The 125,000-nt window shown below is 39.4% G+C and overlaps 6 protein-coding genes, 1 long non-coding RNA gene, 4 other non-coding genes and 3 pseudogenes across 17 annotated transcripts; 8 read left to right on the top strand and 6 right to left on the bottom strand.

Moving 5' to 3' along the window:
- Positions 1-894: 894 nt before the first annotated feature.
- LOC110066402 (uncharacterized) lies at positions 895-6,323 on the bottom strand. 3 transcript variants are annotated; one of them, XM_089296838.1, is made up of 4 exons: positions 6,147-6,323; positions 4,833-4,951; positions 2,854-2,912; positions 895-1,413 (listed from the first exon to the last, which is right to left on the bottom strand). In XM_089296838.1, the coding sequence occupies exons 1-4, from the start codon at positions 6,321-6,323 to the stop codon at positions 1,322-1,324; spliced, it is 447 nt and encodes a 148-aa protein (XP_089152964.1). In that variant the 3' UTR covers positions 895-1,321. The 3 variants fall into 3 exon arrangements, with proteins under 3 accessions (XP_089152964.1, XP_089152969.1, XP_089152973.1); XM_089296843.1 differs by having other exon boundaries at positions 895-2,174; XM_089296847.1 differs by lacking the exon at positions 2,854-2,912 and having other exon boundaries at positions 1,341-1,413.
- Positions 2,908-6,828, top strand: LOC149118489 (uncharacterized). Its single transcript, XR_016209433.1, has 3 exons — positions 2,908-3,372; positions 5,376-5,483; positions 5,915-6,828. It is a non-coding gene; the product is annotated as an uncharacterized LOC149118489 (long non-coding RNA).
- A 1,051-nt stretch (positions 6,829-7,879) lies between these two features.
- Positions 7,880-18,941, top strand: LOC110066399 (uncharacterized; annotated as a pseudogene). The gene is made up of 7 exons (XR_016209419.1): positions 7,880-8,248; positions 10,182-10,315; positions 11,162-11,231; positions 13,808-13,921; positions 15,626-15,814; positions 16,502-16,612; positions 17,002-18,941. The product of XR_016209419.1 is annotated as an uncharacterized LOC110066399 (transcript).
- Positions 18,942-21,452: 2,511 nt separating this feature from the next.
- On the bottom strand, positions 21,453-24,882 carry LOC149118490 (uncharacterized). The gene is made up of 4 exons (XM_089296858.1): positions 23,188-24,882; positions 22,938-23,012; positions 22,161-22,346; positions 21,453-21,795 (listed from the first exon to the last, which is right to left on the bottom strand). Exons 1-4 carry the CDS (start codon positions 23,244-23,246, stop codon positions 21,621-21,623), a joined length of 495 nt encoding a protein of 164 aa, XP_089152984.1. The 5' UTR covers positions 23,247-24,882; the 3' UTR covers positions 21,453-21,620.
- A 2,317-nt stretch (positions 24,883-27,199) lies between these two features.
- Positions 27,200-36,246, top strand: LOC149118491 (uncharacterized; annotated as a pseudogene). Its single transcript, XR_016209460.1, has 4 exons — positions 27,200-27,447; positions 28,223-28,904; positions 32,572-32,722; positions 34,386-36,246. The product of XR_016209460.1 is annotated as an uncharacterized LOC149118491 (transcript).
- A 2,343-nt stretch (positions 36,247-38,589) lies between these two features.
- On the bottom strand, positions 38,590-50,404 carry LOC110066401 (uncharacterized). Of its 2 annotated transcripts, none has more exons than XM_020773627.2 (8): positions 50,317-50,404; positions 49,783-49,982; positions 46,960-47,078; positions 42,538-42,607; positions 41,777-41,890; positions 40,811-40,999; positions 39,902-40,012; positions 38,590-39,273 (listed from the first exon to the last, which is right to left on the bottom strand). In XM_020773627.2, the coding sequence occupies exons 2-8, from the start codon at positions 49,957-49,959 to the stop codon at positions 39,091-39,093; spliced, it is 963 nt and encodes a 320-aa protein (XP_020629286.1). In that variant the 5' UTR covers positions 49,960-49,982; positions 50,317-50,404; the 3' UTR covers positions 38,590-39,090. The 2 variants fall into 2 exon arrangements, with proteins under 2 accessions (XP_020629286.1, XP_089152994.1); XM_089296868.1 differs by having other exon boundaries at positions 49,783-49,979; positions 50,316-50,386.
- Positions 50,405-73,691: 23,287 nt separating this feature from the next.
- LOC149118492 (uncharacterized) lies at positions 73,692-83,502 on the top strand. The gene is made up of 7 exons (XM_089296874.1): positions 73,692-73,907; positions 75,247-75,380; positions 76,225-76,294; positions 78,899-79,012; positions 80,717-80,905; positions 81,594-81,704; positions 82,094-83,502. Exons 1-7 carry the CDS (start codon positions 73,728-73,730, stop codon positions 82,274-82,276), a joined length of 981 nt encoding a protein of 326 aa, XP_089153000.1. The 5' UTR covers positions 73,692-73,727; the 3' UTR covers positions 82,277-83,502.
- A 2,369-nt stretch (positions 83,503-85,871) lies between these two features.
- LOC149118493 (uncharacterized) lies at positions 85,872-87,916 on the bottom strand (annotated as a pseudogene). The gene is made up of 4 exons (XR_016205511.1): positions 87,611-87,916; positions 87,360-87,435; positions 86,582-86,767; positions 85,872-86,214 (listed from the first exon to the last, which is right to left on the bottom strand). The product of XR_016205511.1 is annotated as an uncharacterized LOC149118493 (transcript).
- A 2,261-nt stretch (positions 87,917-90,177) lies between these two features.
- LOC110066464 (uncharacterized) lies at positions 90,178-102,411 on the top strand. Its single transcript, XM_020773692.2, has 7 exons — positions 90,178-90,469; positions 93,618-93,736; positions 96,086-96,155; positions 98,998-99,111; positions 100,135-100,323; positions 100,687-100,797; positions 101,306-102,411. The coding sequence occupies exons 1-7, from the start codon at positions 90,293-90,295 to the stop codon at positions 101,486-101,488; spliced, it is 963 nt and encodes a 320-aa protein (XP_020629351.2). The 5' UTR covers positions 90,178-90,292; the 3' UTR covers positions 101,489-102,411.
- A 120-nt stretch (positions 102,412-102,531) lies between these two features.
- Positions 102,532-105,752, top strand: LOC110066465 (alpha-1B adrenergic receptor-like). Its single transcript, XM_020773693.2, has one exon. The coding sequence runs from the start codon at positions 104,121-104,123 to the stop codon at positions 105,030-105,032; it is 912 nt and encodes a 303-aa protein (XP_020629352.1). The 5' UTR covers positions 102,532-104,120; the 3' UTR covers positions 105,033-105,752.
- A 10,615-nt stretch (positions 105,753-116,367) lies between these two features.
- Positions 116,368-116,449, bottom strand: Trnas-uga (transfer RNA serine (anticodon UGA)). The gene has a single exon. It is a non-coding gene; the product is annotated as a tRNA-Ser (tRNA).
- Positions 116,450-119,803: 3,354 nt separating this feature from the next.
- On the bottom strand, positions 119,804-119,885 carry Trnas-cga (transfer RNA serine (anticodon CGA)). Its single transcript has one exon. It is a non-coding gene; the product is annotated as a tRNA-Ser (tRNA).
- Positions 119,886-121,595: 1,710 nt separating this feature from the next.
- On the top strand, positions 121,596-121,677 carry Trnas-uga (transfer RNA serine (anticodon UGA)). The gene has a single exon. It is a non-coding gene; the product is annotated as a tRNA-Ser (tRNA).
- A 3,005-nt stretch (positions 121,678-124,682) lies between these two features.
- Positions 124,683-124,764, top strand: Trnas-uga (transfer RNA serine (anticodon UGA)). The gene has a single exon. It is a non-coding gene; the product is annotated as a tRNA-Ser (tRNA).
- The last annotated feature ends 236 nt before the right edge of the window (positions 124,765-125,000 follow it).

Consider the following 125,000-nt stretch of genomic DNA (forward strand, 5'->3'; position numbering starts at 1 on the left):
GTGTGGATATTTTAGATGGTAAAATGATATAAAATCACTCTACAGGAGACCTAGATGAAACGGATGATATTTAGAATAACACGGACCAGACCTCTAGCCAGAAAGGTGCTTCATTTCATGTCAAAATATTCGTGAAATATGAGATCGGAGCATGATCTGTTTCCTCGTCCGCATGCAGTGCAAAGCTGTTTCTTCTTCTGAACTTCTGACAAGAGAGGTATCCTTAACTGGTGCTTTGGGTTCTATTTATTTTTCATTTCTCAGTATAGACTGTATAGACTGTAAAAGACAACTGCGTAGGATGTCATATAGAAAAACCTAAAAAATACAGAATCTGGTTCCAAGCAGCAAGTGAATTAAAGAGGAAAGGATATATGAACAGGGATACTTCCTATGCTAAGTCATTAGCAATAAGAGTTAACTTAACAAGGAGCAACTTGTTAAGCCAAAATGACTTTTTGCCAAAACAAAGAGTTCAGTAGAAGGTTATGACAAAGCTACAAAGATCAATATCAGGTGATCTCTTATTATAACCAAACCCCTTGTTTTCTAATAGTATCCGTCTTGACAAACTGTAATAGCTTTACTACTTCTAAGTTTGAAATGATAATCAATTCTTTTCTTTATACTTTATGCTTTTAATTTTCGTCATAAATCTTATGTGAACAAAGACAGCTCCAACAATTATTTTACACTAAGCTTAAACTGAACTACAAAGAAATATTTTCGAGAAGAGTGTCACAGAGAGGTTGCACTTGTAAACATGGACGTCAAGCCTGATTTCTCCCCAGCTCCTTCCATCCCAGGTTCCCCCTGTTGCTTTTTGCATTAATGAGTTTATTTTTGGCTTCAAGAAAATGATAAGTGTACATTTCCAGCAAATAACACACAGGATTGGGTTTTAAATGTTTAATTGACAGTACATTGGCAATAAATAGATAGCTTTCCATGGTGGTTGCATGTACTGCCAGAAATAGGACCTGCTTGAATAGTCTTGCAAAGGTAGTGGAGGATGGTAACTTAAAGTTTAAAAAGATCAAACTAATAAGACTCCTCATAATATTCACCAGTCAAAAATTACAGTAAATGTTTATATGACCTCCCTTCCCTCTTTGGTGTTCATATCGCCCCTAACTCTTTTCAACAGAAAATGTAAACTAAAAGACAAATTTCCTAATGAGATCCAGCACCACGAATTCAAGTATGTATTTACCATTAAAAAATGCAATTCTCACAATTAAATGATCCAACCCCCATCCACCTTTTAAGTCCCGTCCAAGCAGATACAATGCGGTCATGTACATGGAGCTAATATCATAATTTATAAAACATTAAATAGCTCATTTCCAGTATCAATGTATTGAACTGAGGTCTTCAGATTTTCACATAAAGAATTTTTTTCAGCACCCTCACCTGCACAAAAAAGAAAAATAAAATTTTCTGAAACATGTCAAACAAACTACAACAATCACTCTGCATAAAGCATTTTTGGATCCTTACTTAAAGAAAATTTACAATATTGTTTAGGAATTAAAATAAATCACACTTCAAATACCTAAATTGTTGATCAACAGTGCCAATTTTGAAAACATAATAAGATTCAGCAACAGGAACTCAAGGTGACCGAGTTTGGTACTCAAGTTTTGCGAAATAAGAATACTTAATTGCAGCTGACAGTGAGACCCCTTATTTGATCTTAGGTAATCAAGAAAGCCCTCGTCCCAGTGACCCTAAACAAGCTAACTTTCACTGTTTTGTTGAGAAAGTGAAACACAAGCCACCTTTAGCAACATAACCAAGGTAATCCTGGTAGGCATGATAACCTTTTTTTGTCAAAATACTATGACTGGCCTACCTGGGGCAACTCATGGTATGAGGATATAAAAATTAACTCACAAAACCCCACAGTGATCAAATGACTGGAAGGAAGCGAAAGGAAGAAGGATAACTGAGCACTGGAGTATAAAAAAAGGCTTAAGTAATCCTGGAAGGACCACTTCATGTCATATATTAAACACTTGATAAAGTTGCCTCAGAAGGGTCTGATAGGGTTGCCTTCAGTACCCGAGACCATATAAATGGGGCCTTGTACTCTCTCCTCTGCAGACACTCCCTATGGGAAATTGAATATACTCCGAACTACCAGCCTGTGGTCAAAGCAGCACGAAAGTGGCCTATGAAGAAGAGAAAAGTCTTACAACACTAGACTGCAAACCATGGGTAAAATGTAGACTGCAGGCTTTTTAGGAATATGATATTCCCATTTTCATTTATAAAGAGATCGAGCTAACCATACACCGGCTAACCTGTGCCGTATATTTCAGGGTAAACAGAGCACAAGCTCTATATAAAGGAAATGGGAATACAATATTCTTAAAAAGTCTGCAGTCTGCATGTTATCCTCTGTCTGCATTTTAACCCCTGTTGTGCAGTAGGCAGGCTTTGTCTTATTTAAATAATTAAGCTTAAGTTCTTGTTTGTGAAAGTTCTCATTTCCTTCATTGTGGATAATATTTCTGTTCGCTAGGCCCATTGCAGAATATGTGAAAAGGTTTCAGTTTTGTGAGAGAACACTCCGAGCACGAGATCGCAGATATTTCATACTCAAATGGACTGATCATTTTTACTGCTAATTCTTCAAAATCATCTTCAGACACAATGTTTTCCTATACATATAAGCTATTCTGTGACCAAGTTACACGTTTCTTTACGTTACCGATCACGTAAAAAGGGCAATTTTACAGGGCGAATAGTCAAAATTTTGCCCCACATATTTCCAACGGAGAGCGATGACCGTAACACTTTAAATACACTTTCTGCAAGATTTTTCGGTTATAATTAAAATCTACTTACCTCTAAAGAAAGAAAAATGATAATCACTCCTTGAGATCCAAATACAATACCATTTGAAACTGGAATGATAGGAGAAATCTGCCTCAAAAAGTTGTATCAGCGAGAGGCGACGACGCCATTTTCGAAAATTTTGTGCATTTGCGCGCTTCTTTCGCCGTGACGTCATAATGGCCATGATCATAGGGTCAGCCAAATCTGACGTGTTCACCTCTCCCTCCTGCTCCAGTTCAAACAGTTCACAGACAGTTTGGAATATCAGGAATAATGAAAAGGACAGAAAATTATCTGAGATTACTTTGGTGGACGTTTTGTAGCGATTTGTCTAGTTTTATAGGATTCATCGGTTTTCGAGCAAAAGAGAGACTGCTCGCAGTCTAAATCTTTTTGTGAGGATCAGCCAAAATTTGTTATCGTACTCTCGGCCTGCCTTGAACTGGGCAAAGCAATGCAACACACCGAAATCAATTCTTACCTACCCGGGGAGCTCGCAAACAACGAAGAATGCAACAAAACAACACTGTAAGTCAAATTTAATTACTGATATAAGCGTTGGAATTTATACTTATACTAATTTGCTTCGTTTCCAGACATATATAAATTTAGTCTGCACAGTCCTGGGGCTCTAATCGTTTAATAGCTTGCATTGGAAAACCTGTGTGACGAGGGCAAACTTAATTTGATGAAAACCAAACTAACTTTCCTATATTACGTCAGTTGACAATTTTCTAATGTCACATGCAAGAATAATAATGGATACTTAGTTATGGAACTTTTTCGTAATGATATTCACAAGATGAATAGCATTTACTTTAATCTTTGAGTGGGAGCTATTCAACTTCAGGACATTGGGGGCTTATTGGCTAGGGGCTATTCTTCTCAAGGGCTTAACAACTTGCAGTCTGAAATTTTGGTTGTTCACAGCCATGTCCCCTGGGGGAAGTGAAAATGGTGATCAGATGCCCTACGTCAGATCACACTAGGTGACCAAAATCCTTAACAGAGAGACATTCATGGCAAAAATGACTGAAAAAATTCACCCTGGTGCAGCGGCATTGAGCTTTCACCACCTCCCAAGTATGTTAGCAAGCAACAAAAAACTTTGGAGGTCAATCCTTATGAGCGGCATTGTTGTGGAAGAATAGGAAGATTTTGAGACACCTGATTCAAATTTGCCACCTCCTCTCCCAGATGGTGTTAAATTCCCACCACAGTATGTAATAACCATTGTTCTCAAATTTTTGCCCTCCTGAGAACATCTATGATCGAGTCAAACGCCCAGGGGTGCTGATATCTATACAGACCCTGGACTTTGTAAATTATAGGAAAGATGCTTTCTGCTTCTGCACCAGACTCAATGCAACAGAACCTGCAGAAATTATTGCAATCGTATTCCTTCCTGTTACTCCCTATTTTCAAACTTTTGTGGGAGTAGAGGGCATTTCCATGCTAAAATAACCTCATGGTTGTTATGTTGTTATGTTGAGATTTTTCCAGTGGGAAATAATTTCAATTGACTAAATCCCACAGGAAATCAGCCATACCAAGAAGCATGCACTAGTTTCTGATTGCTAAACCTGTTGACAGTAATTGACAGTTGATGAAATTGGATTACAACGAAATTGGTGGGCATGATGCCGAAAGCCTGGTTCTTATTGCCTCCCTAGACGTTCCTCATTTATGCCAGTAACAGTCAGGTTACCACTTATGGGAAGTTTGACTCGATATGCTGTGCTCTAAATTTGATTTGTTAATTTAATGGGTTTGAAATTGCAGTTTGATTTCTATTTTGAATTGCTTTAATCTTAATACAAAGAAAAATAAAATCAACTGATTCAAACAATTTGAAACCCATATTATTAAGCTTTGAAATAAAATCAGTTCTTGCTGATTAAATATTCTTGGGGCAATAACACTACTGGCTATATAATTATGGTAACCGTTATTGAATGGCAGATGCAACACACAAAACATAAACGCACCTTTCTCTTTCAAGTTCATCCCAGCCATTTTTAGTTGTGCCAGTTTTCTTGGTGTACTTCTGCTTCACATCAAGACTTAGATTGAAAAATTTGTCGTATGTCTCAAAAGTGAAATCAATCTGCAAGGTATTGAAAATAATTGTTATTTACAGATGGTATATTCATCTATAGACGCATTATTCATGAGTTATTAATGTAAATAATTACATCAAATGAATATGCCAGTGCCTCTTTTTTATTGAGCACATGTTCTGTGCATCACATAATGCATCAATCATGCCACATTAACTTTTAAGGGTTGTAAGGAGCTAATCACTTGGGGTGGCCCCACTCCCATGCACTAACATTTTCACAGCTTTTTTACCAACTATTTTATTTTTAGACTATCTTTTCCCACAAAAAGGGCAATTCTGGCCCACATGAGCCCACATCAGTGACTTTGGCCAAATAACATGCACTAATCCCATCTCAAAAATGTCTGATGAGTGTCATGATGACATCATCTGAAACATTAAGTACTTGTCTTGTGATTTAAATCTTCAGGACTCTTGCAGGAGCCTGATTTGAATGCTCCCAGTGATGGGCTCCTGGGCTTTTGCACTAGGGTTAAAACGACATACCACTAATGGCTAATGGCTTCAAGCTAAAAAGGTAATCACTACTCTTGAATAATTGCACAGAAATTTAACCATTACATGTAACTGTTAACTACAGATGGCAATTAGTACAAGAGTGAAAAATTGTGAGGGACCTAAGTGTTTACTTTACTAGGAAAGGGATAGCAAAAATGTTATGGACCCCGAAATTAATTCCATAGAACTTAAAAAAAAAAAACCCACCTAACATATTATTTGTATTTTCACATTTACAAACAAGTAAACATTATGTAGTTGTTATGTTAACTACCATTAATTTTTCATTGGTATTTAGAATTGTTACAAATTGTGTTGCTCTTATGTTCTTAAAGATGAATTATAATGAAATTTGGGAAGAAATATCTACTTTTCTGTATTTTAAAAACAATGCCAAGTGAGAAATTTCATCCCAGATTAAAGATTGATATCCTCTCCTTCCCTCCTCAGGTTGGGTGTTCAGGCTAAACTTCAACCATCTGGTTCTAACCATCTTGGGAATATCTCTCCCACCACAGATTTCCAGTCCCTTCCACTACCAGCTTTCCACTCACAGTTCTCTGCCCTTAAACCTCTACCTCCACAACTGTTTATTTCAGTCAGATTCCCTCAGCTGGGACAGTGTGATAAGCTTTAAAATAATCTGAATAATAACTAATATAGCTTATTACATAACACTTACCACTTCTTGTGGAATTCCATGGTTCTTGAGATACACGAATCCAATTGTACTAAAAGCCTGATAAACTTGATCAGCGAGTTGTTTAACAGCTTCAGCATTTTCCTTCAAGGGATCCTTGTGTGTCAGGCTCATTGCACTGAAGTCCACTACAGGAATACCTGATATGTTCTCCGTCATCTTGGAGGAAACGTATGATGGTCTAAAACCAAGCAGAAATCCAGCATTACATTTAAATCAGTCGACAGTAAGGCAGGGATGTTCTTCTTTATAAGTTGTTTAAATGAAAAGAAAACGTGCACCCAAACAGACTGTAATAATGAACAATTCTTTTTTTCAAGTGTTCTAACGTGCATGACGAACTGCGTATGATGTGCAACCTAAAAGAATTCCAATAACTTATTTTAAAATAACCTTCCAAAAGAGTGTGGAGAGTCATGCTACTCACTGACAAGGAAAAATCAAATAATATTGTTACCTTCGACGTGAACTTAACCTTCGATTTACTCGATCGAAAAAAAAAAAAACACTCCAGTTGACTCTGGTTGCGAGAGGTAGGTCGAGAGTCTAGGAAAGATCAGAGCCCGCAGACTCGTGATCAGAGGTTTGAACCATCAGTCACGAATCTGCAAAACACGAAAGCTGCCGCACAGCGATAATCCACGATTAAATACACTCTCGTTTATATTAGTGTTATTTTGTTTGCTATTTTGTTTTAGTAGTAGATGGAGGGTCTGACAAATACCGGCAAAATTTTTGCCAGTATTTGTCAGACCCTCCATGTACTACTAAGGGCGCGCGCCGCAGTCTGTTGTCGCATTCTCCCATTTGAACACTTGCCTACCCTTGGATATCAAAGATGCCTCCTATTATCAACGCCGACAGACCTACGACAGCTGATCTTGAAGCCCTTGAAGAAACGTACACCCGCTTATAAGAGCTCGAAGATTCTAACAAAATTTTAAGAAGTTTTGCTGTTTTTAGGACGGGGTTTTTGGCTTCGAGGATAGCGATTAGTATAAGGAGGCTGCTTTTTGGCCTGGACAAAGAAGAAAGCAATTAAAGCGTGGTGAGTCTTAGCCATAACAGAATGGGCCGCGGAAGAAGAGAGCCAGTTGATCAAAGCCAAAAGAAGCCAAAATTTTCAAATACCCAAAATAAGTGGTGACGCTTTGGAATGTCGAATGACGGTAAAATTTTATTATTTTTACCCGCTGATGTTGTTGATGAGATGAAACGGGTGAACCCACAAAAGGTCGCCAATATTCTCTTTGTCAAAAGAAATGTAAACAGAGACATGCGTGTCTGAGCGTGTAATATTTCGCCCTGGGGAAATCGTAATCAGCTGGTTATTTTTTTCACCCTAGTGAAAGCTCTTTGTTTTACCGCGTTTCGTGCCCGATTTTTCCTAGAAAAAAAAATGAAAAGTATCATTTTCACTGACCAGGCCGAGAAGAAATGCCGTATTCTAACAAACTGTGGGCGAAAAAGAGAAATCTTCCTGTAAAATTCCTCTTGGCTACAACATTCCTGATGGCTTCAACTGAACCCAAAAGGAATGCAAGCGGCGTTTTTTTTTTGATCTTTATGCGAACGTCCAGCGCGCGAAACGTGACACGTTTACCGCCGACATCTACTATTACATAACGACCGAGTTTGGTTACGCGAAACGTGACCTTCGTCTTGAAAAGGGTTTTCTCTGACAGTTATTAAAGTATCTCACATTTGTAAACACGTCTAGTCGTTGCTTTGATTAGCTTGTCACAACAATGCTCCGTTGGCGTAACCAAACACGGTCGTTATGTAATAGTAGATGTCGGCTGTATCCGTGTCACGTTTCGCGCGCTGGATGTTGGCATAAAGATAAAAGAAAAATAATTGTATTGTGAGCTTGGGCGGCCTGTGGCCGTCCAAGTAAACTTAAAATGGCGGCTTCTGCAGGATCGCAAATTCCGGTGGTTGACTTCAGCGTCATGAGCCTGGAAAACGCAGCTCCTTTGACCGAAAACAACCAAGCTGTCAAGATTGTTGCTAAACAGCTTTACAGGGCTTTTAGTACTATTGGATTTGTCTATTTACAGAACCATGGAATTCCACAAGAAATGGTACGGTACTATTCCTTTGCAGCGATTTGGATCTGGATCTACAATCGTGGACAAAAGTCCTTGGGACACTTACGTAATTTAACGAATTGTATGTGTTTTACTACTGAAGTTTGAAAAAAGCGCTGCTTTCCTTTTGAAAACGCGTTACTGTTCCCCGTCCCCACCCGGTACAATGTTGAAAATCAGAACAAATTGCAGGTAGTAGTTCTCAACATTGTATGGGGGTGAGGTTAGGCAGGTGAAGTTGTATTCGCGTCTGGCCTGTGCTCAAAAGCGCCAAAAGTGCAAATTTGTCCCAAGACTTTTGTTCATGATTGTAGATCTCTCAGATCAAGATCCATCAAAGGAACCAATGAATCCAGTCTGGTCACAGATTCATCGGTCCAAGTGATCCCTGAACGAGATCATTCCAAATGGGTGGCTTGAAAACACAGACCTCTAAAATGCAAACCCCTCGAAAACACAGACCTTTAAAACACAGACCTCGAAAACGCGGACCTTGAAATCACAGACCTTGAAACACAGACTTCAAAAACACAGACCTTGAAAACCTTGAAATGCAGATCTCGAAAACACAGACCTTGAAAAGGTTGTCTGTATACTCATGAGAAGCTTTGTTCCTTTACAAAATCGACGGGAAAAAGAAGATTTAAAAAAGCCCAAAACTATCATCGGGACCGGTTCAAGTTTATTAATTTTATAAAGTAGTGAAGCTTCCCAATGAGTACTCAGACAACCTTTTCAAGGTCTGTGTTTCTGAGGTCTGCATTTTCGAGGTCTGCATTTTCGAGGTCTGACCGTTTTCGAGGTCTGCGGTCTGTGGTCTGTGTTTTCGAGATCTGTGTTTTCAAGACACCACATTCTGAATAATAGTATTAATAATAGCTCAATTATTAACGTGTCTTTATTAACCTGTCTATACAAAGATATTAGTAAATACAAAATCTAAAATAAATAAAAGTCCCTCCCATCCTTTTCTGCAGGATCTAACACGTATCTATGTATAACAAGTAAGATAACAACTAATTATTATTACATAAATGACAATCATTGCAATTATTACTTAAAATATCTGAAACTAAGGTCTAACTTTTTCATGTTACTTTTAAAAACATACAAGGTTTCAATCATTTAAACAATAAATTTTGGGAGCTTAGACCAAATAAAAGGACCTGTGTATCTTAAATTGTGTCTCCTGTAGGTAATGGTATTTGAGCTAGGCAAGGAAAAATTGTCTTTATTCATAAGGCTATAATTACTCATTACAACTCAATAGTTCTGAAATAGACATTACATTGGAACAAAATTGTTCTTAATTAATCACACTATTCATAGCATATCGTTTAATTTATATTACTCATATGGTTTGTTAGGCACATTTGATCATATTCACATGTTAATTTGCACCTTAGAAATATTAAATATTATTATTATTATTATTATTATTATTAAGTCTTTGAAACAATAAGATAGCAATATCTTGGAGTCTGCGGTTACGTAAAGATGTAAGATTAGCTTGAAATCTTTAAGAGTTCTTTATACGAGCTACTAGAATCACAGTAAATAGCATGCAATGCCCATTGTAGCAGCAGCTCAACTTTCCTGTCATCAGAAGAACAACAGTGGTGCCCTACTATATGGCAATACAGTATGTGATCTGGGGTAAAATAAATGCTTTATAAATTATATTGTCAATTTGCCAAGAGTTGGTATTAAATTCCTCAACTCCATAAGTACTCCTACTAACACACTGCACCCTAACAGTTACAAGAAAGAACATAACACGTTCAGAAGCCAAAATTAGGTAATTTCACTGCATTTTTGCTGAAAAAAGTGCTAAAGATGGAAAGCATTGACTGTACTGGCTACTTCTATCTCCAAACTCCTGCACACTGGTCTTTTCCCTTACTTTTCCTGATTTAATATTTTGCAGGTGGACTCTATGTTTGAAACATTTGATCAGTTCTTTAACTTAAGTCCTGAAGTGAAAGCCAAGTATGCCAAGAAAAAAATGACAGTTCAAAACGTAAACCCTCAAAATGGTTGGGATGCAGTAGAAGTAGAAAGGTCTGTCGTATTGGACGATCCCATGTAATATCTGCACCCCTCTATTGAGGAGCTTTAAAATTTACCCCCTCAGAAAAGTAAACTTTTTACAGCCCTTCAAGAAAAAAAGATCAAAGTGCTGACACACTCCCCCCTTCAGAATTTATAAATTAAGATCAAAGGCACCACCACAGTTGCCACCTCAGAAACAGCCTTTAAAGACCCCATTCAGATTTCCTAGATCCTCACTAGGTGGGGTGGCAGGGAAGGGGGGGGGGGGGTGCAGATAAAAAATGGAATAGCCCATTGATTACACTGTTTTATTAAGAACTTTGTATGTATCTTTGACAATGTATCTGAAGATTATAAAGAAGTGGCTTTGTCATCTGTACAAGCCCACTAATGATCCTGCCACACAAATGATCCCAGGACTGCAAATGATCCCCAAATTGGACCAGAACTGATCCTAGAATGGGCAAATGATTCCTACAGATGATGCCACAAAAAATTAGGAATGGTGTGGACTCCATGAAAGTTCTATGCAGATTATATATTTCTAATTACTCTAAGTGAAGAAAAGTCAAGCAACTGAAGGCATAAAAGCAACAGTAAATAATGGTAAACATACTGCACACTTTTTCAATGAAACGAGCAGAAAAATGATTTTTTCTCCATCATAATCACAGATCCTAGAAAGACAATAATCCATGCTAGCCCACAAAGAAGATGGTGGACATTACTTACTACCACCACTCCCCTTTTTCCACTTGCCTTTATTATCTAATGATAGTTACTTGATAGAAACTGTAAATAATAAATAATAAAAGTAGAGTGAATCTGAATTTTTGTTGCATTTTTTTGTTGCAGGACAAACCCAAACAGACCTGGAGACTTGAAGGAATCTTTTGATCTGGAGTGTTTTGATGATGAAACTTTTGTGAGTTAACATTGTCTTGCTATTTTATAATTCAAATCTTGAGATTATAATTTGAGGTTGTTTGAGCACTGAATTTGAACATTGAATTTTTCCAAACCTAATCATCAAGAAAGTAGATCAGCTATGGGATACTCATATATGTGCTAGGAGTGCTGCCACTTCTCCTAAGCATGCTGCTAGTCCATAGCAGATTACCCAGTGTTTGCAGGTTTCCCTAGCAGTACTCTGGTACCCACTATAAATATATACACCTTGCCAGAGAGGCTAACACCTTGAGGAAAACAAAAATGAACAATAATTATTGTAATATACAATGTTGAGACACAGCACTATTGCTAATTGACAAGGTATGGAAATGAGGGAATTAACTCCAGTTAAAGAGACATTTTTAAAGCTGCTTAGAATTGCCATTGAATATATCCCTTCAGGTTTCCCCTGCCAGCTACCATAAATTAATAATTTGCCTATACATGTAGTATCTTCTTTGGCAGTAATTACTGGACCCAAATTACCCAAAACCCCATCCTCCCATCTGGCTTAGTTGGTAGAGCAATGGTGATCTTATCCTTATGTTGTGGGTATGAATTCCTCTTGAGTTCAAAATAATTTTTTTTTACTTTGTGTGCCTGTCCCAATTTCCTTTTTAGGGTTAATGCTTGGAATAAGGTTATTTCCAGCACAGGTAGGGGTGTGCAGCTCACCTCCCAAAACCCTTAGCCTGACCCTATTTCAGACCTGCCTTATAATTAGTCTTGTAGCTCAGAACGATGTTAAGGGCTTTGTGATGATGTTATCAATGATGATGAAAAAGTAGCTCTTCTAAAAAACATACCAAATTCAAGAAGAGTGCAGAAACCTTCCTTTATTTGAGACTGAAATGGCTAAAATTGATACCTTATTTCTGTCTAAAATGGCTACAAAACCATACACTTTGGGAGTGCACATACCTATATAGTCCATATAAGGGAGTACCCCCCAGATAAAATTACTTTCAATGGAATTAATTTTCTACCAGCTTCCGTCTACAAGAAAAAGGTGTCTCTTCAACAAACACAACATAAATACTTGATCGAGTCAGGATTGAACTGGGTTGTGTTAAACTCAGGACAAGTGAACCACTAGGCTGTGTAGCTTATAGCTGTCAATGTCACTCACACAACTCACAAGAATATAGACTAAGCAAAATCAATGTGTATGGGGTATGTTCTTCGCTCATTAGTCATAGGGGGAGGGGGGAGGAAATGCCAAAATTTACTATTAATACCTTACCTGAAATTTTAGATCTAAATAATCTCTACAAGATGAAGATTGCACTCTTTGCTCATAAAATTCAAAATGATAAAAAGAGTATTCTAGCTGTTTTCTCTAGTGTTCTTCCACCGGTGTTAGAAATCCATCAACACAACACCAGGTATGCATAAAATCAAAACTTCTATAGGCCAGAAACACGCACTAGATGTGGACAATCGGCATTCTAATTAGTGTATCAAAAATAAATATTTGGGAATCAGTTCCTCTTAGCCAAAAACACTTGTGATATAATTCCTTTAAGAAGCAGTATATGCAGCACCTCCTAAAATACTAATATAGTTAATAATAGTAGTCACTTGTATTTCTGTAATTTATTTATTTTCATTAATGTATTTTTGTTTGACGCATTTACCTTAAAGGGGCTCAGTCACAGTATTATGAGTTGTTTTGGCCACATACAAAATTACATGTACCTTCAAATGGTAGGAAACCTGAAAATAACAGTTTAATAAGATAGAAAAACACTGAAGAGATAATGATAAACCATAAAGGAACAAGGATGGCTAAGGATGGAAAAGATTAACCTGGATTACAAATGACAAATTTGAAAAATTGAGGCTAAACTTTTCAATATGCACAAACTGTGACTGAGCACCTTTAACATCGTGGTAACCAGCTCAAAAGCTAATGGCTACTCTGATTATTATTATTATTATTATTATTATTATTATTATTATTTGCCACACAATAATAGAAATTACAAATAATATAGGAAAAGTAGAAAGAAGTGGCGAGGAGACCTAACAGAAACTATAGGGCTAGAACTGTTTAACATCAGTTGAAGAAAAGATGGCGAAAGTCAAAAATTGAAAGATTTATAATAAACTGTTATTCATGTTTTCTTAATAATTTAATCTTCAGTATTTTCTTAAAAGAGGAAAGGGATTGAGAGTTGGTGACCTCGTTGTCAAGTGAATTAATAAACTTAGGTCCTTCAAAATAGGGCGAAAACTTCTTAATGTTTGTTCGACAATACGGAAGACGGTAGTTCTGAGAATTTCTAGTATTGTAGGAATGGAATTGATTGCTTTAGGTGAAATTGTTATGAAACCTTGCACATATTTTTTATTCTTTCCATAGCCATATACAACATATTTTTCTCTTCTCATATTTGTTTTATACTAATGTAAATTAATTCTGTAAGTAGTGTGCAACAAAAGTTGATTGATTGATTGCTTGATTGATTGATTCATTGATTGATGCAAAAAAAGCTGCCATTATGAATTTTACTCTAAATTAAAACCTGATAATTTATTCTCTTATAGGCCTGGCCCAATACAGAAGTACCAAATTTTAAGAGCACTGTGAGCTCTTTTTACCAGTCAATGAAGGATCTCGCATTAAGAGTGCTCACTGTGATGGCAATTGGTCTTCAAATTGTGAGTTGTGTCTAAAATCTTACCTTAAAGTTCAAATTATTCATAAACATGCACTTAAATGCCAATTATATTTTGGCTAATTTGTGAGCAGCTCCCTTTACTGATTATACTCTCTATTACCAAGGAACAACATTATCATATCACAGCAGTTGGTTTGAGTTAATTTTGGGCTGGCCTGCATTGTTACAAGGTTCGCTCTAATTGACCAAACAAAATAATAGGTAAACAACACAAACAGTGCGCTAAGAACAAAAGAGGTGCAGATAAGCAAGGACAAATCAAAATCTAGTTTTCTTTAAGAGGTGCAGGTCAACTGCTAATTTTGAATTAATTTTATCTAACCTTTGGATGTACAAGTGGTGGGGGGGGGGGGTGGGAGGTTGGGGGTGGATGCCATAAGGTTCTTTCTGAGTTTTGAAAACATGATTTAGTCTTAGGAGCTGAAACTGTCCTCCATTCTCTGCTGAATTTTGATATGTCAATTGCCTGTCCATCATTTTTGATGTTGCCATGGCAACCATCAAATTTCATGTACGTCTGGCAAAAAATCAACTTTTGTGAGATAATTCTTTCTTTTCTCCAGTTTTCTTCATCAAATTGCAGAAATTCATGAATTTGTACATTTCATAAGGATGCTGGCTTGATTTTGTGTTAATTTCCGTTACTTCTTGACTTTTGAAGAAAATACTGAAATCCAAGATGGCTGGTCAAATGACGTCATAACCAACAAAAATGGTATCATTTAGTAGAAGACGCTCAGGGCTATCTAATCAATGTAAATTTATTTCGCTCTGCCTGAAGGGTCCATTCACCGATTCATGCGCGCGCTCGCGCGCGTTGCTAAGGAGGTGAAATTTCACTTCCGGTTACTTACGTCAGCCTGAGCGCGGAAAATAATAACAACTCAAAAACTTGCAAATTCGCTTACATTTTAGAAGTTTTTCTTTGTGTTTCACAAAATACAAAGCAAAAAAAATACAAGCAAAGACATAATAAGAGAAAGAGAGATAAACAAGAACAACAGAAAGAGAAAAACTAACTCCGTGTGGCTTTGTTTGATCTTACCGAAATGCGCTGGTAGTGTAAATTGCGCGCGCGCTGATAGGGTAACTTCCAATATCTATCGGGCGCACTTCCGGTTTCTTTAAATGCTAAAGGAAACGCGGTTTTTCATTAAATCCAGCCTTTTTCGACGAATTTCGATTAAAGCCAATGTTGGAAACATAGCTATGCATTCGTTTTTCGAAATCATGCTTTTTTCAGAGAATTACGAATTTTTCAATATTTTGAAATGCTTTCAAAATCTGACCTTTTAGAAATGAAACAAAATCGATGCATAGCGTAATGAGGATTTAAATTAAAATATCAATGAAAAAAATCCCGATAAAGTAATTTGCCTGGGAGCCTTTGCATTTTTTCTGTATTAGTCACATGACCATGGGCGTGGCCTGATGACGTCATCACTAGTGTTACTGATCATGAAAAAGTTAAAACACATGAAATAACTCTGAACTGACTAAAAATGAGGTTAGATGAGACTAAATTTTCCTTAGCAACGGCTCGAAAAGATCGGTTAATGGGCCCTTAACGGAAGGAAAATCCGAGGGGAGGGCGTTTCCATCCTGCCCCCCACGCACCACAGTGGGGATGTGAGTTAGCTTGTGCTTCAGAAGGTTACTAGAGTTTTTCTTTCCCCCTTTTCAGGAGCACGACACATTCACTCGTTTCTTCAGCAAGGCGGGTACATTCAAGGGTGGAGTCCAAATGAGATACAACTTTTATCCTAAGATACCAGACATGAGTAGAGTGAAGCCTGGGCAGATCAGATGTGGGGAACATACAGACTATGGCGCTATTACAGTGTTGTTTCAAGACGAGATAGGTGGCCTAGAGGTATATGTACAATGTAGTCAAGAACGCAAAAAAATCGCTTGTTTTACGTTTTTTCGACTTTGTCCGAGTTTTTCAAAAGCACGCTGAAATAGAATTATACAAGCGAATGTATGAAAGATCATACATTTGAACTGCGGAGAAAGACCTGAAGACATGAAATTTAAGCCTGAAGAAAATTCAGGCCTGAACGAGATTCGAACCTTTCACCTCTGCGGTACCGGTGTAGTGTTCTACCACTTGTTGTGCTCTTTCACACAACAGGATGTGATTCTTTTACAGTGGGCAGTCTTCCATGTTTTAAGTAAACAAATTCCACTGCATCTAATCATTACTTTTTTGGTATGTTTAGGCTTAATATCAGGCCCGTTTGGTCTTAGTCATGCCAAAATACAAAACAAGGCTCGACCAAACTCATCTGAAATGCCGCCGAAACGTTCAAAAGATACGGCGGCTAGGTATAAATGGTGTCGGACGAATCTTGGAAAAGTACGTATACTGCACACAGGATATCGGTAATGTACGGGCACCAGAACGAGGGCAACATGGGCATTCTGACCCTGAATGGCGTCCATGAAATTTTGTTGAATACACGTAATACATATAATATTCAGTAGTACACCTGCTGCAGTTTTATTCTAATTCTTATCAGAATGCCAAAATTCCTTCTCAACCATTTTCCGATGGCAGGTAAGGAACGTGGATGGGAACTTTGTAGCAGCAAAACCAATGAAAGGAACAGTACTGGTAAATATTGCTGACATGATGTAGAGATGGACAGCTGATAGATTCAAGTCCACGGTATTTGATTTAGACTGTTTTGGCCAATTATCAACTTGAACTTCACAATGGTTATTTATTTAACCGCCCAAGCGAATTTTGCAAAGATGACATTTTGAGCGTGAGCCTGACTTCGTAGCGAATTAGCCCCCTTTTATGTCACTTTTGCTTTGGAAGTGGGCTCAGGAGAATGCTCCAAACATAGGCTTAAAAAAATAATAATTAATCTCTATATATAGCTAGGAGCCTGACAGGTTCAATGTGATTGAAAGTTTATCTTTCACTTATTTCCTCAAAATGTAAAACTCTTTCTCGACGTTTCTTTTCTTGAGCAAATTTTATAAAGGATATTGGGCCAGTAAAGTTCCTCCCATTTCCTTGTTACTGATCTACTAACCTATCTATTGCAGGTCCACCGTGTGTTGATTCCAGAGACTGAACTCAAGCACACTCTTCCTCGCCGCTCGTTAGTATTATTTGTTGATCCAGACCATGAGACGCTTATTGAATGCATAGATGGCTCAAACAAATATCCGCCAATCACATCAGGAGAGTGGAAGAAGCGGAGACTTTTGGAAACTTACAACTATTAGAGTGAGCCTGGAGAGAGCCGCACCTAGGAATGCTTGCCGAAGCTTCAGTCAGTTTGGGATTGAGAATTCTTAGGAGTTTACCACATAGCATTTCTTATTTACCTTTTACGGTGTATCGATAAAGCGGAAAATACCCGCTTTAAACGTCTAATCGTTTTCCAGGACCTCAACCGGCCTGTCCCAACCGCTATGCTTGGGTCGGAGAACAAAGAAACTACAGTCAAGCCTCCCGTAAGCCACCACCCAAAATGTCAAGTCGAGGTGGTAACTTAGGCCTAGTTCATACGTCGCATTTCTGCCGTGTCGAATTCAATTCAACGAATTAAATTCGACAGAAATTCGACGTCTGAATCGGCTGCCGCATTTCTGCCGCACGTTCGACTGGGCTTGTCGCATTATCCGACAGAAATGCGACACCGATTCAGACGTCGAATTTCTGCCGTGTCGAATCTAATGAATACATTACGTTAATTTATTGAGCATGCGTAAAATGTTTACCCGCCAAAGAAAAAGGAGAAACTTGGCCATTCTCGACCCAATGCAACCTGAACATATTGCAACGCATACTGCTCCATTGTCAGCCTCCTCCTTCTCGTTCCATTGGCGGACAATTTTTCGCAAAATTAAAGTCCTTCGTCGCTCAGTATTTTCGTCCGCCATATTGAATACTCTACGTTTAAAACATTTTCCGCTGACCGACATACCCGACAGTATTAATTCTGAATTAAACTCGACACAAGTGCGACGTATGAACCGACAGTCGCATTTCTGCCGCACTTAATTGAATTGAATTCGACACGGCAGAAATGCGACGTATGAACCGGGCCTTACGGGAGGTGGTCGCCTACGGGAGCTTGGACCATAGTGGATCAAAATTTTGCCACATTAGCATATTGTAACTTCAGAGACTTACCCAATGTTTTAAACAATTTATTCATGTAAAAAGTCAATTTCGAGACCAAATCCGGTTTCCCACTGAAATATTTCCGTCTTTTTTGTACTACCCAGGAATACGGATAATGTTATAACACCTTATTATCCAATTTCCTCTCTATTATCAGTCAAGTGGTCGCTTATGGGAGGTTGAAAACAAAAGAAAATTTTAAACTTATAGCTCTAAAAGTGGTCGTGGTCGCTAACGAGAGGTGGTCGCTTACAAGAGGTTCCAAATATAGCGATTTGATTTGGAAACTTCACTATTTTGGAGAAATGGTCGCTGAGGAGAGGTGGTCGAAACCGGAGGTTCGACTGTACTACCATTTTGAGGATAGAGAAAACAGGCGCCAAGCTGCAGAGAATCTTACTTTTAAGAACACAGTACTTTATAAAATGCTCACCCTTATGCGTTTCACAGTACTTTTTTGAAGTTGTCTAAATCTCTCAGGATTTGTAAACTCAAGATGGTCAATACTTTTTTTGTGAATGAATGAACGAACGAACGCACGCATGTACGCACGCACGAACGAACGAACAAACGAACGAAAAACTTTATTTAAGTGTCAATGATATTTAGGTTAAAAAACCTTACTAGGGACACTATTAACATATTAAAATATGCCTTTATAGCTACATAAAGTTAAAATTAGTTGTCTCTATTTATGTGATGAATATAATTTTAGAAAGCTTATGTGCCCAAATAGCTAACGAACAACGTAGGGATATAATATTGTCAGGTTATAAATTTAACGTAAAGAAGCTACGTCGTCAATTTTAATGTATGACTCATTTGATAAGGAATAAAGCTACATTTCGAACAACCAGTGTCCACAATTAACTGCTGGTTTTATTGACTTGCCCGTCATACATAGTGTTAGAGAGTAAAGAGAGTAAAGGTGTATATTGCAGTGCAGACATATTTTTAGTGAGTGAGAGCGTTTTGGTCTCGGAAACCAGGGAAGCTTGGGTGAGAGAAAGAAATTGACCTGGCCCGGCGGGGAGTGCGCAAAGAAAATGAGACACGTCCTTCTACTTAGATCGTCCTTAGTCTTTAGTTCGCCCGAAAATAGCGGAGGATAATAATTAGACGTTTAGAACACTTCGGAAGATCATCCGATTCATTCAGTTTGTCTATCACTGTCAGAGCTATCCCAAACTGAATATGTAAGATAGCGCCAAAATTCGTCGTAGTTGACCTTCTCTAGAATATGCAAAATGTAATCATAATCTGTCCACGCATCGCGCGGGGAACATCCGCGCAAGTACCGGCTTAGGTATAAAGCCCATATTGGGATTAACCCTCTCACCTTGGTCTTCTCTTGGCGTGAATTAAGAGTGACTGCTTTTCCGTCTCACCTACGAAACAGAGAGAACTTGCCCTATAGCAACAATACTCGCAGGCGGAACGACCGAAATGCTCTGAAAAAAGCTATAGTGACTGTTAAAATCCGATCGCGACACTCGCTGAAGCGGTCGGAAAGCTTAAAATGCGTTATCAGAGATCGAAAATTGTTAAACTCATTTTATCGTCCCAGTTTACTTTATTAATAATAGCAGAAAGCTAAAATGTTGTAGTGTAGTCCTCCCTCGGGAGAATCGAAAGAGCTACAGGTAAACTGCGAGAAAACCTGAATTTTTTTTGGTCAAAAAGTTGCGAAACCCGAGACGTCATAAAAACGCGCAAATCATTAATATAAAGTGACAGTTTTTCTTACCTCGTTTCTATAATCAACTCGTGAAAACCTTATTCTTTTATATACCTCCAGCCTGAGAAAGAACCGCTTTCGGGTAGATTCTTTTCGTTTAGTCCTTTTACCGTGAGTTCCAGGCTACTGGACTGGTACTCAGGCTACTCGGCTGTTACTCAGTCCACTCCAGGGCTGTCACGCTCGTTATTTAATATTGGATGCGCATTGGTTAGAATTCAGTTGGATTACCGGTGACTGATAATCATTTATCACTGAAGCTTCCTGTCCAAAATATGGACATTTCTTTAATATTCCTTTGTCTGGTAATTCCGAAAAGAGACTTGATGCAAAGAAAAACAAGACCAAGCACAGAGCGTGCTCAAGCATGGACGTTTGGCAGACAGCGGTGCCAATTGGTGCTTTTGGCTTAGCAGGTGAATAACCTTCTAGTAATGGAGGGGACACCCATGCATGTTCTGTCCTAATTTCTGTTAGGTTCTATCCATGAAACAACTCGGCAAAATAGATAGTTAAATATCCTTCGTAGAAAGGAGAACTGGAAAAAGGTCTGGAAACATGAAAACTGACTTGTTCTCTAAGTTGCAACGTGCGACAAGAAGAAACTAGGGTTCTAGGGACGGGAATGTTGTCGGATAAAAGTCGGACAGGAGCTTATAACTTATGGGCGGCCCCCTGCTGCTGAAGACCTACATTGACATTAACAAAATAAATGACCTGCGATCAGGCGTTTTTTTTTTTTCGCTCAAGTGGACTCTTGCGCCCGGGGGTGTGGGGGGGGGGGGGGGAACTCCCATATAAAAAGGATGGGGCGCTCGTCGGAAATGTCGAAAAGAACCCCTAGGAATAATGTTTTGTGGGCGTGGCTTGAAATTTCTTTCATCCCAAAAATTAAAAGGTACTAATTCTAAAGCTGCGCATTATCTGACACTGACAATGCCCTAAAGGTAACGCAAAAGCTCTCGGTGTGGACCTTTTAAGGCTGAGCACCCTAAGTGGTACGAAACCGCTTTTTTAACCCCTTAAAGGTACGAAGAGCATCCCTGTCTTTCTTATATAGGAGTTCCCCCTCCGGGCCCTTGAGTCACTTCGAACAAATAACGACACGTTATCGCAGGTCTCAAAATTGACAAAGTTGTTAGCGCGCACGGGACCTTAAGCTATCACAAATGACCAAACATATTTTTGATTTATCGCGTCAGAATACGGCATCAGGAAATACTCTTGGTTAATCTGGCTGCAAATTCACGACCTCACTGACATATAATCTTTGAGTTATGTAGTATTTCCGTCACTAGACTTGCGCCAATTTGATCGTTACGAGTTTTATGACAAAGTTCTTTTGCTTCTTTTTGAAATAGATTACCTTGATCCATCATTGAGCAAGCGCTAGTTTACGCGTGTACAAAGTGCAAAGTTTTTCACTTCGTGTGTGCCGAGCGCAAGTCAAAAAGGTCCCGTCTTCATGAAATACTCGAGCAAACGATCATCTTGGAGCAAGTCTCGTCCATCTCTTGTTTTCCGATATTCTCAGTGTAATTAAGCCTCTTCATTAAAAGGTTCATCTGTACAGGTTTAACTGCATGTACTTAGTAACACACAAGAAACATGCAGTTTCATAATTCGTCGTATTGAACATATTAATTATTTTAATGACATACTATTTACACAGGCATTTACATCAAATTTGTCTTCATAAAAATAAAACAAACTGATCTTCTCCCTAAAACTTTCTTAAACTGTACAGACAATTCACTTCTTTTGGTTTTACTAGCAAGTTCACAAGACTTCTGTTTACAAGTCTCTGAAGTAAAGATTAGGAAGAGAGCAGACAGTCCATTCTTCCACTGGATTTGCGTGTAGAAAATGACCAAATTGACAAGCTTCCTGTTTTAGTTTTAACGCTGCCAGGTCTGTTTCACAGACTGAACTCTGCCTTTGAAGGCTAATTTCATTGTCCTGGAGAAGTCTGTATAGAAATAGAAACAAAACGGTTAAGCAATTTAACTTAGATAACTTTACAGCTCGGCGAAGTTGAAGGAAGTGGTCGGTGTGTAACTCTGACAACTGGAAATATTGCGTTACGAATCTTACGAGAGACTACTAAATGTAGCTAATTTCAAGTGGGTTTTAATTGTGTTTATACTTTTTATTACAAAAAGTAGCATCAAGCCTAATAGCGCTTGGATAAGACTGGAAAGCGCATTCATTGCACCCAAATTTGCGTGCCCGCCATTTTCCTATCACATTTTTTGTTCCTCCGTTGGTTGCCATAAGCCAACGTATGTCGTTTGAAATAAAAGTTCAAATGATTTAGTAGAAACATACACTTACCTGAAGTTCCTGTCTAGAAAATTACATCGCTCGTCTGTAATATTAACTGCAAGTTCCTCAAGGAAAAGCTTTCGCTCTAAAGCTTGAACCTCTTCCTCCATTTCAGCCACCATGCAGTCTGCTTTGGCAGTCTCAGTGTTAGGAACTGAGTCAGTATGGAGGCAACTTTGATATTGATCGAGTAATCTATAGAAACATGAAAAGAAAAAGAACCGCTTTTTACTACACTGGACATTTACACCTTAGTTTATGAGAGAGGACAAATAATCTCTTTTTTTGTTTTAAGAGTGTCTCACTTTCCTACAAATGATAAGACGGAAGCGAGGAGATTATTATCTGAGTAAACCATATATAAGCTAGTGTTCAGACGTGTTCCCGCACTTCTTATCATTATCGTTCCCAGCGTCCAACGATTTCCTTAACCGACGCGGGGGCCTTGGAATAGAAAAATCGAACAGCTCTACCAACAATAGTGACTTCAGGCTAACTGCAATTGATCTTTTTTATCAGGCTCCGGCGAACGTTTAACAAACTCGAAAGGGCCGGCTAGAAGCGATTGGAGCGATGGTTTATCCTCTCGTGTGCGCCGCGCCCTTTCTCTTCCCGGTCCCTTCTCGTCTTAAACTCGCTTCTTGTCTTTGGGGTTTGCAGTCTAGAATGACTTTTTCACGAGGAACAAAAAGAGAAAGAAAAAGATAAACACAGAAATGCTCTTCGTGTAATTAAAATTACCGCAGTAGGCCTCAAGCCGAACACCCTACAAAATAACAACCTTACTCATTTTCAAGCTGCAGTTGTTCCTGGAGACGAGCAATGCACTCCTCTGCTTCTTTTAACTGCTTTCTCAGCTTTCTGTTTGACACAAAGAGTTGATTATTGACTTGGTAACATAATTTTCACGTCGACTAGGCACTCTGTTTTTACAAAAGTCAAATGCGCTGCCAGGGAATACTAGTGAAACATTTTGAATTGTGGCCTTTTTTTCAAATCGCGAAAACTCGTTTGGGCAGCATAAAAATTAACTTACCTTTTGTGGTCCTTTTTCTCTTTTCTCTTCGACTTATAAGAACTCCAAGCCAGTCCCATTTTAACTGTTCACGCTGAACTTTTCAAACAAAATTACAGAGCTTTAAAAGAGACGGCTAACAAGACGCTTCTCTGTTTGCGAATGAAGTGTTTTACATTGTGACGTAACAAAGGAGAGGAAAATGCGCGCGCTGCAATAAGCCAATCAGATTTAGCTTCAACAGCCGTCACTCAAGCGCGAGCAACGACACGTAAGTAATGGATAACATGGAAAAAGAAAGGTAGACGGTTCCTCAGCAATTGACACAAATGCGCAAAAAAAAAAAAAAAAAAGAGATCGCTGGATTGCTAAGATTTTAAAGATGTCGTTATCGTTTTAGCGCGCGCAATACTTGACGGTTCTTCGCGGATATGGCGCATCTTCAAAGAAGTTGTCACGTTTTACATTCGTATTTCACTTTGATCTTTCCCTTATCATCCTGAATTTCTTTTTGCTTAATGTTTATAACCATAAAAGGTTCTAGATTCTACCTCTCAATTCTATTATTTTCCTCTTATTATATGGCTTTGGCTTGTGGCCGATATAACGCGCGCTCTGATTGGCTAAGAGCGAGATCTGAGCGGTCATCATGTAGCCGTAATGCCCACGGGCCGATTACGGATTATGCAAATTAGGAAGAGCCCGGCTCGGAAAATTCAAGCGCAGTGAAACGATGAAAGCCGATTAAAAACAGTAAGAAGAGTAAATTTAATTCCGAGTAGCTAAAAGTTTAGGGATTTTTCCTTAATAAAATTTGTATAGAAGTAGCTTTTGACTTACCGGTAACCTTGGCGGGCACTAGTGAAAAACAATCAAAGTTTGCCGAGTGTTGAGTAAAGCAAAAATCGCTAAGTGAAAAACACCATCGGCAGATGTGTCGCGTATCCTGAGCAGAACACCACGAAGAAACTTATAAGTTATCATCGTAGTCACAACAATTACCGAAATATTGAACTCCGTTTCAGTTCTCATCAAATAGATTCCCTCGCTTTAACACAAGCAAGTGTAAATCAGCTTCCAGGATCATCAGATGCTGAAACAATCGGGCGGTTTCTGTCGGTAGCAGTGTTTCTGATACCTGCAGGAAGTTTTAGACGCTCACAAGGCTTGAAAAGTTCATTCATAAGTCCCAGAATGAAGAAGGCCAAGATATGTTGTCAAAAGCGAATGGGAAGATCGAGTTATTCTGAGCAGTGCATTCTGAAGCGTTCGTATTTTCTTTCACCGAAAGACCGTTGATTTGGACTATTTTGAAGCACTTTCCTATATGCGTTGACGTTTCGCCACAAAAGTTGGAAAAACTCCCTCATCAAGTTATGGCACCACGATACTAAAATATCTTTTTGAGGGCTGTGACAATCATTTTTCCCGTAAAGAAATACAGTGGTAAAGTTCATTGACTGTGTAGTTTTGCCCTGGGTTTGAGACGATGAATGAATCGGTAAACGCGCGCATCGCCGGATGTAAATTGACGACTTCCGCTCGAATAATTTTTTTTCTTTAATTCGTGAGCCATATAATAAACAACTTAATAACCTCGACCGCTCGGTCGTTACGGAAAAATCTCAAACCTCGGCTTACCGTATTGACCTCGCTATCGCTCGGTCAATACGGCAAGACCTCTGTTTGAGATTTTCCCGTAACGACCTCACTCTCGGTTATTAAGTAGTTATTATTATATTGTGATTGTGTCATTATCTCAGTAGCAAATTTAAATAAATGATCCTAATATATTGTAAGTAGCCCCTTCATTTTTCTCTGAGGCAGCGTCAAGCCGGGTTTGAATAAAACCGGAGAGTAACTGTGCATCGATAGTTTAAATTCGATAATTCTTTCAGTCTTTCATTCTTTCTTATTATAATAATAACAAAAGGTGCTACTCAATTAACAGCACCTTACTGCGGAGCATAGATAACATGAACAGCAGAAGCAGACATTGAAGGCAGAAGTTCAACCAGAAGCAAACTTAATTACTAAACTTGTTCTGAACCCCCCGGGGGGACTTCCATACAAAAAGGATGGGTCCGGTTGGTCGTATCTTTAGGGGTTAAAGACGCGGTCTCAGTAACATTTAGGGTGTTCAGCCTCAAGAGGTCCACAGCAGGAGCCTTTGCGGTACCTTTAGGGTATTGAGTGGAAAAAGAATATGGTAGGGAATGTGTTGCGTTGGAATTGTTGCCTCTTAGGGGTGAAAAAAATTCCAAGTCACGCCCACAAAACAGGATCTTAGGGGTTCTTTTAAAAATTTCCGACGAGCACCGCCGTCCGTTTTAGATGAGAGTCCCCCGGGGCTCTGAGCACGGTTGTTTTCTCCTTACAGCTGAAGGGCAACCCTAAAAGAATTCCTGAATCCGGAATCCGGAAGGCCAATGAAAAAAGGACCTCAAACTTCACCTCTAAGTGAGAATCTAAACGACATGTGCGTCAAAATTTGATATTAAGCAGACTGGCAGTAAGCATGCGGGTATGTCTAGTAGACACTGTACAACTAAGCAACGTCATAGAGAGCAGGGTTTCCGTCGGCGAGTGGCGCGCAGCAAGCTGTACCTCGACGGTCGCGCCTCTCACTTTCTATATGCCGCAAAGGTTAACTTGGCTCGTCTAAATAAGTTGGTTTTTCCCAACCTTCAAGATTAATTCCAGAACAACACTATTTTCACACTGATCAGTGTTGCAAATCACCACCCGATAGTTTTATCCCCCATCGTATTAAACTGATTTCTAGAAACGGTTGAACAGTTACATTCGTCTTCTCGTTTGCGAACAGATCGGACCACATGATGCTAAAGATGCTTAAAGATTGCCAGGAACTCATTGCACGCAAACATCGCTTTGATGTCAATGCTTTGAGAATAGGCTTTTTGCTATAATGCTACTCGCCAGTCTTCTCAAAGCAGTGCAATCTAGACAAGAACCGTGCTCCTTCCGAGGCCAGGTTCAACAAAGGATGGGTAACTCTATCCACCCGAAAAATTACTAACCCTGATTGAATAGTGATTTACCCTATGACAGCGGATCCACCTCTTGAACAACTGGGCCAACTCCTTGTGTCTTTTGCACAATTACCGCGTACAGTTTGTGATTGAAGCTGAAAGCAAAAAGCAAAAGGCAAAAAAAAAAAAAAACCATCATTTTTCCCCCCAATTATTTGTTGAACATTGCTGAAGTGACTTATTTCTGTCGTCATTCTTAAAGGAGCTCAGTCACGGTTTGCGCATATTGAAAAGTTTAGCCTCAATTTTTCAAATTCGTCGTTTGTAATCCGTTTTAATCTTCTCCATCCTTAGCCATCCTTGTTCCTTTATGGTTTATCATTATGTCTTTGGTGTTTTTCTATCTTATTAAACTGTTATTTTCAGATTTCCTACCATTTAAAGGTAATTTTGTATGTTGCCAAATTAAAATAACTCAAAATACCGTGACTGAGTTCCTTTAATATCAATAATCCGGACTTCGGATTTCGTATTCCGGATTCGATTCTTCGTGTTAGGGTTGCCCCAGCTGAAATCTTTCTGAGTTAAGCTGGGGAATCAATAAGTCATCCTAAAAAAAAATATCCCGAAAACATAGGCGATTTTCTCTGCAAAGGACTTTTTAGATACGAGCTGTCACGCTTACGAGATCCGCGCGTACTGGCGTCACATCGACGATAGGAATTAGCCAATGAGCGTGCGAGAAATTTGACAGTGAAAAGAGAATGAAGCGCTTCCGTGCTTCCGTGCACAACGAAGGCTCAGAAGGTTTATCGAGGTTCTTCTCGCTTTCATGTTCAGTCTTACTTCGAGATGAGTTCCACGTTAAACAGAATACCGATCGTGGATTTCGGTGCGTTAAGCCTCGACCACGACCAAACACCAGGGGAAAATGAACCAAACGTGAAAGAGCTTGCGAAGCAGATGTTTGATGCTTTTAGTACTGTTGGTTTTGTCATGGATAGTAGAAGACTGGATTGGAAACGTACATTACGTGGGTAGGTTTCTCATCGCCGATTGGTTGTTTCGTGCTTCAAGATGGCGTCTGATGTTCCCATCATAGTGGAAATTTGTGACGAAATGATGGCGAATATGTGGCGCAAGCCAGCCAAAATACAGGGCTTGTTGTCCTTTATTTTATTTTTTTCCTTCGGTGTTAGTGGTAGTTAAGTTTTGACGTATATTTTTTCTCTTTGTTTGCTGTTTCACGGCGATGACGACCCTGCAAAGCCACAGTTCAACTTTCAAGGTAAGCATTTGTTACTGCTCATTGGTGTTATTTTTAGTTGTTTCTGAGAAAATCTACTCCCAAAAAATGAGCTCACCAGATCCATACTCCCTATGTTAGACGACTGTTTTGAGACTCGTATACTGAAAAGGTCCTTGGTTATTTCTGTACAAATCTACGATAGAATGATTGTATGAAGATGAAATTGTGGCTTAGGCATAGTTACAATAGTGTAAGAAGATAATTTACAACCGTAAATTTCGATTGAAAATGGCGAGGTTAAGAGTGTCAAGCAAGTCACTTGCGTGCATGGTGCGTGTAACATTACGTTGGAGAAGGTTGCACTCGATAAGGGTTTACTTCTAAAGAACCTGTGAAACTTTTCTTTAGCATAATTATAGTAGTGATCAGAAAAAATAGTTGTCCTTAACAGTAATAAAAACTAGTTAATCAAGTATCGTTTGACTTAAATCTAATACAGAGTAGTAAATTAGGGAGACTATAATTAAAAAGTTATTAAAAACGAGCTTTAGAAAATAATTGAAGAATACAACAAGAAAACAATGCAAACAGTAGCATTTGCAGTAAAATACATGTTCAAAAATAAATGTCCAAAATCTTAGTGCAATTTTTTTGCTTTGCTGCTGTTATTTTCCTTGGCTCCAATGTATGCATTCCTTTGTTTTCTTTTTATTTTATGTCACTCTTGTTACAGATCCTTAAGTCTAGGATTAGCTTGATAGTCTTGTCTGTGTTTATAAAGGTTTATAAAATTGTACACTATTTACATTTTTAGCTGAAATGGGGAGAATTGGAAGAAGAAGAAAGTACACTCATTGGAAGTACATTAACACTCAACCCACTGCCAACAGTTGAACCCAAAGCTCACCAGTTGTACCTTCATGCCTACCCTTTGAATACCAGTTTCCACTTCGTAACCTTCCCCCTGCTGTTTTACACCAGTCTTCCCTTTACCACTACACTCAATTGTTCTCCATTTTGTCGGAAAATAATGTCCTGAAAAACAGCTGGAATTTAATCAAGCACTCAGAACTTTTCCTAATGTTGTGCACCTTTAACAGAGTCAACAATGTTCCAGAAAAGACCATCATAGTTAACATTGATTTCACTTGGAAGATCTTAACATCAAACAGGAATGTCACAGAGTTTGTGGAAAACGTACCAGAGGAGTTGACTGATATGGAAAGTTTCCTTCATCTACTTGATTTTGTTGATAGGAGTTCTATTTGTCCAGGAATCGACGATCAAAAATTCAAAGAGCTTGCACATTCTGGTGGGAGAAATGGTGTATTCAAAGACCGTCATGGCAAGACAAAGGCAAACCTCTCCAACGACACAATCAGACCAGTTGACTGCAGAGGTTTGTGGCATTCTGGCATTGCGTGTGAGCCCAGTAAAGTTTATAGAAAAACTTTGTTAACAATGCTCTCCAACCAGAAATCTAGAGAGGCCTTGCCAGAAAATTTAGATTCAGAAGAAAATATTGTGATTGGAGGTGATTTCAATTGTCCTCTGAATCCTACACTGGACAAAAAAGGTGGCATAATGACGCCTAGGAAATCTGTGATAAATTGCATCAACGATGTCCAAAGTCAACTAGATCTTGTAGATATATGGAGAGTTAAAAACCCGCAAACTAAAAGTTTTACCTGGAGTCAACGATCTCCGCCGATATTCTGTCGCCTTGATTATTGGCTGATTTCTAACAATTTACATGACTGGGTCAAAGCCACAAATATAATCCCCGCCATCAGAACTGACCATTCTGCTATCTATTTAGAATTTGGGAACGTGGACAAAGAGGCTAGAGGTCCTGGGTTCTGGAAGATGAACACCTCCATATTGGAGGATGATGAGTACATTGATGACCTTACAAAAATGGTACCAATTTGGATCGCGAAAGGCCGAAAAGAACTTTCCGACCACCGTAATATTTGGGACTGGATAAAATATAACATAAGAGCTCATGCTATAACATACTCCAAAAAGAAGGCAAAGGAGAGAAACGAAAGAGGATCAAAACTTGAAAAAGAATATACTGAAGCGAAACAGGTTTTCGAAACGGACCCCAATGATTCGAATGGTAACAATTTAAATGCAGCTAAGGATAAGCTCGAATCATTTTATGATGAAAAAGTCAACGGAATAATAATCCGTGCCCGAGCACGTTGGCATGAACACGGCGAGAAAAGTACCAAATATTTCCTAAACTTAGAAAAAAGAAATCATGTAAAAAAGCATATAAGGAAACTAGTCATCAGCGGCGTCGTAAAGACAGATCCTTTTGGCATTATTCAAGAACAAAAACGATTTTATCGAGAGCTATACAAAAGTTCAAATAGTGATGCGGAAAACCGTCAGAACATTGTAAAGTTTCTAGAGAATTTGAATATACCTCAATTAACCGAAGAACAAATGTTAACCTGCGAAGGCAAAATTTCAGCTGAGGAATGTTACAATATCCTCGAAAGTTTTCAAACCAACAAAACCTCCGGGAATGACGGAATTCCTATAGAATTCTACAAATTGTTCTGGCCTTTAATAAGCGATCCTTTTCTTAAATGCGTGAACGAAAGCTTTGAAAAAGGTGAAATGTCTTGTTCTCAAAATAAGCGGTAATTACTCTAATAGAAAAAAAAGGAAAAGATCGTTCTTATATTGAGAACTGGCGTCCAATCTCTCTCGTAAACGTTGACACAAAAGTTATGTCTAAGGTGATCGCCACAAGAATTAAAAATGTTCTTCCAAACATTATACACCATAACCAAACTGGATACGTGAAAGACCGATATATCGGTGAAACAATTAGATCAGTTTTTGATAATATGGATTTCACTGCAAAAGAAAGTATTCCGGGACTAATGATATTTATTGATTTTGAAAAGGCATTTGATAGCGTAGAATGGGATTTTCTTCCCTATGGTTTGAAATCCTTCAATTTTGGCCCTAATTTCATCCATTGGGTTAGAACGTTCTACAGAAACATACAAAGCTGTGTGGTAAACAACGGACTTTCATCTGAATACTTTAAGCTTGAACGTGGGGTACGACAGGGGGATCCGCTCTCTCCTTACCTCTTTGTAGTTACTATAGCAACATTAGCAATTGCGATTCGACAAAATAAAGATATAAAAGGTATCTCTATTGGGAGTGAGGGGACGAAAATTCTTCAATACGCAGATGATACGACAGCAATACTTGCCGACACAAGCTCTGCTACTGCTCTTTTTAGGCTATTAGATGATTTCAAGATTGTCTCTGACTTACAGATTAATTGTTTCAAAACGGAAGCTATGTGGATAGGTTCTTCAAGGAACTGCAAAGCACAGCCTTTTGGGATTAAATGGCCTAACGAACCGATAAAGGCTCTAGGAATTTATTACACGTATGATCAAAAATTGCTTATTGAAAAGAATTTCATAGAAAGATCAGACAGTATTAAAAACCTGACTAGAATTTGGTCCTCAAGAGGTCTTTCTATTTATGGCAAAATTACACTTATCAAATCTTTATTAATCCCGAAATTTGTTTATGTGTCATCTTTAATACCTACCCCACAAGAATTTGTAAGTCAGTTAAACCAGTTATTATTTCAATTCTTATGGAATGGTCCTGATAAAGTCACACGTAGATCGGCGATAAATGAACACTCCAACGGAGGATTAAAGATGATTGATTTTGATAGCATGATAATATCGCTTCGATTGGCATGGCTAAAACGAATAGTTAGCTCAAATGATGGCACCTGGAAAAGGTATCTGACATATCACCTAGAACGCTTTGGCGGCCTTTTCTTGTTTCATTGCAACTATGATGTTAGCATCCTTCCACTGAATATTTCTCTATTCTATCTAGAACTACTGCAGTGGTGGTCAGAATTTAGAGATATGTTCTGTGCAGAAAAAAACTGGCGTTATATTCTTTGGAATAACAAACAAATACTCATTAATAATAAAACAGTTTATTATAAAAGCTATTTCGAAGCTGGTGTAGTTCATATCAGCGATCTATCCTTTGATTTAAATAACAAAGATTCCTTTTCCCTAGTTTCTAACAGGATTTCGAAAACTAATTTTTTAGTTTGGGCTGGTCTTCGACACTCCATTCCTTCCATTTTGAAAAATAGTACTCATAAATCAACAACAGGTGAACTTTCTCTAAAAATTGACAAAAATATATTTGATGTGACAAAGAAGAAATCTAAAGACTATTATACTTTACTTGTAAGCAGAAAGGCTCTTTTTCCAACTATTGTAAACAAGCTGCAAAATGAATTTCATTTTACACTCGAGGAAGTTAAACAAATTTTTACGATCCCGCATAGTGTTGCCCTTGAAGCATATGTTAAGGCATTTCAATACAAAATTCTTAACTCCATTCTTTACACTAATGCTAAACTTTACAAAATTGGCTTTAAAATGAACGACTCGTGCTCATTTTGTTCATCTGAACCAGAAACGCTATATCACTTCCTGTATCTCTGTCCTTACTCGATAAATTTCTGGCGTGACTTCGAAGTATTCTGGCACCAACTTTTAAAGGAAAACATTCGACTTTCGTTGCAAGATGTTTTAGTTGGAATGATACCACAAAACTCCCCTTCTGCTAAGCTGCTAAACTATCTAATTATAATTGGGAAATTGTACTTATGGGATTGTAGAAGAAGTCAAATTCTTCCAAATATATATGGATTTAAAAAGAAAATTGCTGTAAAATATGAAACGGAAAAATATATAAGTCTGCATAGTAAAAAAACAAAGGATTTCTTTGAAGCTAAATGGATAGTGTCGCCTCTTGTAAAAGCTTAATTATTTAAAGGTGTTAATATGCATTCACTTTCTGTATGTTGACCTATGTAACACTAATTAATATGTTATTTACATTATATTTTGTAAATATTTAGTTATAGTTTGTTGGAATTTTTTTTTGGTTACCGTCTATTGTTAGTGATATTGGTGTTTTTAGTGTTGTAATAACATTAGTTGTAGTAGTATTATTAGTACTAATTAGTTGTATTATATTATTAGTATTAGTAATATTAGTTGTTATTATAATTATGTATGTAAGTAACTAATTTGCTGTATTAATATCAATTTGTTTCAATAAAGATTTAAAAAAAAACAAAGAAATTGCGACTGAAAAAACAAGTAGTAACAGTCATTGTGCTTGGAGTAGGTTAAATGAAAAGGAAAAGGAAAAGAGAATTAAGAATTGCTCACTTGGAAGGAAGATTTCAGCGAGAAAAATCCATTTATTAGAAGAAAAATTTAACAATGTACGTAACTAAAGCTTAGAATGATGCATATTTAGTTGTTGTCTGTGTCCATTCGTCAGGATTGCCAAAGCACTGTGATTAATTCTGATGCATAAAATGATAAAATAGAGTGTGTACAAACTTCAACAATAATTATAAATTAGAAATAAGTTACAGGGGTGAACAAAATCGTGAGTAGCAAATATTAGTTAAATGTCAAAATGTATTTTTAAGCACAATTGCTACTAATCTCGCAATCTGATTGGCCAATTTGCCATTGTCGATAACAGTCAAGACAATGCTGCTTGCCTCAATGTGTCACGCAATGCCTTGCCCTGTTTGTGCTCTGAAAAGAACATTTTCTTTGGTGTTGATATTGTGTTGAAAGTAAATTAAAATGTGGTTTAGCGTGGTCTGTACTCTATTGACAACGATTCACGTCATCACAGTGGTCAAAATTTGTTGTTCACTCACTCAGCTGTGCCTCATGCGTCCACAACAGTTTGACCACTGTGATGATGAGTGTCGTTATCAATAAGAGTACAGACCATGCTGAACCACATTCGATTGTTAAATCTATTCATTATTGAAAAAGGAAATTGTTATAGCGGAGCTCCGGCGGCCCGAAGGGCCGCCAAGCGGAGCCCCATACTCATATAGGAAAGAAAAGGAAACCCATGAGTTGATTTTCTCATGGTTATCACGGCTAGCGGTATTGCTCGTGGGCGCGTACGCACGACGACGACGACGACGACGGCGACGGCGACGGCGACGGCGGAGTTGCCCAACATGGCGGCCATACTCCAAATAATAGGTTGACAGAGACATGCAGCCTTGGTTTACCGTGTACATCCTTGATATTGAACATCCATGTTATGATCAATTGACACCTGTCAACACAAGGTATCCGCTGACCAGTATCACATGACCATATCGCGGGCTCAAGTTTACAGCTCCTCGAGGTCACGTGTTTTTTGAAGTTGACCGCTGACCAATTGCTGGTCATCGATTGGATCGCGAGCTCATATTGGGTTAGCTTGTTGGAAACAGGGCAGGATTGTTCGGAAGCCGGTTTACGCTAACCCAGGATTAAAAGTTAATCGAATTATAACTTTTCTTCCATTCAAATGCTTTTTGCTGTTTTGTTTTTTGCATATGGTGATTATTAAAACTTAAAACAGAAGGCCAAACAATATACAGAAACCTCACCACAAAGTTAGAAAACTCCAATCAAAATTCTATCTTTTTCTGGGTTAGCTTAATCGGGCTTTGAACAACCCGGCCCAGGAGCTACGCTTTTAGGCTGGCCTAAATCTATATATTATGTTTTAGCTGCATAGCAGATGTACAAAGTCAAGTGTCATGGCAGCCTACCATTTACTTCACTCTCCAACCTATAGATATTTTGCGTGTTTTTATATCCCCAAATTTAAAAGCATAGTCGAGTACAAATCTATGTGGAAATCTAAATTAATGTAAATTCAAAATTGTTAAGTTGAACTAGATATCTAAGGGATTTGTGGGAGGTGTGTGTAAGCTTTGCTGAATATGATAATGTACTGGGGGTGGGCTAGTAACCCATACAGGTTGCATGGATGTTCTGTAACTTTTGTACCTTAACCGTGAACAAACCTGGCAAAATTATATTGTTTCAAAGAGTGATATTGTTTTTGACACTTTGTAGGATTTGATCGTGTTGTGCAAAGAAGACAATGAAGTTGCGGAAGAACTCTTCAAGGAGGTGGAAAAGTGTCATCATGAGGAACCAGAGAACTTCAAGTCTCTCTTTATTCAACAACAGCAGAAAGCTTTGTCATGCACAGATAACAGATCCAGAAGATGGCACCCACTCATAATCAGATGGTGCTTTCAGCTTTATTCGTCATCTCCAAAAGCTTATCAGTTCCTTAAGGACAGTGGGGTTTTACTTCTCCCTGACAAAAAAAATCTAAGGGACTATAGTAATTGATTCAGGGTTTGATTCAGGGTTTTTAGATTTGGTGAAGAAAGATTTTTTCAATAGGTCTAACCCTAAAGATTGTGATGTATGGGTGGGGATCGTTCATGATGAGGTTTCTCTGAGAAAAGACCTTGTGTTTGATGATTTTGGAAAATTTATTGGTTTTGTTGATCTAGGGTCTGTCCGGAATAGGATGGATGATTTGGAGCAATGCTTGTCTGCAAAACAACATTCCCCTACTACTCCAGATGAAGCCACGCACATGTTTGTTTTTATGGCTGTAAGTCTATTTTCAGACTGGAAAATGCCAGTAGCTTTTTTCCCTAGTACAACAATTAAAGCATATGCTCTGTTCAGTTTGTTTTGGAAATGCGTTGAGGAATTGGAGCAACGAGACTTCAAAGTACTGACCAGTACATGTGATGGTGCCTCACCCCATCGACGTTTCTACAAGTACCATTGTCCACCTGGTGCACCAAAAGGTACAATAGCTTACAAAACAAACAATCATTATGCATTTGAAAAGCGACCTTTATATTTTATTTGTGATCCAGTTCATCTTTTAAAAACAACTAGAAATAACTGGGAAAATAGCTTTTGGAGAAACAAGACCAAAAAACTGAGAAACAACGGCATGTGGGTTACATGGCTGCAGCTGATTGATGCATTTGAAAATGACGTCAATTCATCCAATGCGTCCGGTTTGAGGTTACTGCACAAACTGACTGCTGACCACATTTTCCTTAATCCCTACTTAAGGATGAAAGTATACTTAGCTGCACAAGTGTTCAGTAATAGAGTTGCACATGCCATCACAGAACAAGGTAAACCAGGTACAGAGGAGACAGTTAAATTTGTGAAGCATATGAATGACTTTTTCGATTGCTTGAATGCTAACAGAATCAACACACGGTTTGAATTTAAAAGTGTGTACCGCAGCCAATTAGATGGGAGGCTGCATTGGTTGGAAAATGATTTTTTGAAGTATTTTCAGGACTGGAAAGACTGGGCCATGGGACCGGAAGATGTCCCATTAGCAGAACGTAAGCAGTATTTTATTAGTGATCAAACCTGGGAGGGCTTGCAAATTTGTGTCAAATCTTTTGTGGAAGTTGTCAAGTTTTCTCTTGATATTCCAGGGGTCAACTTTGTTGTGGCCACAAAGTTCAATCAAGACGTACTAGAAAATTTTTTGGTAAACTTAGAGAAAAGAGAGGAGCTTATGGAGCATTCACCTGCAAAGAATTTATTCACAGCTATTGTAGTTCTGTTTTCAGTCAGTCACATGCAGTTAAGACTGTACGGCGCATTAAGCGTAGTGGAGGTGCCTTGGAAGATCTTGATGTAGATTTGCCATTGCCAAAACGAAGAAAATAGTGGTGAGTCTTATAGGTATAATAATGTATGCATCGTGGCTCTGCAAGAATCCCTCCAAACGTGACCTGCAGGGTTGTGCCTTTCTCTGAGTTTGTCCTGTGATGCTACTTTTGATTTTGTGGCACACTTGTTTGGAATAGGTTTCAGTAAGTAGGCAACATATTTCAGGGCCTTCATATTATTTGTGCTGATGACCAGTATGAAACAATTTGAATGATCATAATCATTAACTGATATCTATTGATCACTTAGGCATTGTCACTCTTTCATTGCTGTATACCATAGGTACAATAGTGGTGATATATTTTATTGATAACTACATGTAACTGCTGGTATCTAGTGTAACTTGAGCCATGGGTATTCAATAAAATGTGTCTTGATGGAAACCTTGTTTTCTCTACTTGTTTGGGTGTTTGGTCAGTACATTTAAAACTATTTTATGGGATGAGTTTTTTCTTAAGTTAATGCATATGTCTTTGTATCTAAAAATCAGCTGTCCCTGTGTGTTTTCTAAGAGCTTTCTTAAAACAGACACCCCAGCAGATAAGCTGGACACTCTGGTATCTTCCTTTTTATGAAATTTTGAAAACATTCAAAGAAACCAACATATGATGTTTGATAATTATACAAATGTGTCCCTGTGTGTTTTCTAAGAGCTTGCTTAAAACAGACACCAGGATAAACTGGACACTCTGGTATCTTCCTTTTTATGAATTTTTAAAACATTCAAAGAAAGCAACATATGGTGTTTGATAATTATAAAAATGTATCAATGGAGAATTAGACAATAAAAAACTCGAATCAAATCTTAAATTTTTTTGCCTCAAGTACATGGGATGTAAGTATTTCTTCAGGAAATATAAGAAGCAACAGTTGTGCTGGTATTATTGTTTTTTGCATTCCCAAGTGCATTCTAACTGTAAAATGCAACACCACAAATAACAACTTTATATAAAATTGCACGTTGCCTTCGACAAACGAGGAAGTGATAGAAACTGTCTTTGTATTGATTAAATCCATAGGAAAAATGTAAATTTGTACCAAAAAATGACAACCGGCTGGCTTATAGCTCTGTGATGTTGTTTCCTCGGGGGTCGGCATACTTTTCGTTCCCTATGGTCTCTGTTTATTAGATTGAAGTTGATTTTCAGGTGTGACAGATTTCTTTCTAGTTAAACATCAAATTAAAAACTGGTACCTTGTAGCTGAATTTTTTGCGTGAGAGAACTATCGATTATTTATCGTTAATGGCGCTGGAGGACATCAGAGCTTTTCTGATACTGTCCTTTCCATGTAATTCAGCAGAACTTTGCGCCGAACTGCATTTTCTTACCTTCAATTTTCTATCCTTCCATAGATTAGTGTTCTGCGTCCTTTCTTAAAATAAATTCCTTCTTATTGAAATTAGAGCCTAACTACAATTTGCTCTTTCTTCAACCTTTCACTGACTAGTATCCTCATCTTGGCTTTACAGGAACATTTTGAACACGGTCAACGTAAGTACCCACTCACAATTTTAGCGCTGTTTTGACCAAAAATGCTGGCTAATATTCGTGTTGGTGTCCCTTTCAAGTTCACTCTTAAGTTAGCGTCAGGGTAACAACATTACGTAGTGGCTTGATTCGCTTTTTCACTTAGAAGCAATTAACCACAGTCACTAACTACTGTGTGACTGCATTTCACCCGTACACAGTATCGTCCTAATGTTTTCAAAGTCTTCTCTTTCAGCTTTCACCACACTGTACATGTACCTTTTATCTGTTTGCAAACTATATGAACTTTAACTCTATCGAGCCTCGGCACGCTCTGTCATGATCATGGGATAGTTACCAGCGCCGAACCCGTGTATCAGACTACCAATCACCACTGAGCAGTATACTATGTGGGTTATTGACCAAGCGTATGGTCAAGATACCTGGATAGTAGCCAAGGTGGTATCTTTTGCGTTGTAATTGACCGAGACGGAATCGAGGTCCATGAACTCGCAAAAAAAAAAAAAAAAAAGGACGAGATCAATATCCACCCATCTTGACCGAACAAGCTTGGTCAATAAGGGATTTATGTATGACATGACCTTCGGGAAAATTTTCTTGCGGGACACCGCGAGTAGTTCCGAGCGTGCAAGAGAGCCCCATCTTGCCAGCTCGGGTAGCCAATCACAGCGCAGGATTTGGTTCATCTTGCCCGCTCGTGGAGCTAGCCACATAATAAAAGAGCATGCATCATTTTTCCTTTTACAGTGCCTACGTAACACTATAAACACTATAAGAAAGTAATAGCCCTGTTACAAGCGCACTCCAATGCTGTGTCGAGACACACTTCTCAGTCTGTTACTCGTGCGATGAGTAGGTAGCCGTTGAACATGCTATGAAACCGGCCCGTTCTTAGGACTGAGGAGGAACCCAGCGAAAACGTCTCATCAACTTGATCGTGCTACAATGCAATTTTTGGAGACACATACCAATTCTAAACATTAGTTTCTTTACTGAAAACTCGGCGTGAGGGATAAAATCGCTTTCTTTCTCCAAATACACAGACCACGCATCAAAAAGGTAATTAACAGTTGCCTTTATTTGTTGTATTCAAGTTCTACATTTGCAGCGTTGATCTCCTCCCCCTTGGGGGCTGGGAGCTTTTCAAGTGAGTAAAACACACAATAGACCTTTCCTGAATTCCAACAAACAATGGCGCCGAGTCGAGGTCAGGGTGGACAAAAAAACAGCAAATGTATGAAAATGTCCACCCCAACCTCACTCTGGTGCTATTGCTCGAACGCACTGAAGTGGAATGCGAGAAAGGTCTATTTACAGTTTCCCGTAGCCCTCTGTGCGTTCTAAATGCCTTTGTTATTATATGATCTATACAATCAAGGAATGCGTTGTTATAACTATATGACCAGGCAAAATTTTTGCCCTAAAAATCTTTGAGCCATTTTTAGAACGATAAAATAGATCAAAAGACAAGATCTAAACAAAATCTATATTACTTGCTACCATAGGGCCGGCATAGCCAGAAATTCGCGCCATGTTAATTCTTTCTTGACACTTATGATTCAAAACTTGTAAGTGGACTGGATTTTGTGATAAATCCAATCCCTTGCTCTGATTGGTGGATATTTGTTAGAGCCGTCCAGACATGTGATCATTGTGTCGTCATCCGGGTGATAAAATAACACCAGAGAGCGGCGAGGTACGCGGCGTTTGAGTTGTTCTTCGGGAATAAGCACACGGTGAACCTGACGAGACAAAAGAAGATTCTTAACACCGCCAGAGCTTTTCCTTATGATTCTAAGTATATCTGCGTTCATAAATCATGGAGATGGAAGATAAAGAACAATATCTGCACCACCAGACTAATTAAAACTCCAAGTACAAAGATACAAGAGGTAGCATGCACTTTTTTCAACCAATAGTGACTCACTGGCACTCGCTTTCCCGCGCTTTGTGTCAGCCACATGTAATTACTTCGAGTTTTGATTGGCTCACTGGATTGTCTGTGTCCTTTGTGATCGGCTGGAGTGAATACTTTGGTTTTGGTTTTACGACATTCTTGAAAATTTCTCTAGGCGTTGGTACTTATTACTTAAACTGGTTTTCTATTGTTACTTCTGATTGATTAAAGAGCGTTGCGTAAGTTTTTTGAACGAATTAGAACAACTTTTTCTTGGACCCGTGGGTTCTCTTTGTAAAGTAGGGGATCAAATATTGTCTTTATCAGGTCTTATAACACGTTAATACGTTTTTGATTAACTCTTTAATTTTATTTTTTTTCTGTATGCGGACCATTTACACTGTCCCTGAGCTTTCCGTAGCCGCATATCCTCGCATGCGCAGTATTTACTTTAGGCTTTATTTGCAACATACCACAGATTTGTATGTATCAGCGGTCCATCGCTGCATCAAGTCATCAATGTTCACCAATACTGTTCCTTTCATGGGTAGTGCAGGTACAAATTGTCCATTTACGTTAGTAACCTGAATCAGATAAAAATGTTATACTAATTATCGCAGCGCAAGCGGAAGTAAAGTAAATGGCATCGGGCGCAAAAGAAATGGTCTTTTTAGCGGCCTGATGGCACTGAAAATATCTAATGAAATGACAAGTTGTGTAAGAACCTGTGGTGCTCACATACTTGCCTCGAAATTTTAAGCAAAATGTATATAGGGCGATCATTGCTGATGTCATTGTTTACATTTTGCCTAATTAGCATACGACTTAATGTGGAGAAGGCATCCTGGTAAAGTGTGCATCGAGCCAAGTTGCCCATCAGGCCCGAGTTCTGTAGCATGAAGCGACTAGGAGTATTTCTACTCCCCCCTGGATGACATGCTAGTCCATCGCAGGGTTACCCACCAGCATTATGTTCGCCGGTACCCATTTATACACCTGGGTGGAGAGATCTTGCCCAAGAACACAAGACAACGGTCCCCACCCCCAGCGTTTTTGACATGTTGCCCTAATAACGCCCGGTAGCTACAAGTAGTTACGTTCCTGGGTGAAGGGTAAAGTCATTGTGAGAGTCTTATGGCTTAAGTAACACGACCCATCACTGATGCAGACCATCCTAAGACATGTACATTAAAGGTTGTGCTCCTAGAATATAGAGAAATCCATTTTAGACACTTCTGACGTATTTGGAAAGATTCGGTCGTTGGGTGCCCCTGCTCTACCATATAAAGACTTTTTCTCAACCCTAATGGAAAACCAAGAAGTGAAAACTGGTGCACGACAAAATCACAGTAAGTGTATTCCTTTACATGAATATCCCTAACCTCAAGTCCACCAACATCATCTTGAATCAGCAGTGTAATTCCTCCATAATCTGTATGTTCCCCACAGCGTATCTGGCCTGGCTTGATTTGACTGGGATCTGTTATCATTGGGTAGTAAGTATACCTTAACTGAGCACCACCTTCTGACGTACCTCTCTTTTCAAAGGCACGTTCAAATGTGTCGGGATCCTGTTTGAAAAGACAAGTCTTAAATGGATGATGCTACAGATACTTGCACACGTCTCAGTTATGAAGGAAACAGTTACTATGATTCTTGCTTACTACCGCACTACATGTACAAGAAAGCAACTCAACTAGGAGCGGAGAGTTTAAGCCAATCATTTTCACCGTTTGGTAACTTTCTTTATTCCTATTAAACTGACATATTTCGACAACACGTACAACTGAAAGCAAAAGAAAATCCCCATCTACGTACAGTTGAACTCCGCTATTTCGAACTCTCAGGGGAAACGAAAAATAGTTGGAAATAGCGGAAGTTCGAAATAGCCAATGGTAAATGACTGAAGGTTAAATCCAAGGAAAATGGTTTTGAGTTCGACATAACGGGGAATTCGAAATAACCGAAATCGAATTAGCTGGGTCCACGTGTATATGCAGTAGGAAAATGTTCTCCTTCAGCGAGTCAATTGACCATAACATTCAGTCATACACAGAATGTGACGGTTGAGTTTTCCACTTGCTGGCAGACTCTTAGAGCTCTTTTTTTTCCCTTAAAAAATTCCGAATAAAAGAGCTCCCCAGCTGCATGGTAGTCTTTCATATCCAAGTAAGAAAAGAGAGATTCTGAGAACCGTGGCCAGCCAGTGCGTCACTTGGTGATGCAGTAGACAGGATAAGTGTGATAATGATATTCACTTCGTCTAGGGTTGTGGATTGTATATATCATTACTAGGTATCCGCCCCACAGCTTCAAAACTTATGTGGTAATAATTAGCATGGACAAACCATTTGCAGACCAATAGCCATGACAGAGAGCATCCTTGAACCAAGGTCAGTGACGTACTTAAAAATAGTTTTCACTGTGTTCTGGAAGTCTGGTACTTCTGCATTAGGCCATTCCTATAATGGAAGAATAATTCAATGCTTGGGTTTTAGTATTACTTGTAGGGTAGATTAATTCTTGGTACTTCCAATTGAAGTAAAAAGTAAAACTCCATACAGCTTCTGACGCTTCTGTGTGAGGTAACCCTCTCAGAAAGAGAAATTTGCCATTATTAGGTAAAAAATCATAGAGAGCGACTCACAACAATGCGGTACTGTTTTACGACAGGAATGAATTGTAAAGTTCTGGAGAGGTGGTGACCCGTTACTGTCTTATGTTAAGGGCTCTACTCTCACTTGGCTAAACGATAGTAGCAAATTCAAAACCGTATTAAAAAAGACTCTAAGAAGAATAAGGGTTGACTTGTCGAGAAAAGAGAACAGAAGGAAAGCCTCCTTTGCAATTGCGAGTTAAGATCGTTCAAGGACACATTCTAGAAACATTTTGAAACTTCCCCCCACCTCCTAACTTTGTTGAGGAAGACGAAAGTCTTTCTCCCAGTTTCCCTTGCGGGGAAGAGTGATCCTCACAGCTCAGGTTTGTGAAACGTTCCTTTCAAAATGAATCATTGAACATTTGAAATTCACTCTAGTTACTCTGCAGGCAGTCAAGCTGTCAATCTCGATCTTATTTAATGAACAAAGGAAAGGACAATTATACTTACAAAATCGTCATCATCGAGTATGGACACGTCAAATGACTCCTTCAGATCTCCCGGTCTCTGTATATTAGTGCTGTATCGTGTATTGACAGAAACGTTTTGTTAATTATTGTTCAGGATAGAACACTAGCTAAGGCATGGAAAGCTGAGAAGGGCGAAGAATTTAGTCCTGGCAAGAGATTATCAAGGTACCTTGACAATCTCTGGGTACTGGCTATGTCACAAAGGATGTTTTTAGAGCGACCTATTTACGACCAAAACGGCTGAAAAACTCTACCCTTTGGGGGCGCACATACCTATACAGTCCATATAAGGGAGTACCTAGCCCGCCGGGTCTTTTTCACGAATCTTAAATGTGAGTTGTATGTATCCCTTTGCCGAGTGTCACAAGGTTATTTTAGATCTTTTAGTAGCTGTTACATTGATTCATTTCAGTTCATTTCATTTTTCACAAGCAAGAGTTGTCGTGGCTGTCAATAAAACCAGGAACATGGAACATTCCGGATCATTCCGGAACATCCCGGAACATTCCGGAATACCCCGGGACATCGAATAATTATCATAATTGTGCGAAAAATATGTAGAATGAAATTTTAAATAATTAAATCAAACAAAAATAAACTGGTATCAGCTCGGAAAATAGAAACAAAACAAAAACATAAAAAAAGGAAAAAAGAAAGAAAAATGAAAGTCACTGCAATAAGTGAAGACTAGCAACTAAGAAGAGTAATCCATTACATCTAGTCGTTCGCCGTCAGTTTAATCACGTGACTGTCCTTTATTCCCAGATTTCGTTCTTCACAGAAAACTAAGGTGGTGGCGTTCGAACTCCTTAATCAGACCTAAAAGTATGGGTACACGAGTGTGATTTCTTTATTCAATTCATTACGTCAATACAAAGATATGCGTATACACGATTTCTCATGAAGAAATAGTTTCTCCATGAGATAGAAATAGAAACTCTTCGGCATCGAGTTTCTTGTCTAAACTAGTTCGGACTGTTCAACCTCTGATGACAGTGTAAACAAATACAAACACAAAATTTAAGGTCATTCCTCACATTTGCATTGCGCATCCTTACTGCGCATAATTTATGGCGTCATTAGCGCGCGCTCGTGCACGCGCATATTGAAAACATGACGGATTTGCCTTGATATTGAGCTCTGTCAGTTGAAAAATGGCTCTAGCTCACCAACGAGCAAGGGCACCCCAATTTTTTTTTCCAGTCATTGTAATCAACTAATCATAAGCTTTGCGTGAGAAAAGACTGACCTAATTTCTATTGCTGAAAATTGAATAAAGAAGAAAAATAGGAGATACACTGTGGTCTTTTCTATTTTGCAGTCGGTAACCACGTCAAGAAATTTGGTTCAAATTTTTAATCAAGGATTTACCTTTCTGCCTGAATCAAACTTAAAATGTTTATTTGTGTCCGACACAATGTATTGACTGTAGGTTAACGCGTGTCCTTATGAGTCTGGGTTCACAAAGATTTTACAATTACTGGGAATGCGTTCTTATAATAAGCATAAAATAATGCCAAAATGGGGCATTTTCAATGCCTCACTGCTCCTTAATGAGCATGGGCAACCCCCTTTTTTATTTCAAAATTGAAGTTATCATATGACAAATATTCAGTGGATAAAGTTTGAACAAAAATCTCGTCACTTTTATTTCAGAGGAATTACCTTAAAAACATTCGGCGACGCGCGCGCTGTCTTGCGGGGTCGCTGGTCAAAACTTTATTGTCCCTAGAAATATTTGTTACAAGTGTTGGCGATCTGAAAGTGTCTAAGTGTCGCCAACAGTTCAAATGCATCTCCTAGAAAATGTTTGTCCAGTACAAGTTAATACTTAATTAATTAAGAATAGTTTTACCGCAGGCTATAATCTATTCATCGCTAGTTCAACTTCACGTGCAGATCGTTATCTGACATTCGATCAAACTTAGTTTTCTATCGAACCATTCGAACACCACCAAAGGAAACCAGACATGCGAAAACCGCGCGTGAACGCATTGCTCTATAAATCTTTGATTACTACTAACTTATTAATAATAACTTGCTTGTTACTCGGGCTTCCGGAAAGGCCGAGTCTGCACTTAGTGGGTCATAGTGCCAGGCGTTCCTAGCGGAGCGGCGCGAAAACTGGGGATGATAAATAGCAACATGAAGATGGAATACGGACAAGACTATGAATACTGGCTTAACAAGCAACTGTATGATGCTCAGACAAACACCTCAGATGTTGGAGAAATCAGGGATCAAAAAAGGAGACGCAATGAATTACCTGGCATTCATCGTCAGAATCGTTGAATCGTCCATGTTTGTGTTGAAAAACAGAGTGCTGAAAAGCGACGTGACGCAATTGGCGGGAAAGAGGAGGAGCCTGCGCTCATTGTGGTCAGTTGAATGAATACCCAACGCTCTCTACCCCTCTGCTACCGACTCCCCTATCCCCAATAATATCTTTTCATATTTCAAGCTGATACCAGTTTATTTTTGTTTGATTTAATTTTTTCAAATTTCATTTTACATATTTTTCGCATAATTATGGTAATTATTCGATGTTCCGGGATGTTCCGGAATGTTCCATGTTTCTGTTGTTGAACATGGGACGACAGACAGTCAACAAAACGCGTAGGCCAAGTTGTCTATCAAACAATGTGTATCCAACAAGTGACACAAGTGTCAGTGTAATAGTCATTTTATTACTGTCAATTTTAATTTCGACTTTTCGTGTGAAAACCAACTTCACCAGGCCCCACAGTGTAATTTTGCATGGATCAAAATACTGTCATGCCCTCCCTGAGAGTGAGACGCTAATTATCAAATGCTGCACAGTCCTGGGGCTGTAATCGTTTAATAGCTTGGGGAACCTGTGTGACGAGGGAAAACTTAATTTGATGAAAACCAAACTATTTTTCCCTATATTACGTCAGTTGACAATTTTCTTATGTCACATACAAGAATAATAATGGTACTTGGTTATGGAACTTTTTCGTAATGAGTGGGAGCTGGGAGCTAATCAACTTCAGGACACCGGGGGCTTATTGGCTAGGGGCTATTCTTCTCAATTGTTTAACAACTTGCAGTCTGAAATTTTGGTTGTTCACATCCATGTTCCCTGGGGGGAGTGAAAATGGTGATCAAATGCCCACACTAGGTGACCAAAATCCTCACCATAGAGACATTCATGGCAAAAATGACTGAAAAAATTCACCCTGGTGCAGCGGCATTGAGCTTTCACTACATCCCAAGTATGTTAACAAGCAACAAAAAACTTTGGAGGTCAATCTTTATGAGCAGCTTTGTTGCAGAAGAATAGGAAGATTTTGAGACACCTGGTTCAAATTTGCCACCTCCTCTCCCAGATGGTGTTAAATTCCCACAACAGTATGTAACAACCATTGTTCTCAAATTCTTGCCCCCTGAGAACATCTATGATCGAGTCAAATGCCCAGGGGTGCTGATATCTATACAGACCCTGGACTTTGTAAATTATAGGAAAGACGCTCTCTGCTTTTGCACCAGACTCAATGCCACGGAACCTGCAGAAATTATTGCAATTGTATTCCTTCCTTTTACTCCCTATTTTCAAACTTTTGTGGAAGTAGAGGGCATTTCCATGCTAAAATAACCTCATGGTTGTTATGTTGTTATGTTGTTATGTTGAAATTTTTCCAGTGGGAAATAATTTCAATTGACTAAATCCCACAGGAAATCAGCGACACCAATTAGAAGCATGCACTAGTTTCTGATTGGTAAACCTGTTGACGATAATTGACAGTTGATGAAATTGGATTACATCAAAATTGGTCGGCATGATGCCGAAAGCCCGGTTCTTATAGCAGCCGTTCCTTCCCCTTCTTCCTAATATTTTTTGCCTCCCTAGCCCTTCCTCATTTTTGCCAGTAACAGTCAGGTTATCACTTATGGGAGGTTTGACTAGATATGCTGTGCTTTAAATTTGATTTGTTAATTTAATGGGTTTGAAATTGCAGTTTGATTTCTATTTTGAATTGCTTTAATCTTAATATGTTTAAACAAAGAAAAATAAAATCAACTGATTCAAACAATTTGAAACCCATATTATTAAGAATGAGATTAAATTTCGATAAACATTTCAAAATAAAAATGAGCGATAGAAATTTTACACAACATTTCGATGTCGTCATGACATCATTATCAAGTGACAAGAAAATAACGGTTCAACAGTGTTATATATGTTGTGAGAGGTGTGATTGTTTATTAACATATTTGTTTGAACAAATAGTTGCGCGCGGATGGAATTCCGATTGCGTGAAACCTTGAAATAAAATCAGTTCTTGCTGATTAAATATTCTTGGGGCAATGAGACTACTGGCTATATAATTATGGTAACCGTTATTGAGTGGTAGATGCAACACACAAAACACAAACACACCTTTCTCTTTCAAGTTCATCCCAGCCATTTTTAGTTGTGCCAGTTTTCTTGGTGTACTTCTGCTTCACGTCAAGACTTAGGTTGAAAAATTTGTCGTATGTCTCAAAAGTAAAATCAATCTGCAAGGTATTGAAAATAATTGTTGAGTTATTTTTTTGTAAAAAAAATACCTCTTAGTCGGCGTGTCGGCTATGTTATGGACGGGTCAATGGGTGGGTGAGTGAGTGAGTGAGTGAGTGAGTGAGTGAGTGAGTGAGTGAGAGATGTATGTATGTCACACCAATCAGATTGGATCTACTATAAACAGCCAATCAAATTTCTTGTTGTAAAGGTAAATGGTATGTGACAAGATTTGATCCCGATAGAGTTCAGAACGGCCATATTTATTCTTCTATAAAAGAGGAGGAAGTATTCATATATTGGGTTTACTTCGACATTTTCTGTGGTTTAGGCTGAGGATTTTAGTTAAATGAATGAGATGAGCCTTGAGGTTTGAAACAGTTCATGAGTTAGTAGTATGCAAATGCAACGATATATTTTTATTTTTAGTTACAAAGGTAACTTGATACTTTTGTTTTTCACAAGGAGTAAATTCAATTAGAGGTCACGAATCGTCGCGTCTAGTTCTTAGGACATGTTTTAGAGGGGATGAGACTTTGGATTTGAAACAGTTCTAATGTTTACAATAGTAAGTGTTTGTAACAATTGTTTTGTTCTTGTTGCATGCAAATATAACGAGACATTTTTGTTTTTTAGTTACAAAGTGTAATTTGACACTCTTGTTTTTCACAAGGGAGTAAATTCAATTAGAGCAGACGAATCATCACCATTCTTTCCCATGAGATGTTTGCTATCTTTAGTAACGAATGGTAACTTAACACTTTTGTTTTTTATATGGGAGTAAATTTAAGTAGAGCTGACAAGTTATCAGCTATTGTTTCCAGGATATTAAACAAAAAAGGTTTCGTTTCTGGACGGTTTTTACGTCTCTGCAGTAGCAGTTTAATAGTTTTATTTGATGACATTCACTTCAGTCTGATATTTTTAAAGGTAAAAAGTATGAAAACTGTTCAAATGTTCTTTGAAGACTGTGTGGCACCAAGTTAAAGTGCATTTAATTAAATCAGACTTTCAATGTGTCAGAGGTTTTTTTCACTTTCTTTCTATTTTCGGTGAGGTTGTGTTGTGTTGTGTTGTGTAAAAAGGTAAACTTACGACTTGTATAAAAGGCGAAAAAGTCTCTAAATTAACTTGACTATTTTTGAGCAAAAATTTCTATTGGGGGTTGGAAGGGTTATGTGATCGGTGAGCGAGGGAGTTATGCATGTGCGCGTGTCACACCAATCACAGTGCGGGTTGTATCAAAGAGCGAATCAAATTACCTGTTAGAAAATAAGATGGTATCTAAATTAATCTGGAGATGTGTCAGATTACTGTAGTTTGTTCAGTCAAACATTTTATGGCTTACTATTTAGCTATCTTACCATGACCGATGTAACATCGCAACCAAAAAAACTTGTCAAATTAACCAAATCATTACTGTACCATGATTGCTTCTATCTCCAAAACTTCACAGAAAAAAATGACTCTTGCACGCCTTGCGTGCTTATGTTTATTTACAGATGGTATATTCATCTATAGACGCATTATTCATGAGTTTTTAATGTAAGTAATTACATCAAATGAATATGCCAGTGCCTCTTTTTTTATTGAGCACATGTTCTGTGCATCGCATAATGCATCAATCATGCCACATTAATTTTTAAGGGTTGTAAGGAGCTAATCACTTGAGGTGGTCCCACTCCCATGCACTAACATTTTCACTGCTTTTTTACCAGCCATTTTATATTTAGAGTATCTTTTCCCACAAAAAGGGCAATTCTGGCCTACATGAGCCCACATCAGTGATTTTGACCAAATAACATGCACTAATCCCATCTCAAAAATGTCTGATGAATGTCATGATGACATCAGCTGAAAAATTAAGTATTTGTGATTTAAATCTTCAGGACTCTTGCAGGAGCCTGATTTGAATGCTCCCAGTGATGGGCTCCTTGGGGCTTTTGCACTAGGGATAAAATGACATATCACTAATGGCTAATGGCTTCAAGCTAAAAAGCTAATCACTACTCTTGAATAATTACAAAGAAATTTAACCATTACATGTAACTGTTAACTATGGATGGCAATTTGTAAATGAGTGAAAAATTGTGAGGGACCTTAATGTTTACTTTACTAGGAAAGGGATAGCAAAAATGTTATGGACCCCGAAATTGATTCCATAGAACTTAAAAAAAACCCCACTTAACATATAATTTGTATTTTCACATTTACAAACAAGTAAACATTATGTAGTTGTTATGTTAACTACCATTAATTTTTGATCGTTATTTAAAAGAATTGTTACAAATTGTGTTGCTCTTATGTTCTTAAAGATGAATTATAATGAAATTTGGGAAGAAATATATACTTTTCTGTATTTCAGAAACAATGCCAAGGGAGAAATTTCGTCCCAGATTAAAGATTGATATCCTTTCCTTCCCTCCTCACGGTGGATGTTCAGGTTAAACTAATTATTTCACTTCAACCATCTGGTTCTAACCATCTTGGGAACATCTCTCCCACCACAGATTTCCAGTCCCTTCCACTACCAGCTTTCCACCCACAGTTCTCTGCCCTTAACCCTGCACCTCCACAACTGTTTATCTCAGTCAGATTCCCTCCACAACTGTTTATCTCAGTCAGATTCCCTCAGCTGGTAGAGTCTGATAAGCTTTAAAATAATCTGAATAATAACTACATAGCTTATTACATAACACTTACCACTTCTTGTGGAATTCCATGGTTCTTGAGATACACGAATCCAATTGTACTAAAAGCCTGATAAACTTGATCAGCGAGTTGTTTAACAGCTTCAGCATTTTCCTTCAAGGGATCCTTGTGCGTCAGACTCATTGCACTGAAGTCCACTACAGGAATACCTGATATGTTCTCCGTCATCTTGGAGGAAACGTATGAGGCCGCTAAAACCAAGCAGAAATCCAGCATTACATTTAAATCAGTCGACAGTAAGGCAGGGATGTTCTTCTTTATAATCAACTAATGTTCAAATGAAAAGAAAACGTGAACTCAAAGAGAATGTAATACATGTAATGTATAATTCTATTTGTCAAGTGTTCTATCGTGCATGACGAACTGCGTATGATGTGCAACGTAAAAGAATTCCAATAACTTATTTTAAAATAACCTTCCAAAAGAGTGTAGAGGGTCATCTTACTCGTTGACAAGGAAAAATCATAAATGATATTGTTATTATGTTAAGCCTAGTTACGACACAAACCGATGTTTGCAACCTACCTTCGACGTGAACTTAACCTTCGATTTACTCGATCGAAAAAAAAACACTGTAGTTGACTCAGGTTATAATTAGGATGGCGAGAGGTCTGTCGGGAGTCGAAGAATACTAAAAAACATCTGGTGAGGGTCGAGGGGAAAATACGTGTAACAGCATACAGTGTAAATCCCTATACACTCCTATACTGCATTGTAGAGGACTATACAGTACGATACATCCTTATACAGCACTATACATCCTTCCACTGCACTACACAAAACTATACAGGACTATACACCCCTAAACAGTACTATGCAGCGCTATACACTCCTATACAGTGCTATACACCCCTATACAACACTACACACCCCTAAACAGCACTTTACAGCCCTATACAGCACTATACATCCCTATACAGCACTATACACCCCCATACAGGACTATACACCCCTCTACAGCACTATACACCGCTATACAACACTATACACCCCTATACAGCACTATATACCACTATACAGTACTATACACCCCCATACAGCACTATACACCACTTAACAGCACTATCCACCGCTATACAACACTATACACCCCTATACAGCACTATACACCCCTATAAAGCGCTATACACCCCTATACATCACTATACACCCCTATACAGCAGTATACACCGCCCTAAAGCACTATACACTCCTATACAGCACTATACACCGCTATACAACACTATACACCCCTATACAGCACTATACATCCTTATACAGCGCTATACACTCCTATACAGCACTAAAAACCCCTAAACACCACTATACACCCCTATAAAGCACTATACAATCCTACACAGCACTATACAACCCATACAGCACTATACACCCCTATACAGCACTATACACCGCTATACAACACTATACACCCCTATACACCACTATACATCCCTATACAGAACTATCCACCGCTATACAACACTATCCACCCCTATACAGCACTATACACCCTTATACAGCACTATACAATCCCATACAGCACTATACACCCCTATACAGCACAATAAACCGCTATACAACACTATACACCGCTATACAGCACTAGACAGCCTTATACAGCACTATACACCCCCATAGAGCACTATACATCCCTATGCAGCACTATACACCCCCATACAGCACTATACACCCCCATACAGCACTATACACCCCTATAAAGCACTATACACCCCTATACAACACTATACACCCCTATGCAGCACTATACATCCCTATACAGTGCTATACACCCATACACAGCATTATACACCCCTAAACAGCACTATACACCCCTATACACCACTATACACCACTATACAGCACTATACATCCCCATACAGCACTCTACACCCCTCTACAGCACTATGCACCGCTATACAACACTATACACCCCTATACAGCACTATACATCCCTATACAGCACTACCCACCGGTATACAACACTATACACCCCTATGCAGCACTATACACCCCTATACAGAACCATACGCCTCCATAAAGCACTATACACTCCTATACAGCACTATACACCGCTATACAACACTATACACCCCTATACAGCACTATACATCCCTATACAGCGCTATACACTCCTATACAGCACTAAAAACCCCTAAACAGAACTATACACCCCTATAAAGCACTATACACCCCTACACAGCACTATACAACCCATACAGTACTATACACCCCTATACAGCACTATACACCGCTATACAACACTATACACCCCTATACACCACTATACATCCCTATACAGAACTATCCACCGCTATACAACACTATACACCCCTATACAGCACTATACACCCTTATACAGCACTATACAATCCCATACAGCACTATACACCCCTATGCAGCACTATACATCCCTATACAGTGCTATACACCCATACACAGCATTATACACCCCTAAACAGCACTATACACCCCTATACACCACTATACACCACTATACAGCACTATACATCCCCATACAGCACTCTACACCCCTCTACAGCACTATGCACCGCTATACAACACTATACACCCCTATACAGCACTATACATCCCTATACAGCACTACCCACCGGTATACAACACTATACACCCCTATGCAGCACTATACACCCCTATACAGAACCATACGCCCCCATAAAGCACTATACACTCCTATACAGCGCTATACACCGCTATACAACACTATACACCCCTATACAGCACTATACATCCCTATACAGCGCTATACACTCCTATACAGCACTAAAAACCCCTAAACAGAACTATACACCCCTATAAAGCACTATACACCCCTACACAGCACTATACAACCCATACAGTACTATACACCCCTATACAGCACTATACACCGCTATACAACACTATACACCCCTATACACCACTATACATCCCTATACAGAACTATCCACCGCTATACAACACTATACACCCCTATACAGCACTATACACCCTTATACAGCACTAAACAATCCCATACAGCACTATACACCCCTATACAGCACAATAAACCGCTATACAAAACTATACACCGCTATACAGCACTAGACAGCCTTACACAGCACTATACACCCCCATAGAGCACTATACATCCCTATAGAGCACTATACACCCCCATACAGCACTATACACCCCCATACAGCACTATACACCCCTATACACCACTATACATCCCTATACAGCACTACTCACCGGTATACAACACTATACACCCCTATGCAGCACTATACACCCCTATACAGCACCATACACCCCCATAAAGCACTATACACTCCTAAACAGCACTATACACCGCTATACAACACTATACACCCCTATAAAGCACTATACATCACTATACAGCGCTATACACTCCTATACAGCACTAAAAACCCCTAACAGCACTATACACCCCTATAAAGCACTATACAACCCATACAGCACTATACACCCCTCTACAGCACTATACACCCCTATAAAGCACTATACAACCCATACAGCACTATACACCCCTATACAGCACTATACACCGCTATACAACACTATACACCCCTATACACCACTATACATCCCTATACAGAACTATCCACCGCTATACAACACTATACACCCCTATACAGCACTATACACTCTTATACAGCACTATACAATCCCATACAGCACTATACACCCCCTATACAGCACAATAAACCGCTATACAACACTATACACCGCTATAAGGCACTAGACAGCCTTATACAGCACTATACACCCCCATAGAGCACTATACATCCCTATACAGCACTATACACCCCCATACAGCACTATACACCCCCATACAGCACTATACACCCCCATACAGCACTATACACCCCTATACAACACTATATGCCCCTATGCAGCACTATACATCCCTATACAGTGCTATACACCCATACACAGCATTATACACCCCTAAACAGCACTATACACCCCTATACAGCACTATACCCCACTATACAGCACTATACATCCCCATACAGCACTCTACACCCCTCTACAGCACTATGCACCGCTATACAACACTATACACCCCTATACAGCACTATACACCCCTATACAGCACTACCCACCGGTATACAACACTATACACCCCTATGCAGCACTATACACCCCTATACTGCACCATACACCCCATACAGCACTATACAACCCTATACAGCACTATACATCGCTATACAGCACTATACACCCCCATACAGCACTATACACCCCCCATACAGCACTATACACCCCTATACAGCACTATACACCCCTATACAACACTATACACCCCTATACAGCACTATACATCCCTATACAGCATTATACACCCCTATGCAGTACTAAACACCCCTGTACAGCACTATACATCCCTATACGGCACTATACACCCCTATACAGCACTATACATCCCTATACAGCATTATACACCCCTATGCAGTACTAAACACCCCTGTACAGCACTATACATCCCTATACGGCACTATACACCACTAAACAGCACTATACACCCCTATACAGCATTATACACCCCTATGCAGTACTAAACACCCCTGTACAGAACTATACATCCCTATACGGCAATATACACCCCTACATAGCATTCTTCATTCCTTTACCGCACTATACACCCCTATACAGTACTATACATCCTTATACAACACTATACACCCTTATACAGCACTATACACCTCTATACAGCACTATACACCCCTATATAGCACTACACATCCCTATACAGCACTATACACCCTTCTACAGCACTATACACCCCTATACAGCATTATACACCCCTATGCAGTACTAAACACCCCTGTACAGCACTATACATCCCTATACGGCACTATACACCACTAAACAGCACTATACACCCCTATACAGCATTATACACCCCTATGCAGTACTAAACACCCCTGTACAGCACTATACATCCCTATACGGCAATATACACCCCTACATAGCATTCTTCATTCCTTTACCGCACTATACACCCCTATACAGTACTATACATCCTTATACAACACTATACACCCTTATACAGCACTATACACCTCTATACAGCACTATACACCCCTATATAGCACTATACATCCCTATACAGCACTATACACCCCTGTAGAACACTCTACAGCCCTAAACAGCACTATACACCCCTATACAGCACTGTACACCCCTAAACAGCACTATACACCCCTGTACAGTACTATACATCCCTATACAGCACTATACATCCCTATACAATACTATACACCTCTATACAGCACTTTACATCCCTATACAGCTTAAAATACCCCTATACAACCTGATACAGACACTGTACAACACGATACATCTCTAAAACACGTATACAGCCCTATACATTCCCAAACACCTGTATACAACCCTATTTAGTACTATAGATTACTATACATCCTTATGCAGGACCTCTCGTGCAAACAAAAAAACCCTCTTTAACGCGAACGACTGCTAAGCAGGCTGAATAAAGTGGCTTTAGGTTTACAGGACTTTTAAATATTCATTGTTTGGGTTTTCCAATTATTAATTAACAACTTCTGTATTGTCCTTACCACGACCAGTACTTATGAATAGAATACACCTGGGCCGTAGCTGAGGTTAAGGGATGGGGTTATTCGAATAGGACTAATGATGGCTAATATATTAGGCTTCAATCCCCATTTCAATCTATTTTTAAATAATAAACTATAATTGTGAAGGTAAAATTTGTTTTCTAGATGCAATCACCTTGTTCAACCTTCTGAGCTAATACTTTTCTTAACCTTTCACAGATATCAAGTGAAATATCCTCCGTTTGTTGAGTTGACAGTCGATAGTTGATTTTTATTTAAGAAAAATTACATCCATCTGACAGTATGGCCAATCGTTTCGCCATTTTTCAAATGCAAATAAATAGTAGACCGTGTATATATAATTAAATTCCATATTGCCGTGCATCTGTTCAGTATTAGTATAAATCTGCCAGCGTTCTATTACGAATGCCGTGAGCTTATTGGTTACGCTACTCACTATCTATTCTGTGGTAGATATTGAGTAGAGTAGCAGTATTCGCTTGTTAACAAAATGACAGCCGCTTCAATGAAAAACAGTTTCTAGATGTATCCATGTATAGTGTTATGGGTGTTATGTTATGTATAGTGTTATGTATAGTTTTGTGGGTGTCTAGTGCTATATAGGGGCGTCTACTGCTGTATACGGGTGCATAGTGCTATATCAGGGTGTATAGTGTTGTATAGGGGTGTATACTGCTGTATAGAGGTGTATAGTGCTGTATACTGCTGTATACGAGTGTATAGTGGTGTATACGGGTGTATAGTGCACTATAGGGGTGTATAGTGCTGTATAGGGTTGTATAGTGCTATATAGGGATGTATAGTGCTGTATAGGAATGTATAGTGCTGTATAAGGGTGTATAGCACTGTATAGGGATGTGTAGTGCTGTGTAGGGGTGTATAGTGCTGTATAGGGATGTATAGTGCTGTAAAATGCTGTATAGTGCTGTATAGTGGCGTATAGTGTTGTGTAGGGATGTATAATGCAGTACAGGAGAGTAGAGTGCTGTATAGCGGTGTATAGTGCTGTATTTCGGTGTATAGTGCTGTCTAGGGGTATATAGTGCTGTATAGGCGTGTATAGTGCTGTCTTTCGGTGTATAGTGCTGTATAGTGCTGTATAGGGGTGTATAGTGCTGTATAGGGGTGTATAGTCCTGTGTAGGACCGTATAATGCTATATAGGGGTGTGTAGTGCTGTATGGGGGTGTAGAGTGCTTTATAGGGGTGTATAGTAATGTGTTTCGGTGTATAATGCTGTATAGTGCTATATAGGGGTGTATAGCGCCTTATAGGGAGGTATGGAGTTTTATGGGGATGTATGGTGCTGTATAGGGATGTATAGCACTGGACAGGGGTATCTAGTGCTGTATAGGGGTGTCTAGTGCTGTATAGGGGTGTCTAGTGCTGTATAGGGGTGTCTAGTGCTGTATAGGGGTGTCTAGTGCTGTATAGGGGTGTATAGTGCTGTATAGTGCTGTATAGTGCTGTATAGTGCTGTATAGGGGTGTATAGTGCAGTATTTGGGTGTATAGTGCTGTATTTGGGTGTATAGTGCTGTATAGGGTGTATAGTGCTCTATAGTGGGGTATAGTGTTGTATAGGGGTGTATAGTTCTGTATAGCGGTTTATAGTGCTGTATAGGGGTGTATACTGCTGTATAGGGATGTATAGTGCTGTATATGGGTGTATAGTGGTGCGTAGGGGTGTATAGTGCTGTATAGTGTTGTTTAAGGGTGTATAGTGCTGTATAGGGGTGTATAGTGCTGTATTTCGGTGTATAGTGCTGTATAGTGCTGTGTTTGGGTGTATAGTGCTGTATAGGGGTTTATAGTGCTGTATAGTGGGGTATAGTGTTGTATAGGGGTTTATAGTGCTGTATAGGGGTGTATACTGCTGTATAGGGATGTATAGTGCTGTATATGGGTGTATAGTGCTGTGTAGGGATGCGTAGTGCTGTATAGTACTCTATAGGCCGGGTGTATAGTGCTGTATAGGGGTGTATGGTGCTGTATAGTGGGGTATAGTGTTGTATAGGTTTGTATAGTGCTGTATAGGGGTGTATGGTGCTGTATAGTGGGGTATAGTGTTGTATAGTGCTGTATAGTGCTGTATAGTGCTGTATAGGGGTGTATAGTGCAGTATTTGGGTGTATAGTGCTGTACTTGGGTGTATAGTGCTGTATAGGGTGTATAGTGCTCTATAGTGGGGTATAGTGTTGTATAGGGGTGTGTAGTTCTGTATAGCGGTTTATAGTGCTGTATAGGGGTGTATACTGCTGTATAGGGATGTATAGTGCTGTATATGGGTGTATAGTGGTGCGTAGGGGTGTATAGTGCTGTATAGTGTTGTTTAAGGGTGTATAGTGCTGTATTTCGGTGTATAGTGCTGTGTAGTGCTGTGTTTGGGTGTATAGTGCTGTATAGGGGTGTATAGTGCTGTATAGTGGGGTATAGTGTTGTATAGGGGTTTATAGTGCTGTATAGGGGTGTATACTGCTGTATAGGGATGTATAGTGCTGTATATGGGTGTATAGTGCTGTGTAGGGATGCGTAGTGCTGTATAGTACTCTATAGGCCGGGTGTATAGTGCTGTATAGGGGTGTATGGTGCTGTATAGTGGGGTATAGTGTTTTATAGGGTTGTATAGTGCTGTATAGGGGTTTATAGTGCTGTATAGGGGTGTATACTGCTGTACAGGGATGTATAGGGTTGTATATGGGTGTATAGTGCTGTATAGGGGTTTATAGTGCTGCATAGTGCTGTTTAGGGGTGTATAGTGCTGTAAAGGGGTGTATAGTGCTGTATAGGGATGTATAGTGCTGTATAGAGGTGTCTAGTGCTGTATAGGGGTGTATGGTGGTGTGTAGGGGGTATGGTGTTTTATTAGGGTCTATAGTGCTGTATGGTGGTGTATAATACTGTATAGGGGTGTATAGTGTTGTATAGGGTTGTATGGTGCTGTATAGTGGTGAATAGTGCTGTATTTCGGTTTATAGTGCTTTATACTGCTTTATGGGGGTGTATAGTGCTGTATAGGGTTGTATAGTGCTGTATAGTGGTGTACAGTGCTGTAAAGGGGTGTATAGTGCTGTATAGGGGTTTATAGTGCTATGTAGGGTTGTATACTGCTGTATAGGGATGTATAGTTTTTGATAGGGGTGTATGGTGCTGTATAGGGTGTATAGTGTTGTATAGTGCTGTATAGGGGTATATAGTGCTGTATAGTGCTGTATAAGGGGGTATATTGTTTTATAGGGGTGTATAGCGCTGTATAGGGTTGTATAGTGCTGTATAGGGGTGCATAGTGCTGTATAGGGGTGTATAGCGCTGTATAGGGTTGTATCGTGCTGTATAGGGGTGTATAGTGCTGTATGGGGGTGTATAGTGTTTTATAGGGGTGTATAGGGCTGTGTTTCGGTGTATAGTGCTGTATAGTGCTGTATAGGGGTGTATAGTGCCTTATAGGGAGGTGTAGAGCTTTATTGGGGTGTATGGTGCTGTACAGGGGTGTATAATACTGCATAGGGGTGTCTAGTGCTTTACAGGGGTGTATAGTGCTGTGTAGGGGTGTGTAGTGCTGTATAGTGCTGTATAGGGGTGTATAGTACTGTATAGTGGGGTATAGTGTTGTATAGGGGTGTATAGCGCTCTATATGGGTTTATAGTGGTGTATAGGGGTGTAAAGTGCTGTATAGGGATGTATAGTGCTGTATATGGGTGTATAGTGCTGTATAGGGGTGTAAGTGCTGTATAGTGCTGTGTAGGGGTGTTTAGTGCTGTATAGGGGTGTATAGTGCTGTATAGTGGTGTGTAGTGCTTAATAGGGGTGTATAGTGCTATATAGGGGTGTATAATACTTTATAGCGGTGTATAGTACTCTATGAGGACGTATAGTGCTGTTTAGGGGTGTATTTTTCGGATAATATACTTTGTGCTGATACATGAATTTGACCTTCACTAGATGTTATTTAGATTTCTCCGTCGGGAGTCACGGAAAGATCTGAGCCCACAAACACGTGATCAGAGGGTTGAACCATTAATCACGAATCTGCAAAACACGAAAACTGCCGCGCAGCGATAATCCACGATTAAATGCACTCTCGATTATATTAGTGTCATTTTGTTTGCTATTTTGTTTTAGTAGTTTTGTTTTAAAATACACTAATAGTCTACTAGTCTTGAATTAGCTCTTATTAACCGAGCAGGAGCTCTGAATGAGAGAATCTTGACCGAGGTCGTGAGTACAGACCGAACGCAGTGCGGTCTGTACTCACGACCTAGGTCACGATTCTCCCATACAGAACGACTAAGCTCGGTTAATAAGATGTTTATTATTTGGCAAACGAGAAAAAATAGTTCGTTCAATGTAACTGGTTTGTACTAGCTGACAGTTTGCTTGCGAACGGCGATGAGCTGAGCGTAAGGTGGCTTACCGTACAGGTTGATGGATTATAACAGCCCAACTTCTAACTCTTTTCAAAAATGTTCCAAGATGTTTTCCTTTCTCTATTTACTGTTTGCTTAAGTCTTTTACCATTCTATATGAAACTTGAACAATTAAACGTCAACGAATCTCCAAAATGAACGACCGAATAACTAAGAAGAGACTGGGCACTAGTAGGTTAAATTACGTTTTTCTCAACATCTACCCGTATGACCCCACCTCAAAATTTCAGGAATAAGAAATTGGCTCTGATTTAACATTCATGCAAAGTAAAAAAAAAATTCTGTGAAACATTTTTCGCAAACTACGAAAATGTGAAATCAAAAATAGCTCAAAACCTGTCTTACAAAATACAGATTTTTAAAAAAAGTTTGGCTCTAAACGTGATTCACCCCAACAAATCAACTGTAAAAATTTCATCATGGGTTGTACGGTAGGTTTTCGAGTAATTCTCGATCAAAGACTAGCTTTTACAACCTTGGAGGAGAATTGAATTGCGCATGTCCTTTATTTAAGCGCGCGCTCATGTGACGCCATGTATCTCGTGCGACAAAGCAAGAGTAAACTAGAGCTCTTTAACCGGCTATTTATAGAGCTTTTTTGTCATATTTTATTGGCCCTAGGCTTAAACACATGTTTGAACGGAGTTTGAAACTATTGCTACGCACAGCGAAGTGATTTAACGCCTTTCAAGTGTTCAAGTGGTTTTCGTTTCTTCTTAGGGTTACGTCATTTTTGCACGCGCGATTAATACTGACGTCTGGCAGGCAATCATAGCGCGCGCTAGTGAGTCTCAGAAAAACTGTAGTAAGCCACCTTAAATCTGCCAAGGTTTGCTCGTCCTCTGTACCTTTTTATCTCATCAGGCTCTTTGGTACTTCCACTAATGATTTTAGGAGAAAATAGTGAATATCTTTGTATTAATTAGCTTGCAACTTTTTCACCGCAAAATGTAACCGTTCGAGATGGGAAAATCTAGACTGCGGTCAAAATTTCGATTTCAGCCAATCAAATTCGTGAATTCGGTAGTTCCCAGTCCTTGTGAGACACAGCCATATAATAATACAAAATACAGACCACTATACAATAAACAGTGTAATGAGACAAGCTCATTGTTTATTTTCAAATATGTCCCAAAAGCGTTTGATTATTAAACTGCATAGACGCAAGTTTTTCATTTTTTCAGATTTAAAAAAGTTGCCAACTGATATAAACTTTCCTCTAGTGACGTACAGCATGAGTTGTGTTCTTGTATGTTCTTTAGATTTGGGTATATCTCGGCCTCGATGTTCTTGTGAAAAAGGTCTGGCCCAGTTGTTCAAAAAGTTGATCCTCTATCATAGGGTAAATCATTACTCAATCAGGGTTAGTATATAATAATATAAATCCGAAAAATCACTAACCCTGACTGGATAGTGATTTATCCAGTGGATTATCCAGTGGATTATCCACCGTTTGCACAGAAGGGCCGCATGTATTAGCTAGAGGGTTGTTCAAAACTAGTATGTTGAGCTGAAAGCAAAGAGAATTTACAACAACGATATCATTTCTTTTTTTTCCTATACTTTATATTTATTGGACGTTGCTGAAGTAAATTTTTTCCTAATAGCTTTTGTGAAACTTTCAGAACCTCTCATGTTCACATATAAATTTTGAACAGCTCAAGTATTGGAAACCCCTCCTAAATCGCGCCTTTTTGATTCAGAAAAAAGTCGGAATATTACAAGAACCTAGTTGATCCATAACACCAAAAAACCCTCATACAACAGAAACGAACTGTATAATCTCGAACCCAGATCTCACTCCGTTTGACGCTGAAAAGTGGGAGACCTGGGTTCTAGATTACGAACTGTACTGAGAAAATCTATTGACTGCGGGCGCACAGCGGCCAACCAAAAAACTGTGACCGCAGGCGCAAAAAGACAAGAAAGTCCGCCATATTGAGCTGGAACTATGGTGCCTGTAAAAGAGCAGTAAAACTCCCCGAAACATCGCATTTTTAAAACCATTTTATCCTCACTAAAGTCCCGTTTAGAACAAGATTTACTTTATCTATTTTATATGAATTTTTTTTTTCTGTCATCATTCTCAATTTCAATAATTTCGGTTTCCGGATATTCCATGTTTTAGGGTTTCTCAGTTGTTGATTCTTTGGCCCCTTCCCTGGGGTAGCTCGTTTGTTCCAGCTCCTGTAGTATATACTGCTTCTAATTGTTCCTAGGCCGTCCTCCTTTCCTCTCTTCTTGTCGGTCGTAGTCCAAGGCTTGTCTTGTCACGTTACTGCTTTCTCTTCTGTGAGTAAAGCCTGTCCAGCGCCATCTTTTACGTCTTATTGATGTTACTACACGTTCAACCTGTTCAACCCCTATTAAACGGCCATCCACGGGGAGATGGATGGTGGCCGCTTAAAGGGGGCTGGTCGTTTAATAGAGGTAAAAACAAAAGAAAAAACCTCATCGGTACTTTGATTACTGGTTAGGCGTGGCCGTTTCAATTAATAGGTCAGTTACCGACCTAAACCATGCCTGATCACAAGGTAGATCGATCTTTTACCTTGGTTGACTTTCTTTTGTCTTGGGCGGCGTTTACCGTAGTATCAGCTAGTTGGCGCTTAGACTCGCAAAGTATTTACCTAGGTAAGTATAAAACTCCATTACCTCGGTAAAACGCTCAAGGTTAAACACGGCATCAGTAAGAAAGGTGGTTCACAGGTCGACCGTAATTACAAAGGGAAAACGAGGGACAACCTGCTAACACTCTAGTCTAAACCAGCATCACTCCTTTCACCCAATGTTTACCCTCCACACTTTCCCCGCAAGCGGAAACGAATGAGTCGAATGACTCCCAATTGTTTCGTAATGGAGGACATCGAGGGCGTCGGTGAACATAGTGCCCGTCCGAGGAAAATACCCGGATGGATAGTACTCCTCCGTGAAAATGTTTCTGTAAACATGCGGGCTTCTAGAAAATAAACAACTGAAATTGTATTAAGTGGGTTTTGTTCTGTTTTCTTTTTCAAATTTTACATTTGGCTTTCACGGCTTTCATCCAAAAAATTTGAAAATAATTCAATATGAGTTTTGAAGTGGCGCGCGGAAGAAAATTTAGTGTTGAGCAATAAAGACAATAGTGTGTTTATGTCTCGGAACTATCGGCCTGATAGTTTCCCCTTGGAAATTTGATGTTCTTAAAACTGGCATATTTGCCCTCGAAGCTTTGCTTCTCGTGCAAATATTTGTTTTAAGGACTTCAAATTTCCGCGGGGCAACTATCAGCCGATAGTTCCTTGACAGAAACACTCTATTGTTTAATTAGTAGAATTCTACTGGTATACTAATGCAAATGCTGTAATCTGATTGGCTGAGCCATTGAACACTATCAGCTATTAGTCTGCAGTGCCTGGAGGTCGTCTATGAAATGGCGACATTTTTTTCGTTTTTCCAAAATTTTGGAGGAAAGTTTTGATGCAAATGGATAATTAAATTCCTGAGAAATCAAAAGGAAAGACATTTTTGGTTTCTTGACATGCATTTAAAAAAGTTGAAATTATTGAAAAACTGATGCGCGCGCACACAACTTCAATTTTAAATGACAATTTAATTCGAGCGACCTTTTTCAGGCGCAAAGTTTAAAAATACGTGGAGGAATAATTGGAAACCGTTATTTGAAGTAAATTTTAGTGAGAATTCTACTAAAACAATTAGATTAATCGCTCTCGATTTCTATGAGTTGACAGTTGATTCGGCCTTCGGCCTCATCAACAATTACGTCATAGAAATCTCGAGTTCATAATCTAATTGTTAATTAATGTGCAGTGGATGAAGGTCGTCTAGGCAATGGCGAAGTGTTTTTCGTTTTTCCAAAGTTTTGGAGGAAATTTTTGATGCAAATGGATAATTAAATTCGTGAGAAGTCTAAACGAAGGACATTTACGGTTTCTCTTGACTTCTAAAAAAGTTGAAATTATTGAGAAAACTGATGCGGGCGCGCACACAACATCAATGTTAATGACAATTTATTCCGAGCGATCATTTTCAGGCGCAAAGTTTAATGATACGTCAAGAAATAATGAAAAAGCAAAAAACACATTTGTTTGGGCATTTATAATTCAAGACTAAAACCCATAATTTTACCAGAGATGATAGTAAAATACTATTTAATCATTGCTTATTACATGTACTAAGTTTGAAAGGACTGGGTGTAAAAACGAATGGGAAAACGGCATTCAAAACATAACACGTGCGCGCGCAATGCCATAAATTATTACCCTATGGAGCCACCTTAAGGGCCCATTAAGGTCATTCCACTGAAATAGAACGTGCACTGAGATTTTTGTCAAACTTTGCCTATTGATTGTTTATATTATAGGAACTTAAATTTTGAACTAAAAACGAGGGGTCCCTATGTTCGTTTAGGAGCAACAGCACCTTGTTTATACCCATATAAATCCTTATAATAGCACCATGATTGTAATCACGATTGCTTGCTAAATTCACGTTTCCGAGGATTGTTTTTTTGTTAAACACTGAGAATTGGCCCATATTTATTTTGCACAGAGAAATTTATTACTCAATTCAACACAACAGAAAAAAAACATAGGCACGCAAGGCGTGCAAGAGTTATTTTTTTGTGAACTAGAAGTCTCGGAGATAGGAGCATTCATGGAACTGTTTACAGTAATGATTTGGTTGATTTGACAAGTTTTTTTGGTTGCGATGTACAGCAAGAAAGAAACTGGGAGTTTATGATGTACATACGATGTTACATCGGTAATGGTAAGATAGCTAAATAGTAAGCCATAAAATGTTTGACTGAACAAACTACAGTAATCTGACACGTCTCCAGATTAATGTAGATACCATCTTATTTTCTAACAGGCAATTTTATTCGTTCTTTGATACAACCCACACTGTGATTGGTCTGACACGCGCACATGCATAACTCCCTAACTCACCGATCACGTAGCCCTTCCCCCCGGGGGGGGGGGGGACTCCCTTATATGGGCTATATAGGTCTGTGCGGCCCCGAAGGGTATGGTTTTTCAGCCGTTTTGGTCATAAATAGGGTATCGATTTTAGCTGATTTTGGCCATTTTGGTCATAAATAGGGTACGGTTTTTGCACTCTAGCCTTGATATGGGTATGCTTTAAGAAGAAGCCACTTTTTCATCATTATCGAAAAGAAAATCAACAAAAGCCCTTCACAAATTTATATGTTTACGGTAATTTAAGATTGGTTTGAACTAGGGAGCTAATTATAACGCAGGTCTGAAACAGGGTTTTGATTTGAGGGTCAGGTCGTAAATAGGGTTTCGAGTTTTTGGTCAGGTCATAAATAGGGTAAGGAATATCGCAGATTTTGGTCATAAACAGGGTAAGGGTTTTGGGAAGCGGGCCGCACACCCCCAACCAATTTTTCTGGGAATACCCCCTCGGGAACCCTTCCAGCCCCCAAGAGGAATTTTTGCTCAAAAATACTCAAGTTAAGAGAACTTTTCGCATTTCATACGAGTAGTAAGTTCACCCTTGTTACACAACACAACGTAACAACACTACTTCACCGAAAATTTAAAGAAAGACACGTTGAAAGTCTGATTTAATTAAATTGCACTTTAACTTGGTGCCACACAGTCTTCAAAGAACATTTGAACAGTTTTCATACTTTTTACCTTTAAAAATATCGGACTGAAAAGAATGTCATAAAATGCCCATCAAATAAAAATATTAAACTGCTGCTGCAGAGACGTAAAAACACTCTAGAAAGGAAAGCTTCTTTTTTGTTTAATATCCTGGGAACAATAGCCGATAACTTGTAAGCTCTAATTAACCGCGCGGCCATGGGCCGAGCGCGGTTCTAGGTTTACCCGTGGTTTATTATTTTTTAACCGCGCGGCCATGGGCCGAGCGCGGTTCTAGGTTTACCGGTGGTTTATTTTTTTTTTTTTGTCGGTGACCAGACGCAGACCTCCGCCCGGCCAAATTCCGAGTCACGCAACGTGTGATGTTTTTTCCGCCAGAAGCTGTTAAAACATTAATACACGGATAATTTTACGGATATTGTTTCCTTTGTTCTGGGTAAAATATATTTTCTTTTGGTTTTATCGAAGCGTTGGATTCAAAGAGAATAATAAATACGCTAAAAAAAGGTATTACGTCAGCCATGGAATGCGTTGACGTTGCAGCTTTCACTTTCGCTACGTGACTAATAAGATCGTGTTTACTTTGGAAGTTTATTTCGCCAGAAGCGACGGTCATCAATTTATTTGCAAGTTTGCGAGTATTTCTTGTGGTTTTAGGCAAATGAAGTAAATTCTTTGGCTGTTTCACCGCAGCGAGTTCATAGATCGGAAGGAAAATGAAATATTTGCAAGCCAAGCAAAGAACATGTCAGGACATGCAATGATTACGTCATTGGTAGGGAAATAACCGCCGTACTAAAGATAGCCGTCGATAACGCAATTCTTGAATTATGTGACTCGTGTGACTTCTTTGCTAGCCCTTTACTCAAGGAAAAAATTAAATTTAAACTTGACTTTTAAGAAAGAAAGCTGTTGTTAATAGTGTTCGTATCTTCATGCCCATACATATCCCAAAGAAAGTTCCAGATTAACACTATTACGTCATCAGAGATTTCACAACGGCTACGACTGATGGTGCAATAGTACAGTCTGTGTTGATCAAGTGATGTGATGTCTACAGTAATCAATGAATCATCAAGGATTACTTTCGAATGTGCACTGCGTTGCGACTGTAGTGCTAAGAAAACAGTTAAATTTTAAAAGCGCGGTTTTAAGATCTAACAGATCTTCTTGTTTTTTTTTTTTTTGTCGGTGACCAGACGCAGACCTCCGCTCGGCCAAACTTTGAGTCACGCAACGTGTGATGTTTTTCCGCTGAAGCTGTTAAAACATAAATACACGGACAATTTTACGGATATTGTTTTCTTTTTTTGTGGGTAAAATATATTTTCTTTTCGCTTTATCAAAGCGTTGGATTTAAAGGGAATAATAAATATGCTGAAAAAAGGTATACGTCAGCCATGGAATGCGCTGACGTTGCAGCTTTCACTTTCACTACGTGACAAATAAGATCGTGTTTACTTTGCAAGTTTATTTCGGCAGAAGCGACGGTCATTAATTTATTTGTAATTTTACGAGTATTTCTTGCGGTTTTAGGCAAATGAAGTAAATCCTTTGACTGTTACATCGCAGCGAGTTCATAGATCGGAAAGAAAATTAAGTATTTGCAAGCCAAGCAAAGAACGTGTCAGAACGTGCAAAGATTACGTCATTGATAGGGAAATAACCACCGTACTAAAGATAGCCGTAGATAACGCAATTCTTGAATTATGTGACTCGTGTGACTTCTTTGCTAACCCTTAACTCAAGGGAAAAAAACAATTAAATTTAATCGTGACTTTAAAGAAAGAAAGCGGTTTGTAATAGTGTTCGTATCTTCATGCCCATACATATCCCGAAGAAAGTTCCAGATTAAGACTATTACGTCATCGGAGATGTCACAACGGCTACGACTGACGGTGCGATAATAGAGTTTGTGTTGATCAAGTGCTGTGATGTCTACAGTAATCAATGAATCATCAAAGATTGCTTTGGAATATGCACTGCGTTGCGACTGTAGTACTAAGAAAACAGTTAAATTTTAAAAGCGCGGTTATAAGATCTAACAGATCTTCTTGTTTTTTTTTGTCGGTGACCAGACGCAGACCTCCGCTCGGCCAAACTTTGAGTCACGCAACGTGTGATGTTTTTCCGCCAGAAGCTGTTAAAACATAAATACACGGACAATTTTACGGATATTGTTTTCTTTTTTGTGGGTAAAATATATTTTCTTTTCGTTTTATCAAAGCGTTCGATTCCAGGGGAATAATAAATACGCTGAAAAAAGGTATTATGTCAGCCATGGAATACGCTGACGTTGCAGCTTTCACTTTCGCTACGTGACAAATACGATCGTGTTTACTCTGCAAGTTTATTTCGGCAGAAGCGACGGTCATTAATTTATTTGTAATTTTGTGAGTATTTCTTGTGGTTTTACGCAAATGAAGTAAATCCTTTGACTGTTTCATCGCAGCCAGTTCATAGATCGGAAGGAAAATTAAATATTTGCAAGCCAAGCAAAGAACGTGTCAGAACATGCAAAGATTACGTCATTGGTAGGGAAATAACCACCGTACTAAAGATAGCCGTAGATAACGCAATTCTTGAATTATGTGACTCGTGTGACTTCTTTGCTAACCCTTAACTCAAGGGAAAAAAACAATTAAATTTAATCGTGACTTTAAAGAAAGAAAGCGGTTTGTAATAGGGTTCGTATCGTTCCAGATTAAGATCATTACTTCATCGGAGATTTGTCAACGGCTACCACTGATGGTGCAATAATACAGTTTGTGTTGAGCAAGTAATGTGATGTCTACAGTAACAAAAGAATCATAAAGGACTGCTTTGGAATGTGCACTGTGTTGCGACGGTAGTGCTAAGCAAACAGTTAAATTTTAAAAGCGCGGTTACAAGATCTAACAGATCTTCTTGTTGAATTTACTCCCATATGAAAAGCAAAAGTGTCGAGTTACCATTTGTAACTAAAAATAGCAAACATCTGTTGGGAACAAGTCGCGACGATTCGTCAGCTCTAATTGAATTTACTACCTTGTGAAAAACAACAGTGTCAAATTACCCATTGTAACTAAAAAATAAAAATATCTCGTTATATTTGCATGCAATAAGAACAAAACAATCGTTACCTGCACTTACTATTGTAAACGTTAGAACTGTTTCAAATCTAAATAGTCTCGTCTCCTCTAAAACATGTCCTAAGAACTAGAACCGACGATTCGTGACCTCTAATTGAATTAACTCCTTGTGAAAAACAAAAGTATCAAGTTACCCTTTGTAATTAAAAATAAAAATAACTCGTGCCATTTGCCTACTACTCATGAATTGCTTCAAAACTCAAGACTCATCTCGTTCATAACTAGCCACCATTACACTGAAAATTATGCACTCTAAAACAACCCAATGTACGTATGTAACTGTCACACTCCCCTCCAAACCGGACTAAAAATCACAAACCGGCAACATACACGTCACTCTTTATTTTTCAATTACCAAAGTCCTTGTGTTTATACATACCTTGTGTTTCTCACGTACCATTTACCTTTACAACAAGAAATTTGATTGGCTGTTCATAGTAGATCCAATCTGATTGGTGTGACATACATACATCTCTCTCACTCACTCACTCACCCACCCACCCACCCACCCACCCACCCACCCACCCACCCACCCACCCACCCACCCACTCACTCACTCACTCACTCACTCACTCACTCACTCACTCACTCACTCACTCACTCACTCACTCACTCACTCACTCACTCACTCACTCACTCACTCACTCACTCACTCACTCACTCACTCACTCACTCACTCACTCACTCACTCACTCACTCACTCACTCACTCACTCACTCACTCACTCACTCACTCACTCACTCACTCACTCACTCACTCACTCACTCACTCACTCACTCACTCACTCACTCACTCACTCACTCACTCACTCACTCACTCACTCACTCACTCACTCACTCACTCACTCACTCACTCACTCACTCACTCACTCACTCACTCACTCACTCACTCACTCACTCACTCACTCACTCACTCACTCACTCACTCACTCACTCACTCACTCACTCACTCACTCACTCACTCACTCACTCACTCACTCACTCACTCACTCACTCACTCACTCACTCACTCACTCACTCACTCACTCACTCACTCACTCACTCACTCACTCACTCACTCACTCACTCACTCACTCACTCACTCACTCACTCACTCACTCACTCACTCACTCACTCACTCACTCACTCACTCACTCACTCACTCACTCACTCACTCACTCACTCACTCACTCACTCACTCACTCACTCACTCACTCACTCACTCACTCACTCACTCACTCACTCACTCACTCACTCACTCACTCACTCACTCACTCACTCACTCACTCACTCACTCACTCACTCACTCACTCACTCACTCACTCACTCACTCACTCACTCACTCACTCACTCACTCACTCACTCACTCACTCACTCACTCACTCACTCACTCACTCACTCACTCACTCACTCACTCACTCACTCACTCACTCACTCACTCACTCACTCACTCACTCACTCACTCACTCACTCACTCACTCACTCACTCACTCACTCACTCACTCACTCACTCACTCACTCACTCACTCACTCACTCACTCACTCACTCACTCACTCACACTCACTCACTCACTCACTCACTCACTCACTCACTCACTCACTCACTCACTCACTCACTCACTCACTCACTCACTCACTCACTCACTCACTCACTCACTCACTCACTCACTCACTCACTCACTCACTCACTCACTCACTCACTCACTCACTCACTCACTCACTCACTCACTCACTCACTCACTCACTCACTCACTCACTCACTCACTCACTCACTCACTCACTCACTCACTCACTCACTCACTCACTCACTCACTCACTCACTCACTCACTCACTCACTCACTCACTCACTCACTCACTCACTCACTCACTCACTCACTCACTCACTCACTCACTCACTCACTCACTCACTCACTCACTCACTCACTCACTCACTCACTCACTCACTCACTCACTCACTCACTCACTCACTCACTCACTCACTCACATCACTCACTCACTCACTCACTCACTCACTCACTCACTCACTCACTCACTCACTCACTCACTCACTCACTCACTCACTCACTCACTCACTCACTCACTCACTCACTCACTCACTCACTCACTCACTCACTCACTCACTCACTCACTCACTCACTCACTCACTCACTCACTCACTCACTCACTCACTCACTCACTCACTCACTCACTCACTCACTCACTCACTCACTCACTCACTCACTCACTCACTCACTCACTCACTCACTCACTCACTCACTCACTCACTCACTCACTCACTCACTCACTCACTCACTCACTCACTCACTCACTCACTCACTCACTCACTCACTCACTCACTCACTCACTCACTCACTCACTCACTCACTCACTCACTCACTCACTCACTCACTCACTCACTCACTCACTCACTCACTCACTCACTCACTCACTCACTCACTCACTCACTCACTCACTCACTCACTCACTCACTCACTCACTCACTCACTCACTCACTCACTCACTCACTCACTCACTCACTCACTCACTCACTCACTCACTCACTCACTCACTCACTCACTCACTCACTCACTCACTCACTCACTCACTCACTCACTCACTCACTCACTCACTCACTCACTCACTCACTCACTCACTCACTCACTCACTCACTCACTCACTCACTCACTCACTCACTCACTCACTCACTCACTCACTCACTCACTCACTCACTCACTCACTCACTCACTCACTCACTCACTCACTCACTCACTCACTCACTCACTCACTCACTCACTCACTCACTCACTCACTCACTCACTCACTCACTCACTCACTCACTCACTCACTCACTCACTCACTCACTCACTCACTCACTCACTCACTCACTCACTCACTCACTCACTCACTCACTCACTCACTCACTCACTCACTCACTCACTCACTCACTCACTCACTCACTCACTCACTCACTCACTCACTCACTCACTCACTCACTCACTCACTCACTCACTCACTCACTCACTCACTCACTCACTCACTCACTCACTCACTCACTCACTCACTCACTCACTCACTCACTCACTCACTCACTCACTCACTCACTCACTCACTCACTCACTCACTCACTCACTCACTCACTCACTCACTCACTCACTCACTCACTCACTCACTCACTCACTCACTCACTCACTCACTCACTCACTCACTCACTCACTCACTCACTCACTCACTCACTCACTCACTCACTCACTCACTCACTCACTCACTCACTCACTCACTCACTCACTCACTCACTCACTCACTCACTCACTCACTCACTCACTCACTCACTCACTCACTCACTCACTCACTCACTCACTCACTCACTCACTCACTCACTCACTCACTCACTCACTCACTCACTCACTCACTCACTCACTCACTCACTCACTCACTCACTCACTCACTCACTCACTCACTCACTCACTCACTCACTCACTCACTCACTCACTCACTCACTCACTCACTCACTCACTCACTCACTCACTCACTCACTCACTCACTCACTCACTCACTCACTCACTCACTCACTCACTCACTCACTCACTCACTCACTCACTCACTCACTCACTCACTCACTCACTCACTCACTCACTCACTCACTCACTCACTCACTCACTCACTCACTCACTCACTCACTCACTCACTCACTCACTCACTCACTCACTCACTCACTCACTCACTCACTCACTCACTCACTCACTCACTCACTCACTCACTCACTCACTCACTCACTCACTCACTCACTCACTCACTCACTCACTCACTCACTCACTCACTCACTCACTCACTCACTCACTCACTCACTCACTCACTCACTCACTCACTCACTCACTCACTCACTCACTCACTCACTCACTCACTCACTCACTCACTCACTCACTCACTCACTCACTCACTCACTCACTCACTCACTCACTCACTCACTCACTCACTCACTCACTCACTCACTCACTCACTCACTCACTCACTCACTCACTCACTCACTCACTCACTCACTCACTCACTCACTCACTCACTCACTCACTCACTCACTCACTCACTCACTCACTCACTCACTCACTCACTCACTCACTCACTCACTCACTCACTCACTCACTCACTCACCCATTGACCCGTCCATAACATACCCGACGCGCCGACTAAGAGGTATTTTTTTTACAAAAAAATAACTCAATGATAGATCACCGTACTCGTTTTCGAGAAAATGACGATTTACCTCTATGGCGAGGTCCAGCCGCAAAGAAAACGCCGCCATTTTTTAATGCACGCGCGCTAATCACGCGTGAAATTATGCGCAGCAGGGATGCGCAATGCAATACTGGGGAATGATCTTAACCGATTTATGCGCGTTGCTAAGGAGGTGAAATTTCACTTCCGGTTACTTACGTCAGACTGAGCGCGGAAAATAAAGGCAACTCAATAACTTCCAAATTCGCCTACATTTTATATGTTTTTCTTTGTGTTTCACAAAATGCAAAGTAAAAAAAGTACAAGCAAAGACAAAATAAGGGAAAGACAGAAAAACAAGAGCAATAGAAAAAGAAAAACTAACTCCGTGTGGCTTTGTCTGATCTTACCGAAGAGCGCTAGTAGTGTAAATTGCGCACGCGCTGATAGGGTAACTTCCAATATATATCGAGCGCACTTCCGGTTTCTTTAAATGCTAAAGGCTACGCGGTTTTACATTAAATCCAGCCTTTTTCGACGAATTTCGATTAAAGCCAACGTTGGAAAGATAGCTATGCATTCCTTATTCAAAATCATGCTTTTTTCAGAAAATTACGATATTAATATTTTGAAATTCTCTTAAAATCTGACCTTTTAAAAATGAAACAAAATCTATGCGTAGCGTAATGAGGATTTAAATTAAAATATTAAATCAATGAAAAAAATCCCGATAAAGTAATTCGCCTGAGAGCCTTTGCGTTTTTTCAGTATTAGTCGCATGACCATGGGCGTGGCCTGATGACGTCATCGCTAGTGTTGCTGATCATGAAAAAGCTAAAACACATGAAATAACTCTGAACTAACTAAAAATGATGAGGTTATATGAGAATAAATTTTCCTTAGCAACGGCTCGAAAAGTAAGGTTAATGGGCCACGAATCCAGTCATCCGCATCCGTAATTGTGCCTAGGCCCCGCCGTCCAAGTATACTTAAAATGGCGGCTTCTGCAGGATCGCAAATTCCGGTGGTCGACTTCAGCGTCATGAGCCTGGAAAACGCAGCTCCTTTGACTGAAAACAACCAAGCTGTCAAGATAGTTGCTGAACAGCTATACAGGGCTTTTAGTACTATTGGATTTGTCTATTTACAGAACCATGGAATTCCACAAGAAATGGTACGGTACTATCCCTTTGGAGTGATTTGGATCTGGATCTACAATCGTGGACAAAAGTCCTTGGGACACTTACGTAATTTAACGAATTGTATGTGTTTTACTACTGAAGTTTGAAAAAAGCACTGCTTTCCTTTTGAAAACGCGTTACTGTTCCCCCTCCCCACCCAGTACAATGTTGAAAATCAGAAGAAATTGCAGGTAGTAGTTCTCAACATTGTATTGGGGGCGAGGTTAGGCAGGTGAAGTTGTATTCGCGTCTGGCCTGTGCTCAAAAGCGCCAAAAGTGCAAATTTGTCTTAAGACTTTTGTCCATGATTGTAGATCACTCAGATCAAGATCCCTCAAAGGAACCGATGAATCCACTCTGGTCACAGATTCATGGGTCCCTTTGATGCTTCATGATCCAAGTGACCCCTGAACCAGATCATTCCAAATAGGTGGCTTGAAAACACAGACCTCTAAAATGCAAACCCCTCGGAAACACAGACCTTGAAAACACAGACCTCGAAAACGCAGACCTTGAAATCACAGACCTTGAAAACACAGACTTCGAAAATGCAGACCTCGAAAACCTCGAAATGCAGACCTCGAAAACACAGACCTTGAAAAGATTGTCTGTGTACTCATTGAGAAGCTTTGTTCCTTTACAAACTCAATGGGAAAAAGAAGATTTAAAAAAGCCCAAAACTGTCATCGGGACTGGTTCAAGTTTATTAATTTTATAAAGTAACGAAGCTTCCCAATGAGTACACAGACAACCTTTTCAAGGTCTGTGTTTTCAAGCTCTGCATTTTTGAGGTCTGCATTTTCAAGTTCTGACTGTTTTCGAGGTCTGTGGTCTGTGGTCTGCGTTTTTGAGGTCTGTGTTTTCGAGACACCCCATTCTGAATAATAGTATTAATAATAACTTAATTATTAACGTGTCTTTATTAACCTGTCTATTTATATGAGCTACTAGAATCACAGTAAATAGCATGTAATGCCCACTGTAGCAGCAGCTTGACTTTCCTGTCATCAGAAGAATGACAGTGGTGCCCTACTATATGGTAATACAGTATGTGATCTGGGGTAAAATAAATGCTTTATAAATTATATTGTCAATTTGCCAAGAGCTGGTATTAAATTCCTCAACTCCATAAGTACTCCTACTAACACACTGCACTCTAAGAGTTACAAGAAAGAACATAACACGCTCAGAAGCCGAAATTAGGTAATTTTGCTGCATTTTTGCTGAAAAACGTGCTAAAGATGGAAAGCATTGACTGTACTGGCTACTTCTATCTCCAAACACCTGCACACTGGTCTTTTCCCTTACTTTTCCTGATTTAATATTTTGCAGGTGGACTCTATGTTTGAAACATTTGATCAGTTCTTTAACTTAAGTCCTGAAGTGAAAGCCAAGTATACCAAGAAAAAAATGACAGTTCAAAACGTAAACCCTCAAAATGGTTGGGATGCAGTAGAAGTAGAAAGGTCTGTCGTATTGGACGATCCCATGTAATATCTGCACCCCTCTATTGAGGAGCTTTAAATTTTACCCCCTCAGAAAAGTAAACTTTTTACATCCCTTCAAGAAAAAAAGATCAAAGTGCTGACACACTCTCCCCTTCAGAATTTATAAATTAAGATCAAAGGCACCACCACAGTTGCCACCTCAGAAACAGCCTTTAAAGACCCCATTCAGATTTCCTAGATCCTCACTAGGTGGGGTGGTAGGGGAGGGGGGGGGGGGTGCAGATAAAAAAATGGAATAGCCCATTGATTACACTGTTTTATTAAGAATTTTGTGTGTATCTTTGACAATGTATCTGAAGATTATAAAGAAGTGGCTTTGTCATCTGTACAAGCCCACTATTGATCCCGCCACACAAATGATCCCAGGACTGCAAATGATCCCCAAATTGGACCAGAACTGATCCTAGAATGGGCAAATGATTCCTACAGATGATGCCACAAAAAATTAGGAATGGTGTGGACTCCATGAAAGTTCTATGCAGATTATATATTTCTAATTACTCTAAGTGAAGAAAAGTCAAGCAACTGAAGGCATAAAAGCAACAGTAAATAATGGTAAACATACTGCACACTTTTTCAATGAAACGAGCAGAAAAATGATTTTTTCTCCATCATAATCACAGATCCTAGAAAGACAATAATCCATGCTAGCCCACAAAGAAGATGGTGGACATTACTTACTACCACCACTCCCCTTTTTCCACTTGCCTTTATTATCTAATGATAGTTACTTGATAGAAACTGTAAATAATAAATAATAAAAGTAGAGTGAATCTGAATTTTGTTGCATTTTTTTTTGCAGAACAAACCCAAACAGACCTGGAGACTTGAAGGAATCTTTTGATCTGGAGTGTTTTGATGATGAAACTTTTGTGAGTTAACATTGTCTTGCTATTTTATAATTCAAATCTTGAGATTATAGTTTGAGGTTGTTTGAGCACTGAATTTGAACATTGAATTTTTCCAAACCTAATCATCAAGAAAGTAGATCATCTATGGGATACTCATATATGTGCTAGGAGTGCTGCCACTTCTCCTAAGCATGCTGCTAGTCCATAGCAGATTACCCAGTGTTTGCAGGTTTCCCTAGCAGTACTCTGGTACCCACTATAAATATATACACCTTGCCAGAGAGATTAACACCTTGAGGAAAACAAAAATGAACAATAATTATTGTAATATACAATGTTGAGACACAGCACTATTGCTAATTGACAAGGTATGGAAATGAGGGAATTAACTCCAGTTAAAGACACATGTTTAAAGCTGCTTAGAATTGCCATTGAATATATCCCTTCAGGTTTTCCCTGCAAGCTACCATAAATTAATAATTTGCCTATACATGTAGTATCTTCTTTGGCAGTAATTACTGGACCCAAATTACTCAAGACCCCATCCTCCCATCTGGCTCAGTTGGTGGAGCAATGGTGATCTTATCCTTATGTTGTGGGTATGAATTCCTCTGAGTTCAAAATAATTTTTTTTTACTTTGTGTGCCTGTCCCAATTTCCTTTTTAGGGTTAATGCTTGGAATAAGGTTATTTCCAGCACATAAAATTTCAAGGGGGCAGGGAGGGTAGTCCCAGAAAAATTGTAGGTAGGGGTATGCAGCTCACCTCCCAAAACCCTTAGCCTGACCCTATGTCAGGCCTGTCTTATAATTAGTCTTGTAGCTCAGAACGATGTTAAGGGCTTTGTGATGATGTTATCAATGATGATGAAAAAGTAGCTTCTTCTAAAAAACATACCAAATTCAAGAAGAGTGCAAAAACCTTACTTTATTTGAGACTGAAATGGCTAAAATTGATACCTTATTTCTGTCTAAAATGGCTACAAAACCATACACTTTGGGAGTGCACATACCTATATAGTCCATATAAGGGAGTACCCCCCCCCCCCCCCGGATAAAATTACTTTCAATGGAATTAATTTTCTACCAGCTTCCATCTACAAGAAAAAGGTGTCTCTTCAACAAACACAACATAAATGCTTGATCGAGTCAGGATTGAACTGGGTTGTGTTAAACTCAGGACAAGTGAACCACTAGGCTATGTAGCTTATAGCTGTCAATGTCACTCACACAACTCACAAGAATACAGACAGCAAAATCAATGTGTATGGGGTATGTTCTTCGCTCATTAGTCATAGGGGGAGGGGGGAGGAAATGCCAAAATTTACTATTAATACCTTACTTGAAATTTTAGATCTAAATAATATCTACAAGATGAAGATTGCACTCTTTGCTCATAAAATTCAAAATGATAAAAAGAGTATTCTAGCTGTTTTCTCTAGTGTTCTTCCACCGGTGTTAGAAATCCATCAACACAACACCAGGTATGCATAAAATCAAAACTTCTATAGGCCAAAAACATGCACTAGATGTGGACAATCGGCATTCCAATTAGTGTATCAAAAATAAACATTTGGGAATCAGTTCCTCTTAGCCAAAAACACTTGTGATATAATTCCTTCAAGAAGCAGTATATGCAGCACCTCCTAAAATACTAATATAGTTAATAATAGTAGTCACTTGTATTTCTGTAATTTATTTATTTTCATTAATGTATTTTTGTTCGACACATTTACCTTAAAGGGGCTCAGTCACAGTATTATGAGTTGTTTTGGCCACATACAAAATTACATGTACCTTCAAATGGTAGGAAACCTGAAAATAACAGTTTAATAAGATAGAAAAACACTGAAGAGATAATGATAAACCATAAAGGAACAAGGATGGTTAAGGATAGAAAAGATTAACCTGGATTACAAATGACAAATTTGAAAAATTGAGACTAAACTTTTCAATATGCACAAACTGTGACTTTAACATCGTGGTAACCAGCTCAAAAGCTAATGGCTACTCTGATGATGATGATGATGATTATTATTGTTATTATTATTATTTGCCACACAATAATAGAAATTACAAATAATATAGGAAAAGTAGAAACGAAGTGGCGAGGAGACCTAACAGAAACTATAGGGCTAGAACTGTTTAACATCAGTTGAAGAAAAGATGGTGAAAGTCAAAAATTGAAAGACTTATAATAAACTGTTATTCATGTTTTCTTAATGATTTAATCTTCAGTATTTTCTTAAAAGAGGAAAGGGATTGAGAGTTGGTGACCTCGTTGTCAAGTGAATTAATAAACTTAGGTCCTTCAAAATAGGGCAAAAACTTCTTAATGTTTGTTCGACAATACGGTAGATGGTAGTTCTGAGAATTTCTAGTATTGTAGGAATGGAATTGATTGCTTTGGGTGAAATTGTTATGAAACCTTGCACATATTTTTTATTCTTTCCCTAGCCATATACAACGTATTTTTCTCTTCTCATATTTGTTTTATGCTAATGTAAATTAACTCTGTAAGTAGTGTGCAATAAAAGTTGATTGATTGATTCATTGATTGATGCAAAAAAAAATGCCATTATGAATTTTACTCTAAATTAAAAAATGATAATTTATTCTCTTATAGGCCTGGCCCGATACAGAAGTACCAAATTTTAAGAGCACTGTGAGCTCTTTTTACCAGTCAATGAAGGATCTCGCATTAAGAGTGCTCACTGTGATGGCAATTGGTCTTCAAATTGTGAGTTGTGTGTCTAAAATCTTATCTTAAAGTTCCAATTATTCATAAACATGCTCTTAAATGCCAATTATATTTTGGCTAATTTGTGAGTAGCTCCCTTTACTGATTATACTCTCTATTACCAAGGAACAACATTATCATATCACAGCAATGGTTTGAGTTAATTTTGGGCTGGCCTGCATTGTTACAAGGTTTGCTCTAATTGACCAAACAAAATAATAGCTAAACAACACAAACAGTGCCCCTAACCCTAAGAACAAAAGAGGTGCAGATAAGCAAGGACAAATCAAAATATAGTTTTCTTTAAGAGGTGCAGGTCAACTTTTAATTTTGAAATAATTTTATCTAACCTTTGGATGTACAAGTGGTGGGGGGGGGGGGGGGGGGTTGGGGGTGGATGCCATAAGGTTCTCTCTGAGTTTTGAAAACACGATTTAGTCTTACGAGCTGAAACTGTCCTCCATTCTCTGCTGAATTTTGATATGTCAATTGCCTGTCCATCATTTTTGATGTTGCCATGGCATCAAATTTCATGTACGTCTGGCCAAAAATCAACTTTTGTGAGATAATTCTTTCTTTTTTCCAGTTTTCTTCATCAAATTGCAGAAATTCATGAATTTGTATAAGCATGCTGGCTTGATTTTGTGTTAATTTCCGTTACTTCTTGACTTTTGAAGAAAATACTGAAATCCAAGATGGCTGGTCAAATGACGTCATAACCAACAAAAATGGTATCATTTAGTAGAATACGCTCAGGGCTATCTAATCAATGTAAATTTATTTCGCTCTGCCGTTAGGGCCCATTCACCGATTCATGCGCGCGCTCGCGCGCGTTGCTAAGGAGGTGAAATTTCACTTCCGGTTACTTACGTCAGCCTGAGCGGGGAAAATAATAACAACTCAAAAACTTACAAATTCGCTTACATTTTAGAAGTTTTTCTTTGTGTTTCACAAAATACAAAGCAAAAAAAGTACAAGCAAAGACATTATAAGAGAAAGAGAGATAAACAAGAGCAACAGAAGAGAAAAACTAGCTCCGTGTGGCTTTGTCTGATCTTACCGAAGTGCGCTGGTAGTGTAAATTGCGCGCGCGCTGATAGGGTAACTTCCAATATCTATCGGGCGCACTTCCGGATTCTTTAAATGCTAAAGGAAACGCGGTTTTTCATTAAATCCAGCCTTTTTCGACGAATTTCGATTAAAGCCAATGTTGGAAACATAGCTATGCATTCCTTTTTCGAAATCATGCTTTTTTCAGAGAATTACGAATTTTTCAATATTTTGAAATGCTTTCAAAATCTGAACTTTTAGAAATGAAACAAAATCGATGCATAGCGTAATGAGGATTTAAATTAAAATATCAATGAAAAAAATCCCGATAAAGTAATTTGCCTGGGAGCCTTTGCATTTTTTCTGTATTAGTCACATGACCATGGGCGTGGCCTTATGACGTCATCACTAGTGTTACTAATCATGAAAAAGTTAAACACATGAAGTAACTCTGAACTAACTAAAAATGACGAGGTTATATGAGGATAAATTTTCCTTAGCAACGGCTCGAAAAGATCGGTTAATGGGCCCTTAACGGAAGGAAAATCCGAGGGGGGGGGGGGGCGTTGCCATCCAGCCCCCCATGCACCACAGTGGGGTTGTGAATTAGCTTGTGCTTCAGAAGGTTACTAGAGTGTTTTTCCCTCTTTTCAGGAGCACGACACATTCACTCGTTTCTTCAGCAAGGCGGGTACATTCAAGGGTGGAGTCCAAATGAGATACAACTTTTATCCCAAGATACCAGACATGAGTAGAGTGAAGCCTGGGCAGATCAGATGTGGGGAACATACAGACTATGGCGCTATTACAGTGTTGTTTCAAGACGAGATAGGTGGCCTAGAGGTACATGTACAATGTAGTCAAGAATGCAAAAAAATCGCTTGTTTTACGTTTTTTCGACTTTGACCGAGTTCTTCAAAAGCACGCTGAAATAGAATTATACAAGCGAATGTATGAAAGATCATACATTTGAACTGCGGAGAAAGACCTGAAGACATGAAATTTAAGCCTGAAGAAAATTCAGGCCTGAACGAGATTCGAACCTTTCACCTCTGCGGTACCGGTGCAGTGTTCTACCACTTGTTGTGCTCTTTCACACAACAGGATGTGATTCTTTTACAGTGGGCAGTCTTCCAAATTTTTAACTAAACAAATTCCACTGCATCTAATCGTTACTTTTTTGGTATGTTTAGGCTTAATATCAGGCCCGTTGGGTCTTAGTCATGCCAAAATACAAAACAAGGCTCGACCAAACTCATCTGAAATGCCGCCGAAACGTTCAAAAGATACGGCGGCTAGGTATAAGTAGTGTCGGACGAATCTTGGAAAACTACGTATACTGCACACAGGATATCGGTTATGTACGGGCACCAGAACGAGGGCAACATGGGCATTCTGACACTAAATGGCGTCCATGAAATTTTGTTGAATACACGTAATACATATAATATTTAGTAGTACACCTGCTGCAGTTTTATTCTAATTCTTATCAGAATGCCAAAATTCCTTCTCAACCATTTTCCGATGGCAGGTAAGGAACGTGGATGGGAACTTTGTAGCAACAAAACCAATGAAAGGAACAGTACTGGTAAATATTGCTGACATGATGCAGAGATGGACAGCTGATAGATTCAAGTCCACGGTATTTGATTTAGACTGTTTTGGCCAATTATCAACTTGAACTTCACAATGGTTATTTATTTAACCGCCCAAGCGAATTTTGCAAAGATGACATTTTGAGCGTGAGCCTGACTTCGTAGCGAATTAGCCCTTTTTTATGTCACTTTTGCTTTGGAAATGGGCTCAGGAGAATGCTCCAAACATAGGCTTAAAAAAATAATAATTAACCTCTATATATACCTAGGAGCCTGACAGGTTCAATGTGATTGAAAGTTTATCTTTCACTTATTTCCTCAAAATGTAAAACTCTTTCTCGACTTTTCTTTTCTTGAGCAAATTTTATTAAGGATATTGGGCCAGTAAAGTTCCTCCCATTTCCTTGTTACTGATCTACTAACCTATCTATTGCAGGTCCACCGTGTGTTGATTCCAGAGACTGAACTCAAGCACACTCTTCCTCGCCGCTCGTTAGTATTATTTGTTGATCCAGACCATGAGACGCTTATTGAATGCATAGATGGCTCAAACAAATATCCGCCAATCACATTAGGGGAGTGGAAGAAGCGGAGACTTTTGGAAACTTACAACTATTAGAGTGAGCCTGGAGAGAGCCGCACCTAGGAATGCTTGCCGAAGCTTCAGTCAGTTTGAGATTGAGAATTCTTAGGAGTTTACCACATAGCATTTCTTATTTACCTTTTACGGTGTATTGATAAAGCGGAAAATACCCGCTTTAAATGTCTAATCGTCTTCCAGGACCTCAACCGGCCTGTCCCAACCGCTATGCTTGGGTCGGAGAACAAAGAAACTACAGTCAAACCTCCCGTAAGCGACCACCCAAAATGTCAAGTCGAGGTGGTAACTTACGGGAGGTGGTCGCCTACGGGAGCTTGGACCATAGTGGATCAAAATTTTGCCACATTAGCATATTGTAACTTCAGAGACTTACCCCATGTTTTAAACAATTTATTCATGTAAAAAGTCAATTTCGAGACCAAATCCGGTTTCCCACTGAAATATTTCCGTCTTTTTTGTACTACCCAGGAATACGGATAATGTTATAACACCTTATTATCCAATTTCCTCTTTATTATCAGTCAAGTGGTCGCTTATGGGAGGTTGAAAACAAAAGAAAATTTTAAACTTATAGCTCTAAAAGTGGTCGTGGTCGCTAACGAGAGGTGGTGGCTTACAAGAGTTCCAAATATAGCGATTTGATTTGGAAACTTCACTATTTTGGGAAAATGGTCGCTGAGGAGAGGTGGTCGCTTACGAGAGGTGGTCGCAACCGGAGGTTCGACTGTACTACCATTTTGAGGATAGAGAAAACAGGCGCCAAGCTGTAGAGAATCTTACATTTAAGAACACAGTGCTTTACAAAATTCTCACCCTTATGCGTTTCACAGTACTTTTTTGAAGTTGTCTAAATCTCTCAGGATTTGTAAAGTCAAGATGGTCAATACCTTTTTGTGAATGAATGAACGAACGAACGAACGCACGCACGCACGCATGTACGCACGCACGAACGAACGAACAAAGGAATGAAAAACTTTATTTAAGTGTCAATGATATTTAGGTTAAAAAACCTTACTAGGGACACTATTAACATATTAAAATATGCCTTTATAGCTACATAAAGTTAAAATTAGTTGTCTCTATTTATGTGATGAATATAATTTTAGAAAGCTTATGTGCCCAAATAGCTAACGAACAACGTAGGGATATAATATTGTCAGGTTATAAATTTAACGTAAAGAAGCTACGTCGTCAATTTTAATGTATGACTCATTTGATAAGGAATAAAGCTACATTTCGAACAACCAGTGTCCACAATTAACTGCTGGTTTTATTGACTTGCCCGTCATCCATAGTGTTCGAGAGTAAAGAGAGTAAAGGTGTATATTGCAGTGCAGACATATTTTTAGTGAGTGAGAGCGTTTTGGTCTCGGAAACCAGGGAAGCTTGGGTGAGAGAAAGAAATTGACCTGGCCCGGCGGGGAGTGCGCAAAGAAAATGAGACACGTCCTTCTACTTAGATCGTCCTTAGTCTTTAGTTCGCCCGAAAATAGCGGAGGATAATAATTAGACGTTTAGAACACTTCGGAAGATCATCCGATTCATTCAGTTTGTCTACCACTGTCAGAGCTATCCCAAACTGAATATGTAAGATAGCGCCAAAATTCGTCGTAGTTGACCTTCTCTAGAATATGCAAAATGTAATCATAATCTGTCCACGCATCGGGCGGGGAACATCCGCGCAATTACCGGCTTAGGTATAAAGCCCATATTGGGATTAACCCTCTCACCTTGGTCTTCTCTTGGCGTGAATTAAGAGTGACTGCTTTTCCGTCTCACCTACGAAACAGAGAGAACTTGCCCTATAGCAACAATACTCGCAGGCGGAACGACCGAAATGCTCTGAAAAAAGCTATAGTGACTGTTAAAATCCGATCGCGACACTCGCTGAAGCGGTCGGAAAGCTTAAAATGCGTTATCAGAGATCGAAAATTGTTAAACTCATTTTATCGTCCCAGTTTACTTTATTAATAATAGCAGAAAGCTAAAATGTTGTAGTGTAGTCCTCCCTCGGGAGAATCGAAAGAGCTACAGGTAAACTGCGAGAAAACCTGAATTTTTTTTTGGTCAAAAAGTTGCGAAACCCGAGACGTCATAAAAACGCGCAAATCATTAATATAAAGTGACAGTTTTTCTTACCTCGTTTCTATAATCAACTCGTGAAAACCTTATCCTTTTATATACCTCCAGCCTGAGAAAGAACCGCTTTCGGGTAGATTCTTTTCGTTTAGTCCTTTTACCGTGAGTTCCAGGCTACTGGGCTGGTACTCAGGCTACTCGGCTGTTACTCAGTCCACTCCAGGGCTGTCACGCTCGTTATTTAATATTGGATGCGCATTGGTTAGAATTCAGTTGGATTATCGGTGACTGATAATCATTTATGACTGTGAAGCTTCCTGTCCAAAATACGGACATTTCTTTAATATTCCTTTGTCTGGTAATTCCGAAGAGACTTGATGCAAAGAAAAACAAGACCAAGCACAGAGCGTGCTCAAGCATGGACGTTTAGCAGGCAGCGGTGCCAATTGGTGCTTTTGGCTTAGCAGGTGAATAACCTTCTAGTAATGGAGGGGACACCCATGCATGTTCTGTCCTAATTTCTGTTAGGTTTTATCCATGAAACAACTCGGCAAAATAGTCGGACAGAAGCTTATAACTTATGGGCGGCCCCCTGCTGCTGAAGACCTACATTGACATTAACAAAATAAATGACCTGCGATCAGGCGTTTTTTTCACTCAAGTGGACTCTTGCGCCGGGGGTGGGGGGGGGGGGGGAATTCCCATATAAAAAGGATGGGGTGCTCGTCGGAAATGTCGAAAAGAACCCCTAGGAATAATGTTTTGTGGGCGTGGCTTGAAATTTCTTTCATCCCAAAAATTAAAAGGTACTAATTCTAAAGCTGCGCATTAACTGACACTGACAATGCCCTAAAGGTAACGCAAAAGCTCCCGGTGTGGACCTTCAAAGGCTGAGCAACCTAAGTGGTACGAAACCGCTTTTTTAATCCCTTAAATGTACGAAGAGCATCCCTGTCTTTCTTATATAGGAGTTCCCCCTCCGGGCCCTTGAGTCACTTCGAACAAATAACGACACGTTATCGCAGGTCTCAAAATTGACAAAGTTGTTAGCGCGCACGGGACCTTAAGCTATCACAAATGACCAAACATATTTTTGACTTATCGCGTCAGAATACGGCATCAGGAAATACTCTTGGTTAATCTGGCTGCAAATTCACGACCTCACTGACATATAATCTTTGAGTTATGTAGTATTTCCGTCACTAGACTTGCGCCAATTTGATCGTTACGAGTTTTATGACAAAGTTCTTTTGCTTCTTTTTGAAATAGATTGCCTTGATCCATCATTGAGCAAGCGCTAGGTTACGCGTGTACAAAGTGCAAAGTTTTTCACTTCGTATGTGCCGAGCGCAAGTCAAAAAGGTCCCGTCTTCATGAAATACTCGAGCAAACGATCATCTCGGAGCAAGTCTCGTCCATCTCTTGTTTTCCGATATTCTCAGTGTAATTAAGCCTCTTCATTAGAAGGTTTATCTGTACAGGTTTAACTGCATGTACTCAGTAACACACAAGAAACATGCACTTTCATAATTCGTCATATTGAACATATTAATTATTTTAATAACATACTATTTACACAGGCATTTACATCAAATTTGTCTTCATAAAAATAAAACAAACTGATCTTCTCCCTAAAACTTTCTTAAACTGTACAGACAATTCACTTCTTTTGGTTTTACTAGCAAGTTCACAAGACTTCTGTTTACAAGTCTCTGAAGTAAAGATTAGGAAGAGAGCAGACAGTCCATTCTTCCACTGGATTTGCGTGTAGAAAATGACCAAATTGACAAGCTTCCTGTTTTAGTTTTAACGCTGCCAGGTCTGTTTCACAGACTGAACTCTGCCTTTGAAGGCTAATTTCATTGTCCTGGAGAAGTCTGTATAGAAATAGAAACAAAACGGTTAAGCAATTTAACTTAGATAACTTTACAGCTCGGCGAAGTTGAAGCCGGGAAGTGGTCGGTGTGTAACTGACAACTGGAAATATTGCGTTACGAATCTTACGAGAGACTACTAAATGTAGCTAATTTCAAGTGGGTTTTAATTGTGTTTATACTTTTTATTACAAAAAGTAGCATCAAGCCTAATAGCGCTTGGATAAGACTGGAAAGCGCATTCATTGCACCCAAATTTGCGTGCCCGCCATTTTCCTATCGCATTGTTTGTTCCTCCGTTGGTTGTCATAAGCCAACGTATGTCGTTTAAAATAAAAGTTCAAATGATTCAGTAGAAACATACACTTACCTGAAGTTCCTGTCTAGAAAATTACATCGCTCGTCTGTAATATTAACTGCAATTTCCTGAAGGAAAAGCTTTCGCTCTAAAGCTTGAAGCTCTTCCTCCATTTCAGCCACCATGCCGTCTGCTTTGACAGTCGCAGTGTTAGGAACTGAGTCAGTGTGGAGGCAACTTTGGTATTGATCGAGTAACCTATAGAAACATGAAAAGAAAAAGAACCGCTTTTTACTACACTGGGCATTTATACCTTAGTTTATGAGAGAGGACAAATAATCTCTTTTTTTTGTTTTAAGAGTGTCTCACTTTCCTACAAATGATAAGACAGAAGCGAGGAGATTATTATCTAATTTAACCATATATAAGCTGGTGTTCAGACGTGTTCCCGCACTTCTTATCATTATCGTTCCCAGCGTCCAACGATTTCCTTAACCGACGCGGGGGCCTTGGAATAGAAAAATCGAACAGCTCTACCAACAATAGTGACTTCAGACTAACTGCTATTGATCTTTTTTATCAGGCTCCCGCGAACGTTTAACAAACTCGAAAGGGCCGGCTAGAAGGGATTGGAACGATGGTTTATCCTCTCGTGTGCGCCGCACCCTTTCTCTTCCCGGTCCCTTCTCGTCTTAAACTCGCTTCTTGTCTTTGGGGATTGCAGTCTAGAATGACTTTTTCACGAGGAACAAAAAGAGAAAGAAAAAGATAAACACAGAAATGCTCTTCGTGTAATTAAAATTGCCGCAGTAGGCCTCAAGCCGAACACTCTACAAAATAACAAACTTACTCATTTTCAAGCTGCAGTTGTTCCTGGAGACGAGCAATACACTCCTCTGCTTCTTTTTAACTGCTTTCTCAGCTTTCTGTTTGACACAAAGAGTTGATTATTGACTTGTTAACATAATTTTCTTGTCGACTAGGCACTTTGTTTTTACAAAAGTCAAATGCGCTGCCAGGGAATACTAGTGAAACATTTTGAATTGTGGCCTTTTTTTCAAATCGCGAAAACTCGTTTGGGCAGCATAAAAATTAACTTACCTTTTGTGGTCCTTTTTCTCTTTTCTCTTCGACTTATAAGAACTCCAAGCCAGTCCCATTTTAACTGTTCACGCTGAACTTTTCAAACAAAATTACAGAGCTTTAAAAGAGGCGGCTAACAAGGCGCTTCTCTGTTTGCGAATGAAGTGTTTTACATTGTGACGTAACAAAGGAGAGGAAAATGCGCGCGCTGCAATAAGCCAATCAGATTTTGCTTCAACAGCCGTCACTCAAGCGCGAGCAACGACACGTAAGTAATGGATAACATGGAAAAAGAAAGGTAGACGGTTCCTCATCAATTGACACAAATGGCCCCCCCCCCCCCCCCAAAAAAAGAGATCGCTGGATTGCTAAGATTTTAAAGATGTCGTTATCGTTTTAGCGCGCGCAATACCTGACGGTTCTTCGCGGATATGGCGCATCTTCAAAGAACTTATCACGTTTTACATTCGTATTTCACTTTGATCTTTCCCTTATCATTTTGAATTTCTTTTTGCTTAATGTTTATAACCATAAAAGGTTCTAGATTCTACCTCTCAATTCTGTTATTTTCCTCTTATTATATTGTGATTGTGTCATTATCTCAGTAGCAAATGTAAATAAATGATCCTAATATATTATTGTAAGTAGCCCCTTCATTTTTCTCTGAGGCAGCGTCAAGCCGGGTTTGAATAAAACCGGAGAGTAACTGTGCATCGATAGTTTAAATTCGATAATTCCTTCAGTCTTTCATTCTTTCTCATAACAATAACAAAAGGTGCTACTCAATTAACAGCACCTTACTGCGGAGCATAGATAACATGAACAGCAGAAGCAGACATTGAAGGCAGAAGTTCAACCATAAGCAAACTTAATTACTAAACCTGTTCTGAACCCCCCCGGGGGGACTTCCATACAAAAAGGATGGGTCCGGTTCGTCGTATCTTTAGGGGTTAAAGACGCGGTCTCAGTAACATTTAGGGTGTTCAGCCTCAAGAGGTCCACGGCAGGAGCCTTTGCGGTACCTTTTAGGGTATTGAGTGGAAAAAGAATATGGTAGGGAATGTGTTGTGTTGGAATTGTTGCCTCTTAGGGGTGAAAAAGTTACGCCCACAAAACAGGATCTTAGGGGTTCTTTTAAAAATTTCCGACGAGCACCGCCGTCCGTTTTAGATGAGAGTCCCCCGGGGCTCTGAGCACGGTTGTTTTCTCCTTACAGCTGAAGGGCAACCCTAAAAGAACTTCCTGAATCCGGAATCCGGAAGGCCAATGAAAAAAGGACCTCAAACTTCACCTCTAAGTGAGAATCTAAACGACATGTGCGTCATAATTTGATATTAAGCAGACTGGCAGTAAGCATGCGGGTATGTCTAGTAGACACTGTACAAGTAAGCAATGTCATAGAGAGCAGGGTTACCGTCGGCGAGTGGCGGGCAGCAAGCTGTACAATACCTCGACGGTCGCGCCTCTCACTCTCTATATGCCGCAAAGGTTAACTTGGCTCGTCTAAATAAGTTGGTTTTTCCCAACCTTCAAGATTAATTCCAGAACAACACTATTTTCACACTGGACAGTGTTGCAAATCACCACCCGATAGTTTTATCCCCCATCATATGAAACTGATTTCTAGAAACGGTTGAACAGTTACATTCGTCTTCTCCTCGTTTGCGAACAGATCGGACCACATGATGCTAAAGATGCTTAAAGATTGCCATGAACTCATTGCACGCAAACATCGCTTTGATGTCAATGCTTTGAGAATAGGCTTTTTGCTATAATGCTACTCGCCAGTCTTCTCAAAGCAGTGCAATCTAGACAAGAACCGTGTTCCTTCCGAGGCCAGGTTCAACAAAGGATGGGTAGCTCTATCCACCCGAAAAATTACTAACCCTGATTGAATAGTGATTTACCCTATGACAGCGGATCCACCTCTTGAACAACTGGGCGAACCCCTTGTGTCTTTTGCACAATTACCGCGTACAGTTTGTAGTTGAAGCTGAAAGCAAAAAGCAAAAAACAAACAAACAAAACAACAACAACAACAACAAAAAACCCATCATTTTTCCCCCCAATTATTTATTGAACATTGCTGAAGTGACTTATTTCTGTCGTCATTCTTAAAGGAGCTCAGTCACGGTTTGCCCATATTGAAAAGTTTAGTCTCAATTTTTCAAATTCGTCATTTGTAATCCGTGTGAATCTTCTCCATCCTTAGCCATCCTTGTTCCTTTATGGTTTATCATTATGTCTTTGGTGTTTTTCTGTCTTATTAAACTGTTATTTTCAGGTTTCCTACCATTTATAGGTAATTTTGTATGTTGCCAAAATAACTCAAAATACCGTGACTGAGTTCCTTTAATATCAATAATCCGTTTCGGATTTCGTATTCCGGATTCGATTCTTCGTGTTAGGGTTGCCCCAGCTGAAATCTTTCTGAGTTAAGCTCGGGAATCAATAAGTCATCCTAAAAAAAATCCCGAAAACATAGGCGATTTTCTCTGCAAAGGACTGTTTAGATGCGAGCTGTCACGCTTACGAGATCCGCGCGTACTGGCGTCACATCGACGATAGGAATTAGCCAATGAGCGTGCGAGAAATTTGACAGTGAAAAGAGAATGAAGCGCTTCCGTGCTTCCGTGCACAACGAAGGCTCAGAAGGTTTATCGAGGTTCTTCTCGCTTTCATGTTCAGTCTTACTTCGAGATGAGTTCCACGTTAAACAGAATACCGATCGTGGATTTCGGTGCGTTAAACCTCGACCACGAACAAACACCAGGGGAAAATGAACCAAACGTGAAAGAGCTTGCGAAGCAGATGTTTGATGCTTTTAGTACTGTTGGTTTTGTATACATAACCAACCATGGAATGACCGTGAAAACGGTGAGGCTTTGTTTTTTCCTGTTGTCCAACATTTGTTTGAACGTTCTAAACGAATGTACTCGAGAAAAGGTCTGTTTAATACGTTGAAAAACTTTTCAAAATGTCCGATGTACGTGTCGAGTAGGTGCCGTCGATTATTGGCCGATGAATAACCTCGAAGCTTCAACATCACCCCCCCCCCACCCCGGGCAACCACCCGGGCATTTGAACTTTTGAAGATTGGCTCGTTCAAATTCCTGCGCCTCCTGGGCCAAAACTGCGTTCAAATGCCCTACCATTAGTGCCTTTTGGCTTTAGCCCCCCCAATTTCAAGCAAAAATACATAAAATAACAATTTTACAAATATCTCCAGGCCCTATACAAGTTAGCGCCTCTGGCGCACGCTTGTAAGTGCCCCCCCCCTCCCAATTCAAAATATGCTCAGCCATTCGTGCGGTTCATGCTCTGCAGACAGCAGCTATTTTATGAAAAAGCAAGATCAGCGACTGTGACTTTCTACACAGCGACCAGCAATTGATTTGATTTATAACCTAAAAATCACACAACTCAAATACAGTGAAACCTGTATAATTTAAGGGGACCCCATATTAGGCGGACACCCAGTCTACTAAGTGGACTCCAGCTGAAGTCTGAAAATTTTTTTTCCACATTTTCTGTAAAATAAATCTGCATTCCATGGACACCTCTGTTAAGCAGACACGGACACTAATATTTTGGTGCACAAACCTGCAATAAGCGGACACTTCAAGGGTATTTTACTTCTAGCTGAGACTCCTTTAACATTGTTCAGCGATGTCATTTTAAGTGATTATTCCAGATTGATGCATTGACTCACTGGACAATTTCCTATGGGCAGTGATTGATCTTGGACTGTGTTACAATGTGTTACAAAACAGTTAATGATTAACTATTATTGTGCGACATATTAGAACCTGTTTTGAATGAGCACCCATTATTAAGCGGACACTGGTGAGGGTCCCAAGGGTGTCCGCTAAATACAGGTTTCACTGCAGTACACTCTAGTTTTCATCTTGTCAGCCATTCACTAATGAAAGAGACTTCTTTTCCTTTAAACTTCGCCATACCTGTAACAACCTCTTGTATTCCACTGGAAAGACTTGACACTTCCGGTTCAATTCACCACCCCACCCAGGGAATAGTCAAATTCCCCACCCCCAGGAAGGCCTTTTGTGTCAAATTCCCAATTTCCCAGGCACTACCGACAGTCAAATAATTGTGGGTTGCCTGGGGGTGGGGGGGGGGGGGGGGGGGAGGGATGTTGTAGCTTCGTATTGATCAGTGCATTAATTCCACTGCACTGTGTAGACCCCGGTTCTACTGTCAGTACAAAGCAATATTCACAGTTTACTGGCCTGGTTGACTATTATATGGTGTAACTACATCTTTCCTTGTGCAGTTAAATAGATAGATAGATAGATAGATAGATAGATAGATAGATAGATAGATAGATAGATAGATAGATTAGATTAGATTAGATTAGATAGATAAGATTAGATAGATAGGTAGGTAGGTAGGTAGGTAGGTAGCTAGATAAATAGGTAAATAAATGATCATATTATGCACGATGACCATTTCAGTTATAAAACTGCTATCAACATGGGTCCTGCGTAAAATAAATAAATAAAATTAAAATTTAAAATATGCGAAAAACCTAAAAAGCTACTGTAAATCCTTGAATTATTGCCTGGGGCCCATATTTCAAATTTAGGAGGGGTGCTTATGCGAGGGGGGTGCTTATTTAATTTTTCCCAAATCGTGGCCAGACATGATCATTTTTTTAATACATCATCTACACATAAACAACAATATAAGCTGTTTATCGGCATAGAAAGCTGATCTTAAAGTTTAAATCGTGGCACTGTAACAGTACTTGTAACATGTATATTTATAAACTTAATGTGTTCCCAAACTGGAACAAGAAACTGTAGGATACACCTTAGAAGAAGTTAGAAACATGTTTCCTGTATTGTAAAGATGTAAATTACTAATGACCATATAAAAAAGGCTGGACGAGAGTGATTAAACACAACAAAAACTATACATCCTTTGTTGTCTAATTACTCGTCCACAAAATAGGGGGAGAAGAGGGGCGCTTAATCGTGGAGGGCGCTTATTTTAAATTTTAACTGATAGGAGGGGCACTTATTTGAAGGGGGTGCTTATTTGAGGGGGCGCTAATTCGAGGCTTTACGTTATATAAAAATCTAAAAATATTATTATACATATAAGAGAGATAAAAAGAACGGAACTAGATTTATACAATTGTTATAAATATCTGCCCCTTTATAAAAAAAAAATGCTCTTTTTGTCAGTTGAATCATGAGGGATGAATTGTGTCTTCAAACATGATTCTGTCTGATTCCATCCCTTGGTCATACGATCAGGTTATGAAAACAAAAGCTGACGTAGGTTCATAGACCACTGAAATCAGCTTTGGAAAATTAAATGCATGTAAGTTTCATGACAGTGGCGAAACCTAAAAGACTAAACAAAGCAGATCAGGAGAGCTGTGAGTGTTCTTGCTTTGCAAATTTCAAATTTGTAGTCTTTGCAGACTGACGACTTTTAATTTTATTGTTTTCTTCCATTCTTACGTTAATTGAGCTTATGCCTCTATTAATTGGTGTTTTTCACTATACTGTCAGGCCATCAAAAATAATAATCGTAACCATTGAGTAAATTAAGTCAAGAATCTGGGATTTGATAGATGATTGATATTTCACTTTTGTGGGTGTGAATACAGCAATTGCTAGTCACACAAATGAGATACTACAATTATCAGTAAAGTAAGGTGTGATTGAGTTTTGCTGAGGAAGCCTTGGCCTTAAAATTATGGTGTTGACTCAGGGAACTTTCTTCATTTCCTATGGTAACAATGTTGTTGTCTACAATTTTGCGTGCTTTGCTGCTAAGGATGTGAAAGACCAAAAAGTTGCTCCTAGAAACGGAGCTAGTTGCCCCTGACAACAACATGATTTAAATGTTAAAACCTGGATACTAAACTTCCGACGTGCATTACTCAACTGATAATCATAGTATATATTATGACTAGTGGCTTCCAAATTTATTGACAAAATAATTTTACAGCAGATCTATGCAACAATTATTATCATATTGCATCTTTCAGATTGATTCTGCATTCTATGCAGCAGACCAATTCTTTCAGTTGAGCTATGATGTAAAAGATAAATATTCCAAGACTGCAGGGGAAAATCCTAATGGATGGGATGCAATAGAAAGAGAAAGGTGAATACTATATGCATATACAATTGCATCTAAATGAGTTTGAAGTCTGTACTGTACATGTAACATACAGACTGTGTTGTAATATACAGACTGTGTTTATTTTATCCTGTTGATTCAATGGATCAATATCTTGCAATGACTACTGAGAAAACTAAGTTTAATATGAAGTTTTCAATAATTATGTCTTGCTCTGTGTGAAAATGTACATAGTCAATTGCTCAGGAAGTGTTCTACATGTATACTGAAGAAACTGATTAAAACACCCATTCTATTTGAGAGAAAAAAAACAAGTTATATCATCACATTTGCTTTTAAAGTGGCAATCTTTTCAACAGACCATCAGCTAGTCGGACTGAGTAGCTATTACCTTTCTTGCTTTGGTGATAACTGAAGTATTTTTTATTAATTAACACCTACTAGTGAGTGGTGAGGTAAACAACCAAAATAAATTATGATGAGTAAGGGACCGTTCATTTTTTATGAGGGAGGGGGGGGCTGGTGGGATTTGGGAAGCACATTTAAAAATCGCATGCCCCCCCTCAGCTTACCAATTTTTTCACGTGGCCCCCCCTTATAGCGGTCATTTTTTGGGATGACCCCCCCCCCCCCAAAAAAAAAAAAATTGAACAAACGGTATTTAGATTTCAACTTTTTTAATATTTCTCTATTATCCCCCTACTTCATGTTTTGTGCTCACTGTGAAGACAATATTTACAATCCCTATACTACAGAGAGCTGTTGTTTGAAAAACAAATCAAAAGAAAGAGAAGTCAATTTCGGATCTCCTAGTTATGGCTCGCCCTGAGCGTGTGGCATTTGGCCTCTCATTGGCATCTCCCTCATCTGAATTGATGAATGCCCACAGTTTTAATGTAAAACAGATCAAATGTATAGAAGCTAAGTTGACGAAGGTCACGCAGGACATGGAAGCACTAGAAAATAAGAGCAATTATAAGAGCATATTCAAGGGCATACTCAAACAGCACATCAACAAAAGGAGAAGGAAAAAAGAAAACCGCAGAAAGTCAAATGAAAGAAAGAGGAAGCGGACTGAAAACAACGTCCAACGAGTTTATGGAATCTGTGTTGGAAACCCGCTAGGAAATGATCTTCCACAATGCCTTGTGTACCCTCCTAGAACGGCCGTCCCGGAAGAGTGTATTAAAGTTGAGGATGTTGCCACGTCGTTATTTAGAAGAGATGGGCCATACATCGCACTGCTCTTGGAAGGGAATTATTTCACCAATGCTGCAAGAAGCAGAATCACCACCAACCTTGAGCAGGAAGTCAGAGATTATGTTTACACCTTCATGTACCCTGAAGAGTACACTCTGACGGAAAGCATTGCTGCTTCTTGCAGCATCGGTGAAAGAGACTCCCATAGCAGCACAAGCGGCGACGAAGAACTCGACGACAGCGAAGATGAAGATGAGTGCCAGTGAAAGTTGCATTCGAAAATAACAGTGTTAAATACTTCTTTTCAGTAGCTACAAATGCTTTTTGTCGCCAAACGTTTTTTTAAAGCAGAAGGAAAGTTTGTAATAAATTTGTATCCTGCCTTCTATGTTTATTCTATAGCAATTTTTTTGATATTCAAACATTATGCCATTTTAAAGTTTTACTAAAATATTTCACGTGACCCCCCCTTTTCCCCTTATTTTTTTGGGATGGCCCCCCCTCGAAAGCCATTTTTTTTCGCATGGCCCCCCCCCCCCAAATCCCACCAGCCCCCCCTACCTGATAAAAAATGAACGGTCCCTAACATGGAGGGGCCAGGGCAAGAGATCCAAGCAAAGTTTGTTACTGGGAGATTAGTACAATGGAATCCTGTCTTATGGCCACGCTAATACAGCCACCTCAATATTATGTACAGCCACTTTATTCTGGCCAAAGCAAAGCTTATTCAGTCATTTTCTTATTTATTATGGCCTGTTGATGACTGGATCAACAGGGTTCCACTGTACTCCAGCCTGATCCAAACCCTCATCCTGTTATGTACAATTTGGGATAGAAGGGGTACAAGTATATCATATACCTTTCATAGAAAATGATACAGTCCCCCTTCACCTATATTGTACTTATGGGACGAAGAATTTCCTCAAAATACTTGGATGCACTAGCCAGGGAGCAGGTATGAAGCTGTGCTGAGAGCACCTGCCTTCCACCAATTTGGCCTGGGTTCAATTCCAACTTGCTGCCATATGTGGGTTGAGTTGGTTGTTGGTTCTTGCCTTGCTGTATTGATGTTATAAGAAATGAAACATGTCAAGAGCATCAAGCCATCATGGTAAAGTCTGTGATGGGTTATGACAATTACATATGTACACAAAATGTGTTTTCTGATCATAGTCCAAATCCAGAGAGAGCAGGCGATCTGAAGGAAAGTTATGACTCAAGAGACTTCTTTGAAGATGACTATGTAAGTTGCGCATGTTGTAAACTTGCCATGAGGTGTAGTTCCAGAAAATATCCATACCTCTCCCATGGAAGGGATTTTTTTCCAAGATCCCCCACCCCTCTTGAAATTCCAATTAAGCTTGATACATTTCTCTAAATGTTTTGATCTTATAGAATGCCCCCCCCCCTCTCAGGAAATTCGAATCTCCTCTGGGGGGGATTAATGGATATTTTTCTGGAACTGCACAATGGAGATCTGTTTAAGGACTGTCTTGGAAACTGTTCTTAATGACTGGGGCTTCAGTGGGAGGTCGGAGGTGGGACGTTCTGTGGCCAAATGGTGCCCAGGATAATTTTCAGTTTTTAAAGTACAGGCTTGTTGAGCCCAATGTTGTGTTATTGGACAAGAAGTACTGCTTGACATAATTTGAAAGTGCCTCTCACCAGATCCAGGTGTAACAAATGGGTTCCAACAAATTAATCATGCAGTAGGGTTTTCCTACAGTTAAAGACGTAAAGTGGACGTAAAGTGTAAGTCTGCAGGCTTTAAATATCATGTTTTCAGGAGGGGAACTTGAGATATCAGATAAAGGGACTTTGCAGGGGAGAGTGCATGTAAGAAATTAAAACAACATGTAATAACTGGTCTTCAAATTATAGAAATTCAAACACATGACGAAAAAAGAAGTACCTTGTGATCATGAAAGGATTGCAATAAAATATATTGTGACAGTAATAATGTAAGGGAGACTTTATGATTGGAATTAAGAGTTAGAATACAAGCCTGAGATATTTTTAGGGAGTAGTCAACATACAGACATAGTGACCTAGAAAGCCAAAAAACAAAATTGACTAGTCTGATTGTTTCAATTGACACAAAAACTGCTTTGACAAATTGTGGTAAGCATGTTGGGATAAAATGCTTCGCAAAGTTTGAAAAGATTCTGAAGGAGGGGGATGGGCGAGGGGGTTCGGAGCCACCTTAAATTTTCAAAAGTTTGAAATGGTTTGAGCCCCCTCTATATATTATTTATTAAAACTTGGCACTTCGATAAAGAGGAGTCTCACTGAACTGTTTTTAATTAAATGTATTTAGAGTGAACATTAAGGGTTTTATAACAGTTTGTATTGTTGCTATTAATAATGGTAATTGAACTGAGTGGAGTGCAATTTGGTCTGAAATCATACGCGTGATTTCAAAATCGAACAAGCGCGCAGCGCGAGTGCGATTTGAAATCACAAGTATGATTTCAGACCAAAATTGCACGACACGAAGTTCGATTGCCACTTTATTAGATCCATTTTGAAATCGCACGGTTTTATCGCCTTAATTTTTAGACTTTTGGTGTATTGTTCCAGTAGCCGGTTTGTTAAAAAAAAAAAAAAAAAAGCGGAACCGGAAACGCCTTTACGTCTCATTTAGTATGCAAAACGATGTCATGTGACGAAAACTCATCCGAGCATGACAAAGAAACAAGCGGTTTTGAAGTCAGAACGAAAATAGTCTGCTTCAGGTATAAAAGTTCAATTCTCGTCGCCTGAATCAATGATGGAAGGTCTTTCTTTCTTCTGTGGTTGAGGCTGAGACTTTTCATTGTCTTTGGAGAAGGAATTGGAAGGTGCATCCTGCTTAATTCTGCGATGGATTTCTTTTGAGTTGTGAAACTCCCTCGAGTGCACGATGCCCAGTGGATGGTACGTTGTTTTTCTTTCATACCGTTTAATGGCATGATTTTAAGGGAGTCTAGCTCGTTATCACCTCCGTTTCTTTTTGTGACCTCGGCGAAGGACTCAATACTCAGGACCTTGTCAAGTTCTTGCGGCGCCATTTGTTTCAAGATATTTCCAAGATGGCGGGACTAACACCAGCTTCGTAAGACGTTCATTCATTCACTGTTTTGTGGAGCGGGGCGTATTTTGACTATGTTTATTCACAGCGACAGAGTTGAGCTTTTTTGTTGCTTCGTTTGAAACTATCAGAAACCTGGAAACATCTACCTTCTTGAGATGGCCCAGAATTTGTTGTTGTGTGGTTTTCGTTTGGTTATGTTTTGCTGGACTCGGTATGACACGGATTTTGAACAGATGTTGAAGAAAAATCGCCAAAATATTCGTCAAAATGGACACTGAAAGTTGGAAACTTCCATTAAAGTAGGTGTTCAGCCTGAAGGAGCTGATAATCGTCATTTAGAAACTGTAATTAATTACATTCGTCAAGTTTTTTGGAAAAAAAAACACAATAACAACAAAGTTTTGGCAATACTAGTTGCTAAATTCTCCACACAATGGCTTTTTGCCTTTCATTTTCCTAAAATTTTATTGTTTACTTTAAACTAATATTGAAATCTGATTTGTTGTTTTGTTTTACTGTCCCATTCTCAATGGCTGAGAAAAAGATGCGATTTAGAGCAAAAAATAGTGCGATTTGTGAATAAATCGCACCATTGAGAGCCAATCAGATTGCAAGGATAACCAGTGATTTCAAAATGGATTTAATAAATAATAATAATCACTTTATTTAAGTGTCGATGTATTGTAACATCTATTGTAACATCGCTTGATAACGAGAGGTAGCACCTGAACAATCAAAGTTTGTATAACTAGCGGAAAGTACCGCAAACATTAAAGGTTTGAAAAGTGACTTGAAGTTTAAAAATGACAATCAATTGGCATCCTCCAGGAACATAACTCCATCCCTTACACCCTTTTCGAAATGATTGACGAAAACGGCCCTTCACTGAATACATCGTCTGTGTGAGAATGTGTTCTCCATCAGCTGTTGTGTCGAGCTAAGCGTTCAGCACTTGAAAAACACTTGAAAGAGACTTGGAACTCATTTATGTTCCCTGTTCTATGTTTTTCAGTTGTGGCCAACAGCAGAAGTTCCACAGTTCAAGGATTTGTTGATGAATTTTCAGAGAGAAGCGCATCGACTGAGTTTAAGGGTGCTCTATGCTATCGCCATAGGACTGAATCTGGTGAGCGAAAACTATGACACATTAAACAGTTAGACGTAAGTTATTTTAGCTAACACACAGTAGTAATTCGTCTTTTTTTTTCTGGGGGAATGACTATTGATATGCCGCTGTCTTCTCTCCTAACATAATACTGTACCATAATACGAGGTACACCCGATGATAATAACCCGTCCATAGCAGCTACATGTAAGGCTCTTGTTCACACATGCACGTATAGCAGGACGTTAACTTTACACTAGAGTGGCCGTTGTTGCTGCTATATCCTTCTGAGATGCAGAGAGTTGTGTCTTATTCAAAAATGTTATATATGCTTAGTTCATTTTGTCTCTTTTCCCCAAAGAGCAAAAAATGTGAAACATTTTAAGGTATATTTTGGTAAACTTGTAATCACCTAGAACTCAGGGTCACCGATTCGTCAGTGGAGACTTTGTTGTCCTCCCCACTCCTCTTCTAATCTGTAATATCGTAATCCCGTGTTTCTTCAATGGCGTAATGATAATCGCCTCCTTATTGCGTCTTTCAATAACATGCAGACTCTAAAAATCAAAGCTCAACCGACAAATGCGTTTTTCGCTACCGTCAATCAAATGTTCGGCGGCTCCTCCCAGCTTCCGACCACTGCCGAACACTGTTTCGTTGTCTGAACTGTGCTCAACGATTTGATTACCGCGCGCTCGGCGGTAGTCGGAAGCTGGGGGGAGCCGCCAAACATTTGATTGACGGTAGCGAAAAACGCATTTGTCGGTTGAGCTTTGAATTTGAGTCCGCATGTTATTGAAAGGTGCAGTACATAAACATTTTCAACAAAACTTTCAAATCGAAAATCAGTGGAAGTTTGTGTTTATGTCGTGTGACTATCATCTTGATGGAAATTATCTCATCATTAATAATGATTCCGTACCTAAACAGTATTTCTTTGCATCTTTCACTTGTCCCTCTTCAATGAACCGTGTCATAAGCATAGCCGTTAAGAGCAGTCTTCGACCTTGCTCTTGTCAGTGGATCTTTGTCGTTTCTTTTTAGGATCCCCACACCTTTGATTACGCTTTTCAAAACACTGGCACTCGCAAAGGTGGAACTCAAATGCGATTCAATTACTATCCTCAACTAGAAGACACTAAACAAGTAAAACCAGGCCAGCTACGGTGCGGAGAACACACTGACTACGGTGCTTTAACACTGCTGTTTCAGGATCAATGTGGTGGCTTAGAGGTGAGCTAAACAAATGTTGCTGTGATTTAGCACGCTGAAAAAACTCGAACCTCTCTAGTAATATGAACAAACTCTGGCAAACCTGCAAAATACGTGGTAGTAAATGTCTATCTTACAGGTACCCTTAGACGAGGAAAATACTTCGAGTCAAAATACTAGAAAAAATGTACGACCTAACTCTCTTCTTAAAGAAAATCAAATGAGCCTGCGTGGCATGCCCACAAGTTTTAGAGCTACAAATTAACAATTCAAGGGGTTTTATTCACAGACAGTTGGCAAGGGATGAAGACCCAGCCTGTTATCTTTTTTGTGTTCTAATATTTGACTCAAAAATTCTTCTGCAATTGATACGACTTGCTGTAGGTTTTGTCACCAGAGGGAGAGTACATGCCAGCAACACCCATAGAAGGTTCCATTATCGTGAATATCGCTGACATAATGCAGAGGTGGACCTCAGACAAGCTGATTTCTGCGGTAAGATGACAGTTATTATTGCACCTGGTTATGATCAAGGTGTATCAGAATTAATTTGTGCAAGTTTTATTTCGTTCAAGGTATTTAATTTCCATTATTGAAACGAGAAGTACATCGGTGGAACCGCAATTTGTTGGGATGAAATTATACTATCTGGCTTCACTAGCCAGGTGGTGGGCATTTTACATAAAAGTAGAAATTGGATCAACGTCTTCGAATTACGCTTGGATTATATTTTGTCTGGCTACCCCAGCTAGGTGGTGAAATTTTACGTAAAAATAGAAAATGTATCAGCGGCTGCCTTTTCTTTTTTTTCTCAAAAGAGGACTCCTTTTGTTACATGTAATCAGCACACCAAAATACCTTGTCTTTGTTTTGGAATTAAGAGAAAGTTGAAAACGAGTGATGAACAGAATAGGAACCAAAGTTGTGCAAATTTGAGGTGAATTATTATTTGCCTACTTCTCCGCCCTAAGTAATAAATACAAAATTATTGGTTATATTTTAGCGCCATCGAGTTGTGGTATCCGAGAAAGAGATCACTTACCTGAAGCCTCGCCGTTCAATTGCTTACTTCCTTCGGGCAGACCAAGATGCCTTGATTGAGTGCTTGGACGGGTCAGCCAAATACCCTCCTATTACAGGCGGACAGCACGTGTGGATGAAATTGCATTCTACGTACAACTTTTAAAATCGTGCAAGAAGCAGATTTCAGGATGCAAGACAGTTAGAATACAGTTAATAGCTACGCTATAGATTTTTCTTAGCATTATGCAGTTTCTAGCGTGAGCTATGTTGCCTTTTGAAGAACTAACGCTGGAAACTTGTTTTCTACAAAATTGCGACATTATTGAACCCTATTGCAAGATTTTGAGTAGTGGTATGTACTGTACAGTGCAGCAGTGTTGCACGAAAGTATCCGAGCGAGTGCAACGTTCAACATCCAAAACTCGCACGAAAAAAGTCGATCAATTTTTTTTTTCGAACTTAATCCAACATCATCAACACGTTGTTGCAGAGTGACCAAACCTTTAATTACAATGTTGTAATATGCTGTGTTGAAAGGTTGCGTGCCTTCGGCCGGGCCTTTAGGTTAGCCACAGTAGTAACCCGCTAGGTATTAGCCAAAGGCCTGAGTTTTTTTTATGAAGGACTACGACCTCTGATAGGGGAATTTCCTGCTACAGGAAAGCTAGCACTCGTCTTTCGTGCTGCTTATTCGATTGTTATCGTGAGCTTCGCCTTTGAGTCGTCTCTGTTATCTGCTCCTGAGTTTTCGAGGGTGGTGGAACTGTCATGATCTTCGCTACGTCCATACTGAACGTGCACGTGCACGTTAACGTCTGCCAACTCAGGTTTTATGCTTTTAGGGTTTTCGGCCACACTCAAACGACATCAAAATTTCGCTTTCTAGAGTGGAATACATTTGTAATACATTTTATGTATCTTGGAATACATTTTATGTATCTTATTAGTACACGACCCCACAAGCTTGTTAGCTTTGACGTCTTTTATCGTGTATAAATAAAGGTTGTATATATGTAAACGTGACGACAGTATGAAAGAAAGGACAGTAAATGCTGAGTTCGCTTCAGTAAAATTAACGCCTGCCCAGCGTCTGTCAGTGTCGTTTCCAAGCATCCTAGTGTGCTTGATCTTTGGGTGTTGACGATACCATTTATCGTCGCCTTTTTGACAAGCGTAAAAGATCTGCCAAACGATCTCTGCACGTCTGCGTGGGAATGAGATAGAATGCATTTATAGACGTAAACGTATACTTGTGGGTATACAGCTACTTCTTACGATGATAAAAAACAGTTCATCTTTAGATCGTGAAGATGCCTTTTCTTTCCTTTCTTTAAAGTCCTTGTATCATTTGTTCATCGCCCGCAAATGACTGTTTTTCTTCAAAAGGATAAGGTAGTGACAGCTAACTAACTTTTTAATTCCATTTAATAATTTTAAAAGTGTTCATTTTAGATTGGCTTGTCTCTTGTTTGTCAATTATTTTGTATTCTTGTGCGCATGTCCGGTGCGAATGAAAGTTTTAGTTGACAATTGTTCACCGAAATGGAGGTAAATATCCACCACTTTCACCGACACTGAGGTGAATAATTGTTGCATCAGTGTATACCACAAAAGCAGAGTAAGTAACGGACCAAATAACCTGACAATAAGCCATTTTGGTTTTCTTCGGCTGCTCGGAAGGGAATAGACCGGAATAGTACTTCGCTAATCACCTTCTGTTCCAAGTTAACCAATCAGAACGTGTTAAAAACACTATTCATGACCTGAGTGGTACATACTAATTTTTGTAGGTAGTTCAAAGAAAAGTTCTCGTGCAGCGCCCTTGTGATACCCAACTTGTCAAAAGGGTTTTATCTGAGACCATAAAATAAAGCTCAGTTTGGTTTCTTGCGCTTAAGAGATGTTTTCGACTGGAAGGAACTTTATAACGTTAATCCGAAGTCATCAATGCCAAGACGAAGACGAGGTGTCTCGTGTGATCATTAAAATACTTAAGCAAAGACAAAACTTATGAAATAAGCAACGAAAGAAGACCTTTTATACAAATTGTATATATGTATAACAATATTGTGTTTCATACCGACGTCACTATTCAAGCTTTAAATTGTGCCAAAAGTTTGGCTCGCCGTCGAACTATAGCCAAACATGTATTCGATTACCGCAAGCATTGATTACTTAAAGAAAGAAAAACATCCTACTTCCTGTGTTGAAGACAACATCTTTCTGTAGTTCTCGTTCATTTTTAACCTGATGTTTGGTTGTGATTGTTGTTGTGGTCTAGCTTTTAAAATAGGTAGTTTGCTAAGGCATAGATGAACGCATTAGCCACACATGACCCTAGCAACTGATTAGTTTAAGAAAAAATGAAGTAAATTACCGCAGGCATGACTAACTCAGCAAGGGGTTGAGCGAGGGATTTTATTGGCTGTCTAAAATTAGCGCGGACTTGAAATAATAATTCAGGATATCAGCTATAAAGGGGGCGTGCATCACAAACATGAACTATTCGAATGCTAAGTCGCTTTTCTCAAAGGCAGCAAATAATTGCAGTTGTTCTGAAAAGAAGACGGACGCTAGCAGAGTTTCACCTGGTACTGAATGGCAGAAGAGCGGCCCCCTTTTATTTTTTGATTACGATTTCAATTTAATTTTATTCACCCCATTAGTTGCCAGAACATCCCAGTAAATTCGAAAGCCAGTTTTATTTAATGTTTTTTTAATAAGACGTGGCCCTCCAGAATTATCATCAACCAAGATCGACACAAAAGCAGCGGTGCAACGAAGCCTTGGCAAATATGGAGCAGTGGGAAGAGACCTTTAACGTTGTGCTTCATTGGGTCTTGACGGCATCTGCGATCGTTGGAAACGGTCTCGTCATATATTTAGTCATCTTCAGGCGGCGTCTCAACTCCACAGCAAATTGGTTCGTCTTATCTCTGGCCGTGGCGGATTTTTTTGTAGGAGCAACATTTTTCCCGTACCAAAGGGCCTGTAAAAGCGAACCGTGCTACAAGAGGCATATCCAGTGGCTATGTGTTGACGTGTTCCTCTGCGCCTCTGTCACGAACCTTTGCCTCATGACAGTAGATCGTTACATCGCGATCGTGAAGCCGTTGAAGTATCTGACTGTTATGACCAGAAGAAGAACTTTGTTAGCGATATCTGCAACCTGGTGTATTCCAATAGTCACAGCACTTTTGCCATTATCGTGGACCTACTCCGCTACGTCGCCGGCAAACAAAGCCATTTCTTGGAAAGTGTTCACCTTTGCCACATTGTTTGTCTACGGAATTACGCCATTCGTCTTCCTGCCTTTAGCCATTGTTCGAATTTTGCTGATAGTTCGAAGATGTCGTCTTGAACGGTCCGCTGTCATGGCCCAGCTAGATTTCAATTATTCGGGTTTGAGAAGAAACAGGCAGTTGGACCCGGAGAAAGAGATTTCGTCCACCAGACTTATCGTTTCTGTGGTAGTTATGTTCTTGGTCTGTTACGTGTTCGGTGTAAGTGTCAGGATCGCGTCTGTGTTTGGCCATCAGCAGCCACCTGAATCTGTGTTGGTGACATCTTCTATTCTTATTTTGACAAACTCTGCAGCAAATCCGGTAGCTTACGGACTGATGAAAAGAGATTTTAAAAGAGAGCTGCTGAAAACCTTAAAAATAAATAATTCATCGAGTGATCTTGCTTTTGAAGAAGTTTTGTAAACATTTTTGGATAAACGTTGCAAACATGTCCCGTCCAACTAAACAGTCTTTACTCGCCTTAAATGGCCGTCAATCTTACAGTTCCCCAATGATTTCGATTTAATCCCGTTAAATAGCCGAAAATAGTGTCAACTGACGGGCCACAACCCTCGACGATGTTTTAGGAACACAAGTAGGCCTAACATTTTTTTAATCCAATCAAACGTTCCGGAAGTTGAGGTAGACCGGTATATTTATACGGGAGGCAATTGTATATTTTTTCTTTTTCGCGACGTGCTCGGATTGCTGTTTTATTGGCCTGAAAAGGAGGTATTAACTAGCGAAAATGAATCGAGGTAAAATTGAGGGAAAAAAAAAAATATATTCTGGACCCAAACTGTGACAAGAGATATGTGTCATGCTGTGATTATTTTGAAAAGCATTAAGTTTTTAGTTTATAGTTGTTATCATTTAAAACAAATAAACATGGCCGTTTAATGAACTTTAAAGGACTTTGTGTCGATGTGTCATAACATACTGGTATTAAAAAGAGAAGAAAAATCGACTGAAGCATCAGAAACAAAGTTTTACTTACAAATAAAAAAACACCAAAGACTGGAGAAATGGAAGGGGAGGAGGGGAAAGAATGAGATTAAGGTGAAATCAGTGAGTTAGAAAACTTGGACAGCGTCGATGTACTTTTCCTTGCAACACTGTGAATAAAAACGTGTCAATACCGGCGATGCATGCTTCAAGTCAATTGTAAAGCAAACGTGCTAAATAATGTTTTCATAGCCAGCTACATTACCTTACGAATTCACAATACTGATTGTATTTAGCCACGTGTTTCGAAGTTATATTGGACTACGTCGATGTACTTTTCCTTAATTGCAACGCTGTGAGCAAAACCGTATCAATGGCGAAGATGCATCCTTACTGATCAACTTGCAAAACAATTATGCTAAAATAACGTGTTTCGCCAACTACATTACCCGTACGGATTTACAATACTGATTGTATTTAACCATGTGTTTTCACGCATGTAGTTACCGGAGATAATTGCGGTGGTTTTGAAGACACAACCTGTAGCCGGCTATTTTAATTTACGTGTTTGATTCAAACATATTTTTAACCCTTTTATGAGCTGATCATCGTTTAAAACGATTCAGCAGTGAAGAGCATTTGACGAACTGTGGCAAATACCAAACGGCGTGAAACAATAAAAACCGGATGATTTCAAAGCTGTGAGAGACATATGGTCGGACTAGAGGGCGTCTAATACCGCTTACTGTGGTAAACGTTGATTACTCTATGAAATAGAAGCAAAACGTTTAACAAATGTTCTTTGGTAAGGCTTCGTGGTTGCTATGTGAATTTATGACGCATCAACTGCTTTGAACAAAAAGATGTAACCACAAAAAAGGCCGGCCGGCAGAGGATCGCTTTTTGGAGGGCTTCTAAACAGTTCACTTTCGACCTTTTTAAAGTCATATGTTTGATGGCGGGGGTGTCGATCTACGTTGTCTTTTGATATTTTCCTGCATTTAAAAAATTAGTTGAATTTTTCATCGCCAGAAAGAATTAGCACATGAAGATTTGATTGTTTCTAAACACGTGGGAGATAGCAAAGAAAATACCGCTTTCTCATGCTAACAGCTGTTTTCTGCGGCTTGACATACAAACGAGGCGAAAGGGTCGCTTGTTCTGCATTGTATATTGACCTTTCCGCTTCATTTGTATGCCTTTTTCGACAAAAGAATATTACACTGCAGATTCAACTGCGATAACAGATATTAAGCAGAACAACCGAAAAAGGCAATGTACAGTTCTAGGGTAAAGCTGTAAGGATGCATTTGTTTCAGAGGTGCTCTTCCGGCAGGCGAGCCGTGCAGGTGCGAGTTTTTGACTTGCTTCAGGCCCCTTCACTCCTTAAGAAAAAGAAAAATCCAAAACAAAACCAAACAAATAAGGCGTTAGTCACATCTCTTGGCAGAACTGTGCTTGGAATTTGGGCCTGCACTGTCACGCCTTTTTCTCTTTCTTTTTTCCGTAACGACTTTGTTTGGCGTGCTGTTTTTTTTTTTCTGGCCTCCGAGTAACCGAATGTTATTCTTAGGGGCAATGGCGAATATTTAAATGTCATGGCAATTACTGGATCGTGCAGGTGTATTTTGCCGTGTATAGGAAATTGCTTGACTTAATGTGTGTATAGTTCGCTCAATCAAATGTTCGATCTAATCATTTCCATTTTTACTGCACGAAATAATATTACAGAAGTCCCCGTCGTTAGAAGGAAATGCGCGCATAGTAGGCAGTGGCGACGAAGCTTAAAGAGAAACCATAATAAGGATGGAATATTCAGGCTTCCTTGCCGATAAGAAGTAACATTGCTGTAACTATGGAGAGCGTAGACGGCTGGCCATGAATGGTATATATTTAGCGTCTGCAGCTTAGTGAGGCTTCCCTTCGAAATAACATGAACGTTTGATAACGTGAACTTTGTCGCATCGTACTCTTAAACTTCTGTTTTTAGTTTGTATTTTGAGCACTTACTAGTGGGCTGAAATAACTAAATAGTTTGTTTATTTATGTCACTTGTTTGTTATTGTCTCGGTCCATGAACGTTAAATACCCAGGTACGTTCGGCGACTCATGTTTTTTTTTTTTTGAATATATTTTTAGCGCTTCCAATACAATGTTCTGGTTTAACGGCTTGGCCCATGTGTGAGTTGTGACTGACCCATTCGATTCCATCCAATGAGTTCATGAAACAATCAAAAGCAAGCTGATGGTTTTTGTGGTACATTTTTCTTTCAAAGTCTCGCGGTTCAGTCGTGAAAACGCTGCAATCAATTCTTAGAATTCCTTTTGTATGTACCGACTCCCAAGCACCATTCAATTCCATTGCTTATGAACCAATGGGATGCGAGCAGCTAACTCGTACGTGTGTCCAGTGTAAATCCTTTGGCCCGAATAACAAATACGATATTCAATACTAAATTTGGCACTTTCTACGAGCTTCTATGTAAATCCGTCGATATCTTCAGCAAAATTTAGGTCTCAGCCGTTTCCCTTAACCAAATGAATTTTAGTCTGTGATTGCTGAACTATTAGATTTGCAAGTCCAGTTTATTATTTGTAACATTTTTAATAGTAACTTAATTAAGTATTTTATTGTAAATAATATCGTATTTTAGCATTTTATTGTAAATAATATATTTTTAGCATTCTAATTATTTTAAGCTGAGGGCCCCAAGTTTATCAGTAACTTAAGTTACTGTCACGGGTCACCCTCATTAAATAAAGTCTTTCACTTCACTTCATTCACTGAGAGGGAAATCGAAAAGTTCCAGTTTATTTTCTCACTTGGCCATGGGCCGAATCGTGAAACTCTCCCCTTAACGGTTCGACGGAAATGGTTTGTTTGTTTGTTTGTGCTTCTCTCAGTCCACAAACAACCTCTTTTGGCAAATAATTTCTCCAGCCTCTATGTTGTAAGACACTTCGGAACTCCTTGGTATAGTGACGCGGAAGAGAAACCGGGAACTGAAACGTTCCTATTTTAGAGAGTGTTCATTATTTATGGTCTGGGGGTGGGGGTGATGAAATAATGGGGGAAGGGGCAAAAAGATTTTAGATGTGGAAATAGTTGTTCATGTTGCATTTGCCGGCAAATTGAAGGAATTTCGAAGCGCCTTTGCGGGTTGGGTACTGAATATCATTATACATTGAACTCATTATCTCTTTTCTGATTGGCCGAAAGCGTACAGTGAATTTTCGAAATCAGCGCCTGTGACGTCATATAGCTGCAGATTATACAATAATCATGTCAAGGACACTCAAGGTCATGGGTAATCACGTCATGTATGACTGCGGTGCATGATTTCTAAGGGTAATCATGTCAAGTTCGCGCGCTTTGTGTTGCTTGCCGTCAGTGAAGAAACAAAAACATGACTCCCAGTTTTTGTCGTTCAATGTATATTAAAACAATTACTTGATTCGGGTTTTGTGATTTCGGGTTTTATCCAGAATAATCAAGGTCTCGGTAAGAGACCTTGATTATACCTCGACCTTGATTACTCTGGATATCACAAAAACCTCATCCAATAATTACTACGCGCGCTGTGATTGGTCAATTTAGAGGGCCGTATTCTAGTGTACGGCCCGCGAAAATTTAATCTGTCTTTGTCAAGATGTTTCGTGATTTATCGCCAAGTGTTCTTAAAACTTTCGTGTACTTTAAATTGTGTATTTAAAAAACGTGCTAACGTTTCAAAATTGACTCGTTTAGCTTTCGACGATGCGCGTCTGTCATTTGAAGACCTTTGAAGCCGTTCCACGTGGATAGAAATCGTTCTCGAACCCGTCAGTTAATAGCGACAGGGTACGAGTCTGCTGTCGGGTTAGACACCCAAGAATGATCAAGAACATGACATAAGTGCATAGAGATGCACAAGGCTGAACGAGTGTTCCTGGCACAGTTCTCGAGTGTTTTAAAAATCCGCATTAAGTGCTTGTGTAATTCAAAAGTTTGTAATTTCCTTTTCTAAAATGTTAAAGAAATTGCGCGCTCCAACTTCCGAACAAAGCCGTGAGCATGAGTGATTCAATAGTTATCAGTCACTTGAAATCAAATGAAAAAAAGTTTAATCAGTCCAGCCAGAAGCATATCACCTAGATAGGTGATATGCTTCTGGTCCAGCTCACAGTGCAAAATTAAACGAGACTCTGTTTACTTAAGGGACACCTTTCGCATCTTTTCTTTTTGTCTGATATATAAATATATTTGCAAACTAAGCTGTACAATCTGCTGTTAGAAATAATGTACTCAATGTTGTGAAATGTTCCTTAACTATCTCACACACCTTGCAAGTAGAATAATTAGCATATTGGACTACCTAATTTCACATCGAGTGCGTTTTGCCTCGTTTGAAAAACAATAGGCGGGTTTTTCAAAGCTTCGTTGTTTAAATAAAACATATATACAGGTTGTATTGAGTAAACTTCGCTAATAACTCGGAAAAAGAGTGATTTTGAAATGAATCATGTGAACGCCGGTTTGAAACTCTACCTACATCAGATTCTTGTTTTTTTTTTTGGTATTTTTTCGTCTTAAATGATCCTTCAATTCCAAACTTCCATGTTCCATTTTGATTTAGCTTCGCCCTTTTGGCCGTCAGTATATGTTTTTCATAGTAAATTATATTTTTGAGGTTCTCTACTTCCCTTCCTCATACATGTAAGGTAGTTTTGTTCGTTCGCGTGTAAAAAAGGAGACGGATACATTGAGACAGCTCGTTTTATGACCCGGCTATATGAAATTTAAACATCTTAACAAAGGCATACGGAAAAGGGTTAGCTGCTGAATTAGCAAGAAAACCCGTCTTGTGTTCATGAACCTAACATACTTAAACGGAATTACGATAGCGCTATATCGGTCCGCTGCCATGATGCAAAGGTTCGCGATGGAGATAAATGCAAACTGCCACGACATGATTCCTCGAAGGTCGGTCTCACACGAGAGAGCTTTCTCACAGAAATATGCGACGGGAAAGAAACAAAGAGCAAAGGAGAAATCAGCTACAGCGAGTGACAAAACAAACCAGTTTGTGGATGTCTGAAGGTGTTTTTTAATGACGATCAGATAAGTGACGAGCCCATTTCCAATGATTGCTGTAGTAGTTAAAAGCCACGCGATAGTTATATAACTTGCGATCATCTTGACCATTAGAAAATAAACACTTTTAGTTAGGCTTCCTGGTAGATCAACAACGACGCCGGAAGTACAAGAAATATAATAACTCCTTAGCTTGTCTTCTCGTCTTCTCTGAAAAAAGGAACCCGATCAGAAGTTTTTAAACCTGACGGTCGTTTGGTGTCGCAAGAACGCGAGTGTCCTTCAATGTTCAACAAGGAGTGAGGGGAAGTCCTTCTCGAGAATATAAACTTGAAGTCAATAACTTACTGAAGCATTGAATAATGATAATCACATGCTTTCGAGTGCAATTTGAAATTGAAAATGGAGTAAATTTTTCAAAGCCTTGCAAAACGAGCGTTGTTTGAAGAATATACAACTGAATGCTTATTTATTCCAAATTAAACGAGAATAATCATTCCATCTCGTGCTAATATTACACTCACGTTGAAATGAAAGGTTTGCAGAAACCTGTCGTGAAATTTTGGGCCGCCCCGGAAATTAGTGGACTATTTTTACGGTGTCATGTTTGTGAAGATGTAAATCAAACTCACTTTCACATGAACAGTTTTCATGAAACAAAAAGAGAAGAGCTTAACACCTGTTGATAGAAGACTTCTTTCAAAAATGAGGCCAGGGACGGCGGAGCTGGGGGTGCTGGGAGGGGGGGCGGGGGAGGGGCTTTACATACATAAAATAATTTTACAAATATCTCCACACCCCCTACAAGTTAGCGCCTCTGGCGCTCGATTGTAAGTCCCCCCCCGCCCCCCCCCCCCCCAATTCAAAATACGCTCCACTATCCCTGGAGTCACTCGAAAACTTTTTTTTACGTTGACATAAATGATTATAAAATGTTGCTTATTTAAGGTTGGTAATAAATGATGTTTTACGTGCAAAAGTTTAAGGCTTAAACTAAGAAGAAGTTTGGATCAGGAGCCATAATCGGGGACGGAGACCGTAAGTGTCGGGATTCGCGCGCACCTATGATATGGGACAATTTTTCTATTTTTAGAACAAATTGCGCCATCCTGACGTCATATATCCGCGCGGATTATTTCTGATTATTTTATGCACGTGTCGGGGGCTCTCGCGTGGATGTTGTCACGTTGTGTGATCAAATGGTGAGAGTTGAGGGATTCTTTTGCGTATTTTTCACAGCGATGGCAGGGAATAAGGCAGGGAATACGAACCAGGGCGCTTATATGTAGTTTTATGCTCTGAGCTAACGGAAAAGGTGGGTTTTTCAGGGTCGAAAACAAGACTTCAATCTCGCGCTGGGAATGAATACTAAGATCTGCTCACGCTAGTTGTAAGCTTACGCGTATGTTTTTGCGTTTGTTCTGACTTAAGAATATAACAAGAAAACTCTACACTCTGGTATCGAGTTAATTTGTGAGTTTCTCAGACAATGGTTCATCATAACCAAAACCTGTTTTGACGGTTTCTTATTGTTTCTGCTTGTTTGGTGAGTTGGCAAAAGTTTTTGAAAGGAAAGTCTGACACGTACAATTAGCTCATTTGCATAGTGCAGCTCGTGCACTTTCAAGTCCGAATCGGTGTTTGAATTGTCAACAAATCTTGACAAAGATTTCTTTCGTTATCTTTTGTGCTGAGATGCTGTAACAAATTTCACGAACGCAAAAAAGGCTACTAACATCATATGTGTTTCTTCAACATAAGCATAGTGAAGTTTTACACTGCGAAAATGAAAATAGACAAGGAGTTTTGATAGCTCGATCAACAAACTCGAAATCGTTATTCCAAGTTGATTAAAGAAAGCGTCATCGTAACTTTGCTGATTATTTCTGCTTTATTCACATATTTCCAGCTTAGCTTTTAATATGTTCTCAAACATTTATCAATCTTAAACATATTTAAAAACTATAGAGTTATTGTTTGAGTTCGATGTACGCTTTCACACGAAAGTGCGGCGGAAGTACAATTTGTCATGTTTACTGACTGTACGGAAAACACGCATCGGCGGGCGCTCTCATTCATTGACAACAGAGAATTTACTGGATTTTTACACGAATAAAACTGAGCAGTATCTACGGACGTAAAGTTATTGGGCCTTGGATGAAACATCAAGCGTTGCTTAAAATTCAAGCGAAACTCAAACTGGCAATTATTTTGTTTTACTTTTCGGTCGCGATAGACCGATAAATTCCTCGCAAGTGTGTGGCAAGAGGAGCTAGGAAACTATGAGGCCCTGAAGCTCTGCTATATCTAAATATATCCAGCTAGTTTTCTGCTGTGTAATGGAAAAGCTGTTAATCTTCAACATATGTGAAATTCAAAGTGGAGTAATGTACAGCTCATGTAAAAGAAGCATCCGTCGGAACACAACTTGGTCAGCGATATATACAGGCTTACAGCGGAACATACCTAAATTCGACCATGTCTTACTTCACTCAAACTGGAGCAGCTTACGACGAAAATACTTAGGCAAAATTCCAACAGACGTGAACGCGTTGAGTTGTGGGCCAAAAACATGAAAATTTTCGGGAATTTCGGACGCCATTTCCTCCGCGCGACATCCGCAAAAATCCTCGCAGCATGTACGCGCGTGTGCCGCAGGCGATGGCGCAATTTGTTCTAAAAATAGAATTATTGTCCCATATCATGGGGACAACCCTAATACTAGAAATGGCGCGCGCTTACGGTCTCCGTCCCCGATTATGGCTCCTGGTTTGGATATCATTTTCAACATTCATAAATAAATATGTCAGTATAGTGTTTCTTTCACTTGTTATTATAGACTACGAGTAGTCCCTCTCTCGCTTAGTCCATCGTGCGTGACGCGAAAGAAAACCGCGAGAAAAAAATAGCCGCGCGAAATCCTGGGGGCTCCTCGCCCCCAGGATTTCGCGCTGCTATTTTTCTCTCGCAGTTTTCTTTCGCGTCACGCACGATGGACTAAGCGAGAGAGGGACTACTCGTAGTCTAGCTTACCTTAAACTTTACAATTAATGTTTTATCATGAAGCCTCAGTACTTAACGTCATCTTTTTATTATTTATTATTGGGACGCGTGCCACAGCAAATAAATTGACAGCTATGTTTCCTTATTTACCTGTTTTAAATTTCCGACGAAAAAGAGCCTCACATTCTTTTTTGATGTCATTTTTTAGGAAGGCGTAAGCAAAAGGGTTTATTAAAGAGTTCACCAACAACAAAATGGCGAGAAGATCGCGGACCTCTGTTGGAGGATTACAGATTTCAAGACCAATGCGAAATGATAATGAAATATTCATAGCATAGCAAACAATAAAAACAGAAACAACGACGCATATGACTTGTACAGATGACAACTCTCTCTTTCTTGACAGTTTAAAGTGACAATCAGGGCTTCCCCTCCGTTTGTTGTAAAGTAATTGCGAAACTTGAATGGCGGCTTGTTTCATGGGTTTTCTTCTTATCAATAACATACGAATTGTAGAAGTGACTAAAATAACAGCTGGAGTCACTTCCACGGTTGCTAGTCGGGTTATTTCAAACACTCTATGTAGGCTTGTGGAATCTGCTCTCTCTACTTGATACTGAATCGGAGCGAGTATTAACGAAAATGCCCATGCAGAGAAAATGGCGGTCAAAACGCGACGAGAGCTCACCAAAACGACGTATCTCAGAGGCAATGCAATGGCGATGTACCGATCGATAGTCATGGCGACCAAATTTGTTACGGATGCATACATGAACAGCTATACTACCATAATCCGGTACTCACGATTGCAGCTATGAAACAGCAAATTGCAAAAGAATGAAGCCGGGAAGTAGCACAAGACGTAAAGAAAATCTGCCACCGCCAGCGAGAGAATGAACCAGTTAGGCAAGGTGAAGAGTCGTCGTCTTGTGGTGATTAAGTATATTGTGAAGCCATTGCCAAGGAGGGTCATCACAGTGATTATCCACCCAGCGATCCAAAACCACGATACCATGCTTTCACAGCGGAATTGTGTAAAAGAGGTTTCACAACAGTGGTCTTCACACACACTCACTCTTTAGCCGGGTGTCTCGTTTTGTTTGCTTCGGTTGCGCAACAGTTTACCCCGCTTCATTTTGTAACCTTGACAGGTTTCTTAATAAATTTTCAGTTTGTTCCACTGAGTGTTATTTACGTCCGCGAGGTAAGCTGACATGAGTGCTTTAGGGAGAATACAACTGGCATCCAATTTTTTAGCATTTGTGCGGGGGATTCAAAATCCGATTGAAAATTACACTTTGGCGTGTAATTATTTTCAAGGATTTTGCTGGTTTAATTACGACGTCAGTGAGTATATGAAACATTTTCTGTCTATCAGGGTATTGCGTACTGATGAATTTTTTTTTATTTAAGTCGTTTTGCACTTCTACGCAGGTATAAGTTCTCGTCGGTTCGATGCTATTTTTTCAGTCGTCGGTGATGTAATAAATTGCCTTGAAAAATTTTATTTAAGTGTAGAGTTTTATTATCTGTAACTGTGGTGTCCTTGAACGCATTTTAAGAATTTGACAATTTTCTACAAGATAGGTGATGTGTAGTTGTAGGTTACTGTAATAAAGTCATTCTAACGTTGTATTTATAAGTAATGTAAGCATCCGCATTGTAAGCATATAAGTCTTTGTAAGTAGCTTGTTTTTCTTTTTGAATTTTGTAATACCAAAAATTAGTATTTCGATTTGATTTTTTTTTTACTCATTTCGTCTGGTAACATTTCAAACATTTATTTTTTTATTTTTTTTTTTACATTTGTGTAAACAAAAGAAAAAATGATGACAGCAAGTTCATAGCAGCAAACATCTCCATATTCTCGATCACATGGGAAAAAAGTAATTTCCAGGGCGGAGAGTATCCGTTCGTGCGCTTTTGGAAGGTAAGGGGGGAGGGGGAATGAAAAAATATAAATGAAGGGAACGCACATTCCTAAGTGTTTTGGTGATAGAGCTGACTAAAAACTAGAAGCCGTCGATGCAACTGTATTGTAGGGTAATCTACGACCTTGGTCACAAGGGTTGGAAAACTTCATCCTATACGCATTTTACCCCTCACCACCCCTGTGCAATGCAGACAAAACACTGTCATCCAACAACAGCTCGCATTTTACCATTTTCCAACATTTAAAGAGGCAATGGGGGTGGTGATACTTATTCTGTAGATATTAAGGTTATGATTTCATGTCTTTGCCCATTTTCCAACACAATTAGTCCACGGTTGTAGCTATAGGCTTCTCTCGAGGCATACCGATCCTCCTGGACTGGCTTCTTTCTCCAGTTTCAAATGTTTCGGCTGTTGCTTTCTTCTGGTTCTCTAACTGGTTCTTTAACTTCTTTCAGTGATATGATAATTTAGCCTTAAAATACCACCGCTGATATCGTTCCTTTCAGCAAACCGTACCGCCACGTTTGTTAATTGAGACTCCCTCTGCCCCACCCCAGCCCCCTAAAAATTATCAAAAGCACTCGCATGGATACTCTTTTTCCAAAGTGAGTCCTTAATTCATTGCTGTGGAGTAGCTCTGTATTTAGAATAGTGTCTCCATGATGTGTGGCTGAAAAATATGGCCTTAAGATAATCTTTAGTTCAGATTTGCATTACGCCACAGAAAAGTTAAACGGTTTATATATTTCTTTGTTACTGAAAAACGAGGAAAACTTGAATAAAAATATGATGTTCAACGGACGCTGCGAGCAGGATTCGAACCTGCGCGGGGAGACCCCATTGGATTTCAAGTCCAACGCCTTAACCACTCGGCCATCGCAGCTACATTTTAACCTTCTTTCAGATACGCTATAAAAACCTAAGCAACGTCTCCAATGTAATAGGATGTTTTAACATGACATCACAGCAGCCCTATTGGTGTTCGAAACCAATCCTGTGAGAGTTGAACTCTTTTCTTATGTAAACACTTTCTTTTACTTCAATAAATTTGCATGGCTGCTGGCAACGTGGGTGAAAACGGCTCTCTCTCCATATGTATATATCAGCTTAGCGATATTAACTCTTTAACTGCACACCGCTCTCTGGAGATTAATGATAACGAAGGGTTAAACTCTTTCATTTACTTTGAGATCGTCCTTTTTGCTCCTGTTTTCACCGTCATCAATATATTTTTACACTGAAGATTTTTAAATCTTCAGTGTAAAAACGTCTTGTTAAAACAAGACGTATGGCTTAACAACAGTTACTATGCCCTCAAGAATTTAGTTGTGAGAGCGATGAATTAGGAAAGCTTAATATTTAATATACTAAAATATTTTCTTAAGGAATATTCGACTGATCTAGTCGAATATACGACTGAAGTCCGACAGTTGAGTTAAACGCCGCATTTTACATGTGCCGAATCTAATTCATAAATTATGTTAAATTATATTTTACCCATAACTCCACAGTTTTGTGCTGCATGACATGCGCACAACAAGCTGAAGGGAATTTTTGGCGGCAGTTGCAGCAGGAGATGTATCATGTAGAAGGAAGGCTGTTGAAGATGCCAGTATGTGTGGTTCTTGCTTGCTTCGCTCCAATTAAGCTTAAGTTTCGGCCTTCAAGCAAAAACCGCTCTGTGCTACATGACATGCGGGGTAGGAAAGCAATATACGGCGACTGTTGAGTTAGCCTGCGTAGCAAGCGTTTCCGTGGGGTTTGGGAGTAAAGAAAGACCGAGGAACGGGATTTTCGGCGTTTTCGCGCGGGCAAAACACCGAAAATCCCGTTCCTCGGTCTTTCTTTACTCCCAAACCCCACGGAAACGCTTGCTACGTAGGCTACAATTTTATTCGGCAAAAAAATGCGACGTTTAAATCAAATTAGCCGAACTTATTCATTCGAATCGACTAATATTAGTATTTGATTCGGCGCATGTAAAATGCGACGTTTAAACCGGGCCTAACACAATTGATTTCACTCAATAATTTCCTGCCCCGCGTCAGCACTGAGTCGTGGGATATAGTAACTCACATAAGGAACATAAAAGAAGTTAAATTCAGTATTGAGTCTCGGCAAACCACCTCGGTGGACGAAATGCTTTCAGACATGTATTTGAGGTTAATTAAGAAAAAACATAATTGGACAAACTGAGAGAGGAAGACAAAGAACTGGTATGAGTAATAATTTTCTCCCTTTTCAGTGCACTCGACGCATGGCGTCACGTGAACACGCTTGAATAAAAGGCATGCGCACTTCCAGTTGAATGTCGTCAGAAGTTGGAAAAAGTCTTTCCGGTAAATTAGCATAAGCTAGCATATCAAGTTTCCAATTCATAAATTTTTATTAATTCAAATTTTCCGGATAATCATTGTATTTTCTGACGTGTTTCCCTGCTCCCCAGTATGGCGGCCAAAATTGCGACAAGCTGTATTACCCTCCATATGAAGCCGCACGCCATTTTGGGAAATATGCAACTTCTGTTATTCAGCGTTTAATCCTGAGCTCAGTCCACCAAAGTAATTTCGTTTTGTTTAACCAAGAGAAGGTGCAAATGCCGTTCTGGGGAAAACGTTTGTAGTTAAAGGACTCAGGAGTTTCCCATTGTTCCTACGTCATCAGACAATGTCGCGGGCATTCGTCACAGTACTAACAAAAATTGTCATGTCAGCCTGCTAGCAAGCGAGCTCGAATGGGGTCTGTTGGATATACTTTCAGGTGTCACTCGTGAAACCCAGGGTATTATGCTCAAAATTATGCTCGGCTGAAGCTATTATCCTTCTAACCTAGACTAAAATGACATTTGTTCTTCAGCCTCCTGTCTTTAATCTTGAATACTAATGTTGAAAGAAGGGAATGTTTTAGACGCAATATTTATACAGCTTAAAGGAGCTCAGTCACGGCATTTTGAGTTATTTTGGCTTAGGCAAAATTACCTTTAAACTAAAGGGAACCTGAAAATAGTAGTTTAGTAAGAAAGAAAAACACCAAAGAAGATATATAAGTCCTGGCATTCTGGCTGAATCTTTCATACCTTTCAAAACTTTGCAATGCAGCCGTTTGTACAGAAAGTGTTTCAAAGTATAGAGGTCTTTTCCCGGAACATTGACAGGTCCAAACGTCATGCTACTGCCGTGCCGAACTCAAATGAATTTGGCTCGGCAGTGGCATGACAAAAGAACTGCAGTGGTTTCAAACGTCGAATTTAATTCACTCGCGCCGAACTAAAGGAAATCTGAAAATAATAGTTTACTGAGATAGAAAAACACCATAGAGATAATAATAATCAACCATAAAGGAACAAGGATGGTGAAGGATGGAAAAGATTAACACGGATTACAAACGACGAACTTAAAAAGTTTAGGCTAAACTTTTCAAGATGCGACTCCTTAAAAATTTTCCACTTTTGGTCACGGGTTCTGAAAAACACAGCTGCCCACGACTCTTGTGACCGCTTCACGTTCACCTCGGAATTGTTCATGCGAGTGGCGTAAATGCTCTTTCAAAAGTTACACTGTGTTACACCATGCCTTTCAGCGGCTTCATCGGTCAAGCTGGCAGGCCCTATTTCAGCTCTTGAACTTCTTGTGTTCTTTAACCTCTGAAAGAGTAGCTAGTTTTCTATGACAAAAATGCCCGCGAGAATCTTTGCTATTTTATTAACACTGAGTCATTTAACTGCCATCATGGAAACACCGAATAGAAGACTCGACTATCAGTAACCTTTCTTCGAAAGAGATGTGCTTGATTTGCCAGTCACGTGATCATCGATGGCAGATTTGTTTCCCTTATGAACCATTACAAATACGTACAAAAATTTAAGTGAATATATGAAAGAACTTCATTAATGTCTGTACTCGTTTATAAATTGTAAAATAGGAATCTTGAAAACATCAAGTCATTAGGAAAATAACAATGTTAACGTAGACCATTTGTACCTGTTGCTCGCTATATACCGCCTTACCACACCAAGATGACAACTACACACGCACGTACAAGATGCAAAGTAATTTGGGGCATCACTGTCACAAACTGCCCTTCAACGTCGTGGACGACTTTTGTGTTTCATAATATGCAGTCTGCTACATTTTAAGTTAAACATTTTTGCAATTTAGATGACGCCTTTTGTGAACAATACGCTGTTTCAAGGCTGAAAAAAGAGCGTAAACAAAAAAAAAAAACTTCCCAAAAGCAACGCTGCGAGCAGGATTCGAACCTGCGCGGGGAGACCCCATTGGATTTCGAGTCCAACGCCTTAACCACTCGGCCATCGCAGCTGCTATTAGAAGGGTATAGAGAAATCCTTTAAATATCTAAGCAACGTATTTTACCTTAGTATTATTAATATTAAATAGTTTATCAAGAAAAGGACAAGGTGGATAAGTAATACTAATGTATACAAAGTAGAAATAATTAAGTGCAGTACTCTTCGGCTGATCAGACAAACAGTTTTCATCGCTGTATTTAATGATTCATGAGAATGATAATGAAGACGACAATGTTGAAGTACCCTGAAACTATTATGTTTATCTTTAAAGTACAGTTGAGGTCTCAAGGAAAAAGAAAAGTACTGTACTTTGAGTTGGCGGGGGGCTCGAAATAACGAGTATTTATTGAATGAAAAGATACCCACAAGGGTAAATGATTTGAGTTTGAAATAACGGAGAGATTGAGAGGTCGATGTTCAACTGTAATGTTCTCATTTGATTATGAAAGGAACTTCACGATGAGGATATAACACAATGCTTGTTCAACAACCGAGCAGAGCTTGCAGAGACTTCTGAGGAAGCTGAAGGAAAGATCACGCCCTGAGAGAAATCCTGTTCAAGAAAAAGAAAGACCTTGTTCAAACCCCTGGACAACCTTCTACTCTTTTGTTAACAAAATTGCAAGTGATTCAGAAAATTATTTTGGTTTTATACTCTTTATTGACAACAGCTTCCAGCATAGCTCTTATCATCTTTACAATGACGTCACCGTCACCAGTCTCCGTAATTCCAAACTCAAACTGTTATGACATTTACTACAACAATTAAACAGCAGTTGATTAATCTGTGGTAATTAATATATCTTTTGGCTAAAAGCTTGTACCAAATAATACAGAGGAAAAAAATGGGGGATCGAACTGACAAATTAACAAGAATAGGAAACTATACCTTGATTTGCTTCATATTTGGACATGTTACAGTGAAATACTTGATAACATAGCAACGGTTGTTAAGCAGTTTAAACGCCTTTGAAATGTGCATAAAGGCGATAAAGTTAAGGTGAAAATGTCTTATGATCATTAGGGCTATCATGCTCATGTTATATACTAGTTGATACTTAGCTCTTATTAACCGAGCAGGAGGTCTGTATGGGAGAACCTTGACCGAGGTCGTGAGTACAGACCGAACGCAGTGAGGTCTTTACACACCACCGAGGTCAAGATTCTCCCATACAGACCGACTTAGTTCGGTTAATAAGATGTTTATTATATGGCGAAGAAAAAAACTTTAATTCGTTTAATGTAACTGGTTTGCTGACATTTTGCTTGCAAACGGAGATGAGCATAACTTAAACCTGCCGAAATTTGCTCGTCCTCTTTACTGTTTTTTTTTTGTCAACAGGCTTTTTGGCACTTCCACAAATGATTGAGCAGAAAATAAAAGAAAATGGTGAACATTTTTGTATTTTAGCTCGCTACTTTTTCAACGCAAAATGAAACCGGTCTAGATGTCGGTCTAGATGGGAAAATCTAGACCGCGGTCAATATCGATTTCAGCCAATCAAATTCGTGAATTCGGTAGTCCCCAGTCCTTGTGAGACAGCCATATAATAAATCATCATCTTAAATTCCTGGATGGTGAAAATGCGTCTTATCGCTGGTATATGCACAAAACTAGCTTTTAATCTGAATCTTCTATACCTTGCAAAACTTTGCAATGTAGCCGTTATTTAGGAAGTGTCTGAAAGTATAGTTTTCCTAGCAACTGCTAGTCACACCAGCTGCGATGGCCGAGTGGTTAAGGCGTTGGACTTGAAATCCAATGGGGTCTCCCTGCGCAGGTTCGAATCCTGCTCGCAGCGTCAGCTCCTTTTTTTGGCAAGGAAATTTATAATCCTCACTATGTACGTGGGATCGAGTAAATACTAAAAAAAGCAGTAATGGATGCCAGATGTTTTTTTACTCCCAAATATCGGCATTAACAGTTCGAAGAAAATTTTGACGGTGAAATTCTACTACACTCTGTCACTGACCAGAAAGGTGGAAGTCAGTTAGAGAAAGTCATAGCTCTTCTCTGAGGTCTTTCCCACGAGCATAAGAGTTAAACGCAAATAATTTCATTCACATTTCGAGAGAATTTGTTTTAAGTTTTGGCTATGGCTTTTTTCCACTAAAAACTCTAGCTTTTCCCACCGCAATTCTTTCGATATGTTATCCATACCTTCTTTCGGCCTATCGGTCTTTTTCAGCATGCTTCTCCTGTGTGTTTCATAACAATAATTGTCTTTTGCGTTATTCGTGCTCTACTTTAATTTTTGTTTCTTCAATTAAATCTCACTGATACTACGTCTTTTATCTATTTAACCTATTATTCTCTCTCAGATGCCATATTTGTTTCATTTCTGTCTAGATAACTTTTTTTCTGTCTTTATTCTGCAGTACAGGTATTAGTTATAAATAAACTAAGTAGCTTTCCTGTCTTTGCAGATTAATACGGGGTGCTTCGTTGGGAAAAGGAGTCAAATTGGCCATTTTTGTATATTCTCGGTATTGGACTGGAACTAGCTTGCAACTAGCTCTAGCTCATGCGGGGGAATATCATTAAAAAGGAGATTAATGTCGTTTGCATTTGAAAAGACTCCCCGCATTAGCCTCAGTTGCAAGCTAGTTCCAGTCCAATACCGAGAGCACGAGAATGGTCCATTGCCCACCCCGGCGTGTCATGGACCCTGTTCATCGATGACTGCCAATTTAGATTTGAATTGTCAACTCAAAAGGAGATTAGTCAGGCATATTTTCATACTCACAAAAGAATTTATCTATGAAAAGGGTCTATGGCATAGGTTACATGGTAGTGTAAAGTTATTTCTAGTCACTGAGGGCGTAGCCCGAGGAACTCCAACAACGTGAAAGTCGGTGAATAATATGCTTGTTTTTCACTTGGGTGAGGTCTTCTAAGAAAACGAAAATTACAAAAAATATATATATATATATTCCTCTCCAGGTAAACATCCCATGCTTGTGGCGGTTGTATGTTTTCAGACTGACACGGATAGTTTTAAAAGGTGGCAAATTATAAATTGTTGATTAACTTTATCGGTGGAAAGCATGTTGTTATACCTTCCAACTGAAATACGTTTTCCGATTGGAGGAGAACGTGTCACGTGTCGTGGGTCAAAACTCACTAACTCTCTAGGGCGAACAAAACTCACTAACTCCTTAGGGAAACAACAACTTGAACTTTCTACTCACACGTAATCAAGTCGAGTTCCTTGAAACCGCTGCAAATTTGTGAGCCAGCCAGCGCCAAGCAAACGATTTCTTCGCAGTTTTTTCTATTTTTTAGTTGGGAGGTAAAACTAAACATTTAATGACTGGCCCCGCGGGAAACAGTGAGTTTTGAAACAAAACTCACTGTTTCCCCTGGGAACAGTCATTAAGTGCTTATTGTCCTTCGTAGCAGATAGCAGCCCGATCAGTCTTGTATTACTACAGAAGTTGGAGGCAGTGAATAGACACCTATCGAGGTATCTCTTTTGGAGGGAAATTTCCAACTTGGAGAATGAAAGGTGAAATTGTAGAACGACACGAAAGTGTTGTAAGTCAGTTACCTTTGTTTGCGGCACAAAAACCGATGATGGCGGATGAAGTATGTTACGTGTTCTCTACGCGCACTATTTGTACCAATTTGTGGGCGGGATATGTTTAGTATAGGTAATCATACAGTTTCGAGTTCAATTTGGAATTAATTTGCCCAAGTGAGCTTTTTGAAAAACTCACAAGTGCAAATTAATTCCAAATTGAACAAGAAAAACCGTATGATTACTTATTAATAATATAAAAATGAAAAAATTTGCGTGGAGGAAGTGCCGGAAGACCTTTCTTGAAGCCATTTTTTCTCATTCGAGAAAACGTTTTTCAAAGTTTCCGCACGAAATTTTCGTCATCATGTTAAGTAGTATCATTGGCGTCAAAAATTTCCTATTGTCTTTCAGCCAATCATAATCTTAACGATGTGTAATTTGCACTGGTGTTACATTTGTTGCACTTGTGTTACACTTGAACTGCACTGCTCTCAGCCAATCAGAATCGCGTAATTTTTTCATGTATATTATTAGGAATATAATGTGAGGATGTTTTAGAGGAACACGACGACGGAATACATGACTCATTTTCCTCGTTATTTTCAGCTATTGCTTTTCAGTCCCGCTCTCCTTTGTTATAATCAAAGCTAGCAGTCCCCAACTTTATGGACACTCCAATATGCGACGTAAAGTGCTCATGTAATTCAAAAGTTTGTAATATCCTTTTCGGCTAAAATGTTAAAGAAATTACGCGCTCCAACTTCCGAGCAAAGCCGTGAGCATGAGTGATTCAATAGTTATCAGTCACTTGATATCAAATGAAGAGAAGTTTAATCAGTCCTGCTCACAGTGGAAAATTAAACGAGACTCTGTTTACTTAAGGGACACCTTTCGCATCTTTTCTTTTTGTCTGATATATAAATATATTCGCACACTAAGCCATACAATCTGCTGTTGGAAACGATGTACTCAATATTGTGAAATGTTCCTTAACTATCTCACACACCTTGCAAGTAGAATAATTAGCATATTGGACCACTTAATTTTACATCAATTAGGTTTTGCCTCGTTTGAAAAACAATTGTCGGGTTTTTGAAAGCTTCGTTGTTTAAATAAATAGTAAATAAATATTAGTTTCAAGCGAGAAAGAAAAACACCAAAGAAGATACATAAGTCCTGGCATTCTGGCTGAATCTTTCATACCTTTCAAAACTTTGCAATGCAGCCGTTTATATAGAAAGTGTTTCAAAGTGTAGTTTTCCTAGCAGCTATTACTTTCATCAGCTGCGATGGCCGAGTGGTTAAGGCGTTGGACTTGAAATCCAGTGGGGTCTCCCCGCGCAGGTTGGAATCCTGCTCGCAGCGTGTGTTCCCTTTTTTTCCGAAGAAATGTTTAATCCTTACTAGGTATACTGCAGGATCGAATAAATACTGAAAGAAGCAGTAACGAATGCCAGGTGTTATGTCCCGACTTATATCCCGGCTGGGATATAAGGCGATATTGATTGTTTGAGGAAAACTGTGGCAATGAAATTCTACTACACTCTGTCACTGACAAGAAAAGTGGTAGTCAGTTAGAAAACGTTCAAGCTATTATCCGA

This window comes from Orbicella faveolata, unplaced genomic scaffold (assembly GCF_042242905.1).
Source record: "Orbicella faveolata isolate gen_17 unplaced genomic scaffold, um_ofav_v1 contig_1, whole genome shotgun sequence".
Classification (NCBI taxonomy): Eukaryota; Metazoa; Cnidaria; class Anthozoa; order Scleractinia; family Merulinidae; genus Orbicella; species Orbicella faveolata.

Bases quoted from the DNA above. Each gene is read 5' to 3' on its own strand.
- LOC110066402 (XM_089296838.1), bottom strand. From the start codon at position 6,323: ATGACGGAGAACATATCAGGTATTCCTGTAGTGGACTTCAGTGCAATG. The intron at 2,913-4,832 runs GTGCGTTTATGT...CTATCATTCCAG, and splicing joins GATGAACTTGAAAGAGAAAG to TTTCAAATGGTATTGTATTT. The intron at 1,414-2,853 runs GTAAGTAGATTT...TTTTTTGTGCAG, and splicing joins TCATTTTTCTTTCTTTAGAG to GTGAGGGTGCTGAAAAAAAT.
- LOC149118490 (XM_089296858.1), bottom strand. From the start codon at position 23,246: ATGGGACTGGCTTGGAGTTCTTATAAGTCGAAGAGAAAAGAGAAAAAG. The intron at 23,013-23,187 runs GTAAGTTAATTT...TGTGTCAAACAG, and splicing joins GAGAAAAAGGACCACAAAAG to AAAGCTGAGAAAGCAGTTAA. The intron at 21,796-22,160 runs GTAAGTGTATGT...ATTTCTATACAG, and splicing joins TTTCTAGACAGGAACTTCAG to ACTTCTCCAGGACAATGAAA.
- LOC110066401 (XM_020773627.2), bottom strand. From the start codon at position 49,959: ATGACGGAGAACATATCAGGTATTCCTGTAGTGGACTTCAGTGCAATG. The intron at 42,608-46,959 runs GTGTGTTTGTGT...TACACGATACAG, and splicing joins GATGAACTTGAAAGAGAAAG to CACTAATATACAGAGACCGG. The intron at 39,274-39,901 runs GTATGTTGCAAA...TTGTCTCGTCAG, and splicing joins CTGATACATACAAATCTGTG to GTTCACCGTGTGCTTATTCC.
- LOC149118492 (XM_089296874.1), top strand. From the start codon at position 73,728: ATGGCGGCTTCTGCAGGATCGCAAATTCCGGTGGTCGACTTCAGCGTC. The intron at 73,908-75,246 runs GTACGGTACTAT...AATATTTTGCAG, and splicing joins ATGGAATTCCACAAGAAATG to GTGGACTCTATGTTTGAAAC. The intron at 75,381-76,224 runs GTCTGTCGTATT...TTTTTTTTGCAG, and splicing joins GATGCAGTAGAAGTAGAAAG to AACAAACCCAAACAGACCTG.
- LOC110066464 (XM_020773692.2), top strand. From the start codon at position 90,293: ATGAGTTCCACGTTAAACAGAATACCGATCGTGGATTTCGGTGCGTTA. The intron at 90,470-93,617 runs GTGAGGCTTTGT...TGCATCTTTCAG, and splicing joins ATGGAATGACCGTGAAAACG to ATTGATTCTGCATTCTATGC. The intron at 93,737-96,085 runs GTGAATACTATA...TTCTGATCATAG, and splicing joins GATGCAATAGAAAGAGAAAG to TCCAAATCCAGAGAGAGCAG.
- LOC110066465 (XM_020773693.2), top strand. From the start codon at position 104,121: ATGGAGCAGTGGGAAGAGACCTTTAACGTTGTGCTTCATTGGGTCTTG.